Source organism: Abramis brama, assembly GCF_963993115.1.
Source record: "Abramis brama genome assembly, chromosome: 12".
NCBI lineage: Eukaryota > Metazoa > Chordata > Actinopteri > Cypriniformes > Leuciscidae > Abramis > Abramis brama.
The window spans coordinates 21,810,308-21,942,406 of record NC_139974.1 but is presented as its reverse complement, the minus strand read 5'-3'; the positions used below and the strand labels follow the sequence as shown (position 1 = coordinate 21,942,406).

Sequence of the window (132,099 nt, the reverse complement as noted above, 5' to 3'; positions counted from 1 at the left end):
AAGTGCATTCATCTATGATAAAAGTGCTACAACCTGTCTGAGAGTTGCCACCATGGCGAGTGATAAATACGTTCCAGTGCTGCAAATTAAAAAATAATTTCTTCCAGAAATCAGAAAACACAGCAAATATGACAAATCAGTGCAAATGTTTGCCAACTATTAAAGGGATAGTTCACTTTAAAATGAAAATTCTGTCATCATATACTCACCCTCATGTTGTTTCAAACCTATATGTTTCTGCTGAACAGAAAGGAAGATATTTAGAAGAATGTCAGTAACCAGACAGTTTCTGGGTCCCATTGACTTCCATGGTATATTTTTTTCCTACTATGGAAGTCAATGGGACCCACAAACTGCCTGGTTATTGACATTCTTCTAAATATCTTCCTTTCTGTTCAGCAGAAGAAAGAAATTCATACAGGTTTGAAACAACATGAGGGTGAGTAAATGATGACAGAATTTTCATTTTAAAGTGAACTATCCCTTTAAGCATCTGCGGGTTTGTAGCCTACACTTAACTGTAAGCAGTCATTAAATAAATAAAAAAAGGCATTGTCTACTCCTGCCTGCTACACAATGCTACTAATGTGTATTAAAGATGTATTTTAGCTCTGTATTGCTTGGTGAATGTCCGGTAGTTTATTTAACAATGTTAATCTCCATTCATAACAAATTAGCTCGCTAGCTAGCTAGCTAGCTAAAGACGTCTTTACCAGCCACAATTTTATTTATGAACCCTTTGACAGAAAATATATATTATTAGATGCCAGTGTTTCCTGACATAGCTATGCAAAGATTTGATTTCAAAAACAGTATCATAGCTATTAAACTATTTCTTGTTATGATTATAAATCTGCATTAACCTCAGAACGATCTCAAAGTAAAAAAGAGGTTTTGTGATTTTGTGGTGGCTGTGCTTTAAAATTAAATTATTATAATCTTAAATCAAGTGATGATGGATTTTGAAATTCTGACAGTAGTCAGTGTTGAGTACTACTGTAAGGTTAACCCTGCCTGGTTTAAATGTTAGAGAATAACAGTTGAAAACATTTGTAAGCAAGTAATCAAAACGTAATAAAAAGTAATAAAATGTGACCAGTCACATTTCTTTAATAAAGTAAATGAAATAGTTACATTACCTTTTAAATAGAGTAACTTGTAATCTGTAACCTATTACATTTCCAAAGTAACCTGCCCAACACTGGTTGTTCAAATAAGTTTGAAGTAAAATAAAATACAAATGGATTATAAATGGCCATAATATGGTCTCAGTGTGGCATCTGTGTCTGTTAGAAAATGGGCAGGGAATCTGAAAATAGCTTCTGATTATTCTTTAGCTCTTCACACTCTCTGACAGTTTGGGAGTGAAGGATAAAAGTAGAATTTTAAGCTTTGTAAAAAGCAATTTAATGTTAGGATATATTTAGCATCTCCTGTTCCCAGGCACAGCACAGCGAAGTGATCTATCTCCACAAGTGTATTCAGAATCGGCCACATCTGACTGATTTTATAGCTATAATCCAATGATTTTTTTTTTTGTGTGTGTGTGTTTGTGTGTGTGTGTAATTTGTATGTGTGGAGCTGCATGTAAGTCTGTGCTGTCACCATTCCAGTTATTGACCTGTGTTGTCATTATTGCATTTGAATCTATATCTTAATATTTAAAAAAAATGTGAGTGGTTGCCCATGCAAATTGCAAATTTTGCCACCACTATGCTAGGATTTTCTGTGAGAATGCTATAGGACAGTGTTTAGACATTTATTTTTTTTGCCCAGTTCGAAAGCAAGCCCCAAATTTTGCAGTATAATCAGTGTCTGAGTTATGCACTATAAAGTTAAATACTCAAAGCTATTAAACTAATAGTATGAGAAATATGTTATGGTTATGTTTGCCTTATCAAAATGTCTGTAATTGTTTATATACAGCATTTTTTTGTCAGTCTATGTCACTTAATTTCTGTCATAAGTTCTGCCCAAGCCCCTGCATGTTCCATATGTAATCATCTGAGCAATGCGGATCAATTTAATGTGTATGTGTATCCAGGCGCAATAGTGGAGGAACAGATGGTGTTGGGCAGCTCCATGCCAACAAACCACAAGCCTGTCTGTGTAGGACAAAAACATGCAGGCATAAAGAAAAATGTTGAAAGGGTGTACTCTGTTCCTTGGACATGCAGTGACCCAATACAACACTAAATAGTTACTATACAAAAGTAAACAAAATATCCATAATATCATAGAAATGTATTAATTCTGTGTAAGGGTCTTATTTGGCCAGTCATTTATGCACAAATCACAAACTGGGAGAAACTCAGGTGTACAGAACTGATTAAAGTAATCACTCAGTTGGAGTGTGTTCATGTTTTTCTTCAACCTGAATGCACACTGACTGGTCCCCATGGGGAAACAAGCTTATAAATCATACAAGATGTGTTTTCTTTTTTCTTTTTTTTTAAATGTAAAAATTATGAAAGTTTTCTGTGATGGGTAGTTTAGGGGTATAGTGTAAGGGTATAGAGTATACAGTTTGTACAGTATAAAAATCATTATGTCTATGTATGTAGAGTAACCACAAAGATAGTAAACCAGAATCAGGAGCTCAGTTATGTATAGATAAATGTACTGTTTTTTTGTTTTTTGTTTTTGTTTTTTTTATGGGTTGGGGGAAATGAACCAGACAACTACAGAATTTCTGTCTGCACATTTAAAATGTTGCTAACATCACTCTATGAAGGGGGGATGCTATAAAGAGCATAAGTGATGTGCTGTTAGTTTGATTTGTGTTCTACCATTTCAGATATACTGACAATATTAAAGGTTTTTCTTTCGCATACTTTTAATCAGAAAGAAAAACAAAAAACGATTGGTTGCTGTTGTATATAGACTGACTTCAAATAGACTATTTCTTTTTAACCATAACATATGTTATGTGTGTTATTTAGCTTGTCAAGCTAAGTGATCCTTTGAGAAAGCAAAATTAGTGTTAATATTTACAACACTTCACAGATGGCAGGAACCAGGGGCCTCATTTATAAAACTGTGCGTAGGATCCTTACTAAAAGTGTACGAGCCAAAAATGGCGTACGCAAAAAAAAATTCAGACTTATAAAACCGTTCGTACGCCAGAACCTGCGCAGAATTCACTTTATAAATCCCAGTCAGCGGAAGATTGTGTGCACATGCGTCTCCTCCCCGAAATAACCATATATGGAGCTTACAACGCCTAGTTTTACTATGCATATCCTCATCTGCATATAATTTGCATATAATTATTCATCCACGTGATAACGTTTAACGGTACAAGACACATTACATTAATAAAAATCAAGTAGTTGCCTATCCTTGCCTTGTTTTTGAATACATAAATCAAATAGTGTAAAATACATTTCAGAGAAAGTTTTTTTCTCAATCTTTTCCACTGGCCGAATTGTATTTTTAATTGATTTCTATTTTTAATGGAAACGGATAGACCTTGTGCATTATTTGCACTAAACTATTTTCTCAGACAATCTGGTATTATCATGATAAGCAATTATCTCTGTGGTTAAAACATTAAAACACAGCACGCCACAGGAAAAGTGTTCAAAAGCATCGCATCCACAACAAATATTTCTATTGATTGAATATAAAAAATGTTGTAACTTCTCAGTATGATTTCATGTTTAAGTGTTTAAATATTTGAATGGCATATTTAATATAAATGTTTATATCAGAAGTAAAACATAGTTTAAATCATTATTTTATTTATTTAAACTGCGTCAGTTTCACTAAACGGCCCAACGCGCTCGCTTGCGCGGACATTTAAGAAGGGATGGATATTTGCTTCAAGTGACAGGCTTGGTGAGTGAAATTATATTTGTATTATCTTTCTGTAGATGTTTACAGAACATCTGTAGCTGCTCCATCTCCAAAACGTTCGTACGCATGGGTCAGAGTTTGCGTGCAGGTGCGCAAATTTTACCGTCAAGTTTGTTTTTATAAATCACAACTTATGCGTCGAAAGTGGCGTACGCCTCTTTCAGGTCCTGTTTTGTGCGTACGCAACGGTTATAAATGAGGCCCCATGTCAGGCCTTTTATTTCATATTAGTTACAGACTTTTTTACAAGAAACTGATTAATAATGTACAATTTGTAACAGAGTCAGCAACAAGACTATGCCAAAGAGTGAAATGTTGAATCAGTCAATGTTACCATCACACCCACAACCCTGGGAGTATGATGTCATCAAGTGAGATGGAGCCATGCATGAGAGGATAAGCAGTGCTGAGGAAAAACACAACACTGAATTATGTTATGAGCCAAGAGTTATGTTATATGCCCCTCAAACAAACATACATTTGTCAGCAAGAAATAGTAATAAATAAATAAATATATGATGATAAACAACATTATGATGAAGATAATAATGAAGCAGGCGTAGTGGATCTAAATGAAGCATAAACGTCTATGAAAATAAATGTAACAAAACAGTGTGCAAAAGCACAGACAACACTGGATAAAGAACGTCCCGGGTTACGTATGTAACCCTAGTTCCCCGAAGGGACGGACGCTGCATGTAATCGCAGTGGGAACGCCTCCAGCGTAGTGCGTCTGAAGCATGAATGAAATCAGTCAATGGAGAGAATGAGCGTCACGGCGAGTGACGTCATCGACCAGGAAACTATAAAGCACCCCTGAATCACAAGCGAGACAGCTTCTGATGTTACTGAAGCAAGCGATCCAAGGGGATGCCGGGAGCATGGCAGGACACGCAGCGTCCGTCCCTTCGGGGAACTAGGGTTACATACGTAACCCGGGACGTTCCCCTTCAGGGACTACCGCTGCGTGTAATCGCAGTGGGAACGCAATACCCACGTCCCCATGCGAACAAGTCCCCGTCATGTATGATTTAGGAGACGCAAGCCGACGAGAGAACCTGAGCCCCAGGAGTGGAGCTAAAATCAAGAGAATAAAACCTGACAAAAGTGTGCGGTGAAGACCAGCCTGCCGCATCACAGACGTCTTGAAGAGAAGCCCCTGAAAGAAGAGCTTTAGAGGCAGCCATGCTCCTAGTAGAATGGGCCCGTACAGCCAAAGGCGAAGGCTGACCGGCCGAAACATAAGCAAGTGAGATGGCCTCGACCACCCACTTGCTCATCCTTTGCTTAGATGCAGGACACCCCTTGTTAGGTGACCCGAAACAGACAAACAGTTGTTCCGATTTCCTCCACAGGGCAGCTCTGTGGACATAAGCATCTAAAGCCCTAACAGGGCACAGCAAATTAAGTTTCTCCTGGTCTGACGTCAAAAAGGGCGGAGGACAGAAAGCCTGCAGTACTATAGGACTAACAGAAGTAGTTGGTACCTTAGGGACATACCCTGGCCTCGGATGGAGAAAGGCCTTAGCCATACCAGGAGCAAATTCCATGCACGAGGGAGCCACCGACAGTGCTTGAATATCTCCTATTCTTTTCAGAGATGAGATAGCGAGAAGAAGGATAGTCTTAAGAGTGAGAAACTTTTCCGAAACTTCCTCAATGGGCTCGAAAGGAGCTAGGGAGAGACCTTCTAGAACAATGGCCAGGTCCCAGGATGGTACCCTCGTGCGTACTGCTGGCCTCAGCCTCAAGGTGCCACGAAGGAAGCGAGATATAAGTGGGTGTCTCCCAAGAGAAACTCCACTCGAAGGAGCGTGGTAAGCAGCCAGGGCCGCCACGTACACCTTCAGTGTGGAGTGAGATAACCCCGTGGAGAGACGGTCCTGCAGGAACTCCAGCACTGTACCAACCGGGCAGTTAACTGGGTCCTGTTGGCGCTCTCCACACCAAGAGGTGAAAAGTTTCCACCTCGCGGCATATAACTTCCTCGTAGCGGGAGCTCTGGATTGGAGAATGGTCTCAACGACCTCAGTCGAGAGACCGGATTCTATGAGCTGAGCCCCCTCAGAGGCCAAGCCCATAGTCTCCATAGCTCTGGGCGGGGGTGAAGGATCGACCCACTCGCCTGAGAGAGTAGGTCCCTCCTGATCGGTATCTCCAGGGGAGAGCCGTCGAGGAGGGACACTAGGTCCGCAAACCATACTCGGGCCGGCCAGAACGGGGCTATTAGCAGAAGACTGAGCCCGTCCCGGCAAACCCTCTCCAGAACTCCCGGGAGCAGAGCAATCGGGGGAAATGCGTACAGACATGACCTCGGCCACGGCTGTACCATAGCGTCCAACCCCAGTGGGGCTGGATGGCTGAGAGAGAACCACAGTGGACAGTGTGATGTCTCTCGGGAAGCAAAAAGGTCGACCTCGGCATGACCGAAATGTTCCCATAGGAGCTCCACCACCTCGGGGTGGAGTCTCCATTCCCCGGGCCTCGGCCCCTGCCTCGACAGGATGTCTGCCCCCTGATTTAACCCTCAGAGGTCGGAGATCACGCCGGCGTGATCTGCTCGCTTTTTTCCTTATGAGTTGAATTGAGACCCGAAATACTCTTTTGACTTTGATTTTACAAACAAGTTTCATACATCAATCGATTCTGTTAAATGTGTATTATTTTTGTGTATACTCACAATAAAAACAAAGTGTTGTGCTTTTTGCCAAATAAAGAAAAATAAACACGAAGCGAGTTCTGCCTTCTCTCTGCCAGTAAAGTCCATTCTGAAACGCGTCCGAAAATGAGCAATAACTCAGTGAATACTCAGTCAAACAGGCATACAGACACACAGGCATGAAGCTTGAATTATCTTCTTTTAAATGAAGTATCTAAAAAACAAATATTCTCATCTTGTGAAATCTGTATTAAAAGAGAGCGATTCCAGTCGACCTCATTAGAGCTAATTCAAATGTAATGTGACTCCGCCCACGGAGAGCGCACGCTATTCAAACGCAAATGGCTGAGGTAATCCGCGCAATCCTGTGAACGCCCCCATATCAGCTCGAGAAAACCAAAACACAAGTTTATTCAGAACATTACTTGTTTACAACGTCTCGCAGCGCTGTGAGGAATAATGAGGAATATGAGCTGAGGAATACTAGTAAGTTTTTCCTTCTCGGGTTTCTGTTTATGAATGAATGAACGGCATAGATGCGCGCTGTTTACCACAGCTGGCAAAAAACAATATTACGTGACAGTTCTCCATTATGGACGCGAGCGCTCTAAAAAAAAGCACTACAAGACTTTCAAACTTTCACAGAGACCTCAAAACAGAAAGTATAAATCCTTTCTTTAAAACGAATTTCGTTTTGTATCAATTGTATCTTAATTTTAATAATTTTTTCATTAACAAATTTCCTGGATTTAAAGTAAATATAGGCTAGCAATCACAACATAAGGTGCTTGAACTGTGTGAATGAATGATGTTTTAGCAAACTGTATTGCTATACTGAGATGAGTAAAAATCGACTGAAATATGTTGAAATAAAATGTAGGCTATTTGTATAAGCAACGTATTAAACTGCAAATTAACAATATGCCCTAATATTTCATGAAAACAACGTTACACAGTCAGGCGAAATATGAAAGACAACATCTTGTTGACTAGATTTGGGTACAGTTTTTACTGTAGAGTATACTGCCACGTCAAATAAGCTTTTGTTTAGCAATTTCTATATATAAATTACTATTTTTGTCAAAAATAAGTCATCAACTAAGATGTTAGCTGTTCCAATGTTGACTAAATTCAAACTAATGAATACATAGATAAAATGTAGGCCTATAATCATTTTTTTTTACAAAGAAAGAGTACACTTGAAATATTGTTGAAATTGTAATTATTGTTGTAATTGTAACCTTTTTAATAAAATAGCAAAACATATTTACAAGATATAGATGTAAGCAAAATCTTAAATGGTCAATATAAGTCTTCTTCTAAATATATCTTTTGTCCTTGCATTGTGGCTCAGTCAGTTTCACACCTGAGTGAATGGCTCATCATTATGCAGAGTGGGTGGGACATTGTATTTCTCAGGTGTAAACCACTCCTCGTTCACGCCCCCCTCGCATATTGGCTTTCCAAGCAAAACCTGGTTTACATCAATTTAAATCAATGTATGGTTTTATGTGAACGATAAAGCAAGACTATTTTCACATAATTTTGAAGAAAAAATTCTAGGCGAGGACATCCATTAGTCAAAAGTCTTATTTACACATATTTGCTATGTGTTTTGTGGCCTTATTTCAGAAATTTTAGTTTTTAGTTTTTTCAATATCCATGCATAAACATTATTCTCTCAAAAATGAAAACATGTACATACACGTGGCTCACATATTATTGTAGCCCTGTTTGTGCTATATAGAGTGAATTTACACCTTTGCCATTAATATGTTTATAAGCAACTGAAAAAAGCACAAATGTCAGGGCATGTCAGAACATCTCAAGGGCCCCAAAAACAGCCCAGACCCCAGAGGGTTAAATACCCCGGGAGATAAATAGCTCTCAGCGAAATAATTTTCCCTTGGGACCATAGAAGGATCTGACGTGCCAGTTTGTAAAGCGGGCGAGAACGCAGACCCCCCTGATGGTTGATATAAGAGACCACCGATGTGTTGTCTGTTCGGACAAGAACATGGTGGCCCCTTAGGTCTGGGAGGAAGTGTTTCAGAGCCAGAAACACTGCCAACATCTCTAGACAATTTATGTGCCATAGACGATGATGGTCCTGCCACAGACCCTGAGCTGGGCGACCACTCATGATCGCCCCCCAACCTGTGAGAGAGGCATCCGTCGTTAGCATTACGCGACGACAAAGAGCCCCCAACACCGGACCTTGGGACAGAAACCAAGGATCTTTCCACATGATCAGGGCGTGATGACACCGTCGCAAACTCCTGATCGTGCGGAATGGATTTCCCCTCGGGGAGAATCCCTTGGTTCTGAGCCACCACTGTAGCGGTCTCATGTGCAAGAGGCCAAAAAGTATCACGTTGGACGCAGCTGCCATGAGACCTAACAGTTTCTGGAACTGTTTCACAGTGAATGACTGGCCTAGCTTGACCTGATCTACTGCGGCGAGAATCGAAGCAATACGAGCAGGTGACAATTGTGCCTGCATCGTCGTCGAATCCCCCACTACACCGAGAAAAGTGGTTCTCTGTAATGGAGAAAGCACACTCTTCTTGGCCTTGAGCCTCAACCCCAATCTCTTGATGTGAGCAAGAACGACATCTCGATGCCGAACTGCCTGTTGTTCTGATTGAGCTAGAATTAACCAATCGTCGATATAGTTCAGAATGCGGATGCCCTGCAGCCTTAGAGGGGCTATAGCCGCATCCATACACTTCGTGAACGTTCGGGGTGACAATGCTAGGCCGAACGGAAGAACCCGATATTGGTACGCTTCGCCCCCGAAAGCGAACCTCAGAAACTTCCTGTGTTGAGGGAGGATAGATACATGGAAGTAAGCGTCTTTTAGATCTATCGTGACAAACCAGTCCTCGGATCTGATTTGTGACACGATCTGTTTGAGAGTGAGCATCTTGAATTTGAGCTTCCCTACAGTGCGATTTAAGAGACGCAGATCTAAAATGGGACGCAACCCCCCGTCTTTCTTTGGAACGATAAAGTACCGGCTGTAATATCCTAACTCCCTGCTGGGGGGAGGAACCCGCTCTATAGCTCCTTTTAGCAGCAGAGTTTTTACCTCCTGTTCCAATACCAGAGCCTGCTCGGGGCCCACCACTGTGGGTAGAACCCCTCTGAACCGAGGTGGACATGTTCTGAACTGAATAGCGTAACCGTTTTCTATTGTACGCAGGACCCACTGAGATACATTGGGAAGAGTTTCCCATTCCGCCAGAAACTCTACTAAGGGTACCAGCCTCTCGAGGCTGGCCTCTGGTTGAATATCCCGAGTGACAGACACAGCGCCCTGTAGCGGCGCACCGGCAGGGGATAGCTGGTCTGAACACTCCGCAGCCCTCCTCGGAGGAGGCGAGCGTCCCTCGGGAAATCGCCCGCCGAGTCTCTCTACGCCCTGTATAGGCAGGGTTAGTAGAACAGACCCCTGAGGACACCGGGAAAGACAGGGCACCGTGGTCTTGTGAGGTGTACTCAAGTCTTTTGATTTTCTCTGTGATTTTTTCGACGCGGCCTTCTTGGCGACAATGACTGTCCTCAGATCAGCCCTGCCCCGCGAAGATCGCGTCCGAGAGCGCCCCGCCTCGTCCCCCTGAATTTGCGGGGGGGCACGAGACGCAACACTCTGTTTTTGTTGCACTCTCCTAAAGGAACTACTCGACGGCTGAGGCTGCCCTCGCCCAGCAGCCCCAGGAATTTTTACTTTGAGGGGAATAAATTTCTGAAATGCTGCTGATTGTCTTTTTTCTTCCTGGAACCTCTCAGTAACAGAATGTAAAGCATCACCAAATAAACCCACAGGGGACACAGGGGCATCCAACAGAACAGATTTCTCTCTTTCTTGCATTTTGCTTTGATTTAACCACAAATGCCTCTCCGTGGCCACCAGGGCTGCGATTGAGCGACCGATTGATCTGGCCATCTGCCTGGTGGCTCGAAGAGCGAAATCAGATGTCTGTCTGAGCTCATTGATCGTCTCAACAGAAATTTCCCCCTACTCGCTAGCTTCCTTAAGCAGGTCAGCCTGATAAGCTTGCATAATAGCCATAGTATGCAAGCATGCAGCCGCCTGCCCCGCCGCCGAATAAGCCTTCCCCACCAACGCTGATGTGTTTTTTAAAGGTCTGGTGGGGAGAGCCGGTGCTTTCAGTGATGATGCCGATTCGGGAGAGAGATAGCTCGCGAGCGTCTCTTCCGCCCTCGGCATCGTCACATAACCACTAGATTTAGCTCCCATAATATTTGAATAAACATTGGAAGTGTGTGTGTAAATTCTCGCTGACATTGGTTTAACCCAGGTCTTTGTCACCTCGGTGTGAAGATCAGGGAAAAAAGGCAAACACCGGCGAGAGGGCTGAGTGCGCGAGGGCAAAAATCTATCATCAAGTTTGCTTTTAATATGAGACTCCTGCCTATCAGATGGCCACTCAATGCTGAGCTTCTCAACAGCCTGGGAAAGCACATTAACAAGCTCATCATCGGGAGGAGACTGGAATGACGAGTCTCCAGCCTCCCCTGATCCGAAGCTTTCAACATCCAGCTCCTCAGAACTGGATAGCTGAAGCTCCGGGACAAATTGTGCCTCAACCCGGGGAGAAGTAGCGGCGGACCGCGCTTCCACAGCCGGGATAGAGGCACTGGATCTCTCCGGTGAAGGCTGAGATAGGGCGGGGCCCATCTCACACCCCCCGGTGAGATCCATTTGTGATCCCCACGACATGCGTCTCCGCTCTGCCTCAACAGAAGCGGGACCCGAGCCGCGGGGAGAGCGCAGCGAACCGCCCTCCTCGAAGAGCGATCTGCGAGAGCGTAAGATCCTCATAGGAAGACGCTCACAATGCTCACAATCAGCCCCCTCGAGAGCTGACTGGGCATGCTGCACTCCCAAACAAGCCACACATAGTTGATGCGAATCCCCGCCTGTGATGTATCTAGTACAGGGGGGAACGCATTTCCTATATTGAGGCTCGCTCGTCACTTTGCTTTGGCTCATTTTTGTTTTTTTAATATATAGAGATATATATATAGTGAAAAACTCCTGCCAGGGACAGACAAACACTAAATAGACAGTTCAAACACACACAGAGCGCTGCTGAAGTAACAGAAGCTGTCTCGCTTGTGATTCAGGGGTGCTTTATAGTTTCCTGGTCGATGACGTCACTCGCCGTGACGCTCATTCTCTCCATTGACTGATTTCATTCATGCTTCAGACGCACTACGCTGGAGGCGTTCCCACTGCGATTACACGCAGCGGTAGTCCCTGAAGGGGAACTGAGGGCAATATATACACAGCATAATGAACTGAATATAAAATAGGTGTGAGATAATCAACAAACCAATGAATCACCATGATAACCAATGAAAACATACGTAGTAACCATAACAACTAAGGAAACACAGGAAATAATGAAGACAAACTAAAAGTGTTTCTCAAAACCAAGTATGAAAAGTTTGGACTTGCATCCTTGGTAGTTCGGACTTGACGAATTCGACTCAGGAGAATGAACTCCTGAGAAAGGGTGGAAGCAAGTCCGGTAATTCTGCAAATGGTACAGCAGCGTTATTGATAGTGTCTCTGGCTACTTCGGTTATCTGTATTTATATTTAGGCTACAATAAAACGAAATATGTTTTAAAACACCACCCTGTCTCTTTTCGTTTTTATTTAAAAAATCTTAAACATATTACAGTAGCGACACAAATGTGGTTCAGATGTACATTGATTATCTTCACTGTATATTTGTAACAAAAGGAAATGTAAAACATGTAACGACTGAGACAGACACAAGTATTTGTTATACTTCACAAATAATCACTAAAACCCCTCACCAACCACAAAGCAAGGCGATAAGATGCCTGTGACAACCCCCCAAAATAATGGAAACAAGGTCTCTGGTTGCCATGGTCTTATGACTAAAAAGAATGTGAAAGAGTCAACTCTCAGTCCATTCCTTTTAGTGAGACACACAAAGTGCCCATAAAAAGGACTCTTCAGCATTCTTTTGTAGGAAACCTTCTATGCATAGAACATGCATATCCCCAGGACAGGATATCTTTTATTATTGTTTTGTATATTGCCTCTTGTATTGTATTTTGTTCTATGCATGCCTTATGAATTATAATTATTAGATTAATTATTAGATGATGTACCATTTTCCTTCCTACTCAGTCAAAGAATAACTCAAGATATGTACAATCATGTGTATAATTTTACTATGTGATCATTCTTTTATAGTTTTTTTGCTTATGTATTAAGTTAACCCTTGAATGCATGTGTTAGTATTACTCGACTATATTCAAGATTGCATACCAAGTTTGGTATCTACAAATCTGTATTTTAATGACTTACATGATCGTGTATAGTATATGTTAATACATGCAACATATTAGTATTACAAGAATCTTTAATATTTTCTTCATCAGCACCCAACCCAAACGATCATGCTTGACACTGCACAAAGGATCGTTAAAAGTTTTGATTAATTATTAATATTTCCCATTTGAGATGATTTGTTACAAACACAACCCTGCCTTTTTATTTTCATTTTAAAAATATGAAACATTAATATGTGGTTCAGGCAATATGTGTGTAACGAAGTTTGTTGCTGAAGGAGGCGAAACCGCGATCACCGAACATCGCGGCACATTCAAAAAAACTTTAATAAATAAGTAAGCCAATACAAAATGAAAGTAAAGACAGCAGCTCCTCACGGATGACTGCTGTCACATATACCAAAATAAGGCTACATTTACACGTGGCCGGTTATTTTCAGAAACGGACTTTTCACGCTCTCCGTTTTCAGAAAAGTGTTCGTTTACACAAACCCGTGCATATGCCGTCAAGAGCATGCCAAACCTGTAGGTGGCAGTGTAACGAGAAGCTCAAGCCCATGTTAGCCAATCAGAATCCCGAAAATATAGGTCGCACCTTTGACGCAGTGCAAGTTCTGTCGCATACTGTGACATCGACTGCCTAAAACTCTGTTTTTCTCAGTTTACATGCAAACAGAGTTTTCCAAAATCTCCACTCTGGCCGGAGTTTTTAGAAAGAATCATTTTCAGAGGCGAATTCTCCGTTTGCGTGTAAACGAGGGGTACAACCGAAGGGAAATGTCTCCGTTTTTCAAAATAACCATGTACGTGTAAACGGGGCCTAAAACACAACATAAATCCAGGCCTGGCCTCTCTCGATCTTCACTGCCTCCTTTATGCCTCCGCCCCTGCGTGAGAGATACGAGACTGGTGCAGGTGTCACTCATCATTAATCACGGCACCGGCCTCGCGCCGTCCTTCCACGGCCCTCGGCTTCGTCCTGCTCGCCACTCTGTTTATCTTTACTGTATGCTGTACATGTATAATACAATGATATATGACAATAAACACAGCCCTATCTCTTTTTGTTAAATGTCAGTTTTAATGATCAATAATAGCAGTTATAAGTATAAAGTATTATACAATACTTTATACAAAGTATAAAGTTATACAAACAGAAATAAATACAAGCAAACAATTAAGTCCAACGTACAAAGTCAGTGCTCTAGTACAACTGTAAAGTTAAATAAATATAAAGTTATGAAACTTCACTTTGCTCTCAGCCAAAGCTATTTGCCCGGGAACAAATTACAGATTCATGAGACCAAAAATCGACAGAGACATCAGAGCAAGCGGTAAACGGTACACTAAGAATGGTAATAATGTTCCAGGCGGGGTAAATGTGCGCCAAGCACCTGGTTATCTGGATCTAACAATTCCAAAAGCGTCAGATCACAATTTTTAATAGGCACTATCTTTATAAATAAACCACAGATTTGAGCTTTAAACAACTACATTCTCACCTGAAAAACTCTTAAAACTAAATTTTGTATGCAGGTTTTCTCCTCCGCTTGACTTTCTCCACTCCTTCCTTTCTCCTCCGCTTGACTCTTGCTGATTGGTGCGAGATGCATACTGGGATACCTGGCTGTCTCAAGTCTGCACAAAGTCACCTCTTGATGCATCCTCGGTAAAAGCAGCTGAGCAAGAACACTTCCATCAAAGTTTCCACAAAAAAATTAAGCAACAAAAACTGTTTTTAACATTGATAATAATAAATATTTATTGAGCACCAAATCAGCATATTAGAATGATTTTTTAAGGATTATGTGACACTGAAGACTGAAGTAATGGCTGCTGAAAATTCATTTTTTACCATCAAAGGAATAAATTAAACTTTAATACATATGAAAAAAAAAAAAAAAATATATATATATATATATATATATATATATATATATATATATATATATATATATATATATATATATATATATATATATATATATTCAACACATTCTAATATACACTGGTAGTGTAGTGTATACTGTGCATAATACACACCCTAAAAGTGATATACTGGCCTGTACCACTCTTGCTGCCAAACTGCCTTTGAGCTTGTGGTTATGTCATTGCTATGGGACCCTCAATGCGTGTGTGTGTGTGTGTGTGTGTGATCCAAATCAGGACAAAGGATGAAGTCACCACACAGAATTTCTTAAAATACAGAGGAGGGAAGGCTAAAAGAGACCTACAAGAGCAAAGCCGCATAAAATCAAAAACAGTCCTCTAAAAATCTGTTTGAAACAGCTCTACTAGATAAAAGCATATAAAAACATGAGCAAAACACATACAGATCATCCTCTGTTGATAATCATTATCATATAGTGATATTTTAGCTCTACCCCACTCCCATCAGTGGTGGTTTAATCTGTGGAGTCAAACAGTGAAAGAATGTAAACACATCACATGAGTGACTTCTGAAGGGTTTGTGGGTTTGATCACTGTTGGAGATATTTCAGGTCATTGAGTGTTAAATAGGTTGTGAGACCAGCAGTTTGTGAATCAGACTCAGCAATGACGATGAGTTTTTTTTAATGTTTTTTGGATGAGCAAATTTGGTCAAAGTGAATTGGCCACAACACACTGCATTCCATTTTCATGCCAGTTTATTTCTAATGCCGTAAATTTAAATTTGCATCCTATTTACAACTAAATTCAGTAATTGAATTGTAAGTTTAAAGGGATTCTCAAATTAATATTGAATAGCGCAGTGAGTGGCGCAGGTCTCTCTTTCACAACATTCCTCTTTCTTCATCTGCTATTGCGTCTCTCTCTTAAGGGTACGTTTACACAACAACGATGTACTAAAAACGGAAAAGTTTTTCCTTTGCGTTTTTCATGTACAGAAGACAACGTTGTCAAAACGATCCCCATTCACACGGATCAGCAAAAACGACTAAAAACGGTGCATTATGCATGCCAGGCCAGTAGTTGTCACTTTGACTGATCATGTGATATGCATTAAATCACCGTTTTGACAAATTAGCATTTTTTACTTTACACAGAGACAATAACGGTATTTTTTTTTTAAACTTGCACTTTGAAACCCGTAAAAGTTTGTGTTTTCAGGCCCCCAAAACGCTGTTGTCGTTGTAGGCCTAAATGAACAGCCAAAACGCATAAAAAGTTTTCCTTTTTTAGTTGAAACCGGTGTTGTGTAAACGGCCCCTGAGTCAGGACTGCATGGTTACTACCTGTGTGTGAGCTCTATGTTTTGGCACACTTAAAATCACACACACACACACACACACACATTTGTTTTTCATAACGGGGACTTTCCATTGACTTCCAGTCACTTCCTGACCCATGTCTGCTGATGTCAGTGCCACCATGTTTTGTCTATGCTTTTCTAAACACTAATGATGTCACATTTAACGAGGTGAAACATTCTAAGACTGAACTGAACACACTTACAGATTTTCTAACAACTGGAGCAGATTTTAACTGAACTGAACACAACTGTCTCTGACTCTGCACGTTTGGGCATGATCAGTTGTAAATATCAAATTACTTTCATAATTGGCCTTACAGTCGTTAAGTGTGTGCCCGGCCTAAACAGCATATGGATCTATGTTCAAAATGTCATATAACAGTAACTCACATTCTGTAGCAAAAAGTCTGTCAGGAACATTTTGGCATATTTTTTATTTTTTTAAATCACAGAGCATGGAAACTGTTAAAAAGGTTTTTTTTTTTTTTTTTTTTTTTTGCCATGTTCTTAATGAGGTATATCTAGATAATCTGATTTCACTGGTTTTATTCAAGTCAAAGATACGATTTAAAGGTGATGCCAAATAAGTTAGCATCACCATGGTTCCTTTGTCAAAAACCCAATAGGATTGACTTTTGAATTATTGCAGAAAATGAGTTTTTTTGTTGACCTTGGATGTGTTAAAATGTTAACTCGTTTCCATGTGGGCCTACATATCATGGCAGTTAAGAAATTAAATGTCCGGTGAACACTAAAAGGTTAATGATCTATCATGTTTGAAAATGATGTACCACCAATACACTGTTTACAATAGCAAATGGGAGATAAAACACATTTGCCATGTTTGTTTGCTTCTAAGTCTTGGAGCTCTTTAATCGAGCCTTATGTCATAATTTGTGTGAAAAAGTATAAAAGTTGTTGGTGTTTTACTGCCACTAGTGCTCATTTCAACTAGAAACCGTAATGAATTGTATGTTTAGATACGTTTTTGAAGTTTTGCAAAAATGTTTGTTTATTAAATGAAGAAGCTGACAGCTAATGATCTGTAAATGTCACAGGCAACACCCTATACTTATGATAATAATAATGACACCCCATAATAGTTCCTTCTGGAAGACTGACGCTTTTGACATTTCGTCTACATCGAACGCACATGGCACCCTTTAGCGTCAATATGAGACGCAGATAGATATGGGCCAGAAGGCGCCTCCTAGCGGTCTAACCCTAACCCTACCCCAGACCTAAACCTACCCATAACCGAACAAAGCTCTGTGCGTCTCATATTGACGCTAAAGGGTGCCTCGTGCGTTCGATGTAGACGAAATGTCAAAAGCGTCAGTATATGACGCCCTAGGATGAGAATGCGTTGAAATATCCCATTCAAAGAAGGTCTGTTTCTATAGTAACAGGTTACATAGCCACCATGCCCACTGAGTCACTGCCTTCCATGGCTGAGGCTTTGTAAACTTTCATGGGAGAATAATTCCACAGTAATTGAAGAACAGTGTTTATCAAACTGTAATGATGATGTGATTTGGGTGGAAAAGAGACTGCATCCATCCTTCTGTAATGTGTACAAATCTGACTGGGGATATTTGGGAAGATTTAAATTTTGCATTGTTAAATCTGTATGTATCAGAAATTACAACTTTATTATATTTACACAGCTGTGAAACAAACCATCTTCAACCACAGAGAAAAAACACTTATTATATATATTAATATCTATCTATCTATCTATCTATCTATCTATCTATCTATCTATCTATCTATCTATCTATCTATCTATCTATCTATATATACAGTGGTGTGAAAAAGTGTTTGCCCCCTTGGTAAATATGATCAAATATGGCTGTAAAAAATAAATCTGCATTTTTAATCCTTTTGATATTTTATTTAAAAAATGTGCAAAAATCTAACCTTTCATTGAAGTAAAATAATTGAAAGTGGGGGGAAAATCACATTATGAAATAAATGTTTTTCTCCAAAACACGTTGGGAACAATTGTTTGCCCCCTTTTATTAAATACTTTTTGCAACCTCCTTATCTGTTGGTATTTGATCGAATCCGTGATGCCATGTATCTGAACAAGATGTCCAGGACCTCTGGCAGAAAATTAGGCCCACAGCATTAAATATACAGCAGAGTATTTCATTTTACACATGGGGTACTTTTTTATCCCTGTGTGCACCAAACCCATATTAAGTGTTTACTGCCAAAAAATCTAATGTTTTTGTTTCATCTGACCATAGAACCCATCCCGTTTGAAGTTCCAGTAGTGTCAGTTACTTTTCAAATGTTCTATGGCCAGATGAAACAAAAACATTAGCTTTTTTGGGATAAAAGGATTAAAAATGCAGATTTATTTTTTACAGCCATATTTGATCATATTTACCAAGGGGGCAAACACTTTTTCACACCACTGTATATATATATATATATATATATATATATATATATATATATATATATATATATTAGTGCTGTCAATCGATTAAAAAAATAACTAATTAATTGCACTTTTTTTTTCTGTACAACATAAAGACAGTAGCCTATATTTTAAATATTTGTTTAATGGCATCTTTTTTTATAAAAGAAGGCCAGTATCATCAATACCAATAGTGCTACGGATGTCTCTATGAAATTGATTGATTTTTTTTTCTCAATTTTAGCAGTTAATTATAGGCATTCAGCATTACAGTACTGAAACCTATCATGTTTTAACATTTATTAGACTTTAAATAATATAATAACTTTTAATTTAAGTGAATTTAAAACAATCTTCACATAAACACATGATAATAAATGCCACATTTACCTGTGCCCTTCAATATATCAGGGCTCAGTTTTTTTTTATTGGCCCAATCAGACTTGCCATCAAAATGCATATATATATATATATTTTTTTTTTTTCTATATTTTTGACCCATGTAACCTTGTAAGAGATTTGTGCTTTTGTGCTTAAGAAGGCGTGCTTTTGTTACAAGCCGAAGAACCCTAATTTGGTACTGTTTAGAACCATTTTTCTTAAGAGTGTGGGATAGCCTATACAGAAATTGAATACATATGTATGTATGTATGTATGTATATTAAACAAACACATTTTTGGTTTAGTTTCACTGAAGGTAAGCTTTACTGATGGTGCTGTGGTGGTGGACAAAAAGATTGGGAAACTGATCTAGCAGACAAAGGAGTCTAGACAAGACTGGTCTAGAAATAGATCAACAGGGGGAGTGTCTCACAGAGCTGGTTTAGTGTTCTTCAAACACACAGTCCTACCAAGGAACAGAGTACAAATAACACATGGGTGGGTCATTATCTAATTTAATCTATTCAAATATATTCACATATTACTGATAAAGCTTATGACAGTTTAATATCCTCCCAAGTGTCTTTTTTCACTGTGGTTGAAAATGGTTTGTTCCACAGCTGTATAATAAGCATGGGCAAACATGTGTCAGTGTGTGAGAAAGAGGAAAGTCTCCATCTAGAGTACAAACATTGAGATACACTATGGCATCAACTATGATTTGGGGGTGGAAATAGCAGCATGATTTGTCATTAGATAATATAATGAAGCAAATTGTTCTGGGACAAATTACATTCTTTTGGCTCTTTCTTAAAACAAAATGTAAGGCTATATATATAGTTATGACTGGGTTTAATAATTTTGAGACTGCAGCCATTAAAAGTTGCATTTTCAGTTGAACTTGGGGGAACCACTTGAAACATTTGTTGTGTTGAGCTATTTCAATCACTTTTGTTTGATTTGTCAATTGCAAACTAAATTTTGCCAATAAACCTGATTTCCAATGGGGGCTGAATATTTTTTAATATATATCCAAACATTTGGTGTATATTTTTGTATGTGTGTGTATACAGTATATATATATATATATATATATATATATATATATATATATATACATATATATATATATATATATATATATATATATATATATATATATATATATATATATATACATATATACATATATACACACACACATATATATACACACACACACACACACAAATGTTTGGAATAATTTTTTTACTTTGTTACAAAACAGGGCATTGATTTCATATACATGTCCACTGTAGAGGACACCAGGACTTAAACCATGTTTTTCAGGCATTTTTGGGAGACACAAGTGAATAGGGAAATAAATTATATATCAATATTTCAATGAAATATTAGATATTATGAAAATGTTGCCAATTATTACTCTATTACAAGAACACAATATGCAAATTAGAAACAGTGTATACATTGTATTGAACAGGACAACCCATTTATGGCCATTTTACCTATATTGCATAAAGTAAAATGGTATATCAAATCATTATGTTATTGTCATGGAACAAAAGAATGCAGACACAGGTAAAATCTGAATAGAGTTTATTGAATGACACAGGATGTTTGTGCTGGAGTAGTTTTCTCTCCCTCCAGCAGGAGGCGTTGTAGTTGTTACAAGTGTTATGTTTAACCTTTACTAGCATGAGAGTTAGAAATACAGCACGTTATGTTGAAATATGACTGACAGCAGAATCCACTTCTGACGTGATCTACATTCATCCTTCTTTGTTGTCTTACAGAAAGCATTGCTTGTGAGTATTTTGTTTAATATGAGTCTTGAAAACAATATTTGTGAACATTTTTGTTAAACAAGATTATATTTGATAGTTTTTAGTTTTGATGAATGTTAGCCAGACTTTGCATAAATACATGTGAACATACATTAGAATACAGTCTACATGCTGTTTATTCGTTTCTTTTTGTAGTTTCACTCTGTCGATAATTGAAGGATACGTCAATAAAAGGACATCACACCTGTAAATTGTCGAGGAGTTTATCTATCTGCATAGCTGTGTCTGAGTCTAACAGTGAGGGCAGAATAGTGAAAAAGCACCTATCTACGCGACAACAACTGGATGTTACATCAGCCTCAGCATAATCAACTATGTCTGAAGAAGGGAGAAAAAGCACAGCGTCCGTCTGCTCCAAGAAATCGCATCACTCCAAGAGCTCTAAAGGTTCAGTTAAATCAGCTGCCAGTATAGCCGCTCTCAATGCTCGAGCTAAAGCTGAAGCAGCTCGTACAAGAGCAGAATTTGCAAAAATGGAAATTGAAATGAAAGTTAAGAAAGCGGAGCTTAAAGTAGAAGAGGTGCGCCTGGATGCCACACTACAAGCACTACAACAGCAGTGTGATGCAGAAGCCGCACAAGCTGAGGCGTATGTCTTTGAGAAAGCAGCCACTGATCTTGAAGAAGAATCTGCATCGGGGTCCGTGAAGGTAGATTCCACAGAACGTACTCGCGACTATGTAAAACGCCAAATAATCCTAAAGGCAGATTCAAGTCCATGTGGCAACACAGAGCACAATGATACTCTAGCAACAACTGTCCCATACGAGCCACCAAAACAAGAACCAGGCCAGTCTACGGACACAGAGTACGTCCATCTACCCCCGAGCGCAGACAAACGTAAAGATGTTCCCCAACTTTCCCAAAGCATTCCTGTGCGGAAACTTTCATTTGGAGCATTACCGACACATCAAAGTACGGAATACACTCCACAAGAAGGCAATATGACTGATATAGCCAGGTTTCTAGCACGACGTGATTTGCTCACTGGCGGCCTCAGAAAGTTCAGTGACAAGCCAGGTGACTATTGGGGATGGAAATCTTCATTTAACAATGTTATTGATGATTTGAACCTGTCTGCTAGCGAAGAATTTGACTTGTTGATCAAATGGCTCGGAGCAGAGTCCGTTCAATATGCAAAACGTCTGAGAGCAGTGTATATTAACAGACCCTCTGAAGGATTGGGCAAAGTATGGGAAAGACTGGACGAGTGCTACGGCTCCCCCGAAGCCCTCGAGAAGGCGTTACTCGACAGACTTGAGCGTTTTCCGAGAATCTCCAACAAAGACCCATACCTCTTGAGAGAACTTCAGGATCTTCTCCTAGAGATAGAGGCTGCAAAGGACGAAGGCTATATCCCAGGCCTACTGTACCTCAACACTGCAAGGGGCATTCATCCTGTTGTGGAGAAGTTACCCTTCGGTATGCAAGAAAAGTGGATGACGTATGGGTCTAAATACAAGGAGGAGCATTCTGTATCGTTTCCACCATTCTCAGCATTTGTCGCCTTCATTAGCAGGGAATCAAAAATGCGCAACGACCCAAGCTTTAAGCATTCAGTGCAACCCGGTATTGTACCCACTAAGATGAGGTTTCAGGACAAGCAGAGTAAGAGAGAAGCAATCTCAGTCATCTGGACCGAAGTGGTCAGCACTGAGCCAAATCCAACTGCAGGAACAAACATCCATGACCCAAATAAAGAATGCCCAATCCACAAGAAACCTCACACGCTTAAAAAATGCAGAGCTTTCAGAGAAATGCCTTTGGAGGAGCGTAAGGTCTATTTGAAGAGGAATCTGATATGTTTCCGATGTTGCGCATCCACTAATCATCAGGCAAAAATATGTAAAGCCGAGACCTTTTGTGCAGAATGTAACTCCAACTCACACATTACTGCTCTTCATCCTGGTCCTGCACCTTGGGCAACCACCACAGAGCCTGCTTCCGACAATGGCGGGGAGTGCAATATAGCTTTACCTACCGCCACGTCTACATGTACGCAAGTCTGTGGGAGTGAAGTTGAAAGTCACTCATGTGGCAAGATCAGTCCTGTATTCATTTATCCACAGGACTCCCCTGAGAAGAAACTCAAAACCTACGCTATTTTGGATGACCAAAGCAACAGGTCACTTGCCAGATCTTCAATCGTCGATACGTTTGGTATCACCAAAGGCTGCTTCCCGTACAAGCTGAGAACCTGTGCAGGCCTTGAGGAAGCTACGGGGAGGAGAGCATACAACTTCATCGTCGAATCTGTTGATAGCAAGTCACGCCTAAAGCTCCAAACACTTATCGAATGTGACATGCTGCCGGACAATCGCAATGAGATTCCTAGACCTGAAGCTGCTCGTAACCATTCCCACCTCCAAGACATTGCATCCGACATTCCAGATGTTGATCCTGACGCTAAGATCCTGCTTCTCATTGGTAGGGATGTTATTCAAGCACACAAAGTTCTTGACCAACGCAATGGACCTCCAAATGCACCCTTTGCTCAGAAGCTAGCTCTAGGATGGGTGATTATTGGAAACATTTGCTTGGGTGGAGCTCACAAACCCGTACAGGCAAGCGTTTTCAAGACGAACATTTTGGACAATGGTCGCCCGAGTCACTTCCTTCCATGCAAGAACTTCATCCAAGTAAAGGAACGCATCATCCCACAAAGCCACAACAAGGTCAGTCTCCCTAACCATATTAACCCTCTGGGGACCAAGCTGTTTTTGGGGTCCTTGAGATGTTCTGACATGCCTTGACATTTGTGCTTTTTTCAGTTATTTATAAACATGTTAATGGCAAAGGTGTAAATTCACTCTATATAGCACAAACAGGGCTACCATAATATGCGAGCAACGTGTATGTAGATGTTTGTATTTTTAAGAGAATAATGTTTATGCGTGGTTATTGGAAAAAATTAAAATGAAAGTTGCTGAATTAAGACCACAAAACACATATTAAATATGTGTCCACAAGACTTTTGACTAATGGATGTTGTCCCTTTGAGTTCTAGCTTCAAAATGATGTAAAAATAGTCTTGCTTTATCGTTCACAAAAAAAAAATACATTGATTTAAATGGTGTAAAACAGGTTTTGCTTGGAAAGCCAATATGCGAGGGGGAGGAGTAGTTTACACCTTAGATTATGAATGTCCCACCCACTCTGCATAATTAGCCATTCACTCAGGTGTGAAACTGACTGAGCCACAATGCAAGGACAAAATATGTATTTAGAAGAAGACTTATATTGACCATTTAAGATTTTGCTTACATCTCTCTTGTAAATATGTTTTGCTATTTTATTAAAAATGTTACAATTACAACAATAATTACAATTTCAACAATGTTTCAAGTGTACTCTTTCTTTGTAAAAAAAAAAAAAAAAAAAGATTATAGGCCTACATTTTATCATATGTATTCATTAGTTTGAATATAGCCAACATTGGAACATCTAACATCTTAGTCTATGAATTTATTTTTGACAAAAATAGTATTTTTTTTGCAGTTTAATACGTTGCTTATACAAATACATTTTATTTCAACATATTCCAGTCGATTTTTACTCATCTCAGTAGGCTATAGCAAAGCAGTTTATTCTTTCACACACAGACGCGCGATTCATATTTAGGCTAAACAGTCTTTACAAATATGTCCCCTTCATTCATCTCACAGAAAGGCGAGTCATATTATAGAAATGCGATTCATCTTTTTGCGGTTTACATAGGCCTACACTAACGTTATTCCATAACGTTATTCCACACGTGAGAAAAGAAAACAGCCTACCTCACTCCTCAGCGGAATCTGCTCCTCATTTCAGGAGATATTGCTCCTCATCAGCACTGTTCTTTGGCTGTTCTTTTCTCCATAAGGTAGGCTATAATGTCTCACTCGCGAGGAGTCGCGACGCGCTTTGTTTACAGCTGATGTGGGCGTTTCACAGCTATGAAATAGTTCTCAGAATTTGCGTTTGAATAGCACGCGCTCTCCGGGGAGTGGTCACATTACTGTGAATTAGGTCGTAATGAGCTCGACAGGAGTCGCTCTCTTTTTATACAGATTACAGAAGCTGAGAATATTTGTTTTTTATATAAATGACTTCATTTAAAAGATGCGATCTCAAGCTTTATGCCCGTGGGTCTGTTTGCCTGTTTGACTGAATTTTCGCGGAGTTATAGATCATTTTCGAACGCGTTTCAAATGTGAGTTTACTGACAGAGAGAAGGCAGAAATCGCATCATGTTAATTTTTCTTTATTTGTCAAAAAGCAAAACACTTTATTTTTATTGTGAGTATACAGAAAAAAAATAGAAACTGAACAGGATCGATTGATGTATTACACGAAAATGAAAGATCAAAATTAACAGAGCATTTAGTGTTTATTTTCATTGCTAAAAAAAAAAAACGAGCAAAACGCGCGGGCGCGTTTGTGGTCCCCAGAGGGTTAAGAACACGTCCATCGGAGAAACCGTGTTCCAACAAACAAGTTTGGATGAGAGACCTGGTTACTCTCAAGAAGAAACGGCCTTCCTGCAGATAATGAATAAGGAAGTCTATCAGGACAATACAAATAGTTGGGTTGCTCTGCTGCCCTTTCGTTCACCTAGGCCACGCCTTTCCAACAACAAGCAGCAAGCCGTCCAGCGCCTAGCTTCAGTTCGTCATATGCTGAACAAACGTCCTCACATGAAAAGTCACTTCCAGGAATTCATGCAAACCCTTTTTGACAACGGCCATGCGGAAATAGCACCACCCCTTACTGGACAAGAAGAGTGTTGGTACCTTCCCTTCTTCGGAGTTTATCACCCCCGCAAGCTGGACCAAATAAGGGTTGTCTTTGACTCTAGCGCGCGATATGAAGGAGTGTCCCTCAATGACGTCCTTCTTACTGGTCTGAATCTCAACAACAGCCTGCTGGGAGTGCTCATGTGGCTCCGCGAAGAGAAGGTAGCTGTAACAGCTGATATTAAGCAAATGTTCCATTGCTTTGTGTTCAGGGAGGACCATCTGAACTTTTTGCGTTTTCTCTGGCACCAGAACAACGACATGAAACAACCAATCGTGGAGTACCGTATGGCGGTACACGTCTTTGGCAACAGCCCATCGCCTGCAGTAGCAACCTATGGACTCAGGAGGGCATCAGAAGATCAAGAGAAAAGAGACAATACAACAAAACATCTTGTGGAACGTCATTTTTATGTCGATGACGGGCTTGTCTCCCTGCCATCAAGTACCGAGGCCATCTCTGTCATTCGAAAGGCTCAAGAAACCTTGGCCTCATCTAACTTGAGGCTGCATAAGATCGCCTCTAATGACATCACAGTAATGAAAGCATTCTCCAAGGAGGATCTTGCAAAGGGTCTGAAAGATCTCGACCTAGGAGCAGACAGTCCACCAATGCAAAGGAGTCTTGGAATAAGCTGTGACATTGCTACAGATGAGTTCACCTTCCAAGTGTCTACCGCTGAGAAGCCCTACACTCGTAGAGGGGTACTTTCCATCATTAACAGTTTGTACGACCCTCTAGGTTTTGCAGCTCCGGTCAGCATCAAAGGCAGGGCCCTTTTGAGAGAGCTTTCAACGGATGCAGGTGAATGGGACGACCCACTTCCAGAACGAATGCGAGAAGAATGGAGTACATGGAAGGAATCCCTGAAGCATCTTGAACAAGTGCGAATACCAAGAATGTACACATCCATATCCTTCTGTGGTGCAGCCAAAAGGGAGCTCTGTATATTCTGTGACGCGTCCACCAAAGCTATTGCTGCCGTAGCTTATGCAAAGGTCACAGATACAGAAGGCAAGAGCAAACTTGGATTTGTGTTTGGCAAAGCTAAACTTGCCCCACAACAAGAGATAACTATCCCGAGGCTGGAACTATGTGCAGCTGTTCTTGCCATCGAGATTGCCGACTTGATTTCAGAGGAGATTGATGTTCCATTCCATTGTACAAGGTTCTTCACAGATAGTAAGGTAGTACTTGGATACATACAAAATGAATTCAGAAGATTCTATGTCTACGTGTGTAACCAAGTTCAAAGGATTAGAAAATCATCCAGCCCAGAACAATGGAACTACGTGCAGACAGATTTAAACCCAGCCGATGTAGCTTCCAGGTCCATTCCAGCAAACACTCTGATGTCCAGCATGTGGCTCAAAGGACCAGATTTCCTGCTACGAGCGCACGCAAAAGAGACCAAGTGCTGTTTTGAGTTACTCAGTCCAGACTCTGACCCTGAGATTCGCCCTACGGTGACGGCCTTTGCAACTCGTCTCACAGACTCTTTCCTAGATCCAAGTCGCTTTGAGTCCTTCTCAACTTGGACAACACTGCTTAGAGCAATAGCAAGACTCGTTCATATCACCAGATGCTACAAGGGAAATGCTTATGGAAGCAAGTGTCAAGGTTGGCATATTTGCAAAAGTATCACCCCAGAGGACTATGGGAAAGCAAAAACTTATCTGGGACTTATCCTGAAGTCTTTGCATGCATCGAAGCCCAGAAAGAGATACCAAAGCAAAATCCACTCAGAAACCTGTTGCCCTTCAAAGATGACGCTGACTGCCTTAGAGTTGGAGGTCGTCTTTCACAAGCCGACATGCAAAATGATGAAGCACATCCTTTCATCATCCCAGGAAAGCACCACGTGAGTACACTACTGGTACAGCATCAGGGACGCCATTTCACAGAGGGCGCTGTAAGAACAGCCGGATTATGGATTGTTGGTGGAAAACATTGCATCAGCTCCATCATTCACCACTGTGTCAAATGTCGCAAACTGAGATGGAACACAGAAACCCAAAAGATGTCCGACCTACCAATTGATCGCGTAACTGTCTGCCCACAATTTACTTACGTTGGCGTCGATGTCTTCGGACCCTGGACTATCAGTTCTCGTCGAACTCGTGGAGGTCTTGCCAATAGTAAGTGCTGGGCCGTCATTTTTACCTGCTTGGGTACCAGGGCCATCCATATCGAGGTAATCGAGTCAATGGAGTCATCCAGTTTCATCAACGCCTTACGACGGTTCATCTCCATTCGTGGACCAGTAAAGCAACTCAGGTCTGATTGCGGAACCAACTTCCTGGGTGCATGCAAGGAGCTTGGTATAACCTCAAACCAGTGTGATAACCCGGAGATACGAGATTTCTTGGATAAGAATGAATGCACATGGGTCTCATGCCCCTTACATGGGAGGAAGTTGGGAGCGCATGATTGGGATTGTGAAGCGTATTCTCGACTCAATGTTAACTACCAACTCAGTTCAGCTGCTGACCCATGAAGTTCTCGTTACTCTTCTTGCAGAAGTTACCGCCATCGTAAACTCTCGACCTCTCATTCCTGTCTCATCTGATCCCGACTGTCCCTTCATTCTTACACCTGCTACACTCCTCACCCAGAAGACTGGATCTCCACCTATCCCTCCTGGAAGCTTTGGCAAGTCAGACTTGTATGGACGCCAGTGGAGACAGGTGCAGCATCTTTCTAATGTCTTTTGGCACCGCTGGAGAACTTAATACTTGCCAACATTGCAAGATCGAAGAAAATGGCAGACGAACAGGCCAAATCTACAAGTAGGAGATCTTGTACTTCTAAAAGACAACCAAGCCAAAAGATGCCAATGGCCCATGGGAGTTGTGATCAATACCTTCCCCAGCTGAGATGGAAAAGTCAGGAAAGTAGAGATAAAAGTTGCTTCTGGGGGTACGTGCAAAACTTTCTTGAGACCAGTTACAGAGACTGTACTTCTGCTGCGCAACTCCAATGAATGTAGCCAACGGTCCAAGAATTAAGGGTGACATCCTATGGACGTCAGGCAGGGAGTGTGCTGGAGTAGTTTTCTCTCCCTCCAGCAGGAGGCGTTGTAGTTGTTACAAGTGTTATGTTTAACCTTTACTAGCATGAGAGTTAGAAATACAGCACATGTTGAAATATGACTGACAGCAGAATCCACTTCTGACGTGATCTACATTCATCCTTCTTTGTTGTCTTACAGAAAGCATTGCTTGTGAGTATTTTACACCGGCAACTATAGTTGCCACAATGCATAGTTGTCATTTTCCTTTTGTAAGTATTTTTCTAGATGTTGTCCATGTTTTATTTCTCAATGACATGCAAGCAAACAACCAAATAAAGGATTTCAAGAAAATAAAAAAAGGTATTCACTTCCTTCCTGTCACATGAGGCTGTCAACTTCCTACCCCTACTTCCAGGAAGCATGGCGAAGGCAAACCCTCCCAAAGAAAGGTCATTTTCATGTTACTAATAAGTATTTTTTGTTGACATATATATATCTACATAATCATGAAGGTCTCTAGAATCATCCAAACAAAACAAATCTTACAAGAGATCTATAGTTTTTTGTATACTTAGTCAAAAGTCCAAGTTGCCGGTGGGCAAATGCCTTGTAAGTACATATATCATGGGAAAATGGGGTATACTGTGTTAATAGGTTAATAAATCAAGGTTATTGGTCTTGTTTAGTGCATAAACAACTTAACCCTTTAAATGACATCTCTACTGTTCATAAATTTAAGTTTTGTTATATAGATTTTTTTTTTCATTCTATTTATTTGTATTTATTTATTTTCTTTTAACTTTTTGATACACAATGCCCTGTTATGGCTGCACTTTGTTCTGCACTATGTTCCACAACTTTAACCCTTGTGCGCTGTTCGTTTGCGGTTTACAGTCAGGCTGTTTGGGCTCTGAGAGACCCCAGGCAACAAAATGTAATTTTGTAACAATATATATATATATTTTAAACAAATGTAATTTTACTCAGTTTATTAATGTTTTTACTCCACATTTACTCCACAAAGAAAAAAATAATTTGCCTTATAAAATACCCACATTTCTAACTTTCATTCATGGGGATAACATGGATAATTTGACAAGGTTCAGTGTAAGATTGTTGCCCAAATTTTGGAAAATGTTTTAAAAGTAAAAAAAAAAAAAAATCCCTTTCACCAGTAGATGGCTGCAGAGCTCTTAATGTACTAAAAGTTTCAAACTAAAATACTTCTTTTCACAAGTTTTTCCAGGTAGATTCATATCTACATATAATGAAATCACAATTATAACAATAAAAGTTACTTTTTGTCAAAGTTTAGCAGTTTTTGTACTGAAAAAAAAAAAATGTAATAATAATTAAATAATGTTACATTATGATTAGAATCAAACCTGATCAGGATGTTACAAAGAGAAGTTGGAGTTGGAGTTTTTAGAGTTTATCATTTATTTCAAACATCTGTTTTTCATATAATTCTACAAATTTAAAGTGTGCCAATTCATTCCTGTCTATGTGTGTTCTGTGTTGTTTCTGATTTTGAGGATGAATTTTGTCCATTGATAAAATTCATTTTATTCAAATCATAATATAACATTACTGAAAAACAGATATTTATTTTTTTTTCAGTACAAAAAGTGCCTAAACTTTGACAAAAAGTAACTTTTATTATTATAATTGTGATTTCATAATATGTAGATATGAATACAACTGGAAAAACTTGTGAAAAGATGTCTTTCAGTTAGCAAATAGCTCTGCAGCCATCTACTGGTTAAAGTGATAATTTGTTCCTTCTAAAACAGCATTTTCCAAAAGATGGGCAAAAATCCTACACTAAACCATGTCAAATTATCTACGTTATCCCCAAGAATGAAAGTTAGAAATGTGGGTCAAAAAGACCCTAAACGCGCACAATGGTTAAGGCAAATGGATTAGTTGTTTGTTGTGTTTTCATATTCAAGAGATTATAAGCTAGATGCAGTTTTTTGGGTTTACATTAAATGTTTTTGACTTTTATACATAATAAATTTGTTTATGAATAAAGATTGATCTGTTGAAAGCAGTTATTTTGAGATAAATGCCAAATGTTCTCCTCCTATTCATATTTTACATTGAGGGGGTGCATACAACATATTTGCCCACCGGCAACTATAGTTGCTGCACATTCAAATATGATTTTCAAGAAAGAAAAAAAAAACCTGGGGAAAATAAATGCAGAACATGTTCACATAGGACACTATTAACACGATTATATGCATGAAACCATTCAGAAAAATTTGGGCACAAATGGGTTAATATGAGTCTTGAAAACAATATTTGTGAACATTTTTGTTAAACAAGATTATATTTGATAGTTTTTAGTTTTGATGAATGTTAGCCAGACTTTGCATAAATACATGTGAACATACATTAGAATACAGTCTACATGCTGTTTATTCGTTTCTTTTTGTAGTTTCACTCTGTCGATAATTGAAAGATAGGTCAATAAAAGGACATCACACCTGTAAATTGTCGAGGAGTTTATCTATCTGCATAGCTGTGTCTGAGTCTAACAGTGAGGGCAGAATAATGTTAGCAGGTGAGTCTCTGGATTGCAGATCATTATAGTGAAACTGGCATGAAAGCTACAGGTCTTATCTGTTGCTGGCTGAGATGAAAGGTTACTGGATTACAGTGATTCACAAAATACTGATGCTCAAGACAAGATCTCACAGGTGGGTAGTCAGGTAGAAGTTCAGTCTAGATTAGAACAACAAGACCAGACCAACATGTGTGTTTGGTGCTGGCTTTTATGGAGGAACGGATGAGTCTGATGGCAGACAGGTGTGGTGAGTGTTGATTGTGCACAGGTGGTAGTCAGAGAGGATGAAGGGAAAAATCATCTTAATACAAAGTTTGGTTAAATGGAATCCTTAAACCTATACATTGATTGTGGATGAAAAAAAGAATCCCATTGTTTTTGCCTATCCTATATTTTATGTTAATAAACAAGCAAAATTGCACCTGAGCTTGCAGAGTGAGCAGCTTTGCCATTTTGATAATAACTCCTAATTTGAATTGCCACCTTTTATCATGTGTTCTCAGTTCTTTACACTTTATTCAACTCAACTAAAGATGGCATCCACAATAACATACAATTTTTTTTAAAGCCAAACTCATGTGTGTGCTCTGCACAGATATAAATATAGTAGCCTAATTTTACAAAACGTGAAAATATGGAAGAGGTATGTGCAGTCAGTTTGAATGGACATGACACTTCTGGTGGTAATCATGCAACTGCCATATCACCGGGAAGACTGTTATGTATCATGTCAAATGGCTTGGACCTATCAGTTACAACCAGTGTTCTTAACATTTGTCCATGTTAGGCAATACTGGCATTATTTTTTTATTTTATTTTACATTTGAATGAATATGTATATTTTGCTGACTGATGCAGATGTAGTATGGCTTATTGGCTCAAAATACAGCAAAGTGACTTATTTTATAGTTGACACATAACTGCCAATTGTTAGATTACTTTTCATGTATTGTTTTTAATAGTTTAGTGTGTGCTTAACTTACTTGACAAAAAGATTTCTTCAAGCTTGCATAAGTCCAGACAAGTCACAACAGGTTATGAATAATTACGAGTCAATGATACATCATCCCATCATTCTCTGTAATTTATTTTGTGATGTAGTATTCATTTGAAAGGCCAAACTCACAGACAATGTTGGAGATTTTCCTTTGTTTCATGTAAAAGTCTGTATTGCTGTGTCTCAGTCAAAACCCAGGTTAAATCAGGATACATCAGGTTAAATTAGGTCAAGTGGTCTGTGAGGATGAAAGAGTACCTAACAAGCTCAGAGAGAAGATGTGTATAGGTAGCTGATAAGATGGTACTAAAAACGTTAATTAAAAATGATGGATGGCATTACAACACTGCAGGTGCAGAGAATCATGTGACCAAAGATATTCTTTAAAAATGGGTATGACCAAAGATTTTTCCACCAATAGAATAATGTCTCCGGGAAAGATGATGCTAATGGTAGCGAGATCTTGATAGCTGATTGGCTACCTAGTGATAAGAAAAGGTATAAGACCTGAGGTTCTGACCAGTGCAGATCAGATGGCCAGCTGGCATCTCACTTTGTTGCTTGTCAATAAAGTTACTTCTGAGACCTGGAACTTCGACTCTTGAGAGATTTCTTCGAGACTCGATTTGAGGACTTAGAATTTGCTACAACAACAAGAGCCACATACTCTGACTTAAAAAATTTAGACATTTACACCACACTTAAAATATATCTCAGTTTTTGCATTACATACAAAATATCAAAGCAAGTGTTATTTTAAAGAAAGAAAACAAGTAAATTTCCAAGCAAGGTGATTAAAATTCTTGTGCAGCATTTGTTTGAAAAGATTCAATGATATTTAGACTTTTTTAAGTGTGACTTAGGGTTTCTGTACATTCCTTTGAAATAGTTTCAATAAAAGATTGACTAGAAAAGAGCATGCAGCTTACCTGAAATGATCAGAAAGAAAGAGTTAATTATGATTTCAGCCTACTCCACTTGCAAGAATGTGTAAATTGGCAGAATCAAACAGAGCAATATACATATCAAAACAATTTTGGCACTTTCACTACTACAGTATTTAGAAGAATTAAAAACAGAGGACCTGGTATAGTTTGCATATGTAAAATACTGAACAAACATTTAGGACATTTAATCTTCCAAATGTAAAAATAAATGCAAATACCCCTCATCCTAGCCCAATATTACACTATGTACAAAAACTCATCGTTCCCATAAAGATTTTTGATATCAATCATGGCTCGTCCCAGCAAGCACTGTCTCATTTCTAAAGACAGTCGGCTGAGGTCATGTCTGGTCTTTGATGCTGTTGTCTCTAAACTGGCACGTCTGTTAATGTGTTAATAGCTGTGAACAGTCGTCCAGTCTCAAGCTGCTGACTGACAGAAGGTGACATTGAAAGCTGTGTTTTCAGACATGCATACTGTGTTGGCAACACCAGTGACAGTGCCACCTTCCCCAACATATGCTGATCACAAACGATCATAAATACATATTCCATAATAATCTTTCAAAGATTTTCATAATCTATGTTAGAGGTAACCTGCCTCTTTCACAAGTCCAAAATGCCACTGATTATCACACACACTATAACTGCAAGACCTAACATTAAATTAAAGATTTTTGTAACACACAGGTACCATGACACTGGTATGTGAAGAGATAATGCAGTAATAGAGATCAGCATGACATTACTTTGTGTTCACTTATTTGATAAACAGTGTGTTAGTATAATTTATTTTTGAATGCGCTCTTGATATATTGACATACCAATATTATCATCTGATGTGAATATTTTTAATAGTCAAGTCAAATTTATTTATAGCATTTAACAATACAGATTGTTTCAAAGCAGCTTTACAGAGATAACAGGAAAATAATGCAACAGTTTGTTTGCAACAAAATAGCACTTTAACTGTTGGAACCTATTTGTTTCTTATACCAAAAGACATGGCAATGACAATCACAATGACTGAACTCCCCTACACAGAGTTCAATTATATGGGTAAACTTTACGCAAACAAAATTTGCCTCTTCCAGTTACGAAACATGTAGTGGAAACAGGCACAAAGATGAAGAAGAACAATTAGAATGGTATTTAATGGAATAAACTTGGAATCAGGAACATCAGAACAGGAGACTCACACTAACACAACCTTACATTAACGAGAACGGACGAAGACTGAGGGTATGTTTACACGACAACGATATGCTTAAAGGGGTGGTAAAACGCCTTTTTTTGAAGGCTTGATTGTGTTTGTGGGGTTCACTGTAATATGTGTTCATGCTTCGTTTTTAAAAATTCGCATTATTTTTCACATATTTAACCATTATTCTACACTGCTCTGTCCCTCCTTGTAAAAACGGTCTGATGATTCCGGGTTCTATGAAGCCCCGCCCTCAAAAATACACAATGGGCTCAGATTGGTTAGCTGGCCCAGTGTGTTGTGATTCGCTAACCGCCAAGTGCATGTTGTTTCGGAAACGCCCCTTACCCTTGTGCTAAAGTAAACAACGGCGTTAATATTCCCATACCAGTTTGAGCAGAACCTGTTCAAGAACGGCTGTTAAAGGACGTTTCAGAAAGGTATGTTTTTTATTTTTTTAAAATGCAGATCTATTGTGATCGCTATATGACACTGACTGTTACTTTTGTATATTTAAAACGATTGTAGCTAAATATCTGTCGCCAGAACTATTAACCCAATACGAACACTAAACATTGGCTTTACAACAGTAGCCAAATCAAACACAAACCATGTTTAGCATGCCTGTAGATAAACAATACATAAAAGCTATAATCAAAGAATAATTTACAGTGATCACTTATAAACGACAACAACCACGAACATTCCAAGTTCGCTGCGCTGGTGATATTAAACACAAGTTTGTATGTGTTTGTCAGATAAGTATGAATTAGCATTTAACAAACTGGTTTGTGGAGACAAACTGCGTTGTCTTTCGTTTACTTCCTCGCTACAACATACAATTAACGATACGAACTATTACAGGAAAACACATAAACGAAAAAATTACTTACAGGTTGTTGGTCGTAAACAACAGCTTCTGTTTTTAAAGTTGGAACTGCTCCATGTTTCAGGACAAGCCGTTTGCGAATCCTACATTGTAACTCGTGTAGATTGAGGAAGCTTTCCTCCGGAAAATGTGCAACATTTGGATTATAATTATGAGGGACCGAGTTAAAAATAAATTGTAACCGTCCTTAGGAAGACTGAACAAAGTGGACCTGCAATCTGGGTGAAAATAACAGTGTTTAGATGGCATAGCGGCAACGACACTCCAGTACCACAACAACTCTTCTCCAAAGCAACATAAAATGGCCTCGCCCCCTTTATGTATTGTGTTCCCAGAGGAGGGGTTTATGTAAATATTGGGCTTAGTGATGTCAGCAAGCCCACAGGAATGTCGTGTAGTCCCTATCGGCTGTTTATCTATTTCTTAGAAATTGATTTCTTTAAAAGCAAATATCTCCCTTTGCTTTAAACTTTGAACGTTGTAACTTTGCAGATGTTGTTTATGCTCAAACAGCAACATTACACACTAACTAAAGTTAGAAAAGTGAAATCGTGTTTTACCACCCCTTTAAAACGGAGAAGTTTTTCCTTTGAGTTTTATGTGTACAGACAACACCATTGTCAAAACAATCCCCATTCAAAAGGATCCACGAAAACGTCTAAAAACGGCGTCTTCTGCTGCCAGGCCATTTGATTGCAATGAAACACTATAGACTGAACACATAATACGCATGTGCATGACGTCATCGTCTTCAGAGATTCGTGTTTGTTTACACGGAGACTGTTTTCAAAAACTTGAAATCCATTTTCAAAAGTTTGCACTTTCAGGCACCCAAAACACTGCTGTTGTGTAAACGAATGGCCAAAACGCATAAGTTTTACGTTTTTAGTTGCAAATGGTGTTGCGTAAACAGCTCCTGAGGGAGAACACAGGGTCTAAATACAGAGCAAACAAAGGAACTAAATAATTAACAGGACACTAGGGCTGGGTGATATATCGCATGACATTGTTATGCGCATCTCGTCAGTAAAGCCGGTTCCTTGATTAGTAGTAAATCGCCATCACCTGCTTTCAGATGGAGCGGCATTTACTACACAGAGCCGTAGTTCACTGACAAGCTGAGCCATATCACATTAATTATCGCAGGTGATACGTCTGTGACAGAGCTGTCTACACTGCAAAGACATGCATTAGTTGACAGATGGCCATTTTCCATTTTGACACACTGCAGCTACTCCAACCACTTTTGTTTGCCTGTCTATTTGAACTGAAATTATTTTGTTTACAAATATCAGATGTGTGCTGTGATTCCTGTGTATTTTAGTAATTTATGACCATGGCTTCCCGTGTAGTACTTATATCTTATTAAAGTATTTATTAATAGTTTGAATTAGCCATTAGTGATTTTTTTTTTGGTGCTTTTGTCAATTTAATATTTTTTTATAATATATTTCTATTTAGCTTTAATTTATTTTTATTTCAGTTTTATTAATTTTAGTAATTAATTTTATTTTTTAAGTTAAATTTTCTAATTCAATAAAAATATATATATTTTTTAAATAGTTTTAGTTAAAAACAACAACACTGGTGGCTTCAAAGCCACATTCTTATATTTCTGGTTATTTGATGTCTCTGCGACCTGACAAATCTGCAGGTAGAATTATAGCTCGATTGGCCACTGGCCAGAGCATCACTTGACCAATGGCCCCTAGGTAATCTAGGACATTTACCCTATGGTCTCATGGAAATAACAGACACACAGGCATAATCTGCAAGTCCACTTGCAAGTAGCCATAGCGTGTGCAGTCAAATGTTATTCTGCACAGATATCTTGTCACTGAGGTATTGCCACCTTTATATTTGATTTTCCTTCTTTCTCCATCAGTGATGTTGGACAGATTATTGAGGGAAATTTTCAGGATCCATGTTTCTCCTCCGAACTTTCTGGAGGGAGTGGAGCATCCTGTGATGTTGGAGACTGAGCTCCTCCAGGACCATCTGAAGAAAGAGAGCAAAGGGACATGTTAATGCACAGAACACAAAAATGTGTGTGTATGTGTCATTTGATTTACCTGTGAGGGACAGTTCAGCCAGTTTGAGTGGCAGGTCGGAGGGGTTGACACCGGCAGGAGAGCCCAGGATATCTGGCAGTGCATTACGACGACCCGACCGACCCGACGACGCAAAATCCAAAGCCGGCTCCACCTCCGTCATCTCACCACTGCCATTCTAGATTCAAAATTATTTTAAAAAAAAATAGGCAATTTAAGCAAAAACTATAAAAGTTGGTTTCCAAAAGTAGAGGAAAGCCCCTTAACGCCTACTGTCATAAATATGCGACAAACCGTTTGACTCAATCAACCAGCCGAGATAGCGTCTGCATTCCCCCAATGCCGGTTAGTGCATATTCGCTACGGACCTAGGAACCTTCGACAGGCACTTGTTTCTAGTGGGACCGCAAAGTGACGGACTTATTTCCTGTTTACGCACGAGGATTACTCCGGTTGCGAAGTTATGGATATGAGTCGGGGAAGTTTGATCCTGAGGTGTATATAAGGTAAGTTGTGCTAAGATAAAAATACTCACCTGCTTATTGTGTGCTTATACACTCGACGTAATGAGGTGAAATATGTGTGACAAGTATTTTTGAAGTTATTGTAATATTTAGCTTTGTAGCATATTAGCGACAGTAGACCATAAGCCTAATGCTGACCGCTAACCAGTGCTATATAGAAAAACGCTTTTCGTGACGGCTTATCTAGGTAATCCTTTGTATTTTGCTTAGTTATTTTCAATAGTCTGTATACAGACACCATGCTGGGATACACCATGCTGGGATATGAATACAAAAGCTATTTATTTTTATGCAGATCCGAATGAAACCTTCCGTGTTTTACGGCAAGCGCGTAAATGCACAACCTCACGTCAGAGCTCCCCCAGAGGAAAGTGAGGATAGTTGTCTCAGCGATAGTGCAGGCAGCGATGAGGAATATGTTCTTTGAACATTAAACTTAGAATATAAGCATGTCATATTTCATATACTCGTTTCCTAGGTTATATTCACTTTGTTTATGATGTTTATTTGAAGGAACAAACTTTAAAATGTTTGTAAGATGCATACCGTATGTAACTTTGTGTTCCTATAATCTCCAAATGACGTGTTTCATATCTCTGTAATTCTTTAAATCTAACGGAGTTGAATTTCGATAACCAACTGCAGTAATTTGTATCATTTGACACATTTCATATGTCTTGAGCAAATCTTCTCAAATTTGACAACACCATAACTCACTCGAGTGGGTGTTTCCCCAGAGACAAAGAAACTTTTTCCCGCTTCAGATCAGAAGATCCGATTTGCTGTTGTCCCAAAAAGAGGGCGTAAGCAGATGTCCTTTAAAAGTAGAGACCCTCTCCTCTTGCTCTCTCTCTCTTACTCTTCTTCCTCTTCTCCCCCGCGCAACACTTCTCCAAGGAACATCTGAAAAGGCTCCGGCCTTCTCCCTCGGACCAACACATGTTCGAGTCGTAGCTGCCGTTCTTTGCAACTAAGTTATATATATTTGCCTCTTCCTTCACGGGAGATGAATCTTATTTTCCGGTAAACGTTACATTCAGTGAGCCTTTTAAGCTTCCCGCGACACCGGAAGACGCAGCAGAAACAGGACACCGTCCGTGCTTCCTGCCTCTCAGCATCACCCGAACAGAGAACAAACTTGAAAGTATATTGATCCCTATGAAAGCTGATTCCAGGTGTCTCTTGAAATTAGGTTTCTGTCTGTAATAATTACTAGCTTTTCCCTTCTCTCTATATCCTTCTTTCTTTCTTTCATTTCATTTATTCTGATCACGTTATTTCTTATGTTCTTGTTTGGTTAAATGTTTGTTTGTTTTATTGTTTGCATTTTTACGTACGTTTATATTTGTAGCTCATATAATCTCTCTAGTTTTTACATTTATTAAAATCCATTTATACTTTTACTGTCTCTGTGTTTGAAAACCCACTTTTATGAAGTCAATGAAATGAAAAAGATCTAAGCTACAAGCTCGATATTATAGACTACCTTGAGTAGTTTTTTTTTTTTTTTTTCATATTTATTTATACAGGTAAGTTGACTGAGAACGAGTTCTCATTTACAGCAACGACCTGTGTAGGTCAACACAGAAAAAAAAAGAAATACAGCCAAAAGTGCAATATACAGTAAAACAAGCTAAATAAATTAAAAGCAATTAAAAGGAAAGCAAAAACAATCACAGGAAACAAACACAATCAGTAATAAAATTATCCTTAAGCAAACGTCTAAAATGGCGTAAAGGCATTAGATCATCCAGTTTAAAAGTACATTGTAATTCATTCCAAGTGTGAGGGGCATAAAAACTGAAAGCAGATCTACCCAATTCAGAGGAGATCTTTGGGATCTGTAGTAATAGCCATCCCTGAGCTCTGGTCTGATAACCAGACCTTCTAACAGATAAAAGTGAATTAATATAAGATGGTAATTTGTGCAAAAGAGCTTTGTACACAAAAAGTGCAAAATGCATTTCTCTACGAGATTTTAAGGGCAGCCAATTTACTTTCTGATAAAGTGTGCAATGATGGGTACTAAACCTGTCCCCTGTAATAAAACGAATGGTACTATGATATACAGCATCGAGAGGTTTTAGAACAGAAGCAGGGGCATGCATATAGATTGTGTCTCCATAATCAATGACAGGTAAAAAAGTGGATTCAACTAATTTTTTTCTATTATTTAGAGTCAAACAAGATTTATTTCTATAAAAGAAACCTACTCTAACTCTTAGTTTCTTTACCAACTCATCAACATGCGTTTTAAAGGAGAGCCTGTCATCAATCCAAATCCCCAAATATTTATAAACATAAACACGGTCGATAGAGGCACCATCCAATGTGGAAAAACATAAATCATCACCTATTTTCTGTTGTTTATTTGAAAAAAGCATGTACTTGGTTTTACCTTCGTTAACTACCAGTTTCAGTTCAACAAAGACCTTCTGTATAGCTGTAAAGGCAGATTGTAGCTCTAAATGGGCCTGGTCAGCTGTAGGGGCAATAGCATAAATAACTGTATCATCAGCATAGAGGTGGAGTTGGCAATTTTTTATAGCTGAACCAATATTATTGATATAAATAGAAAAAAGAACTGGACCTAAAATCGATCCCTGCGGAACGCCCTTCAAAAGCTCAAGAAAACCAGATTTGACACCATCAGTGAAAACACACTGTGTTCTATTTGTCAGATAATTTTCAAACCATCTACAGGCCACCAAATCTAGTCCAACTGATGACAGTCTATTTAGAAGTAAAGAATGATCCACAGTGTCGAAGGCCTTAGATAGATCTATAAACAGGGCTGCACAATGCTTCTTTTTATCTATACCACTTATAATGTCATCCAGTACCCGAGTAACAGCAGAGGTGGTGCTATGACCAGGTCTGAAACCTGACTGATATGTTTTCAAAATACAATGTTCGTCTGAAAAGGAGCGCAACTGCAAATTTACTATTTTCTCAAATATTTTCACAAGACATGAAAGCCTTGAAATAGGTCTATAATTGTTTAAATCTTTGGGATCACCACATTTAAAAAGTGGACGTACCAAGGCCGTCTTCCAAACCTTAGGAATTATTCCTGTTAACAAGGATAAATTAAAAATGTGGGCAAGTGGCTCAGCAATAATAGTTGCAGCAATCTGCAAAAGACAGGGATTAAGATCATCTGCTCCAGTAGCAGTTTTTATATCAATAGTTAAAAGAGCTTTGAAAACTTCCTCGTAGCTAACCCGTTGAAATGAAAAAGATGGGTTCATAACTTCATCTGACAAAATATTGGAAGAGAGAGCTGTTTCTCTTAACTTGGTTCTAGCTACACAATCAGACCTTTCTGGGAGCACCACATCATTACAAGTTCCACCCTCAAACAAATTACCAGCTGTAACAAAATGTTGATTAAACACATCACATATTTCAATTTTGTCATTTACAGTTTTAGAATGAAATGTAATCGTATTAGGCAGAGAGGAGTGGTAACTTCGTTTTAGATATTTTATGGCTTTCCAAAATTTAGTCGGATCACCTTGACTACTAGAAATTGTATTTAAATAATAACTTGATTTTGCCTTTTTCACAGAGATGGTGCACTTATTTCTGAGTTGTTTAAATATAAGCCAGTCACTACATAGTCCAGTTTGCCTGGCTTTAGACCAAGCTTTATTTCTTAACTGCAATAATTCTGAAAGTTCTGTAGTGAACCATGGGTTTATCCTGTCTTTAGTTCTATATGTCTTCATAGGAGCATATTTGTCTGCCACTGAATTAAAAATACTTTTAAATGTTTCAACAGCCAATTCCACATCTGAAATATTAAAAACACTTGATAAATCAGAATAATAAAGATCACAGAGAAATCCTTCATTATCTAGATTTTTTAAACTCCTTTTTGTAACGAGTCGGGGTTTGGTTTTAATTAATTTAGTATTTCTAACACAGACTATAGGAGAGTGATCACTAAGGTCCATAGCAAAGACACCACTATGAGGGTATTTATGAGGATTATTCATAAGGATTAAATCTATCAGAGTTGATCTTGAAGGGTCTTTTAAATTAACTCGAGTAGGTTCCATGATCAATTGTGACAAGTTCATATCAACACAAGCTGTTCTAAAATAGGCAGAAGAAGGGGATAACCAATTTAAATTAAAATCACCAAGTATCACGATCTCATTTTCTAAAAAAGGGATAAGTAATTCAAAGATAGAAGTGACTGCTTCATGTGTAGCAGATGGAGGGCGATAAACTCCAACAACAGAGACAGACACATTACAAAAGATTTCAACATTAATAACAAGAAGCTCAAATTGTTTAGAAACAGACCTACTAAAAGATTTTGTGGCCTTAAAATCTTTATGTACATACATACAGACACCTCCACCCTTTTTTTCTCTATCACATCTAAAGACATTATAATCATTAATTGCAATAACATCATCACCATCAGAGGATTTAAGCCAGGTTTCAGAACACACTAAAATGTCAGGTTTATAATCATTTACCCACAAGTCTAGCATGTCAAGTTTAGGGATAATGCTTCGGACATTAATGTGCATTAACCCAAGACCTTGTCTTGTTTTAAAATCAGAGGGGCAATATGATGTTTGTAAAGGAGCTAATATAGGCAAATTACAAGTGCTTACATTGCTAGATAAATTAATAAGTATGAGATTATTATGCCTAGCATAACTAGAAAGCCCAAATGTATCTGTAGGTCTATGAGAACAGCGCTTTGAAATTATGGTAGGGATTACTTGCCCAGGATTTGAGGTGTTATCCATTGTAGTACCACATCTGACCATTTGTGTATTGATTAATGAGCAGCTAATATTGTCAATATCCACCTTTGATTTAGATGTCCTAACAATGTCCCTTCAACTGATATTGTTCAGAAGGAAGTCAATATGAGAAGACAGTAGGTGAGCCCCTTTTTCATTTGGATGACACCTATCACGACTAAAAAGTTCATATTTTCCCCAAAAAGAATCGAAATTATCAACAAAGGGAAATCCATTATCTTGACAATAATTTTGTAACCATACATGGAGAGACCACAAACGGCTGAATTTCTCACCTTCTGTACGAAGAGAAGGAATAGGACCGGAAACAACAGGTAGCATCCCTACTTCTTGGATAAGGCCAAGTAGATTTATAAAGTCTTTCTTTAGACTCTGTGAGTTTCTGTCCATGACGTCATTAGAGCCAATATGAATAACAAATCGTTCTATGTTAGGGAGTTGCTTGTTTATTGTAGGAAATACTGCAATTAAATCCTTTACCCTTGCTCCAGGATAACAGAGAATTCTGGCATTGGGGACTTTAACTTTGCGAACCATTGAACTTCCAGCAATAACTGTGCTTGGTGTAAGTTGAGTGCGACGAGGCATACCAGCTGCTGCAATTAACGTGTTGTTGATATTTTCTTTGGGCCGAACTGAGCAATCAACTTCACGAAGCCCAGGAGAAACACAAGACGAAAACAAACCTGGGTCATCTCGCTCTCGCTCTCCACTGCACAATGTGTTTTCCCTGGATATGGCCGAGGTAGGATCCAATGGACCCATGTTCACTTCCTGAGTATCGCACAGCGAAGCAAAGTGGTTATGAACTGGGACAGGATCAACCTCCGATATTGGAGATGGACGAAACAGGGACTTTCCAGGGGGTATTAAAAGAGAATTGCCAGCTTTACGTTTTCTCCTTGTAACGTTCGTCCAGCTGTTGACCAACGGAGTGGAAGAGACAATTTTCTCTGGAGGTGAATCATCATCTTCAACCAGCGTAGAAATAGTAAGCAGTTGTTTCTGATGTCCTCGAAGTTTTGAAATTATAATGTCTCTTTCTTGTATCTTTTCCTGTAGCCCGATTACCAATTCTTGTAGTTCAGCGATGCGTTTGCAGTTCTCACAAATAAATGTTTGCCCAACGGCAATTGGGCTATGTTCAACATGATTAAAGACTTTGCCCATTTGGCAGACGCCACAAGTAATTGCTTTAAAATCATCCAAAGTATTAAAAAAGTCATCCTCGTGGCAATGAGAGCCATCAGACAGGCAGCTTCTGGCTATATCACGATTCATGCTAAGTCGCATGCAAGGGTTTTTAATTCATAAACTCAGAAAGTTTGATGTTCGTGGCTTTCTTATAGATAAAACTTTCTTATAGTTTGGAAATACGGTAATACCCTGGCTGAACTGTGATAAGCTATCTTACATACATTTGCTGGACAAGTGACTGATTTGATAAACGAGACCAGACCAGTCAAGAGGTAAATACCGATAATTGATAAAGTAAATGTATATGCGATTTATGAATTATGACCATGATTATTAATATTTCCAAAATTCCCTATATCCTTGAGCTAATTCGCATAAACCCAGAGTCATTTACGTTACACAACTATATAATTTCAGGCGTTAAGGGTTAATATTCTCTTTTAGAACTTTATGGCCCAGTTTCACAGACAAGGCTTAGATTAAGCCAGGATTAGGTCTTAGTTCAATTAGGACATCGAAGTAGCTTTTTTAAACATGCCTTAGAAAAAAACATTACTGGTGGCAATTACTTGAGTATTACTTGAGACAAAACAATGTTACTGACATATTTTAAGATATGTCAGTGCATGTTGGTGTCAGTGTCACACTCTGTATGGAATAAACGAGAGTAGAATCCAATTGCGAGAAAACAGCAATGTTTATTGAAAACAGGAAAAGCTATGAAGCTGGTCAGTGAAGATCGACAGACAGGAAGAGGCACTGGCAACGCAGGGACGCAATGGGCAGAATAATCCAGGCAGTATCCAGACAGGATGCGGTAGATCCGGGAAGGCGATCCACACGAGGAAGACCAGTGGAACAGGAGTGAACGGTGCTCAGTGCTCTTAGTGAAGCCTCACAACGATCTGACAAAGACAGGATGGAATCACACACATTAAATAGGGTGCTCAATAAGGATCAGCTGGCGCTGATCAGCCGGGATAACGAGACACGCCCACACACTAATACACACAACACTGACAGACAGCGAGGGCGAGACAGTGAACCCATGAACCGTGACAGTCAGTTAACACAGCTCAACATGCATTTTAGTCTTGAAACTAGGCTTTAGCCTTGTCTGTGAAACTGTCCATAAAAAAACAACAACTATATAATCTTTTTGCAACAAAAAAAACAAAGAAAAAAAAGGTGAAAATTGCTATGAGTGAAACTGTCGGAGTCTGCTCTGTCTTTGTTTTCATTGTGTTCCCCCCAGTTGTCCCATGTGTTTCCTTGGTTCATCTCTTTCACCTGGCCCTTGTTAATTAATTCATTAGTTCCCTTGTTTAGTTCTAGTATAAGGCTACGTCAGTCCAAAACTGATTTTTGTGCATATCTGATTGAAATCCGATCAGATTTAGCAGGTGTGAACGGCAAAAAAATAATGGTTCTGATTTAGTTACAGTGAGGAAAATAAGTATTTGAACACCCTGCTATTTTGCAAGTTCTCCCACTTGGAAATCATGGAGGGGTCTGAAATTGTCATCGTAGGTGCATGTCCACTGTGAGAGACATAATCTAAAAAAAAAAAATCCAGAAATCACAATATATGATTTTTTAACTATTTATTTGTATGATACAGCTGCAAATAAGTATTTGAACACCTGTCTATCAGCTAGAATTCTGACCCTCAAAGACCTGTTAGTCTGCCTTTAAAATGTCCACCTCCACTCCATTTATTATCCTAAATTAGATGCACCTGTTTGAGGTCGTTAGCTGCATAAAGACACCTGTCCACCCCATACAATCAGTAAGAATCCAACTACTAACATGGCCAAGACCAAAGAGCTGTCCAAAGACACTAGAGACAAAATTGTACACCTCCACAAGGCTGGAAAGGGCTACGGGGAAATTGCCAAGCAGCTTGGTGAAAAAAAGTCCACTGTTGGAGCAATCATTAGAAAATGGAAGAAGCTAAACATGACTGTCAATCTCCCTCGGACTGGGGCTCCATGCAAGATCTCACCTCGTGGGGTCTCAATGATCCTAAGAAAGGTGATAAATCAGCCCAGAACTACACGGGAGGAGCTGGTCAATGACCTGAAAAGAGCTGGGACCACCGTTTCCAAGGTTACTGTTGGTAATACACTAAGACGTCATGGTTTGAAATCATGCATGGCACGGAAGTTTCCCCTGCTTAAACCAACACATGTCAAGGCCCGTCTTAAGTTTGCCAATGACCATTTGGATGATCCAGAGGAGTCATGGGAGAAAGTCATGTGGTCAGATGAGACCATAATAGAACTTTTTGGTCATAATTCCACTAAACATGTTTGGAGGAAGAAGAATGATGAGTACCATCCCAAGAACACCATCCCTACTGTGAAGCATGTGGGTGGTAGCATCATGCTTTGGGGGTGTTTTTCTGCACATGGGACAGGGCGACTGCACTGTATTAAGGAGAGGATGACCGGGGCCATGTATTGCGAGATTTTGGGGAACAACCTCCTTCCCTCAGTTAGAGCATTGAAGATGGGTCGAGGCTGGTTCTTCTAACATGACAATGACCCGAAGCACACAGCCAGGATAACCAAGGAGTGGCTCTGTAAGAAGCATATCAAAGTTCTGGCGTGGCCTAGCCAGTCTCCAGACCTAAACCCAATAGAGAATCTTTGGAGGGAGCTCAAACTCCGTGTTTCTCAGCGACAGCCCAGAAACCTGACTGATCTAGAGAAGATCTGTGTGGAGGAGTGGGCCAAAATCCCTCCTGCAGTGTGTGCAAACCTGGTGAAAAACTACAGGAAACGTTTGACCTCTGTAATTGCAAACAAAGGCTACTGTACCAAATATTAACATTGATTTTCTCAGGTGTTCAAATACTTATTTGCAGCTGTATCATACAAATAAATAGTTAAAAAATCATACATTGTGATTTCTGAATTATTATTTTTTTAGATTATGTCTCTCACAGTGGACATGCACCTACGATGACCATTTCAGACCCCTCCATGATTTCTAAGTGGGAGAACTTGCAAAATAGCAGGGTGTTCAAATACTTATTTTCCTCACTGTATTGAGGAAATTAATGAGGACATTCCAAGCTGTCATCTAGTCCCATCCCGAAAACGTTTGGGCACTCCAGCAAACCCCAAGCCTGCGTACAAGCCCTCCACGGACCTTACCATCAGGACCTCCAATCCAGAGTCCATTCCCGAGACTGTCTGTTCCCGTGAGTGAAATTCCAGAGTCTGTTCCAGTGAGAGAAATTCCCGAGTCCGTACCAGTGAGAGAAATTCTCGAGTCTGTGAGTGAAGTTTCAGAGCCTGCCCTTCCTGTCTGCCCTGGTGGGCTCGAAGAGGTGGTTCTTACCATTTATGTTGCTGTTATTATGTGTGTTTGAGCAACACTCAAATCCACTCTAGCCCCTGATCAGTTTCCAGTGATGGCTCCAGCCCCTGACCAGAGTCCTGTGATGGCTCCAGCCCATGACTCCGCTCCAGTGTCTGCTCCAGCCCCTGAGCCTGCTCCAGTGTTGGCTCCAGCCCATGAGCCCGCTCCAGAGTCATGCTAATAGCACCACCCTGGAGGATTCCCATCCTGTCAGCGCCACCCTGGTCATTCCCTGCTCCCCGGCTATAGTCTTTTTCCTTTTTGTTTTAGCATGAGGCTGCGCCTTCTGGGAGGGGGAGTACAGTCAGAGTATGTTCTGTCTTTGTTTTCATTGTTCACCTTCTGTTTTCTCGTTTTCAGTTGACCGAGTTTTCCCATGTGTTTCTTTGATTCATCTTTCACCTGGCCCTTGTTAATTAACTCATTAGTTCCCTCATTTAGATCTAGTATAAGTGCTCCCTGTTTTAGTCAGTTCATTGTCCTGTCTCATCAGTGTTAGAGTGTGCTATTCTGTTTCTTCAAGCTATCTCCTGTGTGTTTTCTTGGTGGAATCTATTTCTTGGTGGAATCTAATTAAAGACTATTTCGAGTATCTCCTTTGTCGTGCTCTTTGTTATCAGCCACACACCTCGACCAAAATCAGTGAAACAGAAGAAAATAACAACATGAAGAACTAAAACAAAAACTAAGCAAAAGGAAACCAACAAAATTAAGCAAAACAAGAATTGAAACAAAAAAACAAACTTGCTAACATTTTAAGGTGTGCTCATTACATATGTTACATGTACTTACTGTAGTAATAACAGTAAATTATGCATAATTACATGAAACTTATCACACTCAGGCTTGGACGCAATGACCATAACGGAGGTAAAACTCAAAAAAGGTAGGTTTATTTGCAGATATGGCTGGAACACAATGAATGAACAGGTAAGAGATGACACTTGCGATTGTAAGCAGATGTGATAGACTTGTAAGCTTACACACAAGGGAACAACGCTGAGTTGAGGAATGACTGAAAGATCACTTGGATGAGGTAACAGCAGTATCTAACAAGGTAGTCAGCAACATAAAGGAGGTAAGTAGTCTGTAGCATCAGATGAGGTTAGACCATGACGGAGGGAGTGTGTGTGCTCTATAAATTGTTGTGTGTTCAGTTCTTTGGGTCACTAGAAAAAATATATTGGTAAAATTCATGGTTATAAAAAAGTCTGCTTAAAATATTGGGAACAGTAGGATTTATTTAAGCAAATTATATTTATTTCATAATGATTATTTTGTTGCGTGATGGTCACTTGGGTATGAGCATGCGCAGTTGCGCCGTAAGCTTCATAAAAAAAAACGTAGAGTAGCGTCCATTGTTTATTCACAACCCATCGTCAGGAGCACACAGCCCATTGGTATGTAGTGAATTTAGAACCTTTTGAAATGTTTACCATGAGCTACGGTCTGCTGTACTTTAATTTAGGAATGTTTCGTACTTGTGTAATTGTTGACATTGGCTGCGCTTAGTCTGTGCTGAGAGACTTAATTTGTAGTTAAGTTAGCGCGTGTACTGTTCAGTTCTCTCGGTTTGCGATATGTTCGAACACTGGATAATTAACAAATTACCAAGTAAACTAACGTAGCAGACTGTTGTGTGGTAGGCGACGGAATTGCATTTAGTAAAACATTGAATTGAAGTGTTATAATGATTAATGCACTTTGCCTGCTGACTCGTGTGATAGCTATACTCTGCGTAGGAGCGCTGCTATGCATGATGGGAAATGTAGTTTCTGCTGTGTTCTGACGCAGCTGTGCAAGACTGTATAGGAGATTATATGATAGTGTATTCTTATTTACAGCAGAAATAGATCTAGTTATTTTATTGTAACTATTTCATGTTTTGTTTATTTTGCATTATATATTCAATGGATATATTTGTAACACTGGTTTATTTATTATTCCAGGTTTATGACCTGTGGTCAGTTGTATAAGTAAAACAAAAATACAAGACTAATGACAAACACGAGTCGTGCCATGTGTGCTGCCTGACACCAGCCCATTCGGATGGCTGAAAATTTAAAAAGATCCGAACATTGGGGATGAGGGCTAGATGACTTCCAGGTGTGCTTAGTAAGGTGCTAGAGAGGATTATGGGGAAATGCAGTCCATGACAAAACTAAACATAATACCAAAGCCTAACCCTATAGTAAGTACATGTTGTTAATTAATATTACTCAGTACTTAAATGTATAATTACACTGTAACAAGGACACCTTAAAATAAAGTATAACCCAAAGTTTTTATGCAACCAAACATTCTGACTTTTAACAATACTCACGTGTAGGTTAATTTGAAGAAAGCATATAATTTACATGCTAATTCTACTGTAGTAAATATGTATTCTTGTCCATTATATAATATTTAATTTTGTGTATGTTCTTGCTTACACATACTGTGTGCTATGTAGTACACACTTGAATAAATGCAGAAACAATCACAGCATGTTTCTATGGTAATGGATAAAGAATAACCTCAGCTAGACAAACATTTAACCATTCTATCCTTTTCTTCTCTTCCTTTTTAGTGGCTCTTTGTGAACACTGTAACACCTCATAGGCACTCTATAAATCAATGCGTATGTGCTTTCACAGGTTTTTGTTGTTGTTGTTGTTGTTGGCGTTGGCGTTGTTGGCTTCATAGTAATGAAATTTGGGGGAAAGTCACAACGTAAAAAGGTTTAAAAAATAAATATTGATGTAATCTTAAGCACCTATTTTACTTCATATGACTTGGAATATAGCATAAAAACCACATGGACAAATTATGTAATATGTTTATGTACGTTCATTGTAACTGCATGGAAAATAGTGTCAAGCATAGTCTTCAAAATGTATTCTCTTGTTTTCCCACATATGACAGCAAAAAAGGTTTGGAACAGCATGAAATGAGTAAATTGTGACAAAACTTGCCCGATTGAAACTGTGGATACCTGCCCCTAACTGTCATATTAAATAGCTGACACTAGACTGAATGTATCCAGTGTGATTTTATGCAAAAATATAATTTATTATGTCTTTCCTTTAGAGGTAAAACAGATAATATCTGTAAGATTCACCCACAAAAATGTACACACACATTGATAGCAAACCATCTGTTACCACTTGGAGTTCATCTAGTTTATTGTAGGTCTAGAGGGCATAATCTCACCCTGGGAATGCCCTTCTTTCCTAAACTTGAAATTTAACAAATTTTCTGATATAGAGTTCTAATAACAATTGTCATCTCTTTCACTGTTCGTTCACTTCTACATCTCTATACTTGCCTGAACTTTTCTAGCCAACTGTAGCTTTGTATTTGTCATGAACTGCTCTGAGACACAAAGGTTGAGGATCCAAATGCAGTATTTGGACTCTTGAGCTGAACTCAAAGATCTAAGACTTTTTCTATGTACACAAAAGGCCTGTTTCTCTCAAATATTGTTCACAAATCTGTCTAAATCTGTGTTAGTGAGCACTTCTCCTTTGCCAAGATAATCCATCCACCTCACAGGTGTGGCATATCAGGATGCTGATTAGACAGTATGATTATTGCACAGGTGTGCCTTAGGCTGGCCACAATAAAAGGCCACTCTAAAATGTGCAGTTTTACTGTACCCGTTTTTTTTACCGGGTGGGGGGGGGGGGGGGGGGTGTTGGGGGGGGGGGGTGTGTTGGGGGGTTGGGGGGTTGTTGGTTGTGGCCTGTGGAATGTTGGTCCACTCCTCTTCAATGGCTGTGCGAAGTTTCTGGATATTGGCACGACCTGGAACAGGCTGTCGTATACGTCGATCCAGAGCATCCCAAACACATTCATTCATGCTGACTGCAGGAATATCCACCAGCTGTTGCCCGTGAATTGAAATGTTAATTTTTCTACCAAAAGCTGTCTCCAAAGATGTTTCAGAGAATTTGGCAGTACATCCAACCAGCCTCACAACCGAAGACCACGTGTAACCACACCAGCCCAGGACCTCCACATCCAGCATCTTCACCTCCAACATCGTCTGAGACCAGCCACCCGGACAGCTGCGGCAACAATTGGTTTGCATAACCAAAGAATTTCTGCACAAACTGTCAGAAACCGTCTCAGGGAAGCTCATCTGCATGCTTGTCGTCCTCATCGGGATCTCGACCTGACTGCAGTTCGTCGTCGTAACTGAATTGAGTGGGCAAATGCTCACATTCGATGGCGTCTGGCACTTTGGAGAGGTGTTCTCTTCACGGATGAGTCCCTGGTTTTCACTGTACAGGACAGAGGTATCCAGTCCGCAGGGTGGAAGTTTCTACCCCAGGGGTGGCAAGGTGGACTTGCAAAAGGAAAGACACATGCTCAAGAGACTTACTGTGGAAATACAAATGTGGGGGTTGCCCAACAGGGGAACCATGCACACGGAGGCACCTAGCCTGACACGAGGGCTGCCACCCCTCTAAGGAACCTGACGACCAGGTTATGCTGTCCTACCGTTTTTGACTCCACAAGGTCGTGGTGTGCAGAGATCGCAGCCACATAAACCTTAAGGGTGGAAGGAAACAGCCTTTGTTCCAACCCTTCTTGGAGGAAGGAGAGCACAGACCCGATCGGGCATTTTCTGGGATCTTCTCGGCGAGAAGAACACCAGGTGACAAAGAGGTTCCACTTCAGAGCGTAGGCATGTCTCGTGGACAAGGCTCAAGCTGAAGTGATGGTAGCAACCACCTGAGGTACCAGAGAGTGCCCCGTCTCCGAGAAAGGAGGTCCTTCCTCAGAGGGATTGGCTAGGGAGGGGCTGTCGCAAGGAGCACCTGTTCAGAGAACCAAGTCCGGCTGGCCAATGAGGCGCAACCAAAAGGACCTGCTCCTTGTCCTCCCTGATCTTGCACAAGATCTGTGCGAGAAGGCTCACTGGAAGAAACGCATATTTGCGGAGGCCCGGATTTGCTTGTCGGCTGCATGATTGAGCTCGCCCGGAATGTAAATGGCAGAAAGCGACCTCAGACACTTGTGACTCCATGACAAGAGATGGCGGGCGAGTTGCGACATAAGGCGGAAGCGTGGTCAACCTGATGGTTGATGTACGCTACTGTCGCCGTGTTGTCTGAACGGACTAGTACGTGCTTGCCCTTGATCAACATGCGAAAACGGTGCAGAGCTAAGCGTACTGCCAGCAACTCGAGGCAATTGACATGCCAAAGGCGCTGGGGTCCTGTCCAGGCAGCATGTCCATTGCACATGGCACCCCAACCCATGGCTGAGACATCTGTTGATACAACAACATGCCTGGACACTTATTCTAAGGGCACTCCGGCCCGTAGAAAGGAGAGGTTTGACCATGGGGTGAAGGTCTGATGGCAAGCCCAAGTGACTGGTACCCGGAGCGTGCCCTGTTGCCATGCCCATCTCGGGACTCGATCGTGTGTCGTATACGCCGATCCAGAGCATCCCAAACACATTCATTCATGCTGACTGCAGGAATATCCACCAGCTATTGCCCATGAATTGAAATGTTCAAAAGACGCGCCGCGTGCAGCTCTTTTAGAGAGACAGAGAAAAAAATAACTAAACAGCAGTGCTGAAGCGCCCATGCAAGGAGAAAACACACACTATTGGCAGATCACTGCATAGACCAGCAGCAGGAATGAGATCTCGCTGGAACACGCCGTAACACGCAGTAACACCAACACCGCTGAAGAGTAGCTCGTCTCGTCTTTCAAACATGTAGACAGCTTTGCAGTGGAGAGAAGTGAAGTAACACTCGGCTCCAAAGCAGAAACATAATGCGAGATTGCACGCGCAGCTCCTCTTATACCCACGACGTGGGGCGGAGTTGCGCTATGCAAATTCCGCAGACCCATGGCATTGTTTTGCCATTGGCTTGTTTTGTAGAACTCGAAGGTGATAGGCTTCTAAGCGAAACCCCTCTTTAGTCAAAACTGAGTTTGGGTTCTATGCCACTGTCGCCTTTGTCTTGCTTATTTGGGGTTTATAAGACACTTAATATTCAGTAATATTATTGATTTGACTGCACTGACAGTCTCGAATGAGAACAAAACTTTAACTCAATTGGGCTGAATAATGACACTATTGTCTTAGATTTTTTATAGCTGAATCGCTTTCATAATTGATGAAATTTGCAACATCAACACTTATTGAACTGAACTGAATCATCACTGAACTGACTTGAGCTGCATAATTACACTACTGTCTTTTTTAGGGCTGTTTTACAGCAGAAATATAATTTGTAATATTTGATGAGGTTTGCATCTGTCACAAACTGTGGCAGTAGTGACGTGCATGATGAAGGTTATAATCTAACAATAGTCTTTAATAATAACTCTTTTCAAGATACAGGAGAATACAGGAGATAATATAAATACAATTACATAGAACAAAGATGATACCAGACAGAGAACTGAACAAAACACAGGGATTAAATACATGAGGAGTGTAATCAAGGATAAAACGGTACAGGTGTGGAAACTGGTTAACAACCAGGGAAACTAATTAGAGAATTAGAGAAAATCAAGCTTTTGATGTTGTTTATATCTCTATGTGGTGTTTTTAACATGCTTTCAGACAAACCATGTGCAAATTCATAAGTCAACACCATTGCTGAGTATTTTCTCCTTAAAACTGCAGTGAACCAAAGACAGTCTCAAAAATGCGGTTTGAAATGGACGGTGTTTCTTACGTCATAAACTACATTGTAACCAATCACGTACAGGCGGGCTTTAGCATATCATTAACTATGACTGCTCTGAAGCAGGGGAGTCTCAAGAGAAGCCAGGTTATCCCAGTATATTTTTCTGTTGAAAATCGGGTACATTTAGCTATATAGTGGGTGAATTATGCATGCATATTATGATGTTATGATCAACTAAATGCCTTTTTTTCCCACTGACGTTCTATGATGTTCAAAGCGTTTCTGCGGATGCTGATTTTTAGAAGGCAGCTGTCTGACTCTGAGGTTGCGAACGGAACATGGTTTGAATAACATAGCAACACATTATTAGCTGTTTGATAATGTGGTCAAGCAAAAGGCTAATCATATTAATTACCGTTATGTGTCCGACGATGTAAAGAGCGATGCCACTGTGCAGCGTTTACTACAGTAACTTGAGTACAGAGTACTACAAAGTTGAGTGAGTGTGAGTGAGTGGAGGTGGGGCTAATTAGCATATTCATGGTTCTAAATAAAGCAAGGGTGTAGGGTGTAGAGTTACATTCAAGCTATCTTAAGGCTTACGGCACGAAGAATGTTTTTCACAGGAAAAAAACGTTGAAATATGTAATTTTGGCGATCAAAGACTATTTTTAAGGGATAAAATTATTGACTATAGGGGGACTTTAATGGCAAAACAGGAACAGAACAGTGAAAACAAAACTAAAACGGACTACACATTACAGCTTCATTGATTCGATTATGTTCCTGTTTATTACTGTGAATCTGTTTTGAAACAGTCTGTATTGTATAAAGCATATACATCTTTATCTATATAAATAAAGGCGAAAGGTGATTAAACTCTTACATTCATCCAAAATAAAACTAATCAAAAATAAAACAACAAAAAAAAGTCATATCACACTATCACAGGCTGCATGCAGTGTGAATTATTAATACCCCCATAATCCCATAATGTTAAAGAGGTTCGGTTAAAGGTTTTTAATTACTGTCCCTCTATTTATAGAATGTTACAGCATGTGCATGTGTCTCGTCCTCTTGTTCTGCTTCCATGGCAACCGCCTCATTATCATCCACGGATGGGGAAATGTAAAGCACCGACTTAATCGTCCATTTACACAAAAACGTCCTGTCACGAAAAAAAGTAACACTTTTTTCTTTACAGTGCCTTTGTTACACGTTACATGTACTTACTATAGTAATAACAGTAATTTATGCATAATTACATGTAACTATCCCTAAACCAAACCCTTATCATAACCCTGGAATTGCCTTCCTGATAATGTTCAGGGCTCAGACACACTCTCCTAGTTTAAATCTAGATTAAATACACATCTCTTTAGTCAAGCATTCACATAATACATCTCACAACCTTGTACTCCAGTTATATCCGATGAAATTCACATAATTATATTTTGTTTGAAATGTTATGAACAGCAGCTACGCTAATTATTTTCCAGTTGCTTATGTTTCTACCTCAAGATGCCCTCTCTAAATTGTTACGTAGAAACATTTTCTGTAAAGCTGCTTTTAAATGATATGCATTGTGAAAGCGCTATACAAATAAATGTGAACTGAATATAACTCTATGGTAAGTGCATGTTATTAATTGATATCACTCAGTACTTAAATGCATGGTTACACTGTAACTGTAATGAATGTCCACTGGAGGCGAGCTGAATGCGAACCCAAGTTCAGTTTTATTGAATCCAAAAGTGAACAGATACAAAATAAAGACTTGAGGGCCATATACACACAGAGACTAATGACTAACAAGGAACACCTGTGAATAATCAACAAGGACACAGGAGACCACGAGCTGGGTGGAACCAGTGAGGGCACAGGAGACCTTAAGCTGAGTGGAACTAATGGGGCAACAGAAGACCTTGAGCTGGGCTGAACCAGTGGGGGCCAGGAGACCTTAAACTGGGTAGAACCAGTGGGGCACAGGATACAGAACCAGTGGGGGCACAGGAGACCTTGAGCCGGGTGGAACCAGTGGGGCACAGGATACAGAACAAGTGGGGGCAGAGGAGACCTTGAGCTGGGTGGAACCAGTGGGGACACAGGAGACCTTGAGCTAGGCGGAACCAGTGGGGGCACAGGAGACCTTGAGCTAGGCGGAACCAGTGGGGAACCAGTGGGGGCACAGGAGACCTTGAGCTGGGTGAAACCAGTGGGGACACAGGAGACCTTGAGCTAGGCGGAACCAGTGGGGGCACAGGAGACCTTGAGCTAGGCGGAACCAGTGGGGGCACAGGAGACCTTGAGCTGGGTGGAACCAGTGGGGACAAAGGAGACCTTGAGCTAGGCGGAACCAGTGGGGGCACAGGAGACTTTGAGCTGGGTGAAACCAGTGGGGGCACAGGAGACTTTGAGCTGGGCGACACCAGAGGGGGCACAGGAAACTTTGAGCTAGGCGGAACCAGTGGGGCCATAGGAGACTTTGAGCTGGGAAGGACCAGCAGGGACGGGAGAATCAGGGAAATATCCTCTTCCAAATCATAATAACTATTTGCAAAGGCCAGCAGCAGCTGCTCACCCTCAATGGCGGGAGTGTGGGTAAAGCTTTCCTCCAGACTCAAAATCCTCTCAGGAACATTCACTGCAAGATGTTCATTAGACACGCCAGATCTAAAAAGCCCAGAGTGTGGTCCTCCAGTGAACGGTCCTTCTGCTTGTTTTTTTTTTTTTTTTCCATTACTGTTACCTGATGGAGTTTGGGTTCCTTGCCACTCTCGCCTTTGGCTTGCTTAGCTGGGGTTTATAAGACACTTTACTTATTCAGTAATATTACTGATTTGACAGCACTGACAGTCTTGAATGAGAACAAAACTTTAACTCAGTTGGGCTGAATAATGATACTATTGTCTTAGATCTGTTTATAGCTGAATCGACTTAATTCCATAATTGATGAAATTTGCAACATCAACACTTATTGAACTGAACTGAATCATCACTGAATTGACTTGAGCTGCATGATGACACTAATGTATTTTTTAGAGTTGTTTTACAGCAGAAATATAATTTGCAATATTTGATGAAGTTTGCATCTATCACAAACTGTGGCAGTAGTGACGTGCCTGACGAAGGTTATAATCTAAAAAACTGTCTTTAATAATAACTCTTTTCAAGATACAGGAGAACACATGAGATAATATAAACACAACTACGTAGAACAAAGATGATACCAGAGAGAGAACTGAATAAAACAAAGGGATTAAAAACATGAGTGTAATCAAGAATAAAACGGTACAGATGTGGAAACTGGTTAATAACCAGGGAAACTAACTCGAGAATTAAAGACACTCTGTTGTGAAAATCAAGTTTTTAATGTTGTTTATATCTCCATGTGTGGCAAAATCCTCTCAGAGACCATTCACTAGAAGGTGTTCATTAGACACGCCAGATCTAAAAAGCCCAGAGTGTGGTCCTCCAGTGAACGGTCCTTCTGCTAAAGGCAGAGCAGTTGGACGGTCAGCAGGTCCATAGGCGAGAGGGAGAGAAAGAAAAATGATTTTTTGTTTTTAGAAACTTCATACTTAAAATCTCTGAAAATCTCCCATTAAGAGTGATGATGCCATTGGAATATTTGCATACAGAATTGTTGTTTGTATTACAATTAAAAAAGGTGAACGAAAAGTAGTGTGTAAGCATGGGAGAGGGAGAGATACAGAGAGAAATAAAGAGGCTATTAAATTGACCCTCTGGGTGTCAGGCTTCTGGGTGGATGATGAAGTAGGAGGCGAACACGAAGATGAAGGATCAAAGGTTTTAATTCTCAATAACAACGGTACACGGAACAGGGAGCGTGTGCTCAGGAACAGACTACCTAACATTAAACATTGACCGACCAGTGAAGACTGAAACACTCAGGGCTTAAATACAGGGGAGAACAGATCAGGGAAACAAGACACAGCTGACAAGACTAACGAGGAACCAGGTGATACAAATGAACTAATGAGGGTAACCATGGAAACCAAGGAGTGGCGGGAAAACAGAACAAAGGAAGACATGTGACCAGTGACAAAAACACTCAAACAGAACAGAACTGTGACATAATTCCCCCCTCCCGGTAGGCGCGTCCTCGCGCCGTAGACAGACCAACAAATAGGGTGGGAGGGTGGGCGCCCTGGAGGCTGACAAGGGCGTGGCTTGGCAGGACAGGGAGCCTCCAGGGCGGAGCTGGCAGTTCAGGTGACCAGGGCGAAGACAGCCTTTCAGGCGGCCATGGCGGAGAAGACCCCTTGGGTGGCCATGGCGGTGCGGACCCTTCGGGCGGCCATGGTGGAGACGACCCCTCGGGCGGCCATGGCGGTGCGGACCCTTCGGGTGGCCACGGCGGAGACGACCCCTCGGGTGGCCACGGCGGAGACGACCCCTCGGGTGGCCACGGCGGAGACGACCCTTCGGGTGGCCACGGCGGAGAAGACCCTTCGGGTGGCCACGGCGGAGAAGACCCCTCGGGTGGCCACGGCGGAGAAGACCCTTCGGGTGGCCACGGCGGAGAAGACCCTTCGGGTGGCCACGGCGGTGAAGACCCTTCGGGTGGCCACGGCGGAGAAGACCCTTCGGGTGGCCACGGCGGAGAAGACCCTTCGGGTGGCCACGGCGGAGAAGACCCTTCGGGTGGCCACGGCGGAGAAGACCCTTCGGGTGGCCACGGCGGAGAAGACCCTTCGGGTGGCCACGGCGGAGAAGACCCTTCGGGTGGCCACGGCGGAGAAGACCCTTCGGGTGGCCACGGCGGAGAAGACCCTTCGGGTGGCCATGGTGGTGAGGACCCCTCAGGTGGCCAGGACGGAGCCCTATGGCCCCCCCCCAAAAAAAATACTTGGGAAAAGTCCCGGGTACCAGAGAGGGCTCGGTGCAGGGCAGCGACGAGGGCTCGGTGCTGGGCAGATCCAGCGACGAGGGCTCGGTGCTGGGCAGATCCAGCGACGAGGGCTCGGTGCTGGGCAGATCCAGCGACGAGGGCTCGGTGCTGGGCAGATCCAGCGACGAGGGCTCGGTGCTGGGCAGATCCAGCGACGAGGGCTCGGTGCTGGGCAGATCCAGCGACGAGGGCTCGGTGCTGGGCAGATCCAGCGACGAGGGCTCGGTGCTGGGCAGATCCAGCGACGAGGGCTCGGTGCTGGGCAGATCCAGCGACGAGGGCTCGGTGCTGGGCAGATCCAGCGACGAGGGCTCGGTGCTGGGCAGATCCAGCGACGAGGGCTCGGTGCTGGGCAGATCCAGCGACGAGGGCTCGGTGCTGGGCAGATCCAGCGACGAGGGCTCGGTGCTGGGCAGATCCAGCGACGAGGGCTCGGTGCTGGGCAGATCCAGCGACGAGGGCTCGGTGCTGGGCAGATCCAGCGACGAGGGCTCGGTGCTGGGCAGATCCAGCGACGAGGGCTCGGTGCTGGGCAGATCCAGCGACGAGGGCTCGGTGCTGGGCAGATCCAGCGACGAGGGCTCGGTGCTGGGCAGATCCAGCGACGAGGGCTCGGTGCTGGGCAGATCCAGCGACGAGGGCTCGGTGCTGGGCAGATCCAGCGACGAGGGCTCGGTGCTGGGCAGATCCAGCGACGAGGGCTCGGTGCTGGGCAGATCCAGCGACGAGGGCTCGGTGCTGGGCAGATCCAGCGACGAGGGCTCGGTGCTGGGCAGATCCAGCGACGAGGGCTCGGTGCTGGGCAGATCCAGCGACGAGGGCTCGGTGCTGGGCAGATCCAGCGACGAGGGCTCGGTGCTGGGCAGATCCAGCGACGAGGGCTCGGTGCTGGGCAGATCCAGCGACGAGGGCTCGGTGCTGGGCAGATCCAGCGACGAGGGCTCGGTGCTGGGCAGATCCAGCGGTGAGGGCTTTGAGCTGGACGAAACCAGCGGCGAAGGGAGCTTCAGGGTCGACGGAATAAAAGAAAACAAAAGCTCTGCGGGCATAACGCTCACAGTCTCAGGGGCGGCGGGCACGACGCATACTGCCTTGGTCTCGGCAGCTCTGACGTGAAGTGCGGGCTCGGCTGGACTGGCGTGAAGTGCAGGCTCGGCTGGACTGGCGTGAAGTGCTGGCTCGGCTGGACTGGCGTGAAGTGCAGGGCTGGGTGACATTCCTGACCGGGGCGCAACACTCTCCAGACACCGGATTACCGTCTCTTTCCAGGAAAGTCCAGTGATGTCTGGGAGGTTGAGGGGACGATGGAAAGTAGCCCCGATCAGGAATAGTGTGCTGAGGGTTTCATCCTCCAAAGAACTTGTGAGGGCGAGCTGAAAAAACTTCCGGGAGAAATCCAGGATGTCGTGGTTCTCCTGGGCCACAAGGATGAAATTGAGGTGTTCGTCCATCTTGTTTTTTGGTCGGTCAATCTGTCAGGCTTCTGGGTGGATGATGAAGTAGGAGGCGAACACGAAGATGAAGGATCAAAGGTTTTAATTCTCAATAACAACGGTACACGGAACAGGGAGCATGTGCTCAGGAACAGACTACCTAACATTAAACATTGACCGACCAGTGAAGACTGAAACACTCAGGGCTTAAATACAGGGGAGAACAGATCAGGGAAACAAGACACAGCTGACAAGACTAACGAGGAACCAGGTGATACAAATGAACTAATGAGGGTAACCATGGAAACCAAGGAGTGGCGGGAAAACAGAACAAAGGAAGACATGTGACCAGTGACAAAAACACTCAAACAGAACAGAACTGTGACACTGGGATGGATTAGATGTCTCTCTGTCTATTTAACTTTTTTTCTCACATTCTCTCTGTTTCTCTTTCTAAGCCTGATGGATCAGAGTATGTTTTTTTTATTTTTTTACAATTTGTCTGTATAGATTTCTGACAGATTAGTGTGAAACTTCATACCCCTGGCTAAAACTGAATTAGACACACATGCGTACACACACACACACACACACACACACACATTAACACAATCATCACATTTCATACAGTCTGGATATACACAGAGAATGTATTTCTTAGTGAGGCACAAGAAAAGATATTCAAATCAAATATTACAATCTTTTATTTTGTAGTATTAATCCAGACAATAATAACTATAATTCTGAATGTTTTAGTTCTCTCTTGTACTGGGTGGTTGCAATGACATTATGGGTGATTGCTTACTGGTCCAAGCCAAAAGAGCCCACCCTCAAATTTCTATGCTGGTCTCTAGATAAACCAAAAACAGCAGAAAGGTCTTACAATGGTCAGTCCAAACACAACACACACTGCAGCCTTTCAGAGTCCTTTCTGACCTTGATATATAGTTTGGTCATTTAGCATATGTGCACCAGCCATCTGGCTCAAAGCATTGGCACTGCCTATGGCATAGACCCAGAAATATGCACAACAAGAGTTATCAGGCTTGTGTTTGCCCTGTGGCAAAAATCAGTTTGCCTCTGAGCATCTTTTTCAATTAGTAAGAAGGTTAAAATACAGAGACTGGATGGATGGATTGATGGATGGATGCATGGGAAAGCAATGCACACATCGCAAACACATACAGTAAGGAAATACAGTAATGCCAGTAATACAGGCATTCTGTAGCATGTTGGGAAATGCATCACATGTTAGTGGTGACCACCCTACATTGATATTTCAGCTGCAGTCTCTGAGTGAAACTCACAAATCCTGTTAAGAACATGTCATATTTCACTGTCACAATTTGGTTTTGTTTCATGTTCTTGTTTCATGTCTGTCATGTGATCCCCTGCCCTAGTCATGTGATCCTGCCATGTGTTCGGTGTTGTCATGTTGTCATTGGTTCACTGTTGCATTGTTCACAGGTGTTCCTTGTCTAGTCATTAGTCTAGTGTATTTAAGCCCTCATGTCTGCTATTTGTGTTTGTCAAGTATTGTTTCCTGTTACCACTGTTGGTAAGCGTCATGTTTATGTTTTGAGTTCATGCTTTTATTTTATGTTTGATCACGTTTTGTAAATAAACTGCACTTGGGTTCTCTACAAACTTGCCTTCAGTGGACTACTTTATGTTCACCCTAAAATAAAAAAAGAGGAAATTGTATTTTGATTGACAAATGAAGGACACCTTACATATCAGTTTTTGTAAGTTTGTAAAGAAATATTCCCTTGTGAAAAAGAACCATGCTTAATTGTATGAAATGTGCCCTTTGTAGGTTACTTTAAATCTTAAAAGTGTATATATATATATATATATATATATATATATATATATATATATATATATATATATATATATATATATATATATATATATATATATATATATATATATATATATATATATATATATATAAAACTACTTGTAAATGATATAATGTTAATAAAATAAAAACTCACTTCACTGTTACATTACAGTTAATATATTTTAAATTGCAATTATAATCGCAATTGCAGTTGGCACCTAAGTAAAATATTTGTAAGTGTCTTATTTCCATAATAGGTTTTCTTATTTGCTAAAATGTACTTCTTTTCTATTAATAATACGTTGTATTTATATAGTGCCTTTCAAGAACCCAAGGACAGTTTACATAATATTTACAGTTACAAATATACAATCAGGATATAACAAACAGGCAGACAGACATTGCTCATATTACACATGAAAGAAAACCAAAGTAAGGCATGCATGGATCTGAAATTGAAATTATACAATCAGTTAACAGAGCGTAGTGTAAATAAATTAGTTTTGAGATCAGTTTTAAAGGTCTGTAGGGAGGAGACAGCGCATAGGTGTTATGGGAGTTTGTTCCAAAGCTTAGGAGCTGAAATGCTGATTGCCCTACTGCCAACAGCAGAAAGTTTAAACTTCGGTACTGCGATGGGTGTATTAATTCTGAAAGGTAAAAAGGTGCTAAATCATGACAATCCTTGAAAATGAAGACAAGTATTTTAAATTGAATGCGATAGATAACAGGGAGCAAAGAGTTACAATAGTCCAGACGTATTGTAAGACTCTGACTCTGTGGAGAGGACGAAAGCCAGCTCATGCAGGTTATATTTGTCCAAATGGGATTATAGTTGTGTGGCGACCACCTTTTATAAGACTTTAGACAAAAAGGGAAGGTTGGAAATGGGCCTTAAGTTACTAAAGATTGTGTCGTCAAGACCAGGTTTTTTGAGTACCGGGGTGACCACAGCTGTTTTAAGTCCAGGGGCCCATTCTTCGTACGTTGCTTAAAACATCCGAGATCAAATTACACATCCAAGATGATATCATCGGCCTAATCATGATCTGGCTAATTAGGTTCTTCGAACACACCTGCCGGATATGATTAGTATAGCTGGATTGAGTTATCTGAGATAACTGCGCGTTCATGCGCTGGTTTAAAAGGGGATATGTATCGATAGTAGAAACATTGATCAGCAACGCTGCTATTGGCTGCTCAGCGTGGCCAAAGAGTGGGCTCAGTTTTTCTCCTCAGCAGAGCAAGAACTAATAGTCGAAGTTTATTCGGAATTTTAATGTTTAATCAAAATGCCAGGGAACACCTCAAAGTCTGCAAAAGCCAGGAGAGAGGGCTGGCAAAAAGTAGCAGACAATTTAAATCCGTTAGAAGTGGCCATATTAGATGTTTTTATCACTTATTAGCCTATATTTTTGTATTTTAATAATTGCATAATTACTTTGTTCATTGTAATGTCAGTCACCACACTAGAACATGGGAACAAATAAAAGTGAAGTACAAAAATATTCTACATAATGGTAATTTTTAGAAATATTATAGTCTCTTTTATAAAAGGCACTGTTAAATAAATGGTTGTCTGTTTATAAAAGCAACCAAGAAAAAGGCTGAGAAAAAAAAAGAAAAGATCTTAGTAGCCTACACTGTAAAATAATTTTTGCTGCATTAAATTAAGGCCGTATAGTCATGTCAACTGTTAAATCTTGAGTAATGATGAATTGCTTTGACTTGTGAAAGTGAAAACTGAAACTTATGTTAATGTAAAAATATTTTGCCATAAGTTATTGATCACATTTTTCCCGAGTGTAGTTCATTGTAATGACATTGTGTTTTCGTCTTTTGTGCACTTTTACATATAATACACCAACACTTCTATCTGTTCCCAAGAAAGTGGTGGCTGAAATATGTGCAGTAAGTGGACATTTTCTAACTTTACAAAGGAAAGAAAGTATAAGACTTTGTAATGTCCATTTGTTTCCATTGCACTGGACAGTGAATAAACCCTCTCAGATAACTGTCATATGGAGGAACTAGCCTACCTGCAAGTGCATAAATAACTTTACTTAATTTATACTTGCTTTATGGCTGCAATATAAGTTGCAGGATTCCACATCTACAGAAAGGCCTACAGAAGAGTATGCACAGACAGAGGAGACATAGGCCTACAGGTGGGCAGTGTATAGCCAACTTTTCCTTTTTATTTGTTGCATGAGGCATGTGTCTAATATCTCTTGTTGCAGGCACTTGACCACTGGCTTTTCTTTACAAAGAACAATTGAAATAAAACTCAAGCATATCTTATAATAAACATTTAATGAAAAGTGTTTTTTTTTTTTTTTTGGCAATGTTGTGTAATATGGCACATGCAACAATGTCACAGGCCCTGCTGTGCAACCCTCAGACTTTTCAGACACTGAAATCTTCCCTTTAGTTAGCCAACGTTCATTTCATTGTGTGCCCTTGTCCTGGCTAGAGCTGCATTGTAACTGGTTTGGGTCAGGGAATGGGGTCATAAAACACCTGTCTGCAGGCAGGAACATGTCATAATCACCTATGAAAAAATGCAGTTCTGTTAGGATCAGCACAAGTGTATGTAATACAGGGAGCTTGATATTTAATTGTGGAACTTTCCTTACCACTTTCAAATAATGTGCATAAATGTGAATCTCTGAAAATTCTTAAGTCATGCACAGATCCTGGCCATTTTGCTTTCACATTTGTGATATGGAAGATTTTAGTCAACTGCCTTTTTAAATTTGATATAATATTACTAATCTGGAATATTAAGAATCACAATAGTAACTGGGCTGCACATTTACATTGTGAACCCCCTTTCTGTTCACATAATCCCCTTCATTGAGGCCTTGATGGCAGTCTATGGTCTAGCCTATAGTCTATGGTACCAATCACGTGAAGCCTGAGTGACATACAGTATACTGTAATCGGTATGGTCATGATTGCATGATCTTCATAAAAAATTATGATAGCCTAAAAAAAAAAAAAATTGCTTTAAAAAAAACTGCTTTACAACATTGGGTCTTAAGTGGCTTGGAAATGCCACAAAAAAAACCTAAACTGTTTTTTAAACCTAAAAGCGCCAGGTAAACTCCGAATGACACGACAGACAGCACTTTCCATCAAGTTCTCCGCATCTCCAATAGTGTAAAGGAAAGAGCCACTCGCAAATAATCTTGGGGCAATGCAAACAGTTGTGGGGCAATGCAAACAGTGTGCTGTAGTTAAAGCCCGACTCTGACAAGTCAAAAATAAATGTACGTTTCAAACAAATTAATAATGTAAACGACAATCTCACGAGTCACGAGAAAAAATATATATCTCAGAAAGTGCACTATCGCGCTGCGCTGGACTTCCCCGTATCAGCTCCGCTTATGAAGCCGCAGTCTAATCCTGTTAACATGAAATAAGCCTGCTCCCGAGCAGGTTTAAGCTTGCGCACCTGTTGCTATGACAGCAAGTCCAGGATGAGCGTCGAAGAACCAAACAATCCAAGATCATGCCAAATCGCCAACAATCAAATCCAGCTAACTGAGTTAGCGACGTACGAAGAACGGGCCCCAGGTGGAACATAACCAGTGATAAGGGATCTATTAATCATGTGGGTAATATGTATAATGAGAGAAGGCAGAATGTTTTTCAAAAGGTGTGTTGGTATAGGATCAAGCTGACAGGATGAGGAGTTAGATTTAATAATCAACTGTTCAATAGCAGATGTATTAGTGAGTGTAAAGTTTGAGAGCGGGTGGACTAACTGGGAAGTAGAAGGTTCTGGAGGATATACATCCTCTGGAGGAGGAGATGTGGAGAAGGAATGGTAGATATTGTGTAGTACTTCTTCAGTTCTGGTAATATAGTATATCAACCAGAATGATTAATTAGTCATTCTGAGATTATTTGCTATTGGCTGTTAATTGTGTCCAATGGGCCAATTAACAGAAGTGATCGTTCCCTCATGTGTTCCAAAAATATATTGATTTTGAATGAATTTAGAGTAAATATTGTGTAAAATAAAAGTTTATTAAATTCAGTATTTTTTTTCTATTCTATTATCTGCATTATATTGATAATCAGTCAGCCTGTTCTCTATAAATGTCACAAATTGTGCTCATGAAGATAATTAGGCAGTCTTTAATAAATCCACAGAGTAAGAGTAAGTGCAAATGAAGGTGATTAAAGACAGACAGCTGACAGTGATGAAGACTCAAATCAGAAACCATGACAACAAACATGGCACGGAAAAACAGTACAAATGAAAACAAAGTCCAAACTGAGGGTACGTTTACACGACAACAATATGCTTAAAACGGTGACGTTTTTTCTTTGAGTTTTCCACGTACAGACAACAGCATTGTCAAAACAATCCCCATTCAACACTGTACACTGTAACACTGTAGACTGAACACGTAATACGCATGACGTCATCATCTTCGTTTTTGTTGTTTACACGGAGACTGATTCTCTGATTTGCGTTTTTAGGTACCCAAAACGCTGTTGTCGTGTAAATGAACGGCCAAAACGCATACAAAGTTTTACGTGTCGAAAACGGTGTCGTGTAAACAGCCCCTGAGTGATGGTGACAATATATCAGTATCAGCATCAGCCATGAAGGAAAAAAACAGCTGGGGGACTCCCATTAGCTGTCATGGGTGGTTGTGCTGTACAAAGCGCACAATGATAGAGTTCAAAAGAAACACGTTATTAATAAATAAAATAAAAATGCAGAAAAGATACTAACAAATCACAAAGCATTATCGAGACAGGACAAAGAACAGAAAGAACATAAGGCTTAAATACACAGGGACTAATCATTAATTATTTGAACAACAGGTGATAGGAATCAGACAGGTGACAGGCACATACGCGGAAACTAATAAGAAAAGGGAACATTGAACATAGAGAACAATGAAAACTAACCAAAACAGAACATAACCGTTACACTAGCATTTACTCTGTCAGTAACTCAGTAAATATAATCTAGTGTAATATGCTAAAAGAGACCCATTAATCTCTGGATGGTGATTTAGTTGATTTAGTGTACATAAAAATCAACGCTCTCTCACTCTCACTCTCTCTCTCTCTCGCTCTCTCTCTCTCTCTCTCTCTCTCTCTCTCTCTCTCTCTCTCTCTCTCTCGAAAGATACACTTAGATACCCAAGATACTTGGGTGCCAATACAAATCGTATTGCGATTTTTAATCACGAGTTGTTGTTTTTTTTTAACACTAGACCATGGGGAAAATTAGAATCATACACTTATACAGACTGTACATGATGTATAAGATGAGTCATATTTACAGTCATAATATGATGACTTTTATTTTAGAAGCATCATACATTACAGTACTGTAACGTCTCAGTCCATTGATCATTCATTCCTTCACCAGAGGGAGCCATCACCAGAATTCTAGATCCACTTCATGTGTCACTAATTCACTTCCTGTTTGTAAATATTTAAACCATGCTCTCAGCAGCCATCTTTACGAAGTACTGCCAGTTCATCTGCATACCCATAGACAGTATATAAACTGGACACAGCGACCCCATTGGATTCAACGGAGACAAGTGAAGTCAATTAGAAGCACTAACTTCCTGATGGTCGAGCGTACTGCGCAGACTCAAACTGAGCTTGACGACGTAGATGTGACGTGAGCAACCCGTCTGTCTTCTAGTAGCTGTGCCAAGAGAAATCTTAATCATTCCCTTCCGAAACGTGCAGAGACGGAGAGCGTGAGTAGGAGCTGTCCATGAGCTAGGAGCAGGAGAAACTTTTGCTAAGTATTCTGATTAATTACTTTGTCATTTTGCCTCCACGTCCCCCCGATTGCCCGTGAGCTTCTCCTCCTGTCCATACGGTAATCTCTCTACTGTGCGACAGAGAGTCGCGTGGTTATGACGCAATCGTTAGCCTATTTTTACAAAAACTGCATCTACGGGGCCATAACGTAAGCTATAAGGTAATGGAGCCTTTTATACATTTTCGTGTTTCTTTAGAAATAAATAATGGACAAATGGAGTCTTTAAACACCCTGTGCATACCAAGTGTTTCTATTTCAAGTATCTTGTTTCATGTGCATGACCCTCTCTGTTCTCTGGATTACTGTTTTTGGATTTGTTTGCTATTGGACTGCCTGTTTGAATTTCTTGAATTCTGCCTGGACTTTGATTACGATTTCCCGTTTAACATTTTGGTTTGATTGTCCTGGACTTGCTGATTTGTTTAATAAACTCCAGCAAATGGATTGTAAAATGCCTCCAATTGTGGATCCGTTACAACTACATTCTCTTGAATAAATGATTCAATGACAAACACACTTTTTAACAGTCATTTGTCAATATTAACAATATAAAATATTCAGTTGTTATTTGTAGCGCCATTTTCAAAAGGTGATAACTATTTTGATCGCTACCGTAGACATCAAGTGTTTAAATTTGAACTATAAACTTTTATCCAAGTACTTCTATGATAATTTGAACTATTGTATCATAAAAATAATCATGAGGTTAAAATAATAACAACTGCTCTCTCTGGATCAGCAGTAGCGCCAACACAGATTTGAATGTTGCAATATGATTTTGTCAAAGGTTTAATAGACAAATTGTTGTCATTTAGGAATAAGATCGCATGGATGTTTGAATCGAGATCACAATCTTTTAAAGATTAATCATGCCGCTCTACTGTCTTACTCTGTCTCTCTCAGCATTGATTTCTGACACAGAGCGGAAATGAGTAGCACGAGGGCTTTCAGTGCATTCATTACTATATTAATATTCATGAAGTGAGACATTGCTATTAAAGGATACAGTGAATCTCCCACACATCCCACCAGAACCGTTTCTGGAAAAGTTTAAATCTATTTGTGGTGGTCAATGTTGATATTGTGGCCGACCACCACAAATAAATCAATGTATGGGAAACACTGCAATTGATTGTAATTGACTTTGGGATGTGTTTTGCTTTCTTTGGGTAGTCTCACATCGCTTTCTCGCGTCCGCTTGAAAGCGATATTACGTCACGTGACGCGTAGATAACGACACAATTCGCCCTCTGTTATGACAAAAGTGGGAAACTTCTGTCCACCTCGTCTATAAGCAAGGACTAAAATAAAGCAATTTGATTTGAATGAATATCGATTCTGAAAAAAAAATAATAATAATTTAAATCATAAACAAAAAATTGCGATAGTAAGGTGAATAGATTTTTTCTCCCAGCACTAGTGTGCAGAATTTGTGCTCAAATTTACTTCATCATGATTAGAAAATGTTAGAAGACTAGTGATTGAACTTATCAGGCAAAACAACAAAAAAACATTTATCATTGTTTTATCATAAATATTACTCAGTCCCACACCATGCATGAATGAATGAATGAATGAATGAATGAGGCATTTATATAGCGCTTTCATATGTACTACTGTACACCCAAAGCGCTTTACAATCATATCAGGAAATCTCTCCTCAACCACCACCAGTGTTGCAGTATCCACTTGGATGACGGTAGCCAAAGTACAACAGCGCCAGTGCGCTCACCACATACCAGCTACAGGTGGAGAGGAGAGAGAGTGATTCAGGGGATGGGGATTTTTAGGAGGCCATGATTGGCAAGGGCCAATGGGTGGAATGTGGCCAGTATCATATGAGCCTCATAGGACTCTTGGCCAGTATATAAACTCCAAGCAACCACTCCTGCAACCATGCCCAGATAACCATTGTGGCAGCAACTTTTTCACAGGCAAACAACTCACAATTTAAAAATCTAGATTGTTTAATATGTTTGTTGCACACTGTTAACAAAAAGCCATATACAACCAGCTGTTCTCTCTTATAAAGTGTCTTCAGATTGAAGGAAGACTGAAGGGCTGAAAGATGGTTAAGTGTCTTGTCAAGGTGAACACAAAGAGGCAGTAAACACGGAGTGTAAGGCATCTTACAAAGCAAGGAAAAGCGTGGGCTGACTGTGCTGAATTACCCAGAATACCACACTGAGACATCTTACACAACAACCACATGTTGCTGGGAATCAAAAGTACGAAGAGCACATTTATGCATCCCTTGCTCTTCTCTCCAGTGCACAGGATAATAGCTGCATGTCCTAGAACACCATGCGGGGCGTAAAGAGACAAGACTGAACACATGCATATGAGGAGATACTTATTCTGCTCTGCAGTGACTCATTTGGTTAAAGAGATCATTCTGGAATGAGATTTCTCCCATGGGAGAACAGCAGCTCAGAGAAGGCTTGTCTGAGTGGTTCTCTGAATCTGCTGGATACGGAGAGATATTCTAAATGGTTACTGCTGTAATTTAAGGTACTGAGAAATATTAAGCAACTACATGTACTTACTATAGGGTTAGGGTAGGATTAGGATTTGTTTGAGGGTTAGTTGCATGCAATTATGCATAATTTACTGTTATTACTCTGGTATACATGTAACATATGCAACAGTTTGAAGGATAAAAAAAATACATTCTCAAGCAACCTGCCATTTGGGTCATGACATTTCAATAAAGCAACTAAGCTGTATATGGGGGAAGGAAGCTCATGCCAGTTTAGGCCAAATACATAATTGTATTACTACTTGTTAGAGTTCTGAATTGATGTATCAGTTTCCAGATAATTCATTTTTAATATATAATATTACTGATAATGTCCTCTGAGCAGACTAACCTTTGGCAGAATTCTGATTGAAGACTGGCCTTTAGTCAAAACAATAATATGTAGATTTACATATTACATTAGTCTTAAATGGCCGCTGCAGAATTATTGTACAACATAAAATAAAAATAAAAATAAAATTAAAAATAAAATTAAAAGAATTACCATTTTTTTAAAGGTGATTTTCACAGTCATTTACTTTGGAACTGTACTAATAAGCAAATGTTACCTGGATTTAAAACTGCTGTAATATTCAACATCTTCACACAGATGATTGTTTATGTTCAAACCAAACAAACATATATATATATATATATATATATATATATATATATATATATATATATATATATATATATATATATAATATAATGTTTAAAGAAAGAAAAAACTGATTAGTTAAATGCTCATCTAATATTAACAATTTAATGTTTTATATTTAATATTTTAGAATTTTTTAGAAAAACTTCACTTACCAATAATGAGCAGCCCTACAGTAAGATGGTTTTCATTTCTGCGTTTATCATGTTTCTCTTGGACAGAACAGGTGTGTATCAGGGCATCTTCAGACAGTCTGTGTGTGGCATTCAGCCTCTTGAACAGTTCGACTGTACCATCTTCACCACACTGAGGGGGAGGACAGAATCAAAACAGATTGGTTTATTTGCTCAGAGCTCCACCTCCACAAGTAAAATGAAACTTAACCCTTCCAATCCGAGTACACATCAAAATGTGCTATATTTTGAGTTTATTGCCAACAAGAGTTCAACCCTTGACATTACACAAAAAAAAAAATATTCAGTGGTTTTGTAAATATGACAATAAATAACTAGGCTAATAAATGCCTAAATAAATCAAACAGTCAATTTTGTCTAACATTTCCAGCTAATAATTAAGGTTTTATTTTTTTATAAAAGGAAATTAGTATTTGACTAACAAAGTAGGCTATACGAACTCTTTTCTAATTATGTCAGCACACATATGCTAGCTATTGTCAGTTAGCTGCTATATTTAGTGAATTCAAATAAGTTAAACAAAATTAAATATTGTTTTTTAAATTGGCTTATTTAAACTTTTCAGTTACCTTAGCTTGTTGGGTCTTCTCAATTTTATTTGTCTTTGTACCAATAGGTATTCAGTTCTAGTTGTATTTTATTATTTTTATTTATTTAATCAATTTATAAGGAAAAATGGAGTACATCATATTTTAGAGTATTTTTTATGTATTTTAATGCTTAGGAGTTTATGGCTATTGGATATTTCATATGCTTTGTTATTATATAAATCTAGTTTTATACATTGAAGAAAAAAAAGTTTTATACATTGTTATTATTCAGGAATGACAATGTTTCCAGTGATGAGAAAAAAAAAAAAAACATTCTAGGGGAAGCTCTTCCTGTAGGTTAGCATAATTTTATTTTTATTTTTTTAATGTTTGCTTGTACAAACAAACAAAATAAATGCATATATTAATGCATGTATTTTAAATTGATATCCATGTTTTCACCTAGGTTGTAACACCAACACTATTTGTACTGAATATTCATGTATAGGCCTACCGTTTTGGTATAAGCTGTATATTTCAAAGCAACAGCAATTTTTTACTTACTGTTGTAAAAAAAAAAAAAAAAAAAAAAAAAAAAAATAACAACAACAACAACAACAACAACAAAAAACTGTTAGGCTACAACTATCACTAATATTTTTAAAACACTCATTTAGGAGTGCTGATTCATGGCTACTAGTTTAATAGCCATAGTTATGAATTCTTGCATGATTATACAATATTGCACAAAGACTGTAGCAGCTCATAAGGCAATAACAAAACATAATGTAATAACGGCATAATGTAATAGGTATTAGATTATTTATGTAATAATTTTTGCCAAAATGTAATAAAATCTTGTGCTCATAATGTAATAATGATTGTCCAATGCAATAATTTTTCACATAATGTAAAAGGTTATTGTATGAGAAATGTATTACATTATGAACACACTGTAGCAAAGTATCATAAGGTAATACCAGCACATAAGTGAAACGACCTTTACAATAATTATCTTTCAATGTAATAAATTTGAGCACAAAATGTAATTATGTTAAATAAGTTGTGACATTAAAAGTAAAGTAGGCTAATTAAGCTACATTATGAACACAACAGTTTAATTAAAATTTTGTGATCATGAAATGCTCCAGTATTTTGAGTCATTTTATTCCAGAAATACATTTTAAGATTTATGTACTAAATTAAAAGTGTCATAGTTAAGTCTGAAGTTATTTTTTTCAGTGGCATTGCATAGGTTGTAAACTGTTTGAAGGGGGTTGTTTAGAGTATTTATAACCACTGTACACAATTGTAAGTTGAACTGTATTTTTCAACATACCCTCTGATGTACATGCAGACTTTGTTTTGCTGTAACTTGGATTATCTCACTTATACAGTAGTAATTCGCCAGCATTAACAATTTAAAGCTGTAATGTTTTGCAGCGCAATATTTGACCAGATATTGTTTTCTTACATTGCACTCAGTGCTGCTATTGGCTGAAGCAGATAACGGGATATATGACACACACACAGACACACACGTAATAAAATGTCTCATAAAAAAAAAAATTGTTATTATGAGCTCAAGATTGTATTACGTTTTGAGAAAATTATGAATATACGAACAAGTAAACACTTTGTACGCAAGCGAAATCAAGCTATCTGTCCTTATATTACAAGTGAATTTTGCGCCATCTAGTGTTTTTAATGACAGTTATAATTTTCTGTTCTCACACTAAATGTTGCCCAGATTAGAGATATTTGTGACCTCATTTTTATGAGATTTGAAGACGCTGCATCTACCAAATCATCTTTGCCAGATGGACTGTAGCCTACATTCTGACTAAACTGGAGCGCCAGATAGGCCTTTACCTACTCACAAAGAGCCGTTTATTGCATTATCCTCCACTAGATGTCGGCGCAGTATATTACATGAAATCAAACAATATATTTAAACGTTTCAATTGGAAAGAAGTGCTTGATGGACTGAAACCTGTTGGGATTGAGAATCTCATGAACTCAAAAACTACGAATTATTGGGATGATGGATGAGTCCGAATCAGTTGTTGCGAAAGGAATATTTTCGTTAGTGTGATGATAACAAATATGATTCTGCAATTCTGCACTAAATGTATTGTCTGTGAGCTTTCGTGTGTGGGGCAGAACGACATATGGGGCGAGGATTTCACATATGGGGGCGGGGCTGTGGACGTGGGGGAGGACTTCTGACTTCAGAAATATAGATTCATCTTCTCTGCAATTGACTGCAATAGACTTGTGGAACTTCCATGATGGCACCTACCGAGGAGATATCTATGGCGGGACTGAGTGAGGGAGATTGGGGGTGGAGGTCAAGTAGGATATTGCATAGGACTATTTCGTGTAAAAACAAGTGTCTTTGTCCAAAATGTCTAACCGCAAAACAATGGTTTGTAGCATCACATGGCCCAAATTAAATATTTTGCTAGTTATTATCATTTCTATCATTCTAAATAGGATAAAACTGCAAAGAGGCTAGGCTATATAAAACGAATGGTTCCAACTAATCTGACTGAATGACAGCAGTGTACATCATGTGGTGATAGCAATGTTTGAAATGCATAATTATAGTATTCTGTTTCAAATACTGTTTGAAAATAGTATTTAGTATGACTTGCAAAAGTTTTCTCTCAAAATTTGAATAAAAAGGTCAAATGATCATATTTATTAGAGATGATAGCCAGAATTAAACATAAAGTGGTAACAACAGTGTAGCCTACAGTTTAAAAATGCATATCATTGCATAGGCTACGTACTGTTTTACATACTACTTTAATAGTATGCTGTTTTCAGTACATAGTTTACTGCTCAGTATGCAGTAAGCATCATGCCATTGTGAACACAGCCTGTGTCCTTGTTTGAGCATGCGTGCATGGTGACAAACCCACGAGACTCCACCTTCCAGTAACAAGAGATGGTTTATCATGAGCTGCAGTGGCGACAGACTCACAGAAATCAGCCGATGTTTTCACAAAGCCAGTGCATCTGGCGTGAAAGTGTTTTAAACCGCGCAGAAGGATTAGAATAAAAGATCCACTCGTGGGAGGACACGAGAGAGAGAGGACAGCGTTCAGTTTGCGTGTGGGAAGCAAAACGGTGCATGTGATGATAAATACATGGAAGCTTTTGCGTCGAATTCAAACGGGCGCGTTCGTTGTGCATTGTTGATTTAGTAATAGTGCTGTTAGGTTATACATATGCCGTAATAAATAATGTGGGCTGGTTTGTCAGCTTAATATCCTCGTTTCATGTTTAGAAATTAATCTTAGCTATTTTTTTTCCCCCAAATCTTTATAATTTGCTAATGAGATAAAGATAATGGCTTCTTGACGAGCCGAGGACTAAGCGACCGACCCGGAGTGCCAAATGCAAGTCTGATAGACAAGAGGGCAAACTGGAATTGGAGATGGAACACAAGAATTTGACAACCTACTTTTGGAGGCCTCGAGCATATTAACCTCTTTTTGAACTATCTTCTCTAGCACCACGGACAGCGACCATGAACAGATTACGCAGAAAAGCGTGCGTGGCTCTTTTATTGTTCACTCTGTTCATTTTTGGTACTATGATGGGCCTACGAACCCTCAAACCCACTGATGGTTTTTCGGATCTTGCTCCAGGAATGGAGTTGGTGCCTTTGGTTGGAGAGCGAATAGACCAGAGACGCAATAATGTAGTTGAATCAGCAGGTCAAAATGGTGGTGGGGGGAGTGACACTAAGATAGTGTTCTCCAACTCTGGCCCTGACCACAGCATATTCTATGACATTCACATCTTCTATTATTTATGGTATGGCTCGCCACAGATGGATGCTAGTTATATACATTGGGACCATGTACTGGTACCACACTGGGACCCCAAAATAGCTGCCAGTCACCCGAAAGGACGACACAATCCTCCAGACGACATTGCGTCCAGTTATTACCCTGAACTGGGACCCTACAGCTCCAGAGATCCAGATGTCATTGAATCTCACATGGCGCAAATTGAAGCTGCGGCCACAGGTTTTACAGCCAAGATACAATTTGCTCATTTATATTTAGCATTTATAATATTTGTTTTTCTTTGACTATTATAGTGCAATGTGGATGGTTGTTTGTCTTTAAAAGACTAAAATAGACGTAATGTTGCTTGTAGAGCAATGCATTTCCACTTTTGATGCCAGGTGTGGTGGTCCTGTCCTGGTACCCGCCTGACGTGGCAGATGAACATGGCAAACCCTCAGAGGATCTAGTGCCAGCTGTAATGGACGCTGCCCATAGACACAGTATCAAGGTAACTGGTGAGAGATCCATAAAATGTACCTGCTTACACAAACACTGTTTATGAATTTTCATTCTGATGCATTTTTTAAACACTGTACAGCTTGTATCCTTAACCCTTGTGCTGCATTATATATTTTACAACGTTGAGTGCATTAAGGGACAAAAATGTCCACTCTAAACACTGCCATAAAACAATTATATATTATTATTTTTTTCCACTTTCACTGAGTTAAATCTTTTAACCAGCATCAGTCCTCATCATAACTACCAAATATGTATTTCATTTCAGGATTTTAACCCTTTAAATTCCAGTTTTGGTGACGATACCATCAATTACTATAAGAGGAAAAAACACAAAAATGTAATTATTTTCCATACACTAAATGCAAAGAGAAAACTTCGGCTTTGGATTATCACAGTCTTGAATATGTCAAAGATTAGCGGCAAAATTATTTCTGGTGCATTTAAAGATTTTGTGTTATGTCAGATTTAAAAAAGAAATCACACTTAGCGCGTTAAGGACCAAAAATGGTCACATATTAAACACTGCCTAAAATATTAGATATTATTATTATTTTCCACTTTTACTAAGTTAAATCTTTTAACCAGCATCAGTCCTCATCATAACTACCAAATATTTATTTAATTTCAGGATTTTAACCCTTTAAATTCCATTTTTTGTGATGATACCATCAATTTGTACAAGAGGAAAAAAACACAAAAATGTAATTATTTTCCATACACTAAATGCAAAGAGAAAACTTTAGCTTTGGATTATCACAGTCTTGAATATGTCAAAGATTAGTGGCAACATTATTTCTGGTGCATTTAAAGATTTTGTGTTATGTCAGATTTAAAAAAGAAATCACACTTAGCGCGTTAAGGACCAAAAATGGTCACATATTAAACACTGCCTAAAATATTATATATTATTATTATTTTCCACTTTTACTGAGTTAAATCTTTTAACCAGCATCAGTCCTCATCATAACTACCAAATATTTATTTAATTTCAGGATTTTAACCCTTTAAATTCCAGTTTTGGTGACGATACCATCAATTTGTATAAGAGGAAAAAACACATAAATATAATTATTTTCCATATACTAAATGCAAAGTGAAAACCTTGGCTATGGATTATCACAGTCTTGAATATGTCAATGATTAGCAGCAACATTACATTTGGTGCATTTTTATTTTTTGTGCTATGTCAGATTTAAAAAAAAAATCACACATAGCGCGTTAAGGACAAATTTGATCCTATTTAAACCCATTAAAATATCAATTTTTGAACCCATTGTCATAATATCATAAAATCATAATTTCTATTCAAATACCCTGTCATTACCAAGCCTTGGGGTAAAATATTTACTTTTTACTGTTTTCCACCAGTTGGTACCATTTTTCATATAATTGACATACTGCAAACATCTGCAGTATTGCAAACATTTTCCTGATTTCTACTAGGTGACTATAACCTGTGCCTGTCTCCCTATACATCAAAATTTGCTCTAGAAACAAAGCAAAACTACAAGATCACCATGAACATGAATTTTTATTTTTCTAAATTCTATAAACAAACAATACGAAATTGGCTCGTATGCGAGCGCCTGGTGGTCGGGCCTCCCCCCATGGGGTCCGGCCGGGCTCAGCACCGTGGACCCACCCTCCCGTGGACCCACCACCTGCAGGAGTAAGGGGCCGGTGTTTTTCTGGAACCACACTCCTTGAGAGAGGATGGACTCTTCACCACTCTGGAGTTGCCTATGGTGAGAGGCGGCGGGCTGGTGTGGGTTTGTTTATAGCCCCCCAGCTCAGCCGCCATGTGTTGGAGTTCACTCCGGTGAACGAGAGGGTCGCTTCCCTGCGCCTTCGGGTAGGGGATATGTCTCTCACTGTCGTGTGTGCCTATGGGCTAAATGGAAGTGTAGAGTACCCAGCCTTCTTGGAGTCTCTGGGAGGGGTGCTGGAAAGTGCTCCAACTGGTGACTCCGTCGTTCTACTGGGGGACTTCAATGCCCACGTGGGCAGCGACAGTGACACCTGGAGGGGTGTGATTGGGAGGAACGGCCCCCCTGATCTGAACCCGAGAGGTGTTCTGTTATTGGACTTCTGTGCTAGTTACAGCTTGTCCATAACGAACACCATGTTCAAGCATAAGGGTGTCCATCAGTGCACATGGCACCAGGACACCCTAGGCCGGAGGTCGATGATCGACTTTGTGGTCGTTTTATCTGACCTCCGGCCGTATGTCTTGGACACTCGGGTGAAGAGAGGGGCGGAGCAGTCAACTGATCACCACCTGGTGGTGAGTTGGATCCGATGGCGGGGGAGGAAGCTGGACAGACTCGGCAGACCCAAACGTACTGTGAGGGTCTGTTGGGAATGTTTGGCCGAATCCCCTGTCAGAGAGATCTTCAACTTCCACCTCCGGCAGAGCTTCGACCGGATCCCGAGGGAGTCTGGAGATATTGAGTCTGAGTGGACCATGTTCTCCACCTTCAAACCGTCTGGCGCAAGAGGGAGGACGGCCTGGCCTGGGAACGCCTCGGTGTCCCACCGGAAGAGCTAGAGAAAGTGTCCAGGGAGAAGGAAGTCTGGGCATCCCTGCTTAGACTGCTGCCCCCACGACCCGGCCCCCGGATAAGTGGAAGAAGATGGATGGATGGATGGATATTATGATTTTTGTCACTCGCCTAAACACCATGTATTATATTTAGGCCCTACACACACACACACTTTTGTCAGCGCAGACACACATTGCTCTCAGACATCCACACATACTCAGAAACATCATTTTTAGATCATTGAGCCATTAAAATGCTTCATAACACAGTCAATAGTGCCCCTAGTGGAAACCAGGAAAATAACGTGCATTTCCCCCCATAGGGAATACCTATGTAGTGACGTCATCTGGTGAAATACACTATATAATGCAAATATAATGCTTTTGCCTCAAAATGAAAGGTTGTTTCAACATAAGTCATGATTCATGAATTAATGACGGCCCCGGCTTTAAATTACGTTTTAATGGGTTTCAGTGGGCCATTTTTGGTCATTATGGTGCTAGATTTAGACTGCGATGGTTGCTATTTGATCTACACAGTGTGTGTTATACATATTATGCAACATGGGATCAAATTTTTTAAATTTATCCAAAAAGTCACAATTTTGCCAAATTACATACCATTTGCATTAAAACAGCCAAAATGGTCAAAGAAATTAAATGGAAATTGACCAAAAATGTCCCTAATGCAGCACAAGGGTTAAAGGGACAACTTTGTACCTTATCTTCCCTTAAAAATTTGCAAATTAGTACCTTAGAGCATGTGTTCCTAAACATTTTTGTTAGCTGCCTTGAACTCCTTAAATGTATTTTTTTTTTACAGATTTCATGTATTATTTATATAATTTAACAACACATCTGCATGTTCACGGTTCTCTGATGTCAGTTAATAATCGCATGCAAGTAAACAGACAAAAGTAATCTTTTTATTTTGAATGTTTTTATTTTAGACTTGGCAAAATATGGTGATATGACCTGTCATTTCATATGAAAATTTGTCATATTGATACTGCTGAGCCATCCAGGCAAAGAGTAGGCCTACTGTTAATGAAAATAGTTACTTTAAAGGGCATTCAAACTTGGGTTCACTCTCTACTAGAACCTGTCTCACTCTTGTTCTTTCTCCAGAGTGAATAAATAAATAACTCCGACTGGCGCCATATGCCCGTGACTCAACATTTACTGAACAGCATTCAACTCTCAAGGTGCCACATACAAAAGGGTCCGTGCTACAACATGAGTTAGATAACAGTCACATTCTTACATCCTTCCTTTTTTTTCACAAGTATGACCTTGAATATTTATCTCTATATATGAACACTTGATGACCAGTGTGTCAGATGTACCTTCTGTTCCTCCTGTCCAGTTCAACCGTGTATGAATGTTTGTTGACAGGTTCCAGGACTGTTTTTTTGCTGCCAAACCTTTTGTGACTATGTTGGTTGTACTCTCACTTGATCACCAGGTTTCAGAATGTTCATGTCTTTTGCGTGTCTGTTGTAGTAAGTTTCCTGTTGTCTTTGATTTATTCTCAGTCCTTGTCTTGTGTCTACCACTTTTGGTGTCAACAGATTGGTGTGTATTGGGAGGAGTGTGTGTGTCCTCTGGCTTAACAGTCTCTGTGCAGGGCTTGCATTCTGCCCCTGCAACAGAGTGTTTCTATGATCTAAGATTGCCAGGTATGGATCCCATCCTGACATCTTGGCTCTCTGCATCAGGCGCTTTGCTGTCTTGACAGCAGACTTTGCCTTCCCATTACTTTGCGGGTGGGTAGGTGATGATGTTTTATGCTGAACCTCACAACGTTTACTGAACTGTTGGAGTTCTGTCAGGTATGCCTTGCCTGGCAAAATGGGCTTTCAGCTTGTTAATCACCTTGGAAGACTTTGTGTCTGACAAGTAATCAACCTCCCAGAAATTTGAGAAATAATCCACAGTGATCAAATAGTCACGATTGTTTAATACAAACAGATCTGTGCCCACCTAAGACCACGGTCGTTCAGGTAGTCCATGTGGGCGGAGTGGTTCTTTCTGTTGTTTAATTTCCAGCGATCAACACGGATCACACTTCTCAATGTATCTCTTTATCTGCACATTCATACCTGGTCAATATAGGCTTTCCCTTGCTCTCCTCAAACATCTTTTTATACCAATGTGTGCAGAGTGAACTGGGTGTAACGTCACTTTTGAGTGCATCTGGTATCACAGATCTTTCACCTTTGAACACAATCCTGCACAGTTAGTTCATCCTGGATTGAGTAGTAGTGAACTATTTTGCTTGGTATGTTTCTTTTGTTTGTTGGCCATCCTTCTCTGTTTGTCTTTATCAGTGTCTGAAGTGTGCCATTTTTTTCTGTCTCACCTCTAATTACTTTTATTCTCTTATCAGAAATTGGGAGGTATTGAATCATGTTCACACTCTCTATCTCTGTTTTCACTGATACTGAACGCACGGCTACCAAAATCTACAGGTTCTCCACCCTGCAACAATGCTGCACTAAGGCCTGTCTCAGATGCATCACATTGTAGAAATAACTATTTTGATCATGGTCCTTCTTTGCCATTTTTCATTGTTTCTCCTTCCCCTGCTATCAGCACATCGTCTGCGATTGTGTACGCCCTGAGGTCCTTCTAACGCCTGGGTCAGCATTCTCTGGAAAACCTCAGGTGCTGGGCTTATTTCTATCGGCATTCTCAACCACCTGTATCTTCCATAAGGCGTTGCAAACGTGGTGAGATATCTTGAAGGGAACATGGCCGAAAATGTTTTTACATCACAGACTTTGACAGCTCAGGCAAGATGTCCTTGATTGTGGGCAGAGGGAAGTGACTCCTTTTTAAAGCTTTGTTCAATGGTCAGGGGTCTATGCAGATACTCAACTTGCCGCTGGGTTTCTTTGCAACAACAAGACTGCTTATTCAGTCGGTGCTTTGTTCTACAGGTACGATTATACCTCATTCTTGGAGATTGTTCAGCTCAGTTCTCCTCCAGATGTCCCCGCGACTGGTACTCTCCGCTTAGGGAGTTTCACTGGCTCCACCCCAAGTTCAATCTCTATCTTGTAGCGGCCTGGAAGACAACAATCACCTGTGAAAACATCTGTCAAGACAAGTCAAGTCACCTTCATTTATATAGTGCTTTGAACAATACAGATTGTTTCAAAGCAGCTTTACAGTGATAATAGGATATTAATGGAACAGAGATTGTTTTGGTTGTACAGCCGCTCTTGAAAAAAGTTATTGTCCAGCTAAAGTACGTTTTTTGATTGATTCACTTGTAAAAATCATTAGTTATTAATTTAGGAGCCGATTACACGACACCGTGAATCGCTTACACAACACCGTGAATCTTACATGACATCTGTGAACTCACTCGTTATCTGTTCTATTGTCCGACTGTATCATCTCTGTCTATCTTTGTCACATTATCCACCTCCAGGATATTCTCAGACTGTACTTTAACTAGTTTCATGCCCTGGACTGCTTTGCTTCCCTGTAACAGAACTGCAGAGTGTGCATCAATGACCATAAACTCCAGTCTGTACAGCTTTTTGTTAGGTGGATTTCTTAATTTCAACTGGCAATTGCCTACTGGTTTCAGTGTACTTTTGTTGTACATCACAAGTACCTGGTCTGTTTTCTCTACTTGAACGTCTGGATTTACCAGATTTATGGGTATGATGGGTTTCTCAGTTGTGATGCTCCAAATGTCCTCATACAACTCACTCTCTGTTTCCGTAACATTATTCACACATTTTCCATGCGCTCATTTCAACTTGCGCTGAGCAGCGAAATTATTGACTTTTCCACATTTCCTACATGTTTTTCCATAAGCTGAACATTTTCGTTTAATCTTTTTTGTCAGTCTTTCCACAGAATTTGCTAGTAACGACAACTTTTCATACGTCATCCTTCACTGTTTTATGTGTCTGTCTGTGAATTCATCTGCAAAGCATGAATTTCCTCTACTGAATCTTCCCTCTATTGTTTTGCTGTTCTCTCTGCACAATCCCAGCAAATTTGGACACATTTCTGCAGTGTCAAATTTTCCTCTCTCAGCAACCTCTCTCTCAGGCTTGGACTATTTGTGCCACGCACAATCCTGTCGTGGATTAGAGAGTCTTTAATATCACTAAAACTACATGTGCTAGCGATTTTCATTTTCAGTTTGGTAACATATTTGTCAAATCTTTCATCAGTCTTAGCGATTTCGAAAATCTTCTATTAATCAAAAGCTTCTATTAATAGCTGTACAGTCCTGCCCTCTGTTGATGAGCCTAGTAAAGTTCACATAACTCTCTACCGGTTTCTCTTACCAGATAGAAGAAAGGTTTCTGCTTTGTTCCTTCCGACGCCTCCGTCAGAGTCAGATCAAGAGACAGCTGAAATTCATCTTTCCACGCCTTCCATGTCTTTGCCAGATTGTTCGATTCCAGCATCAATGTCGGAGGTGTTTTTAATTCGATTGTGCCGTCCATCCTATTCGGTTCAACAGGGCACGCTTCTTTGCTAGCACGATTTCTTGCTGCGGCAAACTCCACAACTGCGCGGTTAGGCACTAAAATAAAACATTTGTCAGCAACAACAAAAAATCTCGCCACTGCCACCATGTTTCACTCTTGTTCTTTCTGAATAAATAAATAACCTGTGACTCTACATTTACTGAACAGCATTCAACTCTCAGGGTGCCACATACAAAAGGGTCTATGCTACAACACGAGTCAGATAACAATCACATTGTCACAGAACCAAGTAACACTACAAGTTACAATACAAGTATTTGTCTTAAATTCTTCAATTTCAAACGTTTGAACCCTCAAGCTTTTACCATGTCAGATCCTCAAGCTTTTAATTTGGTGGAACATTAGTCAAATTCTGTAAACTTCGGTCCACAAAATTGTTGGAAATTATGCAAATGTGAATGTAAAGAAAGTGAACTATATAACCAGCAGCCTCTGATTAATTGTGATTTGATGCTATTTGAGTTCGACTTTGATTAATTGCACAGCTTTGTTTGTTTCTTTTAATGTTACATTCTATTTAATTATTAGCTTTTCATCAACTCAAAACCCCCTTACAGTTCCCTCATGAACCCCGGTTTGGGAAACCCTGACTTAGGGTAGTACCCTTAAAGTATTACTAGTAACCTTTTATGTACCTTTAGGTGCAAAGTTTGAAAGTTCTGCACCAGTAACGAGTACAAGTGTTTTTCTAAGGGAAGGTATATAATTATTTTGTTATGTCAATTCAGCAGCCATTACCTAATACCTCAAGTCTGTGCATGTTATTCCAAAGAAAAAAATGCTAAATGAAATGTTGCTCCTCATCTGAAAGTACTTTCTTTTTTGACTTGCGTTGTCTAGGCTAGAAATCATGCTATCCTCTAGTTATGTTGGCATTCTCTAAAGGAATAGAGGGTAATTGTAATCCACTGGCTTTCTAAAATCTTGCCAATAGATAACGCAGTAATGTTATAAGTTAAGGCAATAATAGCAAATAACAATAGATTTGAAAAATGATTCACCGAAAATAAGTGTTATCATTGCAATATGTGACTCTGAAGGGTGAACATGACTTTCCCCTATATTAGAAGTCCATTTAAAAGCTCAGCAAGAGCTATGAGCTACTAAAAATAGTTGGTAGGCACTTAAAAGCTTTTCAATTTTGTTGCAACAACTGAGTTGTTCATGCTTTTGTGGATGATGTCATAATTTCTTGAGCTTGCTAGTGGTTGCATAAGTCTCTGTCTTTACTGCCTACAGCTGTGTTCACCATCTATTTCTGATGAGCTGTTGCTGAGCCTTTTTGTCAGTCATGTTTTGTAATCCCCTGGTGTGAAGAGAAGCAAGTCTGTAACACCATGCCTCTGATTGTAGTCATGTTGGTGTCCTTCTTGCTTGGTGATTTTGAAGGTAATTCTGTCCCAGTGTGGTCAGTGTATGAGTTGTGTTTTCCCCTGTGGCATGGAATTGTTGAATTTTAGCTGTAATATTGGGGATTTGAGTTTTTAAAACAGCTTCTTCTGTATGTCTTTTATCTGTACAGTAATGTGCAAGACATCAAGCTGTTTCTCTAAGACCTTTAATCTGCACCTGCTCAACAGTTCTGTTATGGGTAAACAAAGCGTAGCGTTCTGTGGTGCAGATGACATTTTAATTCTTGAAATACACAAGGGGCTGTATTGCAAGGCAATTGCAAAATCTTTGAACAAAATCTTTGAATTTGTTTGCAAACAGAATGCAGTAGAGTCATTTGTACTCATTCATAATTGCTCCCAGTGGCTATAGAGCAGTGGGGTGAAATGAAGCGCATCTCTTCACTGCATGTGCTTTGTTTCCCATCAGAATTGACAATGCTGGAGTCTGGGCTTTATGTCTGATCACAATCCTCACCACCACACTGATGTCTGAGCTCTTCTACGGTCTGTGGTGCCATCCTATTGGCGAGGTCCTTTCTTTAAAAAATGCAATAATTCGATTTTCCATTTGTTGATAATGTGAATTAACAGATAAAAGAGTTTTTATGACAGATTAACACTGTTTACATGCTCTTTCAAAATTAATTTGAGCTCGACTTGCGGCTGCACATCAGTGCTGGACCATTCTGGACATTTAAACTCTTTCACTGTCAAAAGCTATCTTATGAAGCAGTTTTTCACAAAGACTCACGATTTGAGCTAGATTGGATAAAATATGTAATTTGTAGTTATCTTGAGCCAACACTCATTTCAGTTCTGTAATATTTATTGGCTTAGTTGAATAAGTTTGAGGCCAAATTCAAATTCTGAATTAAGGACTGAGATAACAAAACTGTCCCAAGAAGTTCCAATAGGAGCATCCGAAAAACCCCAAAGTACATCTAAAGTGGGCAGCTCTGTAGCTCTAGCCAGCATAGCTCTAGTCTTGGGCCTGGATTTACTAAACAGGGCAAATAAGCGTGAGACCGCAATCCCGTAAAATCGCAAAATGAGGATTTATTTAAATACTCTTAAATTTTGTGTCTGAAAGGTTAACTCATACAAATGCATATGCAATTAGTTCAGCCACAAAATAGGTTCAGTGTCCACGCCTTTTCTTCACTAATTTTTCACTGCTTGTAAATCCTGACATTCATTTTTTAATGCCAAAAGAGGGTTTACAATGGCCCAAGCAGTTAGTAAATCTGGCCTTTGGTTTTTGGGCAGAATGAATGGCTTTTGTTTCATTCTATTGTGTTTATTCATATCAGTGTAATTTCACACTTTTCCATGGCTGCTGACATTAACTGTGTGAAGCAGTTAGGTTAGTTGGGGTACAAACATTTTTATTCTGCAATTAATCTTTTGATTCATCTTCTGCAATTTTGTACATTTGTACTTTTGACCTGGTAAAAATTTTTTTGACAGGTTCAGTTCAGCCTTTAAAGTCATGTGTTCGCCCAATACGTTACTTATTTTTTTTCCATCCGGAAAGTTGACACTCTGCTAATGTAGATTTCTTTCAACGCATTTCTTTTGACATTTCGTCGACATCGAACGCACATGGCACCCTTTAGCGTCAATATGACACGCACAGAGCTTTGTTCGGTTATGGGTAGGTTTAGGTCTAGTGTAGGGTTAGGGTTAGACCACTAGGAGGCGCCTTCTGGCCCATTTCTATCTGCGTCTCATATTGACGCTAAATTTTGCCATGTGCGTTCGATGTCGACGAAATGTCAAAAGCGTCAATATATGACGCCCTAGGATGAGAACGGGCTGTTTCTTTCTACGTCTCTGTCAACCAGTTCATATAGCGGCCCCTACAGGGAAACTACGATACTGCATAGAACTTAAACAAAAGTGTGGAACAGTGTAAAACTCTTAAGGGGTTACAACAGCAAAAATATTTTTTGTTTAGGTTCGAAATAAGAACGGAATGGCGTTCGCTTTAAATGAGAGTTTTTGGCTAATAATCTTTGAAAATAAAAATCAATCACTGCTGATTTTCTTTTTCAGAGACAGATGCAGTTGTAACCTAAACATATTATTTGTGTACTGTAGCTATTTATCATTTTTAACGGTCTACTGCAACAGAGCCATCAACACAGGAGTGTGGGAGCCGTGCCTTCAGTTGCGGATTGCCGCCTTTAGCTTCAGATAACGATTCTAAAATTATTTTTGAGCACCTTGGATTCAACCCACTTTATTTTCCTCATTCTTTTGAAATAAAATTAGGCCTTCATTACATATTAATAAAATGTAAGCTATATATACAATAATTGTATTATTTAATTAATGACAATTAAATTGTCAATGTCAATTAAAACAAATATCAGACTCGTATTTATGACATCAATTACTGTTTTATTTGTTCAGAAATGGAAGTATATTAAAATGTTATTTGTGTATTGTACTTTTCATATTTTTAGTATAGTACAATAAATCTACAGGCTTCCAGTAGGCTATTTTATGGAGCTGTCAATACTGGAAACTCCGATGGCATGCCTTCAGCTGACGAACACTCCATGCATATATAAAACTATATGTTATTAAACGATATATAAAATTATTTGATTTACAAGTTTTTTGCTTGTTATTTTCACTATTTAGATCAATCAATATTCAGAAACAGAACCTGTCCATGCACTTTAAATGTCGTATTTGAGTCTGTACTCTGGCCTGTGGGTTAGCTGTCAGCTTTTTGTTGTTGTTGTTTTTTTGCCTTTGACAGAAAGATTGTGTAATATAGTGCTGTCTTAAACAACCATGTTACATTGATTTTTTTTTTTTTTTTGTATTTCTGTTTGTCGTGCTGTCAAACAGTTATATATAAGGGCACAGCAGTGCTTATAAGCTGAGTGAGTGGACTGATGTCACTCTAGTGCTTATAAAACAACCGCTGTATCGTATAACCATGCTCAAGGCCATGCCTCGTTCTCTACACATTCAGGCATTGAAATGAAACAGGATTTATCAGTACTTTTTGTTTTTCTGAGTATGTTTAAACCATTCCAACCATTGTTTTTATGAAGTAATCTCATTAAAAATCTCATTAACATTTCATGTTTAAAACATTCCGTAAAGAGACCTTTCCTTGGCTGTAAGATGGCAGTGCATAAGATATTACAGCATGACACCTGATTTGCAAAATGTGTTCCATTTTTGCAAATTCACAATTCAGCTGAATTGCTCCTGTCATACAGCATGATGTTATTTGTTGTTTTAACTGGAATATAATTATAGTGTGGCATTAATTATGTAATGAATAGTGAATGAGTGAACAAATGATGGGAAATACAGTAATGCCACAGTCCTTTTTTATCCATCTTATGCATCATGGTGAGTTGTCACGAAGAATATTGACAGAGGCTTTTTTCTTTCCATCCTCTTTTTCTATATTGACAACTCTACCATTACCAGTAAAGTCATTACCATAACAATTGGTTACAGAAGAATGTTGCAACACTTCAGGTGTTGAGCACCTGTGATTTAAATTATCAGCAACCTCCTTTTCAAGACTGTTTCAGTGGAACAGTTGTACCGTAAGATGTTCTCATCCAAAGTGTGTGATGTCAAACTGTCCATGGCGGACTGAGCTGTGTCGCCAAATGCAGGTTGTCATGGAAACAGCTTATGAAGACCTTCCCGATTGGCGGTGTGGAAAAATGGTGGGTGTTTGTGCTTGGCTTTTCTCTTTCAAGGCCCTGAGGGTTTTGCAGTTCAATCAGCCATGTGCATGTTGCTGTCACTGAAGTGGAGAGGGTCTGTCTCCTTGGACTGTTCAACATGATGCCTCTGTGTCTTAAGTTACCATGTTTCTGGGACTTTAAGAAAGTCATCTGACAGCCACCTTAAAAAGGTGTTGCAGTAGCCATATTGCGCCAGAACGCCCACCACACACCAGCTAACTGGTGGAGAGGAGACAGAGTGGGTTAAACCCCTACTTGTTTTTGAAGGACATCCTGGGATTTTTAATGACCACAGAGAGTCAGGACCTCGGTTTAACGTCTTTAAAGTATAGTGTCCCCATCACTTTACTGGGGCTATAGGACCCACACAGACCACAGGGTGAGCACCCCTTACTGGCCTCACTGACACCTCTTCCAGCAGCAACCTAGTTTTCCCAGGAGGTCTCTCATCCAGGTACTGACCAGGCTCAACCCTGCTTAGCTTCAGTGGGTTTTACCTGGTTTGGCACAGACCCATTGACCCCAGAACACAATTTCAACCAAGGGGGCACCCTGGATACTCTATTTAAGGCCCTGATTGGGGAAGACAGTTATTTGGTAATAACACCAAATTTATAATAGAAAATCAATATATTGAACCACGTTCTGTTTTCTATCATGCGCTGTGTACGTTTGTGATGCCGTAAGAATGAACGCAAATGCACCAGTGTTCGATAGAATAAAGTGAGAGTATAACCAGACTAACACTGCAGGGGGGTGCCGGAAACATTCCAGCAAATGTCCCCAGTGTGAAAACCCCCGAAAAATCATTGACACATCAGCATAAAATTTGTCCTGCCGCATTTGTTTGATCAGATGACACTTGTTTTGATATTTTGCATCTAATGCATGTCATTCATTCACACATTTTTAAGTGGGACTTAATGTCTACATACTTTTTTGTTGCATTTCATTGTATCATTATCAAGATATGTATCAGTTTATTACAGGCAGATGTTGGCTGTATGTTTGAATGACACATTTAAAAGAACTGATTTTGATACTGCTAGGGATTTATTTTCTTCCTTATTTAATTAAATCCAATTCTTTACAGGTTGCATTTCACCTGCAGCCCTACAAAGGCCGGACAGACCTCAGTGTGCATGACAACATCAAATACATCATTGACAAGTAGGTTGCACCTCCTCACTATCATACCTCCATACCTCCTGCCCCTTTCCGACAGTAAAGTTCAGAGAGTTCCTGTCTGCTAACCTGAAGGTCTAGCTGGTTTGCTTTGAACTCAAGAGATGGGGATGGAATTTAATCCAGCCTGGCCAAAGGAAAAAGAGAGTGGTGTTTTAAAAATAGAGGACTTTTCTTCCATTAATCATTCATGAAACAGAACGTATAACATTACCTGATGCAATTGTGGCTAACCCTAAAGCCTGTAACAATGGCTGCAGTCTGTAAATCTATAGCACTAACAATCTACTGACCGTAACATACTGAGTATTTATTTATTTTATTTTTTTAGTGAACACGTTATAAAGTTATTTAACCATAAATTGTTCTCCTCTAGCAACAGGAATACTTTGGAAAGAGAGACATTATGTAAAACTGATCTAGGTAAAGTGTAGGTTTACATGGTCTAAGTATCATGTAATACAGACAGCTGTAATGCTGTGGAGCCATGTGTTCTGAGATGCTCACCTTAAGAACAAGGACATATAACATCCCAGCAAGCTCAAACCCTTTTTAGAACACTGTACAATGTTGTAGTTAGGTTGTTTTGTATTTATGTTTTTTTTTTTTTTTTTAAATGTTCCATGTAAAAAAAAAAAAAAAACTTAAAATAAAATTTACAAACATAACCAACACACGATGTGCAGTTTAAGTATTTTGGATTACCAAAAATGGTCATTATCATTCATGAACCCATGAATGCAAAAACATCTTTGAGAAAACTTACATTTTACTAATACATTTTTCTAAAAGAAAATGTTTTGGAAAGGATTGTGAAAATACTTATGTAAATTTAGTAGTTTTCACAACAAATGTTTGAAGCGTTTAGAAAAAACAGCATGTACATTATACATCTTTATTATATTTTGCTAAAACTTTAAGACATTAGTTGTCATTAACTAATGTGCATTAACTAACAATAACAATAAGCACGACATTTGTTACAGTATTTATTAATCTTTGTTAAAATTATTTAATAAAAATACAACTGCACGTTTAGTTCATTTTAGCTCAGGTCCATTAAATAATATTAATATTAACTTTTGATTTTAATAATGTATTTGTAAATGTTGAAAATTAAGATGAACTAAGATTAAGAAAGGCTTTAGAAGTATTTTTCATTGTTAGTTCAGGTTAACTTATGTAGTTAATGTTAACAAGATGGAACCTTATTGTAAACCCATTATTTATTAATCTTTGTTAACATTAGCTAATAAAAATACAACTACTTATTGTCAATTCATGTTAGCTCCATTAAATTAATATTCAAATCAACTTAACAAATTAACACATTTATAAGTAAATGTTTAAATTGACATTTAACTAAGGATAAAGGGATAGTTCACCCAGAAATTAAAATTATGTCATCATTTACCCCCCCCCCCCCCCCCCCCCCCCCCCCACCTTTCCAAATCTGTATGACTTTACTACTTCTGTGGAAAATAAAAGAAGATATTTTGAGAGGTGCCTCAGTGTGTTTTTTGTGTGTTTGTATTTTGTTTTTTTCATACAGTGGCAGTCAGTGGTAACCAAAAACTGTTTGGTTACAAGAATATCTTCTTTTGTGTTCCACAGAAGAAATAAATGGGTAATACTTTACAATAAGGCTCAATTCATTAACATTGGTTAATACATTAGGTAATATTAATTCATAAATATAATATTCACAGTTAATTTGTGCATTCACAATATATGAACTAATTTTAGTATATGCAACCTAATATGCTAAAAAAAACTGTAGATTAAAAGTTTTGTTTGTTATTAGTTCATGATACCTAATGCAAAATGGTAATTAGTTGAGCTTTTTTAGTGTTACCAATAAATGTAATATTTGTATGTAAAAAACATATTATTTAAATAACAAATAGAGTGTGTATATGTACTATAATATTACAACTGTGATACATGCTTAGCTCCAAAATGAGTTCATTATAAATAAACACATTGCTCCTGAAATCTTTTTATAGATATGGGAAACATGGGGCTTTCTACAGGTTTAAGTCCAGCACTGGGAAGGTCCTTCCACTCTTTTATGTGTATGACTCCTACCTTATGCCACCTGAGACCTGGGCTGAGCTGCTAACTGTCAGAGGATCTCACAGTCTCCGAGGAACTCCTTATGATGGCATCTTCATTGCCCTCATTGTGGAAGAGCGCCACAAGCAAGAAATCCAAGCTGGTGGTTTCGACGGCATGTACACCTACTTTGCTTCTAATGGCTTTTCCTTTGGATCTTCTCACCAGAACTGGAAAGCAATCAAAGCTTTCTGCGACAAGAATAACTTACTGTTTGTACCTAGTGCTGGACCTGGTTATATGGACACCGCAGTTCGGCCGTGGAACAACCACAACACACGCAACAGAGTGAATGGACGATATTACGAGACCTCTTTACAGGCGGCAATATCAGTAAGGCCTGATATCATCACAGTAACGTCATTTAATGAGTGGCATGAAGGAACTCAGATTGAGAGGGCCGTGCCTAAGAAGACTGTGGCCCGTCTGTATTTGGACTACAAACCCCATCAGCCAGACCACTACCTGGAGCTCACCAGGAAGTGGGCGGAACATTTCAGTAAGGAGAAAGAGCAGTGGCTTATGTGATTGGACCTCGTAACTTCTTACCATTGTTGAGTTTTGTGTTTAGATTTACAATAACAATAACTTTGTCAATTATGATCCTTCAATTTATGCATACAATTTTAATGGCAGCTAATTAGAAAGGACAAGCCACCTTCTCGCTCACATTTGGTTCATTGATAAACGATTAATTTTCTTGCAGGCATATGTTTCGATGTAAGTATTTACAAAAACAGTTTGCCAAAAAATGAAAATTCTGTCATCCTTCAGTTGGTGTAAGTTACCCATTGGCCATCACCAGCCATATCTTCATCATGAGGTTTGCCCCCCAGTCACGAAAGGCTTGTTTACACCTGGTCACTTCGTGTGTTTCTACTGATCGGATGGCAATACCTTTTGTTAATGTGATCTAATTTCAAAATCAAAGATCGCTGCATCAGAAAAGCAGCATCAGCACTGGTACAATAATTTAGTCTCACTACTTTTAATGAAGATGATTGTGTGTTGAGCTTCAAGATGCGACACTTTAGACTTTAGACCAGGTTTCAGTTGGTCAATGGCGCAGTCTATTTCAGTTGCCTCAAAATGGCAACGCGCCAACAATGCGCCTGAACGCACCTCGTTTTCAGACCAGCGCACATGCATTTGCTGTTTAAACAACATGGCACAGAATGTGAAAATGATAACTGTGTTGGGCTGAAACTAGCAAAAAGCACTTGCTTCGCGCCTGGCGCCGCATTGCACCACATATATATAATAGGGCCCATTGATAGTCATATCTGGCTATCATAGCCTATAATGCGCTCTCACACATTTATTTTTTTTAAATTTACATATGTGGCTTTAACATCCATTTAGACTTGTTTAAATTTAAATCTATCTCAAATGCATTTTAGAGAGCATTTACACCTGGTCTTTTCACGATCGGATAAAAAACGCATGAAGTGACCAGGTTTAAACAGTCCCTAAAATACTCCATCCTACTGCATTTCGCTGGTCTCATTTGGGAGCATTAGCTAATTTACAAGGACTAATATGTCATCTAGTATTGCTTAACAGTTTTACAGGATCATTTGCTCATCATTTCAAATCTGAATGACTTTTATTTATTTCCTGGAACTGAAAAGGAGATTGAAGAATGTTTGCTGTTTTTTGTTTTTTGCTTTTTTGTTTTTTCAATATTATAAAATTGAATGAGGACGGTCCGAAAATGTAAGTTGTCATTGGCTGAAAACCCCTCTGCATCTCTCCAATCTCATTCACATAAGCATATATTCATACATGAGGCATCATTAACAGCCTTAGACACGTGAGAAGCAAAATTCACAGATTTCAAACCTGGCTCAAAGCGTTTTTATGTGCCATATTTGTATGGGCATGAATGCAAATGAGATTTCAGAGCTGCAATTAACATAGACTTTGAACAAAATAATCTGTTCTGTACACAAAGCTAGTGCACAATTTGTATGGTATGCTTTTATAGTTTTGTCATTTTTGGAGCTCAGCAGCATCCATCTTCATTCCCTACCATTGGATGGAGAAGGAAGACAGTGTGCTATATTCCTCCTGTATTCCACAGAAGAAAAAAGAAAATCATACTGTTTGGAATTACACGATGCTGAGTGAATTTGCAGTTTTAGCTATACCTATAACATTAGGCCTTGGACTGAATTTGACTTCTTCTAGCAGCAAAAGTGTGGCCCGAGTATTTAAAGGCTGTACCTTTTATTGTGTGTTTGGATAACATTTAAAAAGGTCATTTAAAAAATTGGTGATTGTGGTTATGGTTTGTTTGGATAATGGCTGGGTTTATTACGTTCTGTAAATCCTATTAATTATGCATATTGTAATCCATGTTTAATATTAAACTGAAAGAAAAACAATTATTTTGCTATAATGCTGTATAGTACAGAATATAAAGATTTTTTTTTTTAATTATTATTTATTCTTATGCAAATTTCACATTCAAGCCAGTGTCTCAATTTAAATAAGAATGTTTTTATAAACAATTGCTAATTTTTTCATGAGGCGCAACATTACCCAATATTATTGTTTATTAAAAACTCACTAGAATTACCTTTAAATTAGCATTGATGTGCTGTGTAGATTATAGATAAACTGAGTTTCATTAAGCTGACTTTATCACTGTAGGACATAGCACAAATTTGACATTACTTGATACAACTAGGACGGTGTTGTCATGTATGATGAATAACGTTTAGTTTCTGGGCAGATTTTGTCTCCATGTTGCTTCTTGTAGAGCTAATGTTAGCCAGTGCTGTAACAGCAGTTTATGAATGTCAGCTCTGCACAAAGCAACACTTAAAACAGACACACACTTCAACAGTGTTGCATAACCGGAGGACAAATTGCACCACACGCAATCACCACCATGCTAAAATAGCCACAGAAGAAAAAATACAAACTTTTATGCGACAAGCTGACTTAAGCACAAAGAAATAGTTACACAATGTGGGTGTATTCTGCTGTCTTGGCAGTCGCCAGATAGTTGATATTAAAATCCTTTCTTGTGTTCTTGTTTAAAATGTAAAGTTGACTTGTTACAGGCAGGGGGAAGGTGGCTGCATTTAAGCAGAGATGAGGATACCTTATACTGATAAAACAGCATTTTTTAAGTAAATTCTAAAAATAGATCAATCCAAAATGAATGTTTAAAGGAAATATGGCTTATTCACCTTCTTTCCTACATTTAGATAGGTGGGCAAATGCATTTTTGTCTCAGTGCATGAATTGTTTTAGTTTGACAGGGTCGGCGCTAGCTTAGCTTAGCTTAATGAATGGAATCCTTTGTTGCCAGCTAGCATGGCCTGAGTAAAAGTGATCAAAAAAAAGAAAGAAAAAACACCTAATTACTTCTTGTGGCCTGCGTATTCACAACAAGTACAAATAGCGATGCAGATTAACACTAGGCGATTTCCTAGGCAGATATTGACTTGGGTCTATATTAGGGGGAAGCACAGGCGAAGCACTGCTGCTTAGGCGAAGCACTGCTACTTGGGCGCAGAGATATCACGCAACACATGAAATCCCACGACTTCCGTCAACATACCGGCGTGAATAGTATCTGGCTATTTTTCCTACAGTACATGAATGGCAATGAACATGGCTAATTTTGTGAGAGACGAAGAGGGTGACTTCTCAGACAGTCAAGAGCCAGAGCCAGAACCATACCTGGGTTTTCAGAAGAGGAGCTGCGTGCTTTGGAAATAGAATGACAGGAGGAGGAGGTTGAGGTTGCTATCGCTCAACAGCCTGAGGACGTGAGGATGAGAGCCAACACGAACTGGTGGTGTGAATGTGGGGGAATATGCTAATCTATCCCGACTGAAATAGTGTCTCTGCTGTGGAGAGTGGGACAAGTTTCTGCCATCGATGACCAGGCTCAACGCGTCAGATCAAGATGAGCGTGCCCGCAGTTGTGTCACAGCTACCGAGGATTTCACAGCGTTGATCCATCCTGCAGTAACTTTTACTCGATTTTTTTCCCGGTGTGATAAAGTGAACTGGAAAAAAAGCCCTACGCCGAATGGACCAAATGGACAACTGTCCACAGAGTAAGTGATTATTTTAAACATGACTCATGTATAGATCGACCCATATTATACCTGTATGCACATTCACATATTATACCACATATTCACATTTCATGTGTTGCCTGATATCTCTGCGCCCAAGTAGCAGTGCTTCGCCTGTGCTTCCCCCTAATATAGTCCCAAGTCAATATCTGCCTAGAAAATAGCCTAGTGTTAATCTGCATCGCTATTTGTACTCGTTGTGAATACGCAGGCCACAAGAAGTAATTAGGTGTGTTTTTATTTATTTATTTTTTTTATCACTTTTACTCAGGCCATGCTAGCTGGCAACAAAGGATTCCATTCATTGTGCTAAGCTAAGCTAGCGCCGACCCTGTCAAACTAAAACAACGCATGCACTGAGACAAAAATGCATTTGCCCACCTATCTAAATGTGGGAAAGAAGGTGAATAAGCCCTATTTCAAAAAACGGTGGGGTCTTCCTTTAAGGGCAAACATGTCGAAGATTAGCTGATGGGCTGTTGATTCATTAAATAAGCCATTTTCCAACTAAAGCAGTTTATTCAGCGTAGTGAAGCCTCTCCTCCATTGACATCCATTAAAAAAACGACCTCTGATTTCCTTCCCTGCTAGTGTTAGCTGGCCTTTTTTTTATTTTCTTTTTTTAAACCTTTTCAGGATTGCCTTAAGTGGCTTTGTATGTTGGCAACACTCAGTAACTAAGGATACAGGAACAAGAGACACATGAATACTAACATAACAGGGTGAAATTAATGTCCAAACAAAAGTCCTTGAAACCAAACTCGTGACAACTATGACTTTTGGAAAAGTCTAAATGCTGTGATGCTTTATAAAGCTTTATCTGTTTAAGCAACCCAAGATAACATTTTATTTCTATATTATGCTACATTTAAATTATGCAAACCTAACATTAACCCCTATAGTTAGTATATGTAGATAATTGTTATTAATATTACTTTTGTAATTACACTGTAATAATGTCACCTTAAAATAAATGGTTACACTTTAAGGTGTCATTGTTACAATGTAATTATACATTTAAGTACTGAGTAATATTAATAAACAACATGTACTTACTATAGGGTTAGGGTAGGATTAGGATTTGGTTGAGGGTTACTTGCATGTAATTATGCTTAATTTGGTCTTATTACTATGGTAAGTACATGTAACATATGTAACAAGAACACTGTAAAATAAAGTGTTACCAAATAAAGTGTAACCATCAATGATAAAACTCATGATATAAAACAACCAAAGTGTACTTTGAGAACAACATTTATTCTGATGTTAATGCCCAGAGGCACTTGTTCCCAGTCCTATAGTTTCTGGCCCATTTGGGTGGAATGACACGATTAGTTGACTGTATCCCACGTCATCTCTTTCCTGCTCATAACCAACTTACACCATGCACAAAATAATGTCAAACCTAATCATAATTGTGGGCAATCTTTTTCCACGGGTGACAAGCCTGTGCTCGCAGCCTTCCATCAACAATTCTCAGTAAGGCTAGAGCTGAAAAACAGCACAGGAAATAGAAAATGACATGTGACACAAATAGAGATACTTAGCTTGAGATGTTTTGTAATACAGCTAGTTCTTATTAAATAGAGGAGAACAAAAAGACTATAAAGTCACCATGAAATAACATTTTTATTTTTATTTTTTTATAGAATATTGAAGTGCTTATTATAAATAATTTATCTGTACACATAATTAAAATATATATCACCCCTCCCATCATCTCTTCTCTGGTGTTTACTGGTGTGAGGGTGGGACAACCTGTCTCTCACATGAGATCAAGAAGCTGTTTCACTCGGATAGCCACAATAGCGAAGAAAAGGTAATTATGCATAACAGATTAAAATCTGAAGTTTTCAGTTTCATAAGTACTCGTAATGTAAAATGTACCAGAATAATACATACATAAATATTGTAATGAAGTGCCGTTACTTTACACCCCTGCAGATGCAGTCCACACAGCCTACATTGTACTGAACAAAGGACATGTTCTCATTCAAAACAAGGGCCTGTCACCCCCCTTTTTGAGAATAGATGTGAAAATGTACTATCCAAACTTAAAGGTGGTATCAGCGATTTCAGGCCCAAACATAAATGTTCACGTTCATCTAATCTTACCTAACGATCCGCTAGCTGCCCGCCCCATAAGCATGCCGTCAAAAAAACGCGTCTCTGTAGGCAGCCTAGGCTCTGAGATCTGCACACAAAAACAGTTGTTTTCACCCGGGGCCTGTACCATGAAGGTAGCTGAACAAACTCGGGGTTACAGGATTAGTTTTGAGTTGACAAAACCAAACCGATGCAATCAGGCTTTATTGGTACCATGATGCAGCTCATCAACTTTCTCTGTCAACTCAGGCTTTGATCCTCAAGCTATGATTACTCCACGCGCGCGTGCACATAAAAGAGTGACGTCGGCACTGAACAACCAATTGCGGGTAGAGCGAGAGCGATATATTTTTCCGCGGAGGAACGAGAGATAATCATTCAGAATTACGATGAATTTAAATATGTATTTCAAGCTCGAAACAATACGTTCTCTGCTGCCAAAGCAAGAGAAGACTGTTGGAGAAAGATTGCTGATTCATGTTAATGTGTAAGTTAAACAAATACGTTATATATTTATGTAAAATTATGTATGTGTAGCCTATACGTGTAATATAGCCTATAGCCTATTTTTATAATATATAAAAATGTGCATGGATGTACTAAGAAAGATTAATATTCATTGATTTTTAGATGCAACCCCAACTCCAAATGTTCTTGGCAGCAGATAAAGACAAAATATAAAAATATAATTCAAAGTGGTGAGTATTTACCGCAACCTTTTATTACTTTTGTGAACATTTTATCATAAACACTTGTTTGCAGCAAACAGAAATAAAGAGTTAAATTCAGAAAACCAGAATACACTGGCGGAGGAGTTGTCTCTGAGTAGGCAATAAGGGACGGCCGATTATGGATGTGATTACAGGTGCTGTACAGTCTGACCCTGGTGCTGGCTCCTCTAAGCAAGTAACACTGGGTACGTGTGCAATACATTACTACTTTTTTAAGTTTTAAATATGGCTGACTGTATGTTCTGCAGTAGAGGGAAATACAGTGTCCCTGTTGAAGCCAGCACACATACACACACACACACACACACACACACACACACAGTCTCCCACACAGAGGTCAGTATGCAGCAAACAGAACACCAAACATAACCTGCTTTACAACAGTTATGCTTTACATTGGCCTATTTTTATTTATTAGGGTGGAGGAAATGAAGACACTCTGTCTGTGTGTTCTCAGACAGTTTCTGATGTGAATGCACTGGGCTTTTTATTATGGCAAACATTTAAATGTGTGGCATAAAAAAGGGACTGGCCCTTACACATCTCTTTTATTGTAGGATTTTTCAGAACCTGCCCCAGAAAAGGAGGCCTCTACCTCAATGGGCTTCAGAAGAAATGTGTAAGGATTTAAAACCCTTGACATAAATTACAGTCAGTCCTGTGTTTGTAGGAAGTCAAGGAACTTTTTCTGAGCCTCCAGAAAACTTGTAATGATCATGTTTGTGGTGGAATTATGTTTTAGGTGGAAACAGACTCAGTCAGGGCCCTGTACAAAATGAGTCTTGAACTAGACTGCACACTAAAGGAGTCTTGAACTAGACTGCACACTAAAGGAGTCTTGAACTAGACTGCTCACTAAAGGAGACTTGAACTAGACTGCTCACTAAAGGAGACTTGAACTAGACTGCACACTAAAGGAGTCTTGAACTAGACTGCTCACTAAAGGAGACTTGAACTAGACTGCTCACTAAAGGAGACTTGAACTAGACTGCACACTAAAGGAGTCTTGAACTAGACTGCTCACTAAAGGAGACTTGAACTAGACTGCTCACTAAAGGAGTCTTGAACTAGACTGTTCACTAAAGGAGACGAACTAGACTGGACTGTGAGCTGAGAAGGCTCCAAAAAAAAAAAAAAATGGAGATCAAACAGCTGGATAAAACTGATCTCAGTATGTGAATTTATTTAACCAAGTAACACTTTAGTATGAATATTTATTAATGCAACTTTCTCTTGCTCTTTCTCCCTCCCATCCCACAAAACCAATAAAACAGTTTGAGACCTATCTGCAGTTTCAATGTGCTTTTATTAAGTGTAATATTGTATGGTGATTGCCTCTACATCTGCACCAGCTGGGTGGGCCGCTCTGGTGACTCTGAAGCGCCGAACACAGTTGAAATGTGCCTTTAGGATGCCAAAGGTCATCTCTATCTTCACTCTGGTTTTACTGAGGGCCACATTGAAGCGGTGCTGTGGCCCTGTCTGAGGGTCATGATAGGGGGTTATTGTGTAGGTTTTTCTATCTCAGTTCAAATTAACAGTGTTTTGTACTGTACCAAATTTAACTTGCTTTCCTCAAAGCGCTGACACAACAAAGACTCACGGAAAATTTGTGAGACAAGCACTGGAGCCAGGCCATTTGGCATCCAAACTTGTGATCATACATTCATGACCACAAGTCGTCTGCAGATGAAATGTTTAGTAGATCATTGTTATATCTGTTAATGTTAGGCTACTATTAATTTAAAGATTCATCTCTCAGAAAATAATCATCTCACATATTCACATCATCTCTACTTGAACATTAAGGCTGTGATAGGACTTCCTATTAACATAATCTGCCTCATGTTCCCCTAGAGCAGTGGAGATTGGAGCAATAGACTGCATGTTGCAATGACTCTAGGGAATCCTATCATAAGATTAACAGAATAATAATAAAAAATATTTAAAATAATTCTTAACATGTATTGTATAGTAAGCCTACATTTGTGAAATTTGCTTCTTTTAAAAAAAAAAAAAAAAAAAAAAAGTGTTCATGTGATGTCACCCTATCAATATATCTTACCGGCAATTTTATAAAAGTCCTCTTTTATGGACATGGTCGATAAATGTCCGGGAAACACTATTAATGAAACTATTAATGTACTCCTGCAGAGCGAGGACCACCTTGCGAATGGTTCGACAAACATATGTTTTCCCCTAGCTTCTGTGCGTCACCCACCGTGCAAGAATGTACCACTTGCAAAAAAAAAAAAACGCAACGCAATATTTGCGGTACAGTAAGTGCATGAATTCGACGTGTTAAATTCTTTATGTGCGGCTCAAGAAGTTCGTAAAGATAAGACATTGCTTCCGCGGAAAATCTGTATCTTTCATACAAATAATTATCAGGAAAGGCAAGGGGATTTTGTCATGCTAAAAATTATTTCTTTACGAAGTACTCGTCTAACAATTTGCGCTGAGATGTCACCGGATTTGGAAGAAAAGGTGAATAAGTTACGTCACCTATATGTTTCTTTGCTCTCAGCTGATTGGTCAAACTTCAGTCTGAGATCTCGAATCCAGAACATAACCTGCCCCGGAGCAGGTTAGCCGTGCAGCGTAAGATACCATGGCAACGAACACCGATTAAAGCCGAGCTACTTTCATAGTACCTAAAACCCAGGGTTGGCGGAAACTAAACTGAAACATAGCTGGCTAGCCACCTAAACCGGCTTCATGGTACAGGCCCCCGGTTTAGCCAAACACTCAAAACCAAAATAAATAGTGTTCCAACCAATCACCGACAGGGGAGGGTGTTGTGAGGTTTTGCGCTCGTGCACGGCTGCCTATGACGGCTGCACACAAAAACCTAAAAAAAAAATTTTATATAAAATATATATTTAAAAAAAAAACGTTTTACTCGAAAATTACTATAAAATCAAAGCCACATATCTAACCTTGTTGTGTTCCAAATTTAAAGGTGATATCACAAAAAAATTAAGTTCGAGAATTTTGTTTAGGCATAGTACCAAAAATAGCCACCGGGTGTCACCCACATTACATTTATTTTTTAGATGTTTTTATGCATTCTCCTGTAACAAATTATACGTTTTTTTTTCCAAATATCACTTCTATCACAAAATAACGCAACATCCAATTTCAAATTGTTTTTCACAGGATGAATTTTGAGTTTGCAAGCTTTCGAATGATACCTAATTTATGATGATTACTAAAATATGTGATACAAAAAAAAAAAAGAACAAAAAAAAAAGATAATAAAATAAGAATGCCACGCATCCGCTAGGACTAGGTAAATTCATCTTGTACAATAATGGACTAGGAGGAAACCAATCAGATAATTTTTTGGCTGATGGTTAAAGTGTGTTAAAGATATGATAGATGACTCTCCAAGAGGTCTGAAGCAGGGGCGTCGGATTGGGGGTAAAACCAGTACTGATTACCAGGGCCCCAAAGGGAGAGAGGGCCCTTGAAAAGTCTGGAATATATTTTATGTTACCTGGATATTTTCATTTCCTAATTAAATTTCATAATGAATGTCAGATGAAATGTAAAATTAGTGTATTGGCTGAATAACTTTGTTGATTGACTGACTGGTCCCACCCCTTGCTAATGCGCCAAATGGTTTAGTCCATCTGGACGCATTTTGTTTATGTTAGTTAGTTCAGCATCTGGGGCCTGTACCATGAAGCCGGATTAGGTGGCTAGCCAGCTATGTTTCAGCTTAGTTTCCGCCAACCCTGGGTTTTAGGTACTATGAAAGTAGCTCGGCTTTAATCGGTGTTCGTTGCCATGGTATCTTATGCTGCACGGCTAACCTGCTCCGGGGCAGGTTATGTTCTGGATTCAAGATCTCAGACCGAAGTTTGACCAATCAGCTGACAGCAAAGAAACATATAGGTGACGTAACTTATTCCAAGTGTCTGTTGCAATGACTTCACCTTTTCTTCCAAATCCGGTGGACATCTCAGCGCAAATTGTTTGACGAGCACTTCGTAAAGAAAGAGTTTTTAGCCAGACAAAATCCCCTTGCCTTAACTGATAGTTACTTGTATGAAAGATACAGATTTTCCGCGGAAGGAATGTCTTATCTTTGCGAACTTCTTGAGCCGCACATAAAGAATTTAACACGTCGAATTCATGCACTTACTGTACCGCAAATTGTATTGCGTTGCATTTTTATTTATTTTTTTGCAAGTGGTACATTCTTGCACGGTGGGTGACGCACAGAAGCTAGGGGAAAACATATGTTTGTCGAACCATTCGCAAGGTGGTCCTCTTCGCTCGTCAGGAGTAGGCTACATGAAAAGTTTAATTAATAATGTTCCCCGGACATTTATCGACCATGTCCATAAAAGAGGGCTTTTATAAAATTGCCGGTAAGATATATTGATAGGGTGACATCACATGAACACTTTTTTTTTTTCTCAAAAAGCAAATTTCACAAATGTACTATACAATATAATACATGTTAAGAATTATTTTGAATCTTTTTTATTATTCTTCTGATAATCTTATGATAGGATTCCCAAGTCATTGCAACATGTATGCAGTCTATTGCTCCAATCTCCACTGCTCTAGGGGAACATGAGGCAGATTATGTTAATAGGAAGTCCTATCACAGTCTTAATGTTCAGGTAGAGATGATGTGAATATGTGAGATGATTATTTTCTGTGAGATGAATCTTTAAATTAATAGTAACTTTAACAGATATAACAATGATCTACTAAACATTTCATCTGCAGACGACTTGTGGTCATGAACATATGATCAAGTTTGGATGCCAAATGGCCTGGCTCCAGTGCTTGTCTTACAAATTTTCCATGAGTCTGTGTTGTGTCAGCGCTTTGAGGAAAGCAAGTTAAATTTGGTACAGTACAAAACACTGTTCATTTAAACCGAGATAGAAAAACCTACACAATAACCCCCTATCATGACCCTCAGATAGAGCCACAGCATTGCTTCAATGTGGCCCTCAGTAAAACCAGAGTGAAGATAGAGATGACCTTTGGCATCCTAAAGGCACATTTCAACTGTGTTCGGTGCTTCAGAGTCACCAGAGCGGGCATCACAGATAGTGGCTGTATGTGCCATTCTGCACAATATAGCCACCAGTAGAAAGGAGCGAGAAACAACACAAAACCAGCTTCTCCCCGATGAAACTGACCCGATCACACTTGACCACCCAGCTGGTGCAGATGTAGATGCAATCACCATACAATATTACACTTAATAAAAGCACATTGAAACTGCAGATATGTCTCAAACTGTTTTATTGGTTTTGTGGGATGGGAGGGAGAAAGAAAGAGAGCAAGAGAAAGTTGCATTAATAAATATTCATACTAAAGTGTTACTTGGTTAAATAAGTTATACTATATATACTAATATATATATATATATATATATATATATATATACACATACACACTATATAACTATATACATACTGAGATCAGTTTTATCCAGCTGTTTGATTTTGTTTGGAGCCTCCTCAGCTCACAGTCAGCTCCTTTAGTGAACAGTCTGTTTCAAGTCTCCTTTAGTGTGCAGTCTAGTTCAAGACTCCTTTTGTACAGGGCCCTGACTGAGTCGGTTTCCACCTGAAACATAATTCCACCACAAACATGATCATTACAAGTTTTCTGGAGGCTCATCAAAATCACAAAAAGTTCCTTGACTTTCTACAAACACAGGACTGACTGTAATTTATGTCAAGGGTTTTAAATCCTTACACATTTCTTCTGAAGCCCACTGAGGTAGAGGCCTCAGTTTCTGTGGCAGGTTGTGAAAAATCCTACAAAAGAGATGTGCAAGGGCCAGTCCCTTTTTTATGCCACACATTCAAATGTTTGCCATAATAAAAAGCCCAGTGCATTCACATCAGCAACTGTCTGAGAACACACAGACAGAGTGTCTTCATCATTTGCTTCACCCTAATAAATAAAAGTAGGCCAATGTAAAGCATAACTGTTGTAAAGCAGGTTATGTTTGGTGTTCTGTCTGCTGCATACTGACCTCTGTGTGGGAGACTGTGTGTGTGTGTGTGTGTGTGTGTGTGTGTGTGTGTGTGTGTGTGTGTGTGTGTGTGTATGTGTATGTGTATGTGTGTGTGTGTGTGTGTGTGTGTGTGTTAGCTTCAACAGGGACACTGTATTTCCCTGCAGAACATACAGTCAGCCATATTTAAATCTTAAAAAAAAAGTAGTAATGTACTGCACACGTACCCAGTGTTACTTGCTTAGAGGAGCCAGCACCAGGGTCAGATTGTACAGCACCTGTAATCCCATCCATAATCGGCCGTCCCTTATTGCCTAGCCAACTCCTCCGCCAGTGTATTCTGGTTTTCTGAATTTAATTCTTTATTTCTGTTTGCTGCAAACAAGTGTGATAAAATGTTCACAAAAGTAATAAAAGGTTGTGGTAAATACTCTTTGAATTAACTCCTTGAAATAACCACTTTGAATTATATTTTTATATTTTGTCTTTATCTGCTGCCAAGAACATTTGGAGTTGGGGTTGCATCTAAAAATCTAAAAATCAATGAATATTAATCTTTCTTAGTACATACATGCACATTTTTTATATATTATAAAAATAATCTATAGGCTATATTACACATATAGGCATACATATATACATACATAATTTTACATAAATATAGAACGTATTTGTTTAACTTACACATTAACCATCAGCAATCTTTCTCCAACAGTCTTCTCTTGCTTTGGCAGCAGAGACTGTATTGTTTCGAGGTTGAAATACATATTTAAATTAATCGTAATTATGAATGATTATCTCTTGCTCCTCCGCGGAAAAATATATCGCTCTCGCTCTACCCGCGATTGGTTGTTCAGTGTCGACGTCACTCTTTTATGTGCACGCGCGCGTGGAGTAATCATAGCTTAAGGATCAAAGCCTGAGTTGACAAAGAAAGTTGATGAGCTGCATCATGGTACCAATAAAGCCTGATTGCATCGGTTTGGTTTTGTCAACTCAAAACTAATCCTGTAACCCCGAGTTTGTTAAGCTACCTTCATGGTACAGGCCCCTGGTGGAGCGCAAACTTCTGCTTGAGAAATGTCTTTCTCAAAGGAAGGCCCCCCAAAATGAAAGGAACGACATTAGAAGGAAAGAAAACAAAATGAGGGGAAACAATTGGTAACTGACTTATTTTCAAAGAAAGGTGAGCACAATCTAGAACACGAAATCTGTAGTGCTAAACTGCTTGAATATCTCCGCGATCGCTAGTGCTAAAAATCAACTGAGACAACCCATTGAAAGAGCAGAACATACACTTTCAGATGATAATTTGGTTATACATGTAATAATCTGAGGTAAAGGCTAAATAAATAAACTGTACACTAACAATGCTGTTTGCACAACACACCATTATAATAGCCTAAATTGAAACCTGTTTAATTTTAAATTAATAGGCTATAATATCTAAAATTAGCAATAATTAGCAATTATATAGCCTATGTTGAGTGTTATATACAAAAAAAATTGTAATATCATTTAGCTTAAACTTAGTATCCACAGTAAAGTAGGCTAGAGAATGTTGAAAGGAGGTTTGAAATGTGTGTGCACACATGACAAATTATCAGGCTACTCTAAGCATTTACAGTTAATAGTTATTACGCTATAAATATCTAGGTCTACAGATTCATGTGTGCAGAGGCCATATTATTATTATTATTTATTTTTTTGAGGAACATGGGGGCCCATCAGGACTGCCTATGCATAGGGCCCGGGATCTTGTGCTACGCCCCTGGTCTGAAGCACAAGATTACACTTATGAAATTGCATCATCACAGTATAAAAAAATAGATGGCATCATAATTATTATTGAGACAGCAGAATAACCTGTAACACTTTACAATTAGGTTACATTAGTTAACCCTTGTGCTGCATTAGGGACATTTTTGGTCATTTTCAGTTTAATTTCTTTGACCATTTTGGCTGTTTTAATGCAAATGGTATGTAATTTGGCAAAATTGTGACTTTTTGGATAAATTTAAAAATTTTGATCCCATGTTGCATAATATGTATAACACACACTGTGTAGATCAAATAGCATAATAACATCTAGCACCATAATGACCAAAAATGGCCCATTGAAACCCATTAAAACGTCGTTTAAAGCCGGGGCCGTCATTAATACATGAATCATGACTTATGTTGAAACAACCTTTCATTTTGAAGCAAAAGCATTATATTTGCATTATATAGTGTATTCCACCAGATGACGTCACTACATAGGTATTCCCTATGAGGGGAAATGCATGTTATTTTCCTGGTTTCCACTAGGGGCACTATTGACTGTGTTATGAAGCATTTTAATGGCTCAATGATCTAAAATGATGTTTCTGAGTATGTGTGGATGTCTGAGAGCAATGTGAGGCCTAATATATGGTGTTTAGGCGAGTGACAAAAATCATAATATCCATCCATCCATCCATCTTCTTCCGCTTATCCGGGGGCCGGGTCGTGGGGGCAGCAGTCTAAGCAGGGATGCCCAGACTTCCTCCAGCTCTTCCGGGGGGGCACCGAGGCGTTCCCAGGCCATCCGGGAGACATAGTCCCTCCAGCGTGTCCTAGGTCTTCCCCGGGGTCTCCTCCCTCTCGCGCCGGATGGTTTGCCAGAATCTCTTCGAGGCCGACCGGTAGTCCTTCTCCATGGCCTCACCGAACTCCTCCCAAGCCCGATTTTTTGCCTCCACAACCACCCGGGCTGCAGTCCGCTTGGCCTGTCGATATCCGTCAGCTGCCTCAGGAGTCCCACAAGCCAGCCAGGCCCGATAGGACTCCTTACTTCCAGTGTCCACCACCGGGTTTGGGGATTGCCGCCTCGACAGGCACCGGAGACCTTACGGCCACAGCTCTGAGTGTCCGCGTTGACAATGAAGGTGGAGAACATGGTCCACTCGGACTCAATATCTCCAGACTCCCTCGGGATCCGGTCGAAGCTCTGCCGGAGGTGGAAGTTGAAGATCTCTCTGACAGGGGATTCAGCCAAACATTCCCAACAGACCCTCACAGTACGTTTGGGTCAGCCGAGTCTGTCCAGCTTCCTCCCCCGCCATCGGATCCAACTCACCACCAGGTGGTAATCAGTTGACTGCTCCGCCCCTCTCTTCACCTGACTGTCCAAGACATACGGCCGGAGGCCAGATGAAATGACCACAAAGTCAATCATTGACCTCCGGCCTAGGGTGTCCTGGTGCCACGTGCACTGATGGACACCCTTATGCTTGAACATGGTGTTCGTTACGGACAAGCTGTAACTAGCACAGAAGTCCAATAACAGAACACCACTCGGGTTCAGATCAGGGGGGGGCGTTCCTCCCAACCACGCCCCTCCAGGTGTCACTGTCGCTGCCCACGTGGGCATTGAAGTCCCCCAGTAGAACGACGGAGTCACCAGTTGGAGCACTTTCCAGCACCCCTCCTAGAGTCCCCAAGAAGGCCGGGTACTCTACACTGCCGTTTAGCCCATAGGCGCACACGACAGTGAGAGACCTATCCCCGACCTGAAGGCGCAGGGAAGCGATCCTCTCGTTCACCGGGGTGAACTCCAACACATGGCGGCTGAGCTGAGCTGAGGCAACTCCAGAGTGGTGAAGAGTCCATCCTCTCTCAAGGAGTGTGGTTCCAGAAAAGCACCGGCCCCTTACAGTCTCTCCTGCAGGTGGTGGGTCCCCGGGAGGGTGGGTCCACGGGAGGGTGGCCCCGCGTCGCTCCTTCGGGCTGAGCCCGGCCGGACCCTATGGGGGGAGGCCCAACCACCAGGCGCTCGCATACGAGCCAATTTCGTATTGTTTGTTTTGAAGTTTTTGATATGTTTGATATGTTTATAGAATTTAGAAAAATAAAAATTCATGTTCATGGTGATCTTGTAGTTTTGCTTTGTTTCTAGAGCAAATTTTGATGTATAGGGAGACAGGCACAGGTTATAGTCACCTAGTAGAAATCAGGAAAATGTTTGCAATACTGCAGATGTTTGCAGTATGTCAATTATATGAAAAATGGTACCAACTGGTGGAAAACAGTAAAAAGTAAATATTTTACCCCAAGGCTTGGTAATGACAGGGTATTTGAATAGAAATTATGATTTTATGATATTATGACAATGGGTTCAAAAATGGATATTTTCAGAGGTGGACAGAGTACACAGCTACATTACTTGAGTAAAAGTACAGATACCCCTTGCTAAATTTTACTCAAGTACAAGTAAAAGTACTACAGTCAGATTTTTTGTTTTTAAAAGTACTTGAGTATCAAGAGTACAAGAGTACATTTTCTAAATATTGCATTACTACTGCCACACTGCTTACATTGGTAAACACAGCAAACACTTGAAGCGAAAACTATCATTAACTTGTTCAAATAGTTAATGATATAACTAGTTGAAATAGTCTGGCGAGGTGGGGCCACGGCTTGGCACATTCCCGGGATGCGATTTTTTTCCCCCAGGATGGTAGGGGAAGACTCATGAATATTCATTAGGGAAGTCATCCCTGATTGGTCTGATGACCTACCCCTAACCCCACCCCTAAACCTACCCGTCACTGGGGGTCTTATGACCTCCATAACCCCACCCCTAAACCTACCCGTCACTGGGGTTAAGACCAATCAGGGATGACTTCCCTAATGAATATTCATGAGTCTTCCCCTACCATCCTGGGAAAAAAAATATCGCTCCCGGGATGGACCTGCTGCGTTGCGTCTTCATCCATTGTTTCGCCCATGGTTTTGTCTCTTATCTAAATCTGACCATGGAGTTGACTTTGGCGGAAAGCTGAAGGTGATTGCTGATAGGCTGTCCCAATCAGTGGCGCCTGCACAATCCAATCACATTTGAGAGGGTTTCCGAGATGTTGCTTTTTTCCTTTTTTTTTTTTAGAAGAAGTAACGGGTACTCACAGTTATCGATAGAAATGTAGTGGAGTAAAGAGTACAATATTTGCCTCTCAAATGTACATGAGTAAAGTCATGAGTACTCCCCAAAAATGATACTCGAGTAAAGTACAGATCCCTCAAAATTGTACTTAAGTACTGTACTCAAGTAAATGTACTCAGTTACTCTCCGGCTCTGGATATTTTAATGGGTTTAAATAGGATCAAATTTGTCCTTAACGTGCTATGTGTGATTTTTTTTACAAATCTGACATAGCACAAAAAATAAAAATGCACCAAATATAATGTTGCTGCTAATCATTGACATATTCAAGACTGTGATAATCCAAAGCCAAGGTTTTCTCTTTGCATTTAGTATATGGAAAATAATTACATTTATGTGTTTTTTCCTTTTATACAGATTGATGGTATCGTCACCAAAACTGGAATTTAAAGGGTTAAAATCCTGAAATTAAATAAATTTTTGGTAGTTATGATGAGGACTGATGCTGGTTAAAAGATTTAACTCAGTAAAAGTGGAAAATAATAATAATATATAATATTTTAGGCAGTGTTTAATATGTGACCATTTTTGGTCCTTAACACGCTAAGTGTGATTTTTTTTTTTTAAATCTGACATAACACAAAATCTTTAAATGCACCAGAAATAATGTTGCCACTAATCTTTGACATATTCAAGACTGTGATAATCCAAAGCTAAAGTTTTCTCTTTGCATTTAGTGTATGGAAAATAATTACATTTTTGTGTTTTTTCCTCTTATACAAATTGATGGTATCATCACCAAAACTGGAATTTAAAGGGTTAAAATCCTGAAATTAAATAAATATTTGGTAGTTATGATGAGGACTGATGCTGGTTAAAAGATTTAACTTAGTAAAAGTGGAAAATAATAATAATATATAATATTTTAGGCAGTGTTTAATATGTGACCATTTTTGGTCCTTAACGCGCTAAGTGTGATTTTTTTTTTAAATCTGACATAACACAAAATCTTTAAATGCACCAGAAATAATGTTGCCGCTAATCTTTGACATATTCAAGACTGTGATAATCCAAAGCTAAAGTTTTCTCTTTGCATTTAGTGTATGGAAAATAATTACATTTTTGTGTTTTTTCCTCTTATAGTAATTGATGGTATCGTCACCAAAACTGGAATTTAAAGGGTTAAAATCCTGAAATGAAATACATATTTGGTAGTTATGATGAGGACTGATGCTGGTTAAAAGATTTAACTCAGTGAAAGTGGAAAAAAATAATAATATATAATAGTTTTATGGCAGTGTTTAGAGTGGACATTTTTGTCCCTTAATGCTCAATGTCGTAAAATATATAATGCAATATAATGCAATACCGTAAAATATATTTATATTTTTAAAATATAAAAAGGGTTAAAGTTAGTTAATGCATAGTTAATGCAACTAGCAAATAATAATAAGCAATATATGCATTTGTTACAGTATTTGTTAATCTTGGTTAACATTAGTCAATAAAAATACTACTGTTTAATGTTAATTCATGTTAACTCAGGTCCATTAAATAATATGAACACCACAGATTGTATTAATGTATTAGTTAACATTAACATTTACTAAGATTAATAAATGTTAGTTCATGTTAACTATAACTAATGTTAACAAATGGAACCTATAGTTCAATAGTAAAGGGATCCCAAATATACTTTTGTATAGAATGTACCTATGCTTATAATTACTATTGGACAGAGAAATTCAGATGAAAGCATGCATGCATCTAGACACATTTAGGCTCTTCCCAAAAGTAAAAGCATACGTAGTGGAGATTAAGAAGTGTAACATGGGAAGAGTATAACACTATATTAATTAGATATGAGCTGTGGGGTGAAATCGTACACTTTACAATGAGCAACATTGTACATTTTATTTTTAAATTGTATGTGCTCAAATGAGAAGACATCTCTGCATTTTCTTCCAGCATTTTTTTTATGAGATATCCTGAAAAATCACATAAAATTGGTGGATAGTGACATATAGTGAGTGAACTGGATAGTGACACATAGTGAGTGAACTGTTATAAGACAGGAATAGAGAGCACTCACACAAAGACATACAGCAGTTGTTTTTCTGCTAAATTTAAAGTCCTCAAAGAAATTCTGGTAACACTTTACAATAAGGTTCATTAGTTAACATTAGTTAACTATACCTTTGTTAACATGATCTACAATACTTCTTCAGCATTAATCTTAGTTAATATTAATTTCAACATTTACTAATGTTATTAAAATCAAAGATTTTATTTGTTAACATTATTTAATACGCTGTGAACTAACATGAACAAACAATGAACAGCTGTATTTTTAACTAACATTAACAAAGATTAATAAATGCTGTAACAAATGTATTGCTCATTGTTAGATCATGTTATTTAATACATTAACTAATGTTAATGAACCTTATTGTAAAGTGTTACCGAAATTCTTTTTGTTACTTTAAATTGTTCACTTTATTCAAAACTGTTTATTCTTTGTTCTTCATTAACATTCTTGCGTAAATTTAGACTGTGTGGATCTTTCAGCAAATGGCCTGTCATTGTTATTACTCATCCGATTTAATTTGTGTTTGACATTAACATAATTTGTGTTTGACATTAACTATAATCTGTGATTGTTTTGTACATGTCCAAGTGAGTTACATTTATAGCAGACCACTGAGTTACCAATGCTCAAACAAAAGGTATTACTTTTATCCCCAGTCTCCTCCTCATGTAAATTCATCCTATTTTTATATAGCTTAATTTTTCAATTTGCTTCACTGAACTCAACAACTCTTTATTTATCATATCAAGTAAGGGTCACATCCGCCTCATTCATGTGAATCTCTCAAAGCAGGTCCAGAGCATTTCAGGCTCTCTAATGTGAGGCTCCTTCAGAGATGGGCAAGACAGATGCACTGTTAGCAAAAAAAGATGGTGTGTGTGATCTCAGCAATTTGCCTGGTGTAGATACAATTCTCATCAGGACCCGCTAACGCTGCAAACTGGAAATAAATTTGGCAAAACAAAAGCAGAGACAATGAACCAGGTTGAAAGGTACCTGTAAAAGAAAACTTGGCTGATAATTCTGCACACCTGAAAATAAGAAAAAAAAATTCATTTCCAGCCTTCATGAACAATTATATATCACTTATATATGATTAAATACAAAATTAATAGTAGTTATTAAGATTAATATGGTTTGGAATTGGCAAAATGTTCCTGGAAATAAAATATGATCAGAAAATCAACGTGCCTAATAATTCTGCACACACTGTAGATTGCATACTGGGATGATGAAGGCCATTGTGCCATGTTTAATTCACATGTATCTTAATTCACATGTATACCGGAGGACGTGGGCTGGCCTGGACGCCGGGCTCCTGCATGATGATTGGAGGGTCTGTCGAAAGGCTGCATCTCCTTTTGATTGACAGCGATTTCATACAATAAAAAGTCGTTAAAGGTGAACTAAGTAACTTTTTTATCTTAACCGAACAGCTTCGGAGTCATTGGAATGGTTATATGACTGTTTTCGGGTTGAATGGTGGTCTTCACGCACCCCTCGAGCGCCTGTGAGACGAAAAACGGCCGCATCATCAGGAAGTATCGCGTGATATCAGGTCTCGCGATGTAACAAACTGCTTTACGGCACTGCACACATATACTATCTAAACATTTATATGCTAGCCTTCTGTGTATTATACATACCTCAGTGGACATGGCTCCGTGCGTTCGCCGGGTTCTTTGAAAACAAATGCACATGACCAGCGGGAGAAGATGGGACGAGCCAACGAGTTTTAACGACAGTGTTGTCAAATATCTATTCCGAAGCTGTAGGGGGAGCTCTATAGAGAAACCCGCGAGCAAAAAGCGAGAAAACAGCGAAGAAGTCGGCAAAGCTGCATAATGCAGCTTTAATGGGCCAGTTGCTTTTATTAACGGGAAGAGAATTTCTGTGTATGACATTTAGTATGCCTCTTACACTGTGATTTTTGCTACAAAAAAATAAAAAATAAATAAAATGGGTCAGTTGCTTTTATTAACGGGAAGAGAATTTCTGTGTATGACATTTAGTATGCCTCTTACACTGTGATTTTTTCTAAAAAGGGAGGAAAAAAGAAAAGAAAAAAAATTATATATGTATTTTTTTTTTCTTTAACCTTATATTTAGGTTATTTTCGTAAACGAAAACTGAAACTAAGATTAAAACTATTGGTCAAAAAACATTTTCGTAAACTGAAATAAAATTAGAAATTCATAATAAATTAAAAACTAAAACTAAACGAAACTAACAACAGTTACTGAAAAACTAACTGAAATAAAATAATAATTAGCAAAAATAAATAATCGTTTTCGTATTTAATAAGCTCTTTACTTTGGTGGAAAGTCTGACCTGTGGCTGTTTAGGGAAATGCCTGTAAATGGCGCTTCACACGCGTGAAGTTGCTGAGGCGATTAACCGCTGTCCTGTGACGCGCTCAATGAAGGACCATCGAACACATCGCTAGTCCTAAGCGGCTGGTCATAAGGCTGTGTGTCCACCAAAGCGTTTTTCCACGCGGCTGGCGTGTTTTTTCAATTGTTTTCAATGGAAAATAAATTTTTAGTATGAAACAAATTATCTGCGAACTCAGTTACAAGTAAACTGTGCTGCGGATATTCTGTATCATAGCAACGAAGCGTCTCAACTGAAAAAACACTGCGCTGCCAAAACGCTCTCAAGCGCCCACAGCCAGGCGTTTTCAGCAGAGCGTCTAGCGTTTTCAGCTGGCTAAAAACGCTTTGGTGGACACACGGCCTGGCTGTGGGAGCTTGAGAGCGTTTTGGCAGCGCAGTGTTTTTTCAGTTGAGACGCTTCGTTGCTATGATACAGAATATCCGCAGCACAGTTTACTTGTAACTGAGTTCGCAGATAATTTGTTTCATACTAAAATTTTATTTTTCATTCATTTTGTTTGGTTAGCTCTGCTGGTTGATGTCGTTGTACAGAAAGAATGTTGTGACAGTTGGTCGGTGTGGTTTTAGTCCCGCCCCTCCTCCACTGTGATTGGTCGGTTGGGTAAAAAGTGACAGTGATGAGCACAGCGTTTTACCCAAAGTTGTTCAGAGAGTTGAAACATTCTTCAACTCTCGGCGACCTGTAAAAAACGCCGAACGCTCAGCGCTTCAGCGTGAAAAAGACGCTCAGCGCCTCGTTACGCTCATGGCGTTGAAAAAACACGCCAGCCGCGTGGAAAAACGCTTTGGTGGACACACGGCCTAAAGGATGCGTCTGTGGCAGTGGAATGGGAAATAATAACTCAAGGTAATGAGACGCAAGTTGAACTTCTTTTAACTTGAGCGAAGCGTTTTTAGAATGTCCTTTCATTTGCGAGACGCGGGTGCAACAGCAAAACAAGTCCGTCAAGCACAAAACGTACTCAGTTACTAACGTAACCTCGGTTCTCTCTAGAAGAGGGAACGAGTACTGCGTTTTTTGTACAAACGCTACGGGAAAAACTCTTTTTTCACGAAATACTGAAGCAAAAAATTATCCTTAATTTTCCATATATGTAAAGCGCGTTGCAGCAGTACACAGCTATGGCGAGACAGCTTGCTCGCTCATTGGCTGTTCTGCGGCAACTGCATAAGCCTATCGAGCGAGGCCTGAAGTGACGTCAGGCCAATGAGGGCGCTTCGCCTTGCCACTTCCCGCCGAGACGGGTGTGGCTAACCTCTATAAAAGGAGCTCGAAAAGGCTGATTCACTTGATTTTCATCGCCGAAGTGAACCAGAGTGAACCGTACGCACGGCAGAGAACGCAGTACTCGTTCCCTCTTCTAGAGAGAACCGAGGTTACGTTAGTAACCGAGTACGTTCTCTTACGAGAGTCCTCTCGTACTGCGTTTTTTGTAAAAACGCTACGGGAACCCCTTGTAAAACGCCGTGCGTGCTGGGATAAAACACCGATCACTGGAAGCTAACCCAGGTATACAGTGCATAATCACCAGATAGACTCACAGAGAGTCTGGGAATAAGGGGGGGGGGACCTTAATTCCCTATATTGTAGCGTCCGCAGACGCAAAACATGACCACACAGAGAGAGTCTAGAGACAAAAGGGGAATCCCTCCGTCCTTATATGGCCGCGTCCGCAGACGCGAATATGACATCACACAGACAGGGTGGGGAACCTGAACTAATGTGGGAAATGTGGGTCTTACACAATTCTGCCCATAAGACAGTCAGTAGCGCGCTGCGCATGCGATTTCAGTGTTCTAGTTAGACAGCTGATTCGACTACACCGATAGTAGCTTAGCCTGCAAGGCGGGAACCTCTAGGTTGTAAAACCTAATAAATGTAGACGGCGAGGCCCAGCCTGCCGCCATACATATGTCCTGTAAGGAAATCCCGCTAGACCAAGCCCACGAAGAGGCGACGCCTCTCGTGGAGTGCGCTCTAACGCCCAACGGGCACTGGAGGCCCTTGACAGTGTAAGCCAGCACTATGGCCAGCATCCTTTGAAACTTCCTGAGCGGGGTAGTCGCGCCGCAGCGGAAGGATCTCGCCGCGCACTGAATGTGCAGCACGCGCTGTGGCGACAGCCGCGCTGTCATAGACTGTGAGTCCAGAATGGTACCCAGAAACGAAATCGCTTGACTGGGGTTCAGCGAACTCTTTGTCCAATTGACCGTGATACCAAGATTCTCGAGGTGATCGAGTAAAATGGTTCTGTGCTCCACGAGCTGTGATCGTGATTGAGCTAGGATCAGCCAGTCGTCCAAATAGTTCAGCACTCGCATGCCTCTGAGTCTGAGAGGGGCGAGCGCTGCGTCCATGCACTTCGTAAATGGCAGGACTTCGGCAGGACTGTATACTGGTATGTCTGACCCTCGAAGGCGAATCTCAAGTATCGCCTGTGATGTGACGCTATCTGTATTTGAAAATACGCGTCCTTCAGATCTATCGACATAAACCAGTCTCCTCGGCGAATATGCGCGAGGATTTTCCTGGTCGTGAGCATTTTGAAACTGCGTTTCACTAATGCTCTGTTCAGCCGTCTTAGATCCAGTATGGGTCTGATACCACCGTCCTTTTTGGGGACCAGAAAGTATCTGCTGTATAGCCCCCCTTCGCTTTGAGCTTGGGATACATGCTCTATCGCCCCTTTGCTCATCAGTTTTGATATTTCGGCGCGAAGTAGGTGTGCTACTTCTAAAGTCACCGTAGTTTCGACGCGCGCTGTGAAGCGGGGAGGGCGTCGACAAAACTGTAGCGAGAAGCCTCTCTTTATAATGTCTAGCACCCAGACCGAAACCCCTGGAAGCGCTGCCCATGCCTCTGCATGGCTGGCTAAGGGTTGGATGCGAAGCGCGCTCTGTTCGCCGTGCGACAGAGGTGCTTCGGGGCGCGATAACATAGGCGTTACGCCTGTGACATTCGAGGCGGGGAGCGCGCTTAATACAGTGGGCAGAACGCTCGTCCTCGACCCTACTACAGTGCTTAACTGAGTGAGGGAGGGCTGAGAAAGTCTCGTGGGACTCATGCTGTCTGCTAGTAAATGTGGGCGGGAAACGGGCACATTCACTGCTTTGGACGCGCTGCCTGCCTGAGCAGAGCGAGCGCGCGCGCACAGGTCCCGTTTTTACAGAGAGCCTGCGATCTGTGAGACATAGTGTTTGTGGGCACTGGGAAGTGGGCACTTTTACTATGTTGGAAGCGCAATCGACCTGAGTCGATTTTATGTGCGCGAGCCCTAAGTGTAGGGCTGTGCTTGTGTGTAGGGATGGGCACTGAGGAGTGGGCATTGACACTACATTTATAGCACCATCGGCCGTGGCCGGGACACCAGAAAATACACTCTTTTCGGGATATATCTGGGTAGCCGTAAAAACGGCTTTTGTGTGCAGGCAAGCGGGCAGCTGTGCGGGCTTGCGCTTTGCAGAAAACGCTGGAACAGTCGCAATTCTTGGGGCTGAAACAGCGGCGCGCTTGGGTGAGAGACCGGCCGCAACGGGACTCACACACCTGCGCTTTCCTAGGCATGCTAGGACTTCTTCGGGGCTTCCGGCTTCACTGCAATCCTCGGCCGCGGCCCGCGCTGAGCGGGGCGTCGGTTGCTAGAGCGAGAGCGGGGCCTCGAGCTGCGCTGCTGTCGCTGCTGTGAAGAGGCGGCCGAAGGCGGGGGCTGAGGCTGAGAGCTCCGCGGGGTCTGTTTTTCACGACTCGCTGCAGAACCAGAGCGCTTCGGGAGGAAGTGCTTGAAGGCTTGAGACGCTTTCTGGGCTTCGGTAAATCTCTCTACGAACTCGGAGAGAGAAGATCCGAAGAGGCCAGCGGAAGACAGCGGGGCGTCGAGAAACGCGGTGCGCTCGGAATCAGCCATCTCCGTGAGCGTCAGCCATAAGTGCCTTTCAGCAACAGTGGCGGAAGCCATACACCGTCCCATGGCTTGTGCAGCAGACTTGGTAGCGCGGAGGGAGAGATCCGAAGCGCTTCTCAAATCCGCGATGCAGATAGCGTCAGGCCCCATCTCGTCCAGCTTACGGAGGAGATCACCCTGGAATATCTGCAGCGTAGCCATGGTGTGTAGTGCCGACGCAGCCTGCCCAGCGGCAGAGAAAATTTGCGCGAGCAGCGTCGACGTCATGCGGCAGGCTTTGGAAGGCAACACCGGTTTAGTCCGCCGTCCAGCAGAGGGCGGGCAAAGGTGGGTCGCTATCGCCTGTTCCACCGGCGGAAGTGAAAGGTAGCCTCGGTCTTTAGCATTATCCAAGGAGGAAAATGCTGGCGACACAGACGAACATGTTCGTGCTGAGTAGGGAGCGTTCCAGGCCTTCGCAACTTCTTCGTGAAGCTCAGGAAGAAAAGGAGCGGGCTTTGATTCCGGAGAGGTGCGCTCACCAGGGAGGAAGCTACCATCCAGCCGGGTGCGAGAAGGGAGTTCCGGTGCAGACCACTCGAGGCCGAGGCTCGCCGCGGCCAACGCGAGTACTCGCATGAGCTCCTTCTCGATGCTAGCTCTTGTCGAAGGCCTACGGGCAGGAGGCGCGAGATCCTCGGAGCTCGCCCAGTCCTCGCTGCCTGAAGCTAGCAGAGAGCAGGAATCTTTCTCCCCCGACGCGGCTTCGGAAACAACTTCCTCTGATGAAGCGGCGGCAGACTGCGGGCGCTGAGCATCAGGAAGTGATTCAGGGGAAGCCGGTGAAGCAGGCGGGCGAACCGGCGAGCTTGGTCGGGTTGGAGCGGGTTCCGGGACCCGCTGCGAGCGGCGTTTCTTACGGCGCGGCAGCGCGGCGGGGAGTGCAGGCTCTGAGAAAAATGCCAGGCGAGTCCTCAGAGTCACCATCGGCAGAAGCTCGCAGTGAGGGCAGCCGCCGTCAGCGAGCGCGAGCGCTGCATGATCCTCACCCAAACAGGAGACACAGATGACATGACGGTCTCCCTCGGTGAGTGGGGCTCGGCACGAGCCGCAGGAAGGCATCTTTAGAAAAACGCAGCTCTTTTAGGGGGTGAGTGTTGCAAGGCGAACACAACACACACACACAAGAACAATAATAAGAAAGGATATGGCGTCGGAAAGCGCAGCAGGTACGGCGGTAGAAGGCGGCGTTGGCCAGCGGCTTCGAGGGCTCGTCCCGCTGAAGTGCTTGCCTCAGACGACGCGTGCTTCCTCGTGATCCAGCGATGCGTGAGCTTCGCTGAAGAGATGAAAATCAAGTGAATCAGCCTTTTCGAGCTCCTTTTATAGAGGTTAGCCACACCCGTCTCGGCGGGAAGTGGCAAGGAGGGCGCGAAGCGTCACTTCAGGCCTCGCTCGATAGGCTTATGCAGTTGCCGCAGAACAGCCAATGAGCGAGCAAGCTGTCTCGCCATAGCTGTGTACTGCTGCAACGCGCTTTACATATATGGAAAATTAAGGATAATTTTTTGCTTCAGTATTTCGTGAAAAAAGAGTTTTTCCCGTAGCGTTTTTACAAAAAACGCAGTACGAGAGGACTCTCGTAAGAGAACTATCTTTAATGTGGTGATGTCATGCTTTCATGAAGGTTGACAGGCTGAAAGGTGCTGTTGTTATCTTTGTTTTTGCAAAAGATTTTCTGCTAATAATATTGTTATCCATGTGGAGACATGTCCCGGGACACTACACACACTCTCTCTCTCTCTCTCTCTCTCTCTCTCTCCCTCTCTCTCTCTCACTCTCTCTCTCTCTCTCTCTCTCTCTGGTCCACTATCCTTGTTGGGATTCTCCATAGACGTAATGGTTTTTATATTGTACAAACTGTATATTCTGTCTCCTTACACTAAACCGACCCCTAAACATACCCATCACACACACACGCACACACACACACACACTAACCCGACCCATCACACACACACTAACCCGACCCCTAAACCGACCCATCACACACACACACACACACACACTAACCCGACCCCTAAACCAACCCATCGCACACATTTTCAAAAACACTCATTCTGTGTGATTTAATTTAGGCCCACAGTGACACAAGTCCCTATGAGTGTGTGTGCATTCAGGTTTAAGTCCCCACCACGATAGAAAAACATGTACACACTCACACACTGCATAGATACTTCATTATTTAATCACACTGGCTTCACAGCAGGTTGTCAGATTAATTTAGCTGTTTTTTTGTTGTATGTACCAGTGTCACTCTGAAAAAAGTAAACTATGTTTAACAAGATTTCATCTTTAATATGAATTAGTTTGTCTGTATTTTTCATCGTTTTTTTCTTGTATACTTTTAAGTTCCTTTTTTTTTTTGGTGCTTTGTTCAATCTCAAACCATTATTTTTATTTTTATTATTAAGATGTCTGCACAAGAGTAATCTTGGCAAACATTAAACTTTGCTGAAATTATGCGTCTCGCTTTGGTCTACCCTGGAAGTGTTCTGTTTGCTCTGCTAAACTATAATTACTAAAACTAAAACTGAAACTAAATAAAATAAAAATAAAAACTAAACTAAAACTAACAAAACCATTAATCAAGTCAAGTCAAGTGTATTTATATAGCGCTTTTCACAATACAGATTGCATCAAAGCAGCTTCACAGCATTAAACCAAAATAACACAACAAGGTTGTTTCTAGTGTAAATTTATTGATTGATAAAATTAAATTAATATCCCCAAAATATCCCCAACTGAGCAAGCCAAAGGCAACAGTGGCAAGGAACCGAAAACTCCATCAAGTGACCTAATGGTGTCCTAAAACTCCATCAGGTGACCCAATGGAGAAAAAAAACCTTGGGAGAACCCAGGCTCAGTCGGGGGCCAGTTCTCCTCTGGCATTTATGAACTAGAGGCCAGATTGTAGTTTGAACAGTAAGATTTAAAATGTTATATGAATGCCTGGCTGAAGAGATGCGTCTTTAATCTAGTTTTAAACTGGGAGAGCGAGTCTGAGCAACGAACAGTATCAGGAAGGCTATTCCAGAGTTTCGGAGCTAAATGTGAAAATGCTCTCCCTCCTTTGGTGGATCTGGATATCCTAGGTATGACCAAAAGCCTCGAATTTAGTGATCTTAAAGAGCGCGATGGATTATAGGGCGATAGAAGATCCGTTAAATAGACTGGAGCTAAGCCGTTTAGGGCTTTATAAGTCAGTAGCAATACCTTGTAATTGATACGGAACTTTATAGGTAACCAATGCAGTGATGATAAAATCGGTGTTATATGATCATATTTTCTTGATCTAGTAAGAACTCTAGCGGCTGCATTTTGGACTAACTGTAGCTTGTTTATTGAGGATGCAGGACAACCAGCTAATAAAGCATTACAGTAATCTAGTCTCGAGGTCATGAATGCATGAACTAACTTTTCTGCATCGGAAACTGATAGCATATTACGTAGCTTAGCAATGTTTCTAAGGTGGAAAAAGGCTGTTCTTGTAACATATGAAATATGATTTTCAAAAGACAGGTTGCAATCGAGTATAACACCCAGGTCTTTTACTGTAGAGGATAAAGTAACAGGACATCCTACGATGTTAAAATTGTATTGTGAGAGGTTTTGTGGGCGGTTTTTTGAACCGATAAGTATTACCTCTGTCTTGTCTGGATTTAATAAAAGAAAATTACGCGTCATCCAATCTTTTATATCTTTAACACATTCTGTCAATTTGGATAATTTAGCGTTTTCATCCGGCCGTGATGAAATATATATTTGAGTGTCATCAGCATAACAATGGAAACTAATTCCATGTTTCCTTATAATATTTCCAAGTGGCAGCATATATATTGAGAATAACAGAGGGCCTAACACAGATCCCTGCGGCACTCCATAGTTTACTGGAGTTATGATCGATTTTTCTCCATTTAAAGAGACAAAATGGTAGCGGTCAGATAGGTATGATTTGAACCAGCTTAATGCTTGTCCTTGAACACCAGTATAATTTTGTAGTCGATCTAAGAGTATTGTGTGATCTATAGTATCGAACCCAGCACTTAGATCAAGTAAAACTAGTATTGAGAAACAGCCTTGGTCAGAAGCTAAAAGTAAATCATTTGTGATTTTAACGAGCGCAGTTTCAGTGCTGTGATGCGGTCTGAATCTAGACTGAAACTTTTCATAGATATCATTTTCTTGTAAGAAAGAGCCCAGTTGAGTGGACACCACTTTTTCTAATATTTTAGACATAAATGGAAGATTTGAAATGGGTCTATAATTTGCTAGATTATTAAGATCTAATTGTGGTTTCTTAATGAGAGGTTTTATAACTGCCAGTTTAAATGTTCTAGGAACATGACCTAAAGATAAAGATGAGTTAATAATATTGAGGAGAGGCTCTTCCACTACAGGTAACACTTCTTTCAGTAATTTAGTTGGTATAGGATCTAATAAACATGTTGTTGTTTTAGATGAAGTGATAAGTTTATTTAACTCTTTTTGTTCTATAGTTGTAAAGCACTGTAATTGTTCTTGCGGGGTGATAATTGAGGCTGAATTATAAGGCGCGATTGAAGATTGAACGTTTACAATTGTGGTTCTGATGCTTTCTATTTTCTCAGTGAAGAAGTTCATGAAATCATTACTACTGAACTGTAACGGGATATTTTGTTCGGGTGACTTCTGTTTATTTGTTAGTCTAGCCACGGTGTTAAATAAAAACCTAGGATTATTTTGATTTTCTATTAGTTTGCGGAGGTGCTCAGCCCTGGCCGCTTTTAGGGCCTTTTTATAACGTGACATACTGTCTTTCCACGCGATTCTAAAGACCTCTAAATTAGTTTTTTTCCATTTACGCTCTAAATTACGGGTTTCTCTCTTTAGAACATGCGTAGTATTGTTGTACCATGGTGCTTTTATTTTCTCTCTGACCTTTTTTAATTTAATAGGTGCAACAACATCCAATGTTCTAGAGAGAATGGTGCTCATAGTGCTAGTTAGTTCTTCTAGTTCATCTGTTTGTTTGGGTTCAGGCAGCAGATGAGACAGATTAGATAAGCAATTTGAGAAATTATCTATGGTGGATGGAAGGATTGTTCTGCCTGGTTGATAACGCGGCGCCGCATGACATATTACAGCAGTACGTAATATGCAAGTTACCATGTAATGGTCAGTGACATCATCACTTTGTGGAATGATATCTATATCAGTTGGATCGGTTCCATATGATATAATTAAATCGAGTGTATGATTAAGATGATGAGTTGGTCCGGTGACGTTTTGCTTGACCCCAAAGGAGTTTAATAAATCTGTAAACGCAGCCCCTAACGCATCATTTGGATTGTCTACATGTATGTTAAAATCTCCAACAATTAATGCTTTATCGACATTGACTAATAGGTCTGAGAGAAAATCTGCAAACTCTTTTAGGAAATCAGCGTAAGGCCCAGGCGGTCTATATACGGTAGCCAAGGCTAGAGATAATAGGGATGTTTTTCTAACATCTAAGAGCGTAACATTTAGTACAAGTACTTCAAACGAAATAAACTTATAACCCGTTTTCTGAGTAACATTGAGAATATCTCTATAGATTGTTGCAACACCGCCGCCACGACCAATCAGACGGGGCTCGTGCTTATAGGAGTATCCAGATGGAGTAGACTCATTTAAACCAAAATAATCATTTGATTTAAGCCATGTTTCAGTAAGGCAAAGTACATCGAAGCTATTATCTGTGACTATTTCATTTACAATAACTGCCTTAGGTGCGAGTGATCTAATGTTTAGAAGACCTAGCTTTAAAAATTGTTTTTGTTTACTAATAGCAACATTTTCTGGTTTAATAACAATTAGATTGTTCCTAGATCCTGCAGTAGATTTATTATTTGGTCTCACTAAACGAGGAATAGACACAGTTTCTATGCAATGTTCAACACTAGTATTTATATCAGTTAAATTGGTGCAGGAGAGACTATGATTTGGACTTTTGGTTACTAGTCAAAAGGTATTTAACATTTTGGAGATGTTATCCGACAAAAGATCTGCTCCGAATCTGCTTGGGTGTAAGCCATCAGCACGGAAAAGCCTAGGACGCTCCCAAAACAGATTCCAATTATTTAGAAAGAGCAGTTTCTGCTCACTGCACCATGACATTAACCATTCATTTAGCGCGAACAATCTACTAAACTTTTCATGTCCTAGTCGGTACGTGGGAAGCGGTCCTGACACAATAATCGTTGTTTCGGGCGATGTGCTGCGTACCGTATCAATCAGATTCCTGAAGTCTTTTTTCAGAATCTCCGTCTGACGCAGCCTGATGTCGTTCACTCCCGCGTGCAGGACCACAGTTCCGACGCGCTCGTCATCGTTCAGAATCTCGGGAACGCGAGCAGCGATTTCAGAAACACGAGCACCAGGAAAGCAGTGACTGTGCACCTTACTTTTACCTAACGTAGCATGTACGTGCCGAACGATGGAATCGCCGATGATCAAAGCATCGCGTTCTGTTTCGCGGAGAGGGGAGAAGCGGTTCTGTGTGGATAGCTCGAAAACCGGGAGGGTCGGAGAGAGTTTTGGTCTGGGCCTAACTCGCGTCTTCCGCTGCGGAACCACCCAGGCTTCGTGGTGGCGTGTTGGAGCCGGAGTGAACGAGACCATGGCTGATCGCGACCTCGGTGCTCGGGACCGATGTTGAGAAACGCACGGAGTAGACGAGGTCGGAGTCAGCAGGTTAGTAACGTTAGTCACTGATTTGTGTGCATCGGCGCGTGATGTTTCAAGAGCCAAACGCCGGTCTATCAGCTCGGCCTGTCTTACTAAAAGGTCGTGGATCTGTTTCTCAACAGCTTCCAGCTCAGACTGCAACGCGTGCAGTTCAAATGTATCTTCACCTGCACCAAAAGGTAGACTACTTACATCTGATATATTCGCCATTTTAACAGATGGACAGTAAGTTAGCAACGACGCTACCAGTGATGCTATCAATATTAATACTAATTTATGACTGAAGTCTTGGATATAATCCGTCTTTTTAGTGGTGCGCGGGTGTAGAGTAGACGCACGATAGGCGAAAAAGAATGTTTGTTTGTAAATGAGTGTAGAGAAGACGCGTTCAGCCGTGATCCACGGACGTAACCTATAAGAGTATCCAGCGTTGGATCACAAAAAGGCTTGAGACGCGTCTGCTCAACAGTCCGCGTTGTAACTATGAGGTGTGAGCAGTAGTGCTTCTCAGTGAGGAAAAGTAGAAAATGTTCGTTTTAAGTGAGTTTAAAGAGAAAATCAAGAATTATAAATCAAATCGATAGAGCTCCAAAGACAATGAAACTAACTAAAACTATTAATGAAACTAACTAAAACTAAACTTAAATTTAAAACAAAATTGAAAACGATATTAAAATAAAAACTAATTTAAAAAAGCAAAACTATAATAACCTTGTTTTGTATAAATACAGTTATTACTACTTTTTTTTATTTTTTTTATGGGTCCACGAAAGGGTGTGTTGACCTTCCCAAGCTTTATTGGGAATTCGAGCTTTATGCTCTGCATATCTTCTAAGAAGTAATCTACTTCATTTGTTGTATCTGTTTATAACAGTTGTATTACTCAGAGTTGAGTTCCAATACTATGTTTAGTTCGTATTTCTCTTGTTTCTCTTTGAATGTTAGGGGGCTACCTGACTTAAACAAACGAAAAGCTTTATTTCTATTTTGTAAATCCATGAAAAAGGATGTTTATTTTTTGCAAGATACACATTCATGTTTGGACGATGAAAAATTCTGGCGTACCCAGTGGGGGAGCCCTATTTCTTTCTGTCATAATTCCAGTTCGTCAGGTGGGGTCGCTATTTTACTCACTGATAGATTTCAGGGAAAGATTATAGAAACGCTTTCTTCAGGGATAGGAAGATGGATTATATCAGTTATCCTATTAGATAACAATTTATTTTGTAGCGACAATGAGAAGGAACCAACCATCAACTAATCTTCTTCCAGAAAATTAATTCAAACTTTCCACTTCCTGCCGAACAAAGAGGAAGATTTGGTCAGGACTTCGTATCCTCATCAATCTTGTCATGGGGTCCAGGCATCACCGGTCTGACTATTTAAAACTGACCCCCAGCACTAACGAAATAACTGGTCAATGCTAGCTTTGTTGCCAAAATACTGATTGGTTAAGAGAAAGACAGAGACCAAGGTCTCACACAAGAGTCCTCACATTCCAGATTCAAATTACCCAACCCAGAGCCATGAATCATTCACAGTCTCCAGAAAGTCTGCTAACCAAAGACTTTTATTGGTTAACTTTAAGGAAGAACGTTGTCAACGTTTGATAGTTTTGCAAGACGGATCGGTTCAGAAGATGGTACTGCTCAGGGCCCTAACAAGAGGTCACATGACCCCTGCGACTAACAGACCCCGTCTTTCTTAAGGACCAAGGAGATGAACAAAACAGACGTCAGCAGGAACTATACATGACCTCAGATTGGAATTTCTTACACCCCATAAACTTTACACACCAACACACTTTACATATCAAAATAAATAAAATCATCTCAGAACAAGTTTCGATGAACATCATGCAACTACATAACCCTGTGTTGTTTCTACCACATATGTGCATTTTTAATAAGTTTAAATCCCATGTAAGTCATTTAATGGTTATAACTGTTAGATGTTTGAATGAAAGTGTGTTGTGTTTCATATCAGTATGATCGTATGCTCGTGATTCAAAAGATGGCTTGATTGAAATCTGTGTAAAATGTTTTGTATTCTTATAATAGTAATGATGTCTAAACTGTGGCCTCTGTACTCTCTGCTAGAGCTTGGAAAGTAAGGAGATCCCAGATAATGCATGATTTACGATGAGACAAACAAAGCCAGTGTCTAATTGGTCCGATCTCTTCAGGAGGTGGGACAAACTTTTGAGTTTAAAATCTTAGACCCGAAACAAAGCTCTCTCTCTCTATCTTTGTGTTCGCTCTCAAGAAACGCTCTGCTATCACTCTCAAGAGAGATGGGCAGAAAAAGATGAAGATCTCAACCAGACTAGCAACCATGTAGACCGCAGAAACAAAGAACCCAAATTAAGATCAGAAGAACGGGTTCAACAGCTTTATTCAAGCCATCTTACTACTCTCGTCTAAATTTTCTTTTCTTTTCTAAGTTTTCCTTTATTTTCCGTTGTGAGTCTCGGTTCTAAGTTAAGTTTTGCAACAAGATTTCGAGCCACGTTTCTTCTGCAAAGCCAGCTTCAAACACAGACTTTCATTCCGCCAGCACACCACGTGACTGGCCGCCCCAGACATCAGGCACGAGGAGACCAGCCAGCGAACGAACTCGGGAAACCCCTTTTACGCAAACAAAGGGAATCCCCAAAGCAAAGACAAGCAAGTACTACCTCCAGACTCTTAAGCTGAACTGGTGTATTGATATAAATGTAATAACCTGTCTAAGAAACGATAGAAGGGTTAAATTAATGATTGATGGTTCGTTCCAGGTCATGTCTTATAAGTGCATTATAAAACTTAAAACTCACTCTTAAAACTTAATCTTTCCTTACTCTCTTTCTTTCTGCAACGCGTATGAATGTGTGTGTGCGTGTGTTTGTGTTAGATATTAGTTGTATGTGTTAGAATAATCAATAAAGTCTTGTTTGTATTTTAAAGAGAAATATTACTTGTGTTATGTGCTTACGAATTTAATGTCTTAAACTTCTGATCTAATTACCTTGCTAACTATAGTGTTTCACTATAGTTCGGATATTTATATCCGTTGCAGAGTTGATAGTTACAGCCAGTTCAAATGAACCGCGAACGAGTCATTTGCTCGGTTGTAATAAGTGACTCTTTCGAATTCCCTATAAATTAATTAATAATTCCTTTGAGCTAAATTGACGAATCACTACAAATACAAATATCTTACACTTTATAATGGTTAATATATATGGCTTCAACAATTCTTCAAACAATAAATCTCTTTTTGATGATATAATCCCTAATGTAAGTAATTTGAAAACTCAAATATCCCTCTGTCTTTATATTAATTGGTGGTGATTTCAATGAGGCACCAGATTTTGTAGTTGATAGATTTCCGCCTAGACTTGTGTCTAATAGCGTTAACCCTCTAATAGGAAAGTTATGTCAACGGCTGAACTTAATTGATGCACATAGATATTTACACCCCGATAGCCACATGTACACTTGGTTTAAATCTGATTTTTCTCAAAACTCTCGTATCGACCTGTAGCTAATATCAGATTCTTTAATTTCATATTTAACATCAGCAGAAATTTCTCCCTCACCTCTAACAGATCATGCAGCAGTTGATATTATTTTTTCTGATACAAAATTTAAGCAGAGAAGAAAAGAATCCCCTGGTTACTGGAAGTTAAATTGTTCTTTTTTTACTATCTGACTCATATTGTCAGGGGATTAAGAAAATCGCGGATAATCTGATATCTCGGACTAATATCTCAGCCATTTCTAAATGGGAACTTTTTAAATACGAATGTAGAAAATTTTCTATAAAATTTGGAGTGTCTGTTAGAAATAAGGAAATTACAGAGTTAATTAGAAAGATGAGTGAGATTTTAAGGAATCCTAACCCGGGAGAGGATGACAAGGAATCTCTTTATACTTTACAAAGCAGTCTGGATGATTTATTTTTAGAGAAAGCAAGGGGCGCATTCTGTCATGAACTGCTCCGAGGCTCGAAGGTAGAGATCCAAGTGCAGCTTTTATTGAAGGGGTAATCCAAAGGCGTAATCCAAAGTACTGGCAAAGGGTCAAAACACAGGTAGGCAGTCCAAACAAACAAATAAAGAAACAAACTAACAAAACAGGCAGGGACCAGAGGCAAGAGAGTAATCCAGGGACCAGGGCGAGAAATTCAAAAACCAGACAAGAAACCAGGGAAAATGCTCGGAAATGCAGACTAACAGTACAACAAGACTTCGCGGTGAGTGAATGAATGAACGTGGTATAAATAGACAGACTAACAGGATGAGACAGGTGAATGCAATCAGTGAAAGAGGTACAGGTGAATGTGATCAGTGATAAGTGATGATGAGTCCAGGCAGTGAGTTATGGGAACTGTAGTTTGTGAGTGAATAGGAGAGTCCTATGTGGAGTGCCCTCTGGTGGCTCTCAAGGGCACTCCAGCTGGTGATCGTTACATAGCCCCCCCTTTAAGGAGCGGATTCCAGACGCTCCTAAACTGTCCAGGAGGGAGGTGGAGCGGAGGCGGACCCGGGGGTGGGATGGAGGGCCAGGCCCGTGGAGCGGCAGAGGACCTGGATACTGCAGCAGGATGGGAGGCCAGGGCGGATCAGGCTGTGCAGATGACCAGGGTGGAGCAGGCTGTGCAGGCGACCAGGGGGGAGACAACCCTTCAGGCGGCCAGGGAGGAGACGAACCTTCAGGCGGCCAGGGCGGAGACGACCATTCAGGCGGCCAAGGAGGAGACGAACCTTCAGGCGGCCAGGGCGGAGATGACCATTCAGGCGGCCTGGGCGGAGAAGACCCCTCGGGTGGCCACGGCGGTGAAGACCCCTCGGGCGGCCACGGCAGTGAAGACCCCTCGGGTGGCCACGGCGGTGAAGACCCCTCGGGCGGCCACGGCGGTGAAGACCCCTCGGGCGGCCACGGCGGTGAAGACCCCTCGGGCGGCCACGGCGGTGAAGACCCCTCGGGCGGCCACGGTGGAGGAACTGGAACTGGCACCACCGGAACTGGTACCACCGGAGCTGGCACTGGAACTGGCACCACCGACTCAGGAACAGACACAGACACTGGCTCAGGAACTGGAACAGACACAGACACAGGAACTGGAACAGACACAGACACAGACACTGGCTCCAGCTCAGGAACTGGAACAGACACCGGCTCAGGGAAAGGCATGTCGGCAGCCATCTCTGTAGAGGGTAACTCTGCTGAGGACACTGGCTCGGCGGAGACCATCTTGTCCCGAGACACTTGCTCGGCGGCGGCGACCATCTTGTCTGGAGACACTGGTTCGGCGGAGACCATCTTGTCCGGAGACACTGGTTCGGCGGAGACCATTTTGTCCTGAGACACAGGCGTGGAGTCGGCCATCTTGTCCAAAGACACAGGCGTGGAGTCGGCCATCTTGTCCGAAGACACAGGCGTGGGAAGAAGAAGAGGAACAGATTCAGGCTCAGTATCAAGATCAGATTCAGGCTCAGGAACAGATTCAGTCTCGGCGGGACGAGACACTTGACGGGCGGACGTGACGTGAAGCTCAGTCTCTGGATCGGCAGAAGTGACGTGAAGCTCAGTCTCTGGATCGGCAGAAGTGACGTGAAGCTCAGTCTCTGGATCGGCAGAAGTGACGTGAAGCTCAGTCTCTGGATCGGCAGAAGTGACGTGAAGCTCAATCTCTGGATCGGCAGAAGTGACGTGAAGCTCAGTCTCTGGATCGGCAGAAGTGACGTGAACAGTCTCTGGATCAGCAGAAGTGACGTGAAGCTCACTCTCTGGATCGGCAGAAGCGACGTGAACAGTCTCTGGATCAGCAGAAGCGACGTGAACAGTCTCTGGATCAGCAGAAGCGCACTCTGAGCTTGACGGGACCAGCGGCGGCGAGGGCTTTGAGCTGGTTGGGACCAGCGGCGGCGAGGACTTTGAGCTGGGCAGGACCAGCGGCGAAGAGGGCTTTAAGCTGGGCAGGACCAGCGGCGAAGAGGGCTTTGAGCTGGGCAGGATCAGCGGCGAAGAGGGCTTTGAGCTGGGCAGGACCAGCGGCGAAGAGGACTTTGAGCTGGGCAGGACCAGCGGCGAAGAGGACTTTGTGCTGGACAGCGATGAAGAGGGCTCTGTGCTGGGCAGCGATGAAGAGGGCTCTGTGCTGGACGGGACCAGCGGTGAAGAGGGCTCTGTGCTGGACGGGACCAGCGGTGAAGAGGGCTCTGTGCTGGACGGGACCAGCGGTAAAGAGGGCTCTGTGCTGGACGGGACCAGCGGTGAAGAAGGCTCTGTGCTGGACGGGACCAGCGGTGAAGAAGGCTCTGTGCTGGACGGGACCAGCGGTGAAGAGGGCTCTAGCCTGGCAGGCATGTCGCCTGCTGTCTCAGGCGCGGCGGGCATGACGCTTACTGCCTTGGCTTCGGCAGATCTGGCGTGAAGTGCAGGCTCGGCTGGACTGGCGTGAAGGGCAGACGGTGACATGGCGTGCCACGGAAGGAAGCTCTCCAGACATCTGGAGAGTGCCTCTCTCCAATCCAGACCGGAGAGATCGGGGAGCTCCCTCGGGTCGACCTCCTTAGCCCCCAGCCGGTAACACAACTTAATTGCCTCGTCCCCCAGAGAACAAGAGGCAGCGAGAGGAACAAACCCCCAGGTATACTGGAACAGATCGAGGCTATCCAGGGCCAAGGCTGCGATCTGTCCAGCGAACTCCCGGCTCATGCTGGGAAGATCAGGCGAGATCTGTACTGCTGCATTCCTGGAGGTCATAGCTGCTGGATCTGGGTGTGGCGAAGTCTTCTGTCATGAACTGCTCCGAGGCTCGAAGGTAGAGATCCAAGTGCAGCTTTTATTGAAGGGGTAATCCAAAGGCGTAATCCAAAGTACTGGCAAAGGGTCAAAACACAGGTAGGCAGTCCAAACAAACAAATAAAGAAACAAACTAACAAAACAGGCAGGGACCAGAGGCAAGAGAGTAATCCAGGGACCAGGGCGAGAAATTCAAAAACCAGACAAGAAACCAGGGAAAATGCTCGGAAATGCAGACTAACAGTACAACAAGACTTCGCGGTGAGTGAATGAATGAACGTGGTATAAATAGACAGACTAACAGGATGAGACAGGTGAATGCAATCAGTGAAAGAGGTACAGGTGAATGTGATCAGTGATAAGTGATGATGAGTCCAGGCAGTGAGTTATGGGAACTGTAGTTTGTGAGTGAATAGGAGAGTCCTATGTGGAGTGCCCTCTGGTGGCTCTCAAGGGCACTCCAGCTGGTGATCGTTACACATTCATTAGATCAAGAGCAAAATGGCTTGAGTTTGGCGAAAAAAAACTCTGCTTATTTTTTTAACCTAGAGAAAAAACGTGGAAGTAATAGGAGGATCTCCTCTCTATATATTAATGATACATTATCTAATGACCCCTCTGCGATCTCTTCTCATGTTTTTAATTTTTATCAAAATCTATACACCTCTTCCTTTGATATTAATGCTTCATCCTTGTTTTTCCATAAGATTGACTGTGACTCTGTGATTCCTAAAATTAATGACCAGAATAGAGAACTTTGTGAGGAACCCTTTAATATAGAGGATCTGTTTAATGTAGTAAAAAGAATGCCAAGAAATAAATCTACAGGACCGGATGGCTTACCATTTGAATTTTTTAA

General features: G+C 40.3%; 2 protein-coding genes across 2 annotated transcripts; one reads left to right on the top strand and one right to left on the bottom strand.

Annotated features, from left to right (window-relative positions):
* Nucleotides 1–32,222: 32,222 nt before the first annotated feature.
* On the bottom strand, nucleotides 32,223–72,781 carry LOC311094241 (cAMP-dependent protein kinase inhibitor beta-like). The gene is made up of 3 exons (XM_084132049.1): nucleotides 71,091–72,781; nucleotides 37,249–37,405; nucleotides 32,223–37,174 (listed from the first exon to the last, which is right to left on the bottom strand). The coding sequence occupies exons 2-3, from the start codon at nucleotides 37,388–37,390 to the stop codon at nucleotides 37,092–37,094; spliced, it is 225 nt and encodes a 74-aa protein (XP_083988175.1). The 5' UTR covers nucleotides 37,391–37,405; nucleotides 71,091–72,781; the 3' UTR covers nucleotides 32,223–37,091.
* A 1,578-nt stretch (nucleotides 72,782–74,359) lies between these two features.
* Nucleotides 74,360–93,874, top strand: maneal (mannosidase endo-alpha like). Its single transcript, XM_084130562.1, has 4 exons — nucleotides 74,360–75,702; nucleotides 75,864–75,973; nucleotides 89,268–89,344; nucleotides 91,366–93,874. The coding sequence occupies exons 1-4, from the start codon at nucleotides 75,198–75,200 to the stop codon at nucleotides 92,000–92,002; spliced, it is 1,329 nt and encodes a 442-aa protein (XP_083986688.1). The 5' UTR covers nucleotides 74,360–75,197; the 3' UTR covers nucleotides 92,003–93,874.
* Nucleotides 93,875–132,099: the final 38,225 nt, after the last annotated feature.

Coding starts and splice junctions, on each gene's coding strand:
- LOC311094241 (XM_084132049.1), bottom strand. CDS start 37,390: ATGACGGAGGTGGAGCCGGCTTTGGATTTTGCGTCGTCGGGTCGGTCG. Junction 37,175..37,248: donor GGCTGAACTGTCCCTCACAG/GTAAATCAAATG, acceptor CTCTTTCTTCAG/ATGGTCCTGGAGGAGCTCAG.
- maneal (XM_084130562.1), top strand. CDS start 75,198: ATGAACAGATTACGCAGAAAAGCGTGCGTGGCTCTTTTATTGTTCACT. Junction 75,974..89,267: donor CCCATAGACACAGTATCAAG/GTAACTGGTGAG, acceptor AATTCTTTACAG/GTTGCATTTCACCTGCAGCC. Junction 89,345..91,365: donor ATCAAATACATCATTGACAA/GTAGGTTGCACC, acceptor ATCTTTTTATAG/ATATGGGAAACATGGGGCTT.